We start from the raw sequence: 144,179 nt of genomic DNA on the forward strand, positions 1-144,179 counted from the left end.
AGAGTGTTATTACAAACAGAAGAAGGAAATGTGCCACTTAAAGTAATGCAATTAAATACTTTATTATTATTAACAAAATGAATCACTTCAACTGTAAACCTGCTCAGGGACATTTTTGGGTCACACGACCAAACTACATTGAGCAACAGCGCAGACAAACATCATCATACTTTAACTAAAGAAGAATTTCATTTGGAAGAAGTGCTGACAGATAAAACTGTCCTCAACTGAAACTCGACTGACTCTCACATTACAGGTGGCATATTACCAAGAACCCTGCCACAAAACCAATGCATTGTAACCTCTTTTTCCGGTTTTTGCCGTCTTTGAGCAAGAGACAAAAAAAAAAAAAACTCATGACAATGACCACAAAACTTTAAGAAGGCACGTCTAACTCATTATTCAAGCGAACCTGGCAAGTGCACACTTGTGCATCACAACTGCGTTTGCCAAGTGCTTACATAACCAATCTATGAAGCCCATTTATTAGCTGTATACTTTACAGAAGAATGTTAAACCTTTTGTTACTGGATATACTGTACAAACAGGTGTTATATAACCAATTGTAATCTAAATAAAAAGAAAACTTGGTCGAATGCCACTGAAATGTTTATGTGACTCAACTCCAATAAAAACATGCCAAGGCATTGCTGCGGATAAGGAAAATGACTCAGAAATGGTAGTGCGATCATTTAGTGAAATTATATTCTTAGATCAATGCATTATGCACTAATCGCCTTGATGAAAAGTGACAAGACTGTGAACGTGCATTAATGCACAGCTCTTGTGCAGTCATTATAGTTGCAGAGACTGTCATTAAAACGATTTCCTACAAAAGTTATAAATAAAATTTAATGACTGGTGGCATTGTAGTCAAGTGGGTCATATTTAACACCAAATAAACACCAGGAAATTAAAAATGAGTAAAATACCAGGACAGCTTCATCCTACTTTCCTTAAAAAAGTCTAGTCCGTTGCACTCAAATAACTAATTTATTATATTTCAAATGAAAGACCATGCAAAATGTTACAGATAAAAAAGCTTTATTGACACAAGTTTTGTGATCAAAAGAACAAAAGCTGTGGATGCAAAGCTTAACTAGAAATAATTTAAATTTGCTTCCCACTCTCCCCTTTCATACAGGATAATATATTCCCAGTGGGAAAACATTCATGGGCAAATGCAATATATGACCGGAATTGCATTTAAAAAAGCGACCTTATTAAAGTATACAGCAAACATGTGAGGCAAGACCAAATCTTGCATTTCATTTGTGAGTATTCTGAATAAATAGATAGTGCACGAGAGAGGAAAAGCAAACAAAAGGGATATGAAAACATCATTCATCATGACCCTCACTTTCCCTGAGGACCTACATCTGAGTCCCACCCTGTTTAAACCAGAATTATTGTCAGTTTATTTTAGATAGGGTTGAAGCTGCTGTAATAATTCCTAGCTTTCATTCCTATTAGTCTGAACTCGGCCATCAGTCTTTTCCCTCATATATAATGTTCTTCTACAAAGGTACAGTAAAATTATTTCTATCGAGCAAAAAAAAAAAAAAAGGAAAAAAAGATCAGATATTCTGAAAGATCAGAATCTACATTTGAGGATCTGCCATTTTCATTTTTGGCCATAATGTTTGTTTGGTTTATTTTTCCTGGGGACATAATGCTCCTTTTTCACTAAATACAAAGCACAAGAGGATCACTTTCAGGTTTAAACCCATTCCTTTCATTTCGGTTTCAAAATACTTGTGCAACTCTGATGGTTTTCCACCCTGACTTGAAAAGAGACCGGACCTCTTTGTATAATTTGCAATTATACATATAGTCTGTGCTAGTCGAGAGGAATATACAGATGACACAAAAGAGAAAAGTAACATCACTATTTACAGACAACGGATCTCTCTTCTGCGTCACAATAAATCTTTATGTAATATACAGATTTTCAGTGTTCATGAGCAGACTCAGTTGGCCTGGGCGATGCGGGAGTCTGAACCGATGAAGTTGAGCATCGTCTGGACCAACTCTGGCAGATCATAGTCGTGCTTCCAGCCCCAGTCATTGCGTGCATTGCTGTCATCAAAGTTCATGGGCCAACTCTCAGCTATATGGATGGAAAAAAAAGGTTTCTTTGTACAATTCACACTATTTAATGTTTGAGGAAAGTGCAGATTTTTTGGATCATACCTATAGCCTGTCGTACAGCGTCAATCTCATATGTGACCTGAAGATCAGGCAGCTGTTTTTGGACCTCCTTGGCAAGTTCCTCTGGAGTGAAGCTCATGGCGTTGATGTTGTAGGTGCGCATACTGAGCGATTCTGTCGGCGCCTCCATCACCTCCAGCGTGGCCCGCAAACAGTCATCAATGTACATCATGGGCAGCCGTGTGTCTGGTTTTAAGTTGCACTCAAACTTGCCAGTCTTGACAGCATCGTGGAAAATCTGCACGGCGTAGTCTGGAAAAGCCAACAGGCACTGACCTTTAATAAGACTCATTGCAGTTTTTTTGGTCAGCAGTCTCCTCTACCACAAGCAATAGTTTGACAGCAACAGCTGTCGGAGTACTTTTCAGGTTTTTACATGTGATTTCTGGCAGCTGGAGGTGTGGTTCATATGGCTGGTCACCATTGGTGCAGGCTAGTGGTTTATCTAAAAATACTCAAAGCGAACAACACCCCTTTCTGAGCAAGAGCCAGTTGCATAACTTCATAAGGTTATGTGCCAAAAAACACAGATGGAGCAGAGTGCACTGTACCTGTCGTGCCACCGCCGGGCTGTGAGTCTGCAGAGATGATCCCAGGGTACCGCAGACAGCGGAAGTCAAGGCCATATCGGTGGTGGTAGTACTGCAGAAGAGGATCATGGGTAAGGATTAATATTCCATACGGCACAGAAAATAGGTGAAAACACTAAAATATGGGTTACTGGTGTCTTACCTCCCCCATAAGCTCTGCATGGACTTTAGAGACGCCATATATAGTGCGTGGTCTCTGCACACAGAGGTCAGGAGTGGGATTTCGAGGTGAAGTTGGTCCGAAGGCACCAATTGTACTGGGCACAAAGAGCCGAAGCCCATGTTCTGCTGCAATGTCTAGGATGTTGTGTAGTCCTACAGAAAAAAAAAAGAGAGAAAAGATTTAGAATTAAATTATTAATTTATATTTAGTGCCGTATCAGAATCAAAATCTAATTTTTAATCAAAGGCTATTTTTAATGGAAAGATCTAGACAAATAAATGTTTTACAACATTACAATAAACAAATTTTTCCTGGTAAAACACCCATGTAATTTATTTGAAAAAAATAAATAAAAATAAGCACAAAAGCAGATTATTATAAGTATCAAAATGTTACATTTAATGTACTGTCTAAATGCAGTCCATTCGTTTTCTAAAGTCTTACCTGTGATGTTGACTGCTCGTGCCAGTGCCACATTAGATTCCCCAACAGCACTTAGAAGAGCACTGTAATGCACTAACCAGGTGATCCTGTTATTTACTACAATCTCTCGCAAGTTCTTGTAGTCCAGAATGTCAGAGTAGATAAAGGGGCCTGTTAAAAAAAAATAAAATAATGCAATCAACATGTCAAAACTTGTGTGATCAGACTAGTTCTGACCATATTTCTCAATATTAACAATGTTGAAATGAAGAAAAAAATCCTTTATCTTTTCAATTTTCACCTGTTTTAGACAAACAAATGTTAAATCAATTATCCAAGCTAATGAAAATTAATTTGACAAAATAGTTAATTAGCCACTATAATAAACATAATTAGCACTTCTTTACTGATCTAAATTACTTTAACATTTGGAAATGATAAATTATCTCTAACAAATAACACTCTTAACTACATCTGGCACACATCTGGTTTAAATGGATATATAATTATAATACAACAGACCTGATAATAGAGTGCTACCCCAGTTATTTCTCTCATAAAATTACAGTAAGAATTTGTTTGGCATTAACAGAAGACATACCACTGTGAAAGACATTGCTTGGTGGCTTCCTGATATCTGAGAGGATCACATTGTTTTTTCCAAATCGCTTCCTATGAGACAGGAGGAATAACTTTATTATGCAACATATGTTTTTATGTAAACATTCCATTTGTAAATGCATCTACAATGCAAAAGATTAATGCTTTTATATATGTACCCTAACCCTGTGTGCATACCTTAATAGTTTAGCAAGCCCAACCCCTAGCTGCCCGAGGCCACCTGACAGAGAGAGAAAAAGATCAAATATCATGCAAAAACAGAGCAGGGAAGTCAGGATCCGCCCATCTTAAAAATGTGCTAAAACCAGTGTGATCAACGTGACTAAATACAAAAGCCCCAACTCTTAAATAACAAATGGCCATGTACCTAAAACCTGTTTTTCATACCTGTGATGAGAACTTTGGGGTGGTCGGTTTCAGAGAAGGACACAGAGTGAAAGCTGGCGTCAGACCCAGGGGTGACCTGACGCGGGGAGAAGCTGATGTTGCGTATCGCCACTGTGAGAGGCTGACATCCACATGCAGGGGCCAGCAGGGCCTGCTTTGCCACCTTACTAAGGGCTCTAATGACTGGCATACTGTTACCTGCAAAAACAAGATCACACATTATCAGAACCTACAGTTAAAAGAACAGATCACCCATCATATACTCACCGTCATGTCCTCCTAAACCTGTATGGATTTCTTTCTTCAGAGGAACAAAATAAATGTCAGGCATAATGACAGCCTCAGTCACATTTCTTTTCCACTGCATAGATTTGTTTTTTCTACACACTGAAAGTAAAAAGTGACGTTAACTAGCATTGTTTGTCATTCTGCCTAATATTTCCTTTTTTGTTCCTCTGAAGCAAGTCATAACAGGTTGGAAGATGCTGGACATCTAAATATAAAAGCATGTGCTGATTTCGGATTAACATTTCGAGTCAGACATCGAACATATGCTTTTTACATCAGTGCTATTTCAAACGTAGTCACATGAAGCTCAGTGCAGTGACGCTCGTAAATTACACTGGCAGGTAAACTAAATTTAATGAACTAAACCTGGTGTAAGGCGCGCCAAAGTTCATCCTTCTGTTAAATTCGCAGTTAAACCGATAAAAAAAATTTAAAAATATTTCCAGACTCTCATCGCCGAAATTTCTTACCTTGTAAATGTAAAGGCACGAAAGGAACGAAGAATGTAATGTGAGCATATTTATACTGCCCTGCCTTCGACGGCAGCCAATCAGCGCGCGAGCACCGTGGCGAGATGCCCAACACATCCTTCAATCTGACCTCCAAAGGCTGTGCCAAGTTTGTGCGGACTGGTCTTCACATTCACAATACCCCAACACACAATCCAATCCAGTTTGATCTTGAACGGAAAGGTCGGTTAGATTTCCGGGAATTTAGATCAGTTTAGACTAGTTTTCAAAGGCTTTTTTCCACAGTTCAACGTCTGGGACGCAATGCAGGGTCGTCTTGTTCCACGTTCACACTGTGTTCATACGCTATCCCGGGTTTGTAATTAATTTTTGATAGACATTTTTCCAAATTTCACAATGCATATTTGTAAACCCCGTATTAACCTCCAAACTTAGGGTAATACGGTACACGGCCCGTTTTAATACATGCGTGTCCATCTATGGCCAAAAGTGTCCACGTAGACCCGCTATGGTCATTTTAAATATGAACATAACTTAAAGAAAATACAATATGGACTCTTTTAAACCCAATTAACCCCTCTGCTGCCTTAACATTTTTATCCGTTTTTGTAGACTTCTTCGCGTCATAGCTCATGAATATTTAATGAGATAAGCACAGAGGGAGCTCGTGATTGGTTGTCTGCCTGTTGCTAAACAACTCACTGTAACATTAATTCTTGCACCTTTAGCGCTGCAGTTCGGCTAAGTAGTTTTAAAAGCCATTCAGAAGAAATTACACTCTACGTTTTAAATGACAGGTTATCTAACCCAGGGATAAATATATCGGTATGACTGAAGCGGTGTGCAAGACTTCTGCTGGCAGACTAACATTAGCGACTCCAGAAAAACGTGAGCCAACGTGCTCACGACGACTGACTACACCCCATCAACGAACACCTTAAAATAACGGTCACCTTATCAGGATTTTGACACTTTTTCACTAACGTATTTGATGAAACACTAAAGGGAAGTCTTGTGTTTTCGGCAAAGTGACAAAATGAGGAAGAGGTAACGTTAACGTTATATAAGATACCCACGTCTTGAGGTTCATTATAGGCCTAAAATAACATAGATATTTAACGGAATGCTTTAGGACAAAGTAATTGGATTGAGAAGTAAATAGCGATAAGGATGTGAAAGTGAAAAATAAACTATCATGTATTTTTATCTTTCCAGTCGAGACCATGGGAAGCCAGCGTTCAGATAAGGTTCTAATTGTAATCAATCTTAAGCAAAATGCAATCGATTTCAGTAAATTAATTCACTCACCTATTGACTAGAATAAGATTCAGAGATTAGACAGAAAACGTGTTGTTCTGGGCGACGTGAGCAGCTTTCCTTATCTGGTTTTCCGTCACTGATGCTTCCTTCAGTATCTTCCAGTATTGCATCAGCTCGCCGCGGAGGTTTTATATCCGCAGCACAAGAGGCTTTCAAGAGAAGCCGGCTGCGCTCTGATTGGCCAGCGCGCTGGAGGTGAGGCCCTGGCCACGCCCTTCCTGACGTCTGTAGAACTGAAACATGACGACTGAGGGTTCTTTTCAGGGTTGCACGTTCAACCCCCCTCTCACAATGAATGCAGTCAACGGGACGTTTTGCGTTGAAAGTAAAAGGCTGAAATCTCATAGTAAATGGTTTGAGATAATATGTCTTGTTTCTATAAAATACCAAACCTACAAAAAAAAAAAAAAAAAAAAAAAAAAAAAGATAAATTACCTAACTTCCTACCTAACGTGCGTTTTGTCCCACTGAATTTAGCATCAGGTTTTAAACAACATAATCCTGTTTTAAATATTTTAGACAGCAATGAATTACTTGTATAATTATAGGAATACTACCATTACTACTAGTACATAGTAGTAGCAGCTCTGGTATTGAGATTTTTTTTTCAGCCATATTAATTGAGACAGAAAAAAAAACCTTAAAAGGTAATTTTTTGAAAAATAACTAGTGAAAGCAAAAATGTGATTAAAATGGTTAAAACGGAGACCTGTTACACAAAGGGGTACAGTTTCCATTAATACTAGAATTTGAATTTACAATTTAACCTAAAGTCAGATTGATAGCTTAAAACAAAAAACAACGGAGGAACATTAATTTTCCAGCAGCCAATGCATGGATGGCAGGTCAGAGCTATTACAGGTTCTGGTCTGCCAGCCACACACCATCAATATGATTAAGACTTCCTGTGATGCTTCGAGGCCATATCCTCTCAACTCAATTGATCTTTACCCTGAAAATCTCTTAAAACTTCAGTCCTATCACTCCAGGTGCACATTTATGAAGCTTTTCAATCCAATAGATCAATAGAACGGATACCTGATGTGTGCAGGTCACAGAGGAAGGACATAACAAAATAGTGAATGAATAACTCAAAGTGACACTTTGAGGGCTTGTGTGGAGTGTTTGCCTGGAGGTTACTTCAGGTCTGCTACCATCTCTGTGAGCCAAACAAATGTGTTGTCTTTATGTCTATTAGACATTCTCCATGATTAAAAGCAGAATACAGAGCGTGTCAGCACACACATTATTTCCAGACATAGCAAAGAAATCAATATCTGCACAGCACAAGAGGTCCTGTACTGGTTGCATTTGAAACTCGAGTGCACATATACAGTGTACTGTATACGTGTGGCTGTATCAGGCCCATCCCCCAGGAAACACTGCACGTTCCTGATAATGAGCGGCTGTGTAAAGCAACCATATGTTTATGTGACGAAAGATATGGTGCTTTGCACAGCCAGTGGTTGTATTTGCAGCAGAAGCTTGTGCAATATGAAACAGTGTTTCTATTAACTAATTATTAGACAGTTCAGCAATATACTTATTCTGACAATCCTTATATATATATATATATATATATATATATATATATATATATATATATATATATATATATATATATATATATAAGAAAAATGACATTCTGTATTTTAGATGAAAAAATGACATTCTGTATTTTATATGAAAAAATGACATTCTGTATTTTATATGAGCTATACTGTGTATTCGGCTTGAAGTTAAGATACCATTGTTTTCTTTTTCTCAATGGTAATATCAGTCATTATTGTGATGCGCTGATAAGATACTTCAAATTGACTAGTGGTAATTCATATTTTATTACGATTTATAGTTTCGGAACGGAGATACTTACAGGTGGTCAATTTAAATATATATATATATATATAAAAAACACACAGATGTACATTAAACAAATTTAATGCCCACAGAACATAACATACGTCAGTTACACATTTAATCAATATTTTGTAAAGCAAGGCATGACACTGTACAGACAATTTTACAGTGAATCTTAATAATGCATGTCAGCTGATGCAACTGAAGAGCCAGAAGAAATAAAAAGAAATAGTGCATTAACAAAAACAACAATTGAATGTCTATCCCCAGTATCCAAACCTGCCTTAAACCAAGACACATTCATAAGTGCCACGAGAAATTAATTTGATGGCAAGAACCCAGTGGAATATTAAAATGACCTATATATGCCACAGGAGTCCCTACACACTGGATTTAAATATTCAGATATTTATGAAACAAATGGACCCAAAAACCTTTAATAGCACATTATGAGATTTTGCAGCAAACACCTTCTGTCTACAGACCATGCTCATGACAACTGTAGAGAACTGGAAGGAATGCAATAGAAACTTCAATAATCCCAGTGGGCTTTATTTTTAGATGTTTCTAAACAACTGCTGTGCGTGTCCTAATAAAGATGTTCATATATATAAAAAAAAAAACATTATGTAACAAGATTTCCAAGGGTTGTTTTTTGACATTCAGAAACAGAAATCTGGATTTTAAAACTATATACTAAATATCTTTATATAAATAAGAATATTACCTGCGCACAGACAATCTTACATTTGTAAAGCAAAAATTGCCACTTTTGGCAATTTCTTAAAGGAACAGTTCACCCAAAAATGCAAATCTGCTGAAAATGTACTCACTCTCAGACCATCCAAAATGTAGACGAGTTTGTTCCTTAACACTTGCAAAACTTGCTCAGCAGTACATCCTCTGTGAATGGTTGCTGTGAGAATGTGAGTTCAAAAGGCTGATAAAAAGAAAACTAAATTACCCACAAGCATTATTATGGTTTATGGACTGGTATTTTGGGTAGTGATGGTGCAATTAAAAAAAACCTCTTTCTTTTCACAGGTTATAAATTGATGAACTGGAGGCATGTGGATTGCTTGTGTTTTATTGTGATGTTTTTAATCAGCTGTTTGAACTCCCATTCTGGCGGCACCCATTCACTGCAGAGGATCTACTGGTGTGCAAGTGCTGTACTTTTAAATTTTTCCAAATCTTCTCTGATGAAGCAACAAATTAATCTACATCTTGGACAGTATTTTTGGGTGAACTCTCTCTTAAATCATGTGGTCAGTGTTGTCAGTGTTAGGGATCATGTAAGACCATGTAAACCACCTGTGTTTGATTCAAATGCTATTTCCAGCATCTGATAGTCAGTCCAGTATTTTCCCTTTTGTTTTATTTTATAATTGTGCTTTCTATTACACTTCATGGCACACGACTTAAAAAAAAAATAATAATAATAAAATGGCACATCAGCAGTCCCTTTTCTATGAGAACATGTAAACCAAAGCACCATTGTACAATCTGTAATAAATGTCATCCATATCACAACCTGCTAATCAGTTTAAAGTGTTTTACATGAAGCACATTATAATAAGGACAAGTGAGGCATAGTGTTTAAGGAAGAAAACTACAATGATATATTAATAGTGCAGCAGATCTAGTGGAAGAATCCATTGAAGACCAATGGAGACGGAAAGAAAGAGTACGATCAGAGGAGTGTAGATACACGAGCATGAGACTTATTTCAGTAAGACAGAGATGGCAAATCAGAAGGATACCATTCTGGTGACGTCCTATGGTGTCTGCAGGGGGCCGTCCTCCGTCTCGAGCTGGGCCAGCTGCCTGCGCAGGCTGTTCACTTTGTTCTGCAGCTCCTTGTTGTACTCTATAATATGGACCATTTCCTGACAGGCCTCGTCCAAACACTTTGTAGAGCGATTCCAGCGAAGGAATACCCCTACAGAGAAAAGAACAAGGTGCTAGATATGTAATATGTGACGATATCATTCTGTGTGGCTGATAAATTATCTTTTCTGGGACACACAAAAAGAAAAAGATGTGAGATGGCCACATTGATCACCCTGCATTGATCATCCCCATACAATCACCAATCCCATGTTTCTTAACACACATGATGCTTACATTTTGTAATGGTGCTAGCAGAGTGCACTGGGGTCAGTTGCACCAGCTGTACGTAAGTTACATCATACGCACTACTAAATATTAGTTATTATTAATGTATCATTTTAAACGGGGCAATCGTGGTCTAATGTATAGAGAGTCTGACTTAAAACCCGAAGTTCATGGGATCAACTCTCATTAAATACTACTTCACGGAGAGTTAACAAACTACTTGCTACATCCTGCCTTACGTACAACTGGTGAAACCAAATAAAATATAGGTTCAGTGTGGACTTAATGTTCTCATTTAAGCTTATTAATGGCTGGTGCAACCCTACCCTGGTCAATACTCATTCAACTGTGAAATTAACATTTGATTGACTATTCCTCAAAGGACCTTGACACTTAAAGGAATAGTTTTACTCACCTTCAGGCCATGTAATATGTATAGATTTGTTTCTTCATCAGAACAGATTTGGAGAAATGTATTGCATTGCATCACAGCATTACATTGAAATGTATTTATTGCATTAAATCACTTTCTCACCAGTGGATCCTCTGCAGTGTATGGGTGCCGTCAGAGTAAAAAAACAACAACAACAACAAAAACCCAATTATCTATAAGTAATCCACAACTCCAGTCCATTAGTTAGTATCTTTTAAAATGAAAAGCTGCATGTTTGTAAGAAAAATATTTTATATGTATTATTGGTGTTTCCAGTGAAAGGTTTGTCTCATCTGAATCAGGAGAGAAATATGCACAGATCATTTACAAGTGAAAAAAAGTCCAAAACAGTTCTAAACAAATATGCTGGTGGAATTTATGTGAGATGACAAAAGGGGAAGGACTTTTTCACTGGAGTATTATGAATTACAGAATCATAGTTAAGCCATAAGCGATGGATTCAAATTCAAACACCTTTCACAAATGTGCAGCTTTTCATGTCACAAATCATTAATTGATGGACTTGAGCTATGAAGATTACTTGTGGATTATTGTGGTGTTTCTATCAGCTGTTTGGAATCTTATTCTGATGGCCCCCATTCACTTCAGAGCAAGTACGTAATGCTACGTTTTTCCAAATCTGCTCCGATAAACAAAAAAAAAATCTCCTACATCTTGGACAACCTGAGATACCATGTTAATATAGCCAACCAGTACTGTATTAGAAACACATGTGCTTGCCAAAAATAAACTGGACACATTATTCTGTTCTGTTCTAAAGTGACTTGGAAAAAAGTGCAACTTGGAGAAAGGATGCATTCATATATAGCCCACAAATTGAAAATGGTTTCGTTCAAACCACCTGGTTAATTTCATTCATTCACACAAACATAATAGCAGCATGTGTTACTTCAAATCTTTTTTTTTTTTAACGAACTGTAATCTAGTCAAAGGCTTATATCTATAGTATAAGACTGTTCAGTGTAGCTCTTTTGGCGAGTGCACTGATATTCACATGTTTGACTGGTAGTGTATATGAAAGGTCTAAACATATCTGTGAGTTGTTTGAGAACTGCTCATGTGACTGAAAGTGAACCCCCATGGCATTAAACTTTATGTCTGCTTGGCTGCTTTTCCTGAAAGAGTCTCTTTCACTGCACCTCTAAAATAGAGGCATGACAGGCTCCAGAGATGAGGACTGAAAAAATGAATGACACAGAGGTCATCGGGGTTAAATCATTGTTACACTTGTGAATTCAATGTGACAATCTGTATCGGGTGAAAGGTTTAAAACAGTCTCAGAATTGCTTCTTTAAAGCAAAATAATATCTTAAACATGACAAGGAAGTTGAATTTTCTTGATTAAAAATAAACTGATTACTATATTTAGAGTAAATTTAACTTTATTTTTTAAATTTCAGCTTTGTTTAATCTGTGTCCAAAAAAAACAACAACCAAAAAACAGTCTCTGTCATATATAAAAACTAAAATATAATCAGACTGTAGGCGTGTTCTTTAAAAATATTTAAATACTTAATTTAAATAATACTGTATTCTAAAATAAAAATACTTCTTTTTTGCAATTAATAATAGATTTTAGATGTTTAAATTAAACAACTAATAATTTTTTTTTATATATGGTCCAGAAGGCTTTCATTTTCATTATACCAGGAGAATTATAATTATTTAAATGGAATCTGTCTCAGAGATTGTTAAATATAATGTTGAAGTATGTGACGAATGCACAAGATACAGTACCTATAGGTGCATCTATTGTATGGCATTGAAGAATGGTAACATACCATTCCTTTCGAAACACATACTGATCTTATGATCCACAAGTACTTTAAGCATCTCACTCATCCAAAGGTTCACTGTAAAAATATAGTTAAAGCACCAAACAACACATGACTGCCCCCTATAGTTTAACTGGGCAAACATGCGTTTCAATATCATTTTAATGATGATGTCACATTCACAGCAGGTGCTGGAAGAGATCAGAAAATGAGAGGAATGTGGGAGATTTGATGGCGCTCACCCTCCCACAGAAGCAGGCTCTGGGGAGCCACAGACGGCCAGATGACCAGGTTATTGGGCTCATACAGTGGGTTGAGAAATCGCTGCAGCTCCTGAGGTCTGTTCACCCACGACCATAAAGAAACAGTTTTTTGAGACAGCTGCAGCTTCACCCTGAAACATTGAAACAGGAAGTACAAAGTTTACATTTATACCTCCTCATGTTATGAGGAGCGAGACACATCCAGCCGTTGCCATCCATTATGTTACAATAAGCAACTGTTCTACACTTCAAGCTGGACCCAAACATTCATAAATATATTCTAATCTTGCAGTTCATACATTTTAAAAAAATAAACGTTCCAAAGGTTTTTTATTTTTTTGCAGTGATGCCACAGAAGAACCATCTCATGTTCCCTAAAGAACCTTTCAGTAACCATTTTTGTCTTAGTGAAGAACAATTTTAAGATATTTTCCCCACTATAAGCCATCTTTTATGCAAATAAAAATGTATATGGATGTTACAGGATCTTCATGGAAACATCGACTCCCCATAAAATAACCGATTTTTTTCCATTTAAAGAAAACATATGTTAAAACATTAAACCAGAAAGAAACCTCTCCTCTTGTGTCCGAAGATCAGATTTATGACGTCACAAACTACACACCATTCATTGTCGGTAAATGAGTGAACCAAAACTGGGCATTTTGAAATGTGATACACATTTAAGCAACAAGCGGAAAATCATTTCACAACACATCTACCAAAACATCCTGTTCAGAATATGAAACAAACAGAAAAGGGTCACGGCCAACAACAAGTTGGCCTTTACTGATGCAGCAGTGTTGACGGAAAGGGTCGTGACCTTCTGCTCCTGAACGTATCTTTCGAAGTCAGATAGAATTACAACATGCCATGTGTTTATGTACAAGTGTAAACTATGGACCACTTCCAAATTCCCTTTTCTTTCAAATCCACCTTTGGTGACATAACTGTTGCACAGACACACCAGTTACCTTCTGAGTGATAAAATAATTGTGGCATTTGCGACAGGTCCTGTGTTGGCCACTTAGAGATTTATCTGGTATGGTTCAAACAATTTGTTTTTATAATGTAATACAGGAAATGAGATCGAATCTGTAAACGGACGTAATGACAGGTATTTGATGAAGGGGGACACTAACCTCTCGGCCACGCAGTTTCCAAGGAAGGTGCCAAACTGTGAGGCATAGGCATGCTCGAAGAGCATGATCAGCAAGTTCTCGTTGAACTGGAAGGAGCAAGGGAACTGCCGCAGAATCTGCCACACACAGTCCAGGAAGAGCAGGAACACAGGCGCTTCACTTCGGGGCTTCCCGTTTGAGTATGCAGACTGTGCACAACGCTGCTGGAACGGGTGACCGGCCTAGGGGAAAGGTTACAGGACCTTAGGTTATCCCAGACTTTACAGAGAAACATCATTTTAAAACCAAGGCTGTGTCTGATTCCACTTCCTAGTTCCTTATGTTGTTAACTATTATCAAATTGGAACACTAGCAAGGGTCTTGATTCTCTACAGACATTTTGTACAGCATTTGTTCGAAATGGAAAACATTTGCAACATTATAAATGTCTTTACTGTAACTTTGGATTAATTTAATGCATCCTTGCTAAATGAACCCAAACTTTTGCACATTAAAGTACACAAATTAATAAAAATAAACATCTATCAACTGCAGAATAAAGCAATAATAAATTTGTATTTAATTCCTGTATAATACTTTGATGGGAAATACTTAAATACTTTAAAATGCTTTTTGTCTTTACACTTCTGCTCTTCTCTGATGCCCTATGATAATATTTCCAGTATGCTAATAAAGTGAGCAGCCAACTTTTTTACAGCACATTCAGAGAATTTCTAGGGAGGCTAATAGAATGACTTTGACAATGGGACATGAAGCGGAAATCAGACACATCCGAGTTTCTCGGTTTTCTCACCTGTAACCACTCTCGCTCAATCAGCGCCTCAAAGCCACAGATGGTTCTGCATGTCGGATCGAGGATGATCTGGGCGAGAGACGTGACCTGCAGTGTTGAATCAGTGCCCTCTGTGCCATGAACCAGCACTGACGCCCCTTCCCTAGAATACAACACAAATCAAAGTGGCCCCTCCAAGTTTGAAACTGCACTTACAAAACTGTGCAACAAACCTGATGATGAACTGCGTGCCAAAAGCAGCAGAACCAGTGTGGTGTGAACATAATGATGATCACGGCATGACAACAGCACTAATTATCACCACAACAAGCTTTGTAACCAATGTGGCAAGAATCAGGGCGACCACAGCATTTGTAATGAACTAAATCAGTAATTACCACAGCTGCACGATATGGCCTGTACAGATCAGTCTGCAGTGTGATGGCTCGGTGTGCATGAGATAGGAACAGGTAGACGTATCAACAGATGTACCTGTCAATGCACTGTGCAGCCAGGCAGGCCGTTGTGAGGATTTCCTTAACATTACTCTGCCAGTTGGACGCTTCAAGTTTACTGAGCCAGCGGTCCATGCTGTGTGACTGATCGTTGCACGCCTCCACCAGCTTTATCAGACTGTCCTGCAGAACATTAGACCTGTGGGAGAACAGCTGTCAGATTATAGTCTTAGTTACTGGACTCATTTGTGCAGCTGTGTTTGTTTGCTTGCATGTGGTATTCTTCAGCTCCAAAAGAGCATTTTACTGCAACTGCAACTGACATGTGTTTTCCAGGCTTGAACGAGTTTAAGCCCCCTAATAAAAGCACAGTAGGTGCTAATATCAGTTTGAGATGGTACAGACTGTCACAATCCATTCACTGACTGCCTGATGTGTACTGATCACAAGATTGAAAAGAAAGTGATCTGATTTACTGACTTAATCAACTTTATCAGTTTGCCTGTAAACCAATTAGAGCACTTAAGAAATGGTCACTGGATTTGCCAAATATTTGTCAAAATCAGGTTGAAACCAGAGAGAAGTTTTGGTTCGGATTAAACGGTACAAGGAATAAATAAATCAATATTAATTAAACACATACATGTATCAATCATTCACATGCAATCAATCAAATAACATGCATTCAAAAATAGTTGTAAAAATGAACTTAATTTAAAATTTAATTTTTTTATTTTTTTAAAATACAATTAAATTTTTTTTTTTTAACTATACCCAGGATTTTTGTTTAAGGCATTATGTATGTATTATATGTATTGCGTTTTTACCAATTTTACCAGAGTCTTTACAGCTTTTAATATTCTTCCACTGATTTCTGTACAACTATTCATTGAAACGGCGGCATCACAATAATTTTTTTTTAATGCTGGTCTTTTATCATGTATCAAACCTGGCTCTAAATAGCATGTAAAAACAAAACAAAAGCTGTGCTTGGTCGGTTTACAGGTCGGACAGGTGGTCATTCAGATCAAAACTTTGAATAAAATAAAATGTAATAATTTCATTTTTAAATAAATTCACTTATGTTATCTACATTTCAATGCAAAAAAAACATGCATCTCATGATAGCATTATCATGAGAAGAATTAAATACACACCTCTCAATGGCTTTATGGATCCTCCTCCACTGAGGGTAGTTGGCTTCCTGTTCAAATCCTCCTCCACGAGCTTTAGCCTGCTGCGCTACAGCTATAGTCCGCGTGTCGATGATGTAACCTCTCTTCCCCGCGCAAAGCGTGGCATTGATCAGTTTCTCGTCCTCTTTGCAGCGGCGTCCATTGGTTCCTATCAGTGGCTGTGCTGCTCGCATCATCACCTGTGGACCGTGTGATCAGAGTCAGTTTTTTAAACAGGTCAACATTTGGAAACAAAAATTTCCAAAGGACACTTCTTCTAACCATGCCATTTTTCTTGTGGTAGTAACTGAGCACAGGGAAACGGCCTCCGTGGCGAAAGGAAGCAGCTTTGCAGAGACTTTCATCATCGATGTCTTTGGGCACAGTCAGAAAGGACGGGTACGAGGGACACACGCGGAAGTCTTTATTTACCTCACTCAGTCTCCATTCATCTGTCTGAGAGAGGACAACAGAACTCAGTGTCATCGTCATTTAATTAGTCACTTTATTTTTTAAATGAAATTAACTAAGTCTAAACCAAAAGAGGTTTCAATAAACTGCTATACTGCACACTACGACTCCAAAGCTGGGGTGAGTCATTCTTAAAGAAATTCATAATTTTATCTTGCAAGGATGCGTTATATTGATCAAAAATGATAGTAAAGAATAATAATAATTCATGTAAATGCTGTTTAGAGCACTTAAGTTTCCACTATTCTACTATTATATTAAGCAGCACAACTGTTTTCAACATTGATGATAATAATAAATGCTCCTTGAGCCCCAAATTATCATATTAGATTGATTGCTGAAAGATCACGTGACACTGAAGACTGTAATGATGCTGAAATTTCAGCTTTGCCATCACAGGACTAAATGAGAGATTAAAATAAATTATAATAGAGAACAGTTGAATTAAAATCGTAATTATATTTCAGAATATTATTATCGTGGTATTGTATTTTAATCAAATAAACACAGCTTTGGTGAGTATATACAACATTTCCAGACCCCAAACTTTTGAACGGGAGTTTATGAAATACTAGCTGTATTTGTATTAAATTGGATATCAGAAGATGAAGTCCCGAATATGTGCTCTTTGGCTTCCCATAGAGAATCAGCTGAAAAAATGAGCAATGATACACTGAGAAACTGTATTACAGCTTTTTCTGATGACCTCAGTGTCAAGGCATCCAGGGAGAAAACAATACCATAGACTCCAGATCTTTGAAAGACTCCTCTGGAACGAACAACTGCCATCCATCCTCAATGACCTCAAACAGAGGACGGTAGAAGAACGGATACATCAGGGACACCGAGTCCAGCGTGGAGAGAGCCTGAAAAATGAACCATCATAAACTGAACACTAACAGCATAAACGGATTAGTAGAAATCAGGGTTATTATTAGTCCATTATTATTCTGCTTTATGAGTGAGTACTAATGCAGTCTTACTTCAATTGAGTTGGCGATATTAAGACACTCCTCCATGCCAGGTATGTCCAGCTGAATCACCCGCAGGTCCTTACACTTTACAATAATAGTTCCCAGTGATCCGACAAACCTGCAAACATTAGGTCTGTAAGATGTTTTTGATAGAAGTCTCTCATGCTCACCATTTTTTTTACTGTCACGTTTGATTAATAAAAATATATATGTGCCCCTGGAGCACTAAACCAGCCATAAGTAGCAGGAGTATATTTGTAGCAATAGCCAACAATACATTGTGTGTCAAATTTATTGAATGTTTTAATGCTAAAAAATCATTAGGATATTAAAAAAGATCATGTTCCATGAAGAAAAATTTTAATTACCTACCGTAGATATATCAAAACTTAATTTTTGATTAGTAATATGCATTGCTAAGGATTTCATATTTTGGTACCCTCAGATTCCAGATTTTCAAATAATTGTATCTCGGCCAAATATTGTCCTATCATAACAAACCATACATCAATTGAATGCTTTAAACATCATGAAAGCTTATTTGTGCAGCTTTCACATGATGTATAAATCTCAACTTCTCAAAAAACCCTTAAGACTGGTTTTGTGGTCCAGGGTCACAGTTGTGAAAATGATAACAATAATATGCCATTTTTACTAGTTGTCCCAGACTTCCCTCTCTGTGTATCATCAGTACCTCTTCTCAATAGAGTCAATGTTAGCGTGAAGCAGCCAGAGCTCCTCAGTGTTGTCCTGCCGAGAAGACAAGATGAGGTGATGTCCCGTCAGACACAGAGTTCCCTCCACAGTGGGCATGAAGGGGCGGTGGAGGACCACCCCATCCACACGAGGGGTTTTGATCAGCTCAGCAAACTCCATGATGTTTAGAGAGGTACAAGAAACCTGCAAAAGTCAATGGGAGAGGAAACACTGATGTAAATGACTACTGTAGTGCAAACTACGTCTAAGTCTCATTATTAGGATTCTTCTTATTCTTTTATTTGCATTCATCTGACAACTAAACCTATATAATAGTATGATTATGATAAAAGCAATGGTTAGACACAGAGGTTTGTTATGTTGCAGCGGTGGGTTTCTCATCTGCAGATTGCAAAACAAGACGCAAGCATTGAGATAGCGGTGAGAAAAATACCACATTCGTCTAATTTACTCGAAGGAGCGTAACTAAACCAGGCACGAGTATTTATAAACAGTTATTCTGGCATATTCAAAGTATCTGTCCAATTTCTCTCGGCTCGCTGTGTCATCAGCCTGAAATATGACAACAAACGGGATTTGCAGCTTTGTGTCGCATCAACACGAAGACGCTCGGATTAAAACGAATCCAATGAACTCGACAAAGAACCGCAGGTGCAATGTTATTTGTCAAGAACAACATATGCATTTTAAACGTACTTAAAGGAGATGACAACAGCATTTCTCTCACCTGACCCCTCTACTTCCTCGTTTCCACTCCTTTGTTGGATTTGACCGCGAGCTAATATTAATCAGTATCGCCACCTACTGGTTTGGGTGAATGTGAGGGAGCGCGAGGAGTGCTGAAGACTTTACATACCGGGAGAAGAGTGTTGAATATTCTCACTCATTCTCTTCTCAATAAACACTAAAAACAATATTAATTATAATTCTGTAATCATTGTAATTAATTATTATTTTAATGTATGTAAGTAATATAAAATATAGGTTACACTTTATTTCAAGGTGTCCATGTTACAGTGAGTAATATTAATTAGGCTACTTACGGTTAGGGCTAGGATACGGTTTGGCTTCGGGTAACTTGCATGTGATTATGCATATTTTATTGTTATTATAGTAATAACATGTGTAACAAGGACACCTTCAAATAAAGTGTTAGGCCTACCAAATATAATATAATTACCTAAATAGAATTTTGTGTTCTCTACAGGTTTATAAAGTACATGATTAAAGAGGAGCAAGGCCTGGAATTTGGATTGAGAGGCTAACAACACCAAATACAAGACAAAAATATAAACAATGTTATACACAAGAGATGTTGAACATGTTTGTAGTGTCAAAAATGGATTTACTGTACTGAATGAAACTCATATTATAATTATTATTATTTTTTTTTTTTGCTTTTCAAAAAAATAAAAATATTTTTTTAGCTTGATAGACCAATAGTATGATTTATATCTGTCGAATATTTGGTAAATAAACAAAATTTAAAATGTATGTGATTTACAAAATCAGGACTGTTTATTTCCACTAGTTGAACTGTGGACTGTTCACTTGAGGAACTGAACAAACAGTTCTGGAATGTATGCATGGAACAGACAACGCTTGCTTCTTAATGTTATCCATTAAACCTGACTTAAGAACACTGCTGACATCACAATTTTTGGGAGTTAGTTAAAAAAAGGAATTTAACGGTTCAGATTTCGGCATCCTGAAATGATTTAATGCAGTACATATATATATATATATATATATATATATATATATATATATATATATATATATATATATGCAAACATACATGTGTGTGTGTGTGTGTGTGTGTGTGTGTGTGTAAGTGTGTGTGTGTGGCTTAATAGTTTTACGCTGTACTATTCACAATAGTTTTATGGGGTAAATAAATACATATAATAATTTAAAAAAATTCTCATGGTTATTTATATTGTTTTTATTTCTGTGACCTTATTAAGACATTATTAAATCCTTAATCCTAAAACTACTTTACTAAGCATTAATAAGCAGTAATTGGAGTATATTAAGGCAAAAATCATAATTAATAGTTAGTTAATAGTGAGAATTGGACTCTAATCTAAAGTGTGACCAGAATCATTTATGTAGTTATCTATTATTTATTTATCTATTATAGAACCCTTTCATATCTATCTTTGTATTATTAACTTGTGGAGGTTGATATAGGATTTAGAAAGTAATGGAGAGAGTTATTTGTACAATAATGTAATTAGACTGTTGAAGATATAACTGGTAACTAGTAATTAATTACTTTTTTAGAGTAACTTACCCAACACTGGTGCTGACTTATGTGAAGATGATTTTTGTGTGTGTGCGTGCACGTGCATATGTGCATCTGTATGAATTCACAACACAGCTCAACACTGCTGTAGTCTTAGCAGAGTCCTGCTGGGAGCAGAGTGGCCTCCTGTTAAGCAGGAAGATAAGTGTCTGGCGTCTCTTGAGCGCCGTGAGCGATTACAGTCACTGCATTATTTAGCTTGAGTTACATGTGTGCCATGAACCCCACACTTCCCCCAAAAAATATGCGGCTCCATTTGCTCTCATTAAAAATGTATGCCGTTTGTGGGGAAAAACACACTCCCCTGACTGAGAGCTGATATTTTTGCATATGTAACTTGAGCTGCGTGTATGAAGCCAGGCACTCATAAGCATACATTTTCATCTCATGTTATAGCATATCAGTCCTCAACATAGCTACACGGCAGAGAAAAGGTTTTTAAAATATCTTTGAGGATCTGCTTTCGTCATGGCATATGAACTGTCTGTTTGTTAATATCACAGTGTGACACCAATTGAGATGACAAAGGACTTAATAGAAAATGCAAATTTGCTGAATTTGTGTGGACCCTCAGGCCATTCCAAGATAGATGAGTTTGTTTCTTCATCAGAACAGATCTGGAGAAATTTAGCATTACACTCCTCGCCCATGGATCCTCTGCAGTGAATGGGTGCCATTAGAATTAGAGTCCAAACAGCTGATAAAAACACATAAGTAATCCACACCACGTCCAGTCCAACAATTAATGTCTTGTGAAGTGAAACACTGTAAGAAAGCAATTCATCATAAAGGCATGACACTGTTGCTTTCGGCTTAAATACATGTCATCTACAATATTGCTTTCTCCGGTGGAATAAGTCATCTTGTCTCAATCAGGAGAGGAATGTGCACAGACCAAGCCCTGTTTACAGTTCCAACACAGTTCTAAACAAATATGTCTGTGGACTTTGATGTGAGAGAGCCATAGGGGATGGACAGGAAGCAGTATTATGTTTCTTACAAACAAGCATCTTTTCATTTTCCAAGACATTAACTGATGCACTGGAGTCATGAGGATAACTCGTGGATTAATGCGATGTTTTCCTCCGCGGTTTGAACTCTCATTAGGATGGCACCCATTCACTGCGGGTGACTCATTGGTAGCAAGTGATGTAATGCTAAATTTCTCCAAGTCTGTTCCTTTGAAAGAACAAATTTATCTACGTCTAGGATGACCTGAGGGCTAATACAAATTCAGCAAATTGGAATTTTTCTTATACATGAAATAAAATAAAATGCAATTTTATTTAAAAAGTCTCTCATAATCCTGATGATATGGGTACCATGTTTCAAATGATCTGTGAAGACCTGTTTTTTTTCATATAATTATCTGTTTGTTATCATTGTGCCTGACACCAATTACACATGCACGACACTGAATCTCAGACTGTATCCCTTTGCTTCAGGCCACTTTGATAGTAGTTTTTTTTTTTTTTTTTACATTATTAGCTGAGAAGCGCTATTCCAGCTTATGCTACTCATCAAACATTTCTGTGAAGTTTCCTCGGGCTCTGAACCCCAGAAGAGACTCTGTCAGTGTGTGTTCATTTGAAGAACTTCATACGAGAGCTGCAGCACTGTGCAAATTCAAAGTCACTGCATTTATGAATGATTTCCAAACATTTCCTTAGGTACGGGGAACCATTTATGAATGGTTATGAATGGGAACATCTTACTTTCATGTAAGTCCCATCAATTGACCATTGCAATTGAAACTAAATGGGAAGTGTTGGCAGAGAAATGTCATTATCTCATACAGCTTTTCATTAATTAACAAGGATTGTAATAAAAATTATGATTATTGTAATGCTGCCATGCATGTGCCTTATGTTATGATCTAAGCCTATTGGCAACCAGTGGGACTGTAGTGTGAGATCATCTTATTAATGTAACAGTGGCACTGTCCTAATCTTGGTTAATGCTTCCCTGGCGCTTCCACAGGTGTTGAGGATTTACGATTGCTTGTGGGAGGGTGAGACAGAGTCCAACAGAGGTGGCATTGGACGCCAAGACTGCATTGTTCACTGCTTTTCTGGCAGACAAAGCACACTTCGTTTTGTAATCAGAGCTCAAGTGCTACAGTATGTGGTAAGTTTTTTCTTAGGATAACAGCAATGCTTTTGGCAAGGATCGAAGATTTCTTTCTCTATCGCTTGCACATTTTTATTTTTTTTATTGATACCTGGAGGAAACCTGAGTCAAGGCACTGAGAAATAGATCAGAGTGCAGATCTGATGCTGATGCCATGGGTTTTCAAAGAATAAAGGCTGAATTTAGGAGTCTAATAAATGGTATGTTTCCCATGTGAATGTGGGATGTTGAGGAAAACAGTTTGAGCCAGTATGGAGATAAATGCAGAGAAGAAAAAAAGTCGCAACTGAGAGAGAATTGTAAATACTGAAATTGTATCTTCAAAAAAAATAAAAAAATAAATAATAATAATAATAATAATAAATCACAAAATCCCTGCTGAAAAAAGAAAAACATCTTAAACTGGTTTGCTGGTCTTATAATGTGGTCAGGCTGGTCTGTAATGTGGAGAGGTTTTGGGGACCAAAACTGTGGGGCAGACTTGACCTAATTTCATTTAAATTATTTAAAACACTAAAATGTTCTTAGCAGGTATTTGCAAAATCGATTTCATTATTAACATTAGAATGCAAGACTAATATTCAGTAAACTGCATAGACAACATGGAAGAGTCAGCTGGGTATAGTGCGTTTCTTAAGGACAGTTGTCTTGTCGCAACAATATTTCCCGCGCCTCATTTTACAGATGTACTCTAACTTTATTGCTACTTCCATCCAGGGAGAGGCTGTTAAGTTTAAGTTTTCACAGAAGAGAGTTGTTTGTCACAAGCAGAACGTCAGCACAGATGCGCACCTGACCTCAAACACGTGTCGCTTGACGCTTACATTTATTTGCTCTCTCATTTTATAAGTGGATCATGTTGAAATCTCATTTAAATGTTATTACTGCATTATAATGGTCATCTTGACGTCATGATGACACAGTGGAGAGGAGGAGAAGAGAGGAGAAGCATCGTGCATGTGTAGGCTATACGCGAAAGTGTTGGTCCACTAGCAGATTTCCACGTGAGCAGCATCTTCTGATGTCCGAGAGGGTTAAGAGCGCGGGCGGCGTGCTCGCTCCTACAGCATTACATCACTCAGCGGTCCCGAGGTGCGAACCGAGCACTAGGTGGCATCCTAGATGAGTAGCCTACGGATCCGCGTCTCTCTTCAGTCGAGACATCCAGTCAGCGGCGGCGGGTGTCTCAGGGAACAGTCCCGCGCTCGCTCCCAAACACAATGCGCAGGTGACAAGAAGCGGCTTCCAGGAGTTCGTCTCTGACCCGTGCCGGCTCGAGGACTAGATCAGCGCTGACTTCGCCGTCCGCAGCGTCGCAGGAAGATGTTCGGCCTCACCCCACAAGTCCATGGATAAATCATTAGGGGTACTCTGGAGAAACAGGTGTCGGGGAAGTGACGTCACGAGCCTCGGAAACCGGAGGTGTGCGCTTCGGAGAGCAAGATGGCAGCGAAATCCGACGGTCGGGGGGTCGTCACCGGTTTCGCCCAGCTGCACAACCTGGACGAGACGGTGGGGAGCTGCGAGGACGACCCGCGGCAGGGCAGCTCCTTCCACATCTGCCACTGCTGCAACACCTCGTCGTGCTACTGGGGCTGCCGGAGCGCATGTCTGCGTTACCTCCTGGGCAAGGGGAGAGACGCCAGGCTGCCACTTCATGTCCGGCGGCCACCTTACGAGAAGCGCCTGTGGCTGGACTGCCTGTGGATCGTCCTCGCGCTCCTCGTCTTCTTCTGGGACGTGGGGACTGACTTGTGGCTCGCGCTCGACTACTACGTCAAGCAGGACTACCTCTGGTTCGGACTCACACTGTTCTTCGTGCTGGTGCCGTCGGTGCTGGTCCAGATCCTGAGCTTCAGGTGGTTCGTGCAGGATTACACGGGTGGCGGCTTGGGCTCCGTGGAGGGTCTCAGCTGCAGCCTGGGCCCAGGGGTGCACGGCAGGGCCAGATGCTGTCGCTTGTCCGTGTGGATCTGGCAGACGCTCATACACATCCTTCAGATGGGACAAGTGTGGAGGTAAGCGTCCCGTACCCCGGTGTAACCCGTGCAGAGCAGAGCGGATGCGAGTCTCGCTCTAAGCGCGCGCGTTCCGTGGCATCAGTGCGCGCTGAAAGTACAGTGCGTTACTGAGGTGAGTCTCACAGTGCATCTGAGGATTCATTCTGAGAGCGCTGGCGAGACGGGCATCAGGTTTCTCAGGCTCCCCTTGCGTCCCTCAGGAACGACATCCCTCCTTCCTGCGCTCGATATCATTGACACAATTTGACACAATTCTTTGATCTTTCCGTCTTTATCATCACAGGTGCAGTGCGTTTTAACGCAGTCAGAACAGTGTGTGCTCTTTCAAGTGAGGAATAGTTGTGACGCGTGCGGGGAATATCGTCCGTGACATATAGTACTTAAAGTCTGATCCACTAGAAATGATGCGACAGTTTTTTTTCTTTCTGCAGCAGACAGACGCAGTGGCCGCATTCACGTCTGTGTGGAGGCGTTTAGCCGGACGATTTAGACTGATTTCGATTCCATTTATTATTCATGTCTGGTCGTGTTCGTGTTTTCTTTTCTTTACACGATGTGATTATTGCTTAAAGATGAGGGTCTCTGTCACCAGCGGCTCACAGTTGTCATGATGTCATCGATTTGAAGGTGCTACAGCATCTCACGCGAGCGCGCGCTCTCTCTCTACGTGTGTGTACAAAATAATTTCCTTCTCATCTTTCATATAGTAACAGTGCGGCCGTCTGAATGCATTTACCAAAATAAATGTAGTTAAGTCTTTCTTAAAAGTCAAATTAAACGCCAGGTTTGTATATTACGATACGTTAAACAATACTCTGCACTGTCTGAGGTTTTAAGTTGATTTATAGTTGATAAATATGTATTGTAATATTTATTCTACAGCAGGCTACAAAGGTCTAGGGGTAACTGAGATCTAGAACTGACCCCGTCGAATCCTGGCGCTGATTTCCTGCCGTTGCTATGCAACCAGATACGAGTTAAAAGCTTTCTTCTCACGCGTCCGTTTAGAAAATTAAGAATATTTGAATATTCAGGCGAACAACACCCGAGTTTCTGACACTGCTGAAATTGGGAAGTGTGCAACCGGTGGATCCTGAACTTTCCCAATGCCACAGGAGCAAGTGTCAGATTCATAAAGGAAAAAATAAATAAATGCAAAGAACAGTGAAATGTGCAGCTATTTTTTTTTAAATGTATTTATTTATTTATTATAGTGCTAACGGTACCAGGACATCTATTCATTGCGATTAACATCTACTTTTTTATCATAGAGGTCAAAGTATTACCTAATTCAAATGTCAAGAATTATGATCTTGAGTATACTCAATACCAATATTTGTATAAGCTACAGCTAAAGTGAAAAGGCCATGTTTAGCTATCTGGATGAAAGTTTTTTGCTGTATTTATTTATTAATTTTAATATCAGGTGGGTCTTTAAAGATGTGACTGAGCAATCCTAGTAACACAAAACAGTTACTGCTTCATTGTGCAATGAATGCAAGACCTAAATATAATGGAAAGGCAGTTTAATGTTGAATGCTCAGAGGTGTATCATCTTAAAAAAAGAGCAGCCTAGCTTTAAAGTGCTGGTGGAAATGGGTTAGAAGTTAACATCAAAGAAATCTCTTTTGGCTCCCTTTATGACTGTGTGAATAAGTAATCGTATTTAGATGTATACTTAGACATACATTGAACTACTTTTGTACCTGTGTGCATATTCATATTTTAATGCTACTTTTATTGCATCTGTCAATTCTTATTGATTTCTACCAAGAAAATTCTGAGGCCACACTGACTTCACCTTTCAAACCAAACCAATGATGTTCACACCAAGTCACACAAAACACAATTTGTGAAAACACACAAAAAATCTGTCTTTGCAGAAGCTCCTGAATGTTGGGCAGATCCTTTTGCCAAAAACTTTAGAAATTGTGCATTATAAGAAAGTGCATGAGACATTTCTCAATTGGTTGTTTATTTATTTATTCATGCTTGGCACGAGAGCCTGATGATGTCTTTGTTGGCTTGGGTAAATAGTCTGACGCGGCAGCTCCACTGCCAAGACCTCGAGCCTTTCTCAATCGTCTTGACTTGAGAGTTAGTCAGTGCAAGCGTCTTGAAAGATAAATGAAGAATTATGGTCAATTAAGCAGCCTAGGGCTGTTTAGTTAGGGGAACTTTGTGAAAACGAGTACAGCTCAGAATTTTTACTCCCAGCACGATGCCATGTATCTCTACTGTTTAATTTGTAAAATTCAAAATCACTTTATATCTTTTTTGAAATAAATATATCACAAATTACCATGTCCATAAAAGCACAACTGTTTCCAACTCTGATAATAATAAGAAATGTTTCCTAAGCAGCAGATCTGCATATTAGAATGATTTCTAAAGGAATTAATTGACACTGGAGACTGGAGTAATGATGCTGAAAATCCAGCTTTGCCATCCCAGAATTACATTACGTTTGAAAGTATATAAAAAACAATATGATAATATTTCACAATATTACTGCTATTCTATCAAATAAATGCAGCCTTGGTGAGACTTAGAGACTTATTTTAAAAATATACAAAAAATTTTTTTATTTTTTTATTTTTTTTGCAGCATGTTTATAGTCTTTAAAGATAGATTCAATTAATATAATAAATGAAGAATGATTTTAGAGCATGAGAAAAAAATAACATATTTATAGTTTGTTGTTGATGAAGATCTACTTGAGCTTTACAAAAATGCCTGGGCAATACTTTAATCCACTCCTTCCCTTCTGTTTTAAGGCACTTCCTCTGTCTCATTAATTTTATGGTGCTGTCTGTGTAAAATCATTGCTTTGCTGCTCTGTCCTCCCCATCCACTAGTTAAAGTCATAATATGCACTTTCCTTTTCTCTCCCTCGCTGCCTGTTTTCCCTTTTACATAAATCTCGACTTGACCTCCATTTCTGTCAAGGAAACTGGAGCATCTGTCGGCCTTCCCATTATTGGAGATTTCCCCCCCTTAGAGCAGCAGCCCTCCCTCCATACTCCATCACCTCTAGGATGCTCACCGTCCCCGTTCTCTCCCGTTTGCCCTCTCAGTGTCAGACCTCTTACAGGGATCAGGTATATAGTCAGCTACTATACAGTAGATATTAGATGTTTGAGACTGAGCGCTTGGAATGGCAGTTTAAATTGGGTTTAAAGTGCACCGACAACTTGTCTTGAGGAAATATCACACAGTAAATGACAAGAAAGCTATTCATTAAAACACAAGGGTCAAAGGCATGACACTCATTTTTGTCTCTGCTCTTTAAATGAATAATACATTGATACAATAATCCATGTATTATTCAAAACACTAATCCAAAGAGTAGATTTCTAATACATGCATTAAACTGAATTACAAAGCGTTTTTTCCTCTTCTTTATCGTGGACAAGCATTCTGTCATTGACCCACAAACACTCAAACAGATACAAATAACCTGGTTTCTAGTGCTGGGTAGTAAAAAGGGGTGCCTATTCTTTTTAAGCACCTCTTAAGATGCCGCTTTATTGTCCAACTTCCTCCTCAAGGGCTTTGTATGAGTTAACAGCCTCACAGTTTAGCGAGTACTGAAGAGCCAGCAGCGAGTATGGGCTAATCAATGCGTTACACTGCTGACATGTCTTCAGATGTGCTTACAGTAAACACTACTCGGCTGTTATTCACAGCGACCTTGCAAGCATTGTAGAACACTCTCAGTGAGAGTCTGGGCATCCTCAAAGACCAGCCACACTCCATGAATTCATTTACACACTTAAACACAGGCTAGCTAGAATATGCAATCGTTTCATGTAGATCTGCTGTGGAGTTTGCATGCATATGTGTGTAATATAGGTAAGCAAGTGTGTGTGATAAATTGTCACAGCTTGTGTGTTAAGGACAGTGGGGTGGAGAGACTGACATGATGCAGTCATGCTGGAATCAGTCCAGCTGACAAAAGCCAAATGCACAATGTAATGTTATGACTAATTGGTGAGTGTTTTGGCTTGTTAGCGTGTTGGTGTGAAGACCACTGGGTAATTTATGTGTGTTTCTGTCATCTTGGCAGTAAATTGTAATGACTAATTTGTGAGTGTGTTAACAGATTGGACCACAGAGTGCTATGAATAATCTGAATGTGTTTGATCACACCAGCTGGGTTTACGATTATGATCTTGACCTACAGTATGTAGAATAGAGTATTTATTTGTGTGTGTTTTTAAATGTATACTACTGTTCCTCAACCAGTGCTTTCTGTCTTCTTGTGTTTAGCTTGTAGGGCTGTGCTCGTGTATTGATATGACACTGTATCGTCATAATGTGCACAGTAGTGGACCTTACTTAATTTGAATACAAGAACGGTGTTTTAAACAGAGTAGAAAAGTACATTATTTACAGAAGATGAAAATTTTAGTGCAACTTTTGATGTATTTTGGTATGTTTATTGGTAAATGTTGTGGCAGAACTTTAAATTGACTCACAGATCTTGTGCTTGAAAATTATGTCTTCATCTTGCTACTCGCATATCCCCTAAAATTTGTGACACTTATAAAAAAAAAATGCTGCTTAAACTAATATACCATATTATTTTAAATCAATGCAAAATCAATTATTATATTTATAGATAGATTCTTTTATAGATTTTACACACACACACACACACATATATAAAAGTAAATGCATTAGTAGTTAAAGAAGATTTCTATTTCAAATAAGTGCTGTTTTTTTTAACTTTCTATTAATCAAAGAATCCTGAAAAAAAAAATCAGTTTCCATAAAAATATTACAACATTGAGAATAAGAAGAAATCTTTCTTAAAGCAGAAAAATCAGAATATTGTAATGATTATTGAAGGATCATGTGACACTGAAGACTGGAGTAATGCTGCTAAAATTTTTAGCTTTGAATCAAAAGAACAAATTCAAAATTTTTAATATATTAAAAAAGAAAACAGTTCATTTAAATGTATTTTGATACAATACACTAAAACAATATTATTGTGAAATTATTTTGATTTAATACATGCAGACTGCACACACTTCTTAAAAAAAAGTATTTTTTAATATTGATATAAATGAACTTTCTTTCAAATAGTTTGCTACTTTAAAGCTTAACTGTTGTTTTTCTCTCTGTGTGTAACTGGCAGTCAGTGGTAGCATCTATCTCTTATCTTATCACTCAATGTGTATGTGATGACAGACGGATGAGTCCCCTGAGGCCTGAGAAAAAGAGAGACAACCATCAGCTTGTGCGCCCACCAGTCAGCCATTAACCATTAGCCATCACACGCTGACCCACAGCTGCCCCTCCACACACAGACACACACACACTCACACACACAGGCGTACACGTACAGGTATATGTAGACAGTTTTCATCAATGGGCCAAATGTTTGGGAATCCACGATCCAGAAATAAAACCTTGAGTTTCCAGTAGCAAAAAGATCATCAGAAATTCTGTTTCTTCAACACAGCTTTCATCCGCTTAAGTAACTATTCGCACTATACTTATAAGAGTCAGTGGAACAGAGGACGGTTTAGGACTGTCCTAACAGTCACCAGCTTATAAACATAAATCTGCTCATTCGCTGTGAGATTGTTAAAATTAGAACATGCAAAGCAAGATTGAACTGTGAGCGGCTTACAACAGTATTAAATCGTATAGACGGCTGAGAGCGAGCAGTTTTACATGTTCTACAAGCATTTGGCATTAAATCAGAAAGGAAAAAAAATATTAAATATTTTAATGGCAATCCTGTTATTCAGAGAATCACATCTATGACTGCTGGTATTTCTTCATTATGGAAAAAAACAAAACAAAGAAAGACCTCACTCTCTTTGTGACCTGTCTGAGACGAGTGTCTGTAAAATGCACTTGATGGAGTGTGTTAAATGCTGATTTATTTAGCCATGATGAAAGAGTGCTATTTATACAGCCAGGAAGAAAGAAGCTCTGATTATAATTCAGATGAGAAGGAGTCTGCTGCAGGCTGTCAGCATAAAACGAGCAGTTGTGTTATTGCAGGATTTGTAACAGATTTCTGTCTAAATCTGAGCTTGAAACCTGCTGTGGAGAAGTCTTGATCCAGAGCAGTCACCTTTGACCTCAGGGCTGTGTCGATATGGGCTGGTTGTGGTTGCATGCATCATGCAAAAAAAATAAATAGATCTTTAGAATCCACATGCTGATTTGCTTTTTCATGTTTATCAAATCACTGTAGAATGAGTGTTTATTACAGAAGTTCAAATCATAAGCACTTAATATTGAGTAACTCATGTTTTAAGCTCAATACTGATGTTTTTTGGGTTTTTTTTTTGCTCTACCAATGAAAATAGTGGAAGCCTATCAGCTTGAATGAGTCATTGTTTTAAACAAATCGTTTAAGTGAACAATTCAATGACTGTCACCACTAGCGGTCCCTACCAGTAATGCACAGACAATAGTGATCATCGTATCTTTTCTCGCTATGCACTTTTTGTTCAACAACAGAATGAAAAGTGATAGCATTATAATGTAATTGTTATTTTATTTACTGAAATTTATGCATATGCAAATGCAGGAATAGTAGAAATGCAGAATACTGGAAACCCAAGCTCATGTGAACTTTGCTCACTTTAGTTCAACTTTAATTTGTGTCACGTGAAAAACAATATTGTAACTCTTCGGAATCTGGATTAGATTGCATAATTATACATTTTAGATGTATCATATGATTCATTATTTTTTTTAAGAAGACGCTGCAGAGTGTGACGTCATGTTACACCATTGCAGTGTCTATTTCACTTAGTCAAAGTCTACCGTTTCTGTGGTTTCAACAGTTTCTACAGTAAGACACTTTTGAAAATACTTGACTAAGATTATATATATATATATCTATATAAGATCTGTTGATGCTTCCGTTACATTGCGACTTTAAGAGCTTTGACTTCTGAGTGGCCTCATATCACTGAAAGCTACTGAATCAAGAGACCTATGTTTGAAATGCTCTCTTTCCCCGCAATGGGGTGGACTAACCCTTTTTTGATAGCGCATTACATCTGGACAGTTCCCCTCAGAAGCAATGCCCCCCTGCTAAAACTGACCTAGTTTTAATGGAGAGCATTGCAGTGACCATTCAAGCTGATAGTGCTTAAATGCAATGCCCTCCAACCATACTCACTGCTCTCCACTCATGTGTATTAACTCATGCCAGAAGCGTCCACTTCCTCTCTTTCTTTTCTTGCCCAGATCTCACTGGATCACACAATTTATTTTCTAGTGCATCTCTTTTGAGCTGTGTTTTTCTTACACTCTGTGCATGTGTTGGGGGAGATTTTTTTGTTGTTGTTGGATGTAATCTCACACATTCCCAGATGTTGACATAATGCAGCAGGCAAGGCTGTCAGAGGAAGTCCTCATGCACCAGTGTGACAAGATTTCATTCAACCCTTATATGAATAGTAATACTTTATAAGGATAGTTCACCCCAAAAAAGAAAGGTCTGATATCATTTACTCAATGTTGTATGACCTTTTTCTTCTGTGGAACAGAAAATGAGAATGTCTGAGCTTCTTTTTTTCCTTAAAATGGAAATTAGTGTGGCTGTGTCAAGCTTCAAAAATTGACAAATAAGTAAATCAATCAAATAAAAGCGTATTCTTGTCTCATTAAGCCTTATGATGTATTTGTAGGGGGAACAGACTTAAAAATTAAGGAGTTGTTCATTTTATTGACAGATGACAGTCACTATTAACATGCAGCTTTAAATATTTTCTTTTTGTTCAAGTGAAATAAGAACATTTCATACAGGTCCAAATGTGAAATAAAAATAAATTAAAGCTAAATAGAAATCATGTAAAAATAAGCACTAATAAAACTGAAATGAAACTGAAATAATACTAAAATAGCACTGTACACTGTAGCATAATTATCATTTTTGGGTGAACTTTATGTAATAATCTTCATAAAATCTCAGTTTCACTCCACTTCTCACACAATACTGACTAAAAATCACTCCTGAGAGTGAAGATTACCATCAGGAGACTATTTACTTAACCTTAATACTTGCTGCTATGACACCTCCTCCGCTTCCTCCACCTCCTCTTTCTTTCTCCCGTTTTGTTTTCCTGTCAAACGAGCATGCAGACGCTTACACCTACAAACTCTCATCCCGTGTTTTATTCCTCACTGCCTTCACTCTCCCCCTCCCTGTGCTTGTTTCTAGCGGGTGCTGTGAGGCGATGACAGTTGTATTAGCAGTCGATTGTGAGGTCACTCTCACTCAGCTCCACCGAGACACAGCGGTACAGCAGAGGAGCGAAGCAGAAACAAGAGAGAAAGATATCCAACAACAGACAGCTGAGTTTCCTCATTGCTTGCATTGTTTTTCATGACTTCCTGTCGACCAGATTTAGCACACAGATCATTTCATTTGATAATTGGGTCAGTGACGACAATATCATTGTTTTTTTTCCCTGCTGATGAATTTATTCAAAAATTCTATGACAAGCAGGTTTTAAATTTCTGAATTAAAATTAATTATTGGAGGACAAGAAAATGTCAGGATCCCGATATCTTAAAAAAAATCCTCATTAAAAGCATGACATTTTAAAAAAATTCCTGAAACAAACTTTTCTACTGGGAATAATTATAAAACAGGAAATGATGTCATTGAGAGAGCCCCGCAGAAGTCCATCTTGATCCTGTGTGTGTTCATTAATAAGTCTCTTATTCTTTTTTCAGTTTAATGTTTAGTTTTAGCTAAAGTTTTAGTAGTTTTGTTGTATGTTTTTGTCATTTTTATTCCTTATGTAAGGAAAATATGCTGTAACCTTACTTTTTTTTTTTATCTGACCTGGGTTTTTGTTGGTCAGTGAATATATTCATGGAGAAATACTATATAATAATTGTCCATCCAGCATCGAGATTTTCAATTCAAATATGAAAGGGATCCAGCTTCCGGCTCTAATTCAACATTTATTTTAATGAACTGAAAGTGCAGATGGAGATGCACAGTATTAGACCAGTCCCTTGCTGCAAGCTATTTCATAAAACAATGAGGACAAAATCAGCTGTGACGAAGTCCCCATCGTGAATGACAGTTATGGTAGATGAACATCTGGGAGGTCTCCTGGCATATCTTTTGGGAATCCTGTAACTGCACACAAATACAACATTTTTGGCTGAAGAAACAGCATGAAAATGAGATTCCAATCCAAGAAGACTGACCTGTCTGTGCTGCCCCATGTATGGAAAGCTGTGTTAGGGATTCCCCTCATCACTAACACAGGCCTCTACTCAACGTGACTCACATCGAGGTGCCAATCACGGCATCAGAGACAGCGAGGCACCCAGAGCTCCCGACAGAGGAGGATACAGTCTGTTAATCCTACACTATGAATAGACTGATGAGAAGCCTCCTTTGGGAATGCTGGATGCTATGGGGAAATACTTTGGGCCTGAGTTTATGGGCTGTTGAATGTTTGCAATACATGTTGAACAGATGCTGTAGTTTGGTTGACAGTGGGGCTCTTCGTCCTAGTTGAGAATTGAAATTCCCACAAGATCGGTAAAAACTGCTGTTCCCAATTCACAATGCTTCTTTAATGGGTGCATTCACATCCTTATGACCTTAATACGTATAGCTAACGTGATGTTTTCCTCCTTGACAGGTTGGACATCATTGTGCACACATGTGTTATACCAGAGGCATCATGCACCAGTTTTACTGGGGCAGTTCTGGATCAATTGGTGCTCTAGTTCAGATAAGACATGAACACCAAAATAATAATATGCATTTTTGTTTAAAAAAAAATAAAATTCAACATAATATTGTATAATGAATATTACAATATTTTGAATTAGATTTTTTTTTATATTTTTACTTTATTTCGTTGATATTTATACACAAATGAAAAATGTCTGTATAGTTTTTTTTTAATTAACTTTAGTTTGTTTGGTTTTAGTTCAATTCATTAGTAACCTATTATGCAAAATTCACTTTTAAATGTTGAGTGAACATAATTGTGTGTTGTGTGTACACAACCACCCTTTTATGATAAAAATCCACAAATTCTTGCTTTTTAATCCCCATGAATCTCAAGCAGAGTCTCAGAACAAGCTGTTCACAGAATCTGTTAAGTGTGATGTAACATTTTACAGGCCCCACCCACAACTGTTGACAGACATTACCTTATTAGCAGAGACCCCGCCCTGAGTGAGCCGCAAACAATCCATCATGTCTATCTTAACACTAGAGTATTTAAAAACAGCATTCAAGCAAGAATAATAGGTGCCCTTTAACATTATCAATAGTAACATATTTCCTATCAGACACTTACACACACTGTAAAAAATTTCACGTAAAATCAACAGTAACTTACTGGCAACAAATAGCCAGCAAGCTTCAGTATTTTATTCCACGGTAATATTACTGTAAACCTGACTACAGTAGTTCACAACATACTGTATAATAACTTACAGTATATTTATACTGTAAAATTAATTACAGTTCATGTTTTTGCACTGTATTTTAAGATACTGTAAAGTTACTATGCAGTATAATTGATTACGGTAGTTTTTATATTCACATATACTCATCTATACACAACATATAACTAACTACAACCTGTTACATGCTTAAAAAAGAATGAAATATAAAGGCTTGTATGCAAAAAAAATTTCACACAGTTATATTACTGATTATTAAATGTCACGTAAATTATGACAACACTCAGAAGTCCATTTAAAAACTTTTATTACAATTTAATTCATTAAATGGTGAAAACACTCTCCAGACTTGACAGGGCCAATGCAAATCCCAGGTTTATGCTGCCTATAGAGAACAAAACACAAAAATTAAGTTGCACTACAGCTTGACCGACATCAATGTGATAAACAGACTTGAAAATGACTTACCTCTTTATTAACTCATCAGCACGCTGCAATGTCGAACAACATACACGCTGAAAGAAATGAAAAACATATTCAACACTGCATAGACCTACACAGAGATATTCGTTTCACCATGCATCCCCAGATGTGGAAGTGAAAGAACATTCCATAACCTGACATGTCATATTAACACCACTGTGTGATTTGTCAGCACTTGGTGTAATCACTGCATGGTTACGATACATATGTGTACGAAGGCCAACGGCAGTTTTGAAGTTACATGGACACTGGAAAAATCCACAAGAGAATCTATAGTTTGCAAGATTCCTGTGTTCCTTAGCAAGTCTGACAAATTCTGGAATAGACTTTACAGAGTACTGACACACTTTGCAAGATAAAGGCATTTCTAATCTTATTTCTAAACAATTTTAACTTTAGATGCAGTACTTACCCATCCACATCTGGTGACTTCAATGATTTTTACCTGTAAGACAAAGAGAAACATGGATCAGTTAAAACATAAAGAGGTTACAAAACAATTCCAATATATAGAGTCAAATTAAATAATTTGAAAAGAAAACAAATCTATTAAATCATTATTATTTATTTATGTACCTATTACAATTAATTTGAGATCTCTTGGTGTCCTAACAGAGACCCGATTTCGAGGGAGAACCTGATTTGTCACAAATAAGAAATGAGAAGCACCCAAAGTGACAAGAATACGGGGATTATAATAGCCATTATCGTGAATATCAAACAATATCAAATATACAACTAAATTATCCGTAGTGCGTTGGCAGTGGCTGCATTCAGATATTAATGCACTTGAAGAAGTTAATGAAAACGAGTGAGCAAAATCATGGGAACGTCTGGTCTGAAGAAGGACTATACAGAGACGAGGGAATTAATCCGGCGCGACTTTCACTGCCTGTGTATTCACTTTACATGAATACATCGGTTGTACTCACGCAATAAATGCATAATATAACTGAAAACACTGTGATTGTCCCTTCAAGTCGTGCATAACATTAGTGTCGATTTCGAACATAGCTTTAGGTTTAGGCGCGTAAGGCCTCGATCGCGACAGGACACACGCACACGGTGTAAGTTACACACAAATGTTCAGAAAGAAGAACATTTCGATTACTTTGTTCTAAACTTGAAATTATTAACTAACATTAACAGCAAACCTTGTGATAATTAATATTTGGTTAACGTTAGAATGTTTGTGTTACAGACTACTATCAAACTCACCACCGATTATTTAGTGGTAACGTTAAAACGAATATCTTCCCTTTGGGGAGAAACTTTTTGAAATACACATCTTTAAGATATTGAATAAAATTGTATATCTCACCTGACTGGTTCTCGTTGGTCTTGTTCATCCTCAAAGGCTCAGAAAATGAATTAGAAAATGAGTGCAGGCTGACGGTTTAGATGATTGGTTGCCAGGTATATCGCGTACGATTCCGCTCTTTATGTAATTAGTGTGTTTAATAGAAAGCAAAATAATAATATTAAAAATATATCATGGGAATTGATTTTATCTATTTACCTAGCCTATATTTTTGACATCTACATCTCTACAACTACCTCCCACCCACAAAATTGTTGGCTATAACCTATGAGATTAGGTGGGTTTTGTGTCAAAATCTGGCAACCATTAAGATACGCAATTAAAAAACACCCACATAAATCATTCAACTTTTTTTAACTATATGCCAAATGCCTTAATATATGGGTTACCATATGAAAGATGTATTATAAAATTCCTTATAAATAAATATATAATTAATAAATAAAATTCCTTGTAAACTGGATTATTACTGTCATCAATTTAACAGTAATATAAGGATTACTGTAATTATTTTCCCACTCTATTGTTTTTTTCAAAGAATAGCATAAATTGACAGCAACTGTCCTGTAAATAGTTTATACAGTAAGACAAAGCTGGAAATACAGCAATAATACTGCAAAAGTTATAAAATTGACAACAACTTACTGTAAACTGTTTCTACAGTAAGCTTTCTCTGATAATACAGCAATAATACTGTGAAAACAACAGAAATCGTTTACAGTGCATACACTTAATATTCACATAAAGGTTGGACCTGATTAGACATGCAAATGGATGCATTCTACTATACTTTATAATATGTAACTTAAACTCTCAGGAGACACTTTGACCTCTCAGTCTGAATGGGTATGAGGTGTGTACTGTACGTGCTCCACCTCTGCACTAAGAAGAGAGAGAAAAAGGCATGAAATCACCTTCTCCCACCGGGAATATTCTGGAACTGTGCTCATCACGGTTACTGTACTTTGACTATGAGGCTGTGGAAGGCTGTTTGTATGGCCCCAGGCTGTGCGGGGATCTGCTGCATCTCTTAAAACATCACACTCTGCACTCTAATGGAGACATACAGCGAGACTGAGAAGGAGAGGGAGGGAAAAATGGGGAGAGGAGAGAAACGGGGAGTTGACTGTAATGGAACTGAATTAAATTGAGGGCAATACAAAATGAAACTGAGTTACAGTAAACTGAATCAAGGCATAAAACATGCACAAGCCATGAAGAGAAAATGAAGAAACTGTTTATTTTCCTCTCTTAATCATCCACTGTTTCTCTGTCATCAAAAGTTACTCACTAGAGTGGATTACAAAGCAACATCAGGATGTCTAGTAAAACATGGTGAATCTGTGGTAAAGCTGAATGAAATCAGCACGGCATCCGCCAAAACAAACTGGTCATTTGTCTAAACTGTTGTGTCGCATTTTTTGTCAATTGTTTTTAACAATTTCAATTCAAAAACATCACAATGATCCACAAGTAACTCCACATGATCCATCCAGTCTGAAAGGAGTGAAATTATTTCCTTATGAAATGAATACCTTGTGAAGTCAATAAACTCAGGAATGCAATGCCGCACACAAAACCATAAAACTGATCTGGAGAAGAAATCTTCAAAGAGAGCAAATGACACCGATCTCCTTGATCATTTGAGACCCCCTCCCCTCCCTGCCTCTGACACTCACTCTTCTCCCCTAAAAGCAAGAATATCCATAAGCCCTGCTATATCTTGTGAATATGTTGCTTTTTCCACTTCATGTTTGGTATCATTTTAAAGGTCTCTTGTGTGATTGGTAAAATTGTCTCAATTTCACAGTAGTCACTTGAATTATTGAAATATTTTAAACTTTTGCAGAATTGTGTTCTGCTGAGGTAGGGGTGTGTCCCACTTTAGGGTCTGTGAGAATGTTTTCCTATATCTGGCCAGGTGCAATCCTGGGGTCAGAGAACCTACAACTGATTTGAAGAGACATGTGCATGTAGGTTTGTTAAGTTTGTTCTTTAAAAACACATGATTACTTTGCTGTTAGTGTTTTTTGAGATACTTAGATAAAAGGTTTTTGATGCCATGCATTTTAGACAGTGTTTCTTTTGTTAAATTAGAATAACTGTTACATGTGTGACTATGTTAAATTTGTTTGTCTCCTACGTGGAACACTGTATAGTTAAGAGTGAACCATGTACAGAAGCATAGAATTGACATACGGCTACAATGTGATTCAAATTGCATTATCTTTTCTAAATTGGCTTCTTATTTGAATTGGCATGATACAGTTTTACCTGACAAATAATAAATTTTTATATTTGATTTATTTTGATCTCTTCTGAAATAATTTTCATGTGCAGTGGTATTTCCGCAAATCTGCGTTCAGGAAAAAAATCATACTTCAGCACCAATGGGTGAACCATGGGGAACACTTAAGGTGCTTCAGATTTCTGACTGTCGCTGACTTAACATGGTGTAGCTCTCGTGGTTATAGGAAGAAATACATTTTTGTTATGACCACACAGGGTGTAGCTAAGGTATTATAACCACTCTGCATCCTCGGAGTAAATTCGTAACTGACAAGTTTGTGTCTGTGGGTTCACTATCATCTAAGAGTGGTGCGATACCTGGTCTCTAATGAACGAATAATTGATAGTATGGGATCTAAATTAATTTTAAAACATCTATGTGATCAGCTTTTGATTAGAAATATTGGCTAAATTTAACGATCATGTGAAATTGGAGTCAGATTGTACACGGAGCTAGACTAAAATTTAAACTAAATCCTGATAAATTCAGAAGGACAAGTAAAAGACTGAAAAAAGCATTATACCTTTGACCAGGCCACTGGATTCTGCTTTTGATTCTTACAAGTCTATTATTTAACATCAATGTGAAGAGAAAAGCTGTTTTATTTTAAAGAAACAAATCCATCAAGGCGTTTTTACTTAACACTGTCTCTTCTGACCAAAAATACCAGCCCATAATCCATAATAACACTTCCTCTAATGATCCCCTGTTGTCCTCTCACTTCAAAATCCATTAACATATGTGTTATTCATTTGTAAACAGTGCTTGATCTGTTTATATTTCTCTCCTGATTCAGATCAGACAACTTTTTTTCACTGAAGAAAGCAATAATTTGGATAGAAGACTCTGGTTTGCAGTTGAAAACATCTTAATGATGGATCGTTTTCCTACAAACAGAGCTTTTTGCTGATATTAATTGATCTAGTTTAGTTGTGTGGATTACTTGTGGATTATTGTGGTGTTTTTGTCAGATGTTTTTATGATGGCACCCATTCACTACAGAGGATCTATTGTTGAGTGAGTGACGTAATGCTACATTTCTCCAGATCTGTGCTTGTGAAGAAACAAACGCATCTTGGATGGCCTAAGGTTTGATTCATTTTTGGGTGAACTATTTCTTTTAATGTAATCTTTAGCAAATCTCATAATGAATATCCATCCAATATCATTCTGTTCCATTTTCTAATTTAGCCATGCTTTTGTACTTAATACTTGAACAAACATGCTTGTGTCCAACTGTTAACAGCTAACAATGTAACACTGAGCCTTGTCAGTTTATGCAAGCATCTGTGATGAGGATCTCTCTCTCACTGTCTCTCTTGTCTGTTTCTCTCCCTTTGTTGCTGCTTTAAACCCCCTCACACAAATGCACATCATATGGGAATGAATTTACTGATATACACACCAAATACAGACCAGGGACCAAAAAACAGACTACTGAGACTATGGCTACGTCTACATTAAAGGGATAGTGCACCAAAAAAAAGAAAATTCTGTTAAAGCCTCACGTCATTCCAAACCTGTAAGACCTTTGTTGATCTTCAGACCACAAATGTTCGATTAATCATCCAGCCCTACTTCTGGGTTAGTCTCTGCCACCATTCATGAGAGAATTTACAGAACAAAATTATTAATGGCTGCACACTGTTTACATGCATCGTGGTACTCTCGTGAATGGCAGCGGAGACTGACCCAAATGAAATTTGTTGAACAAAGCCATTATTTTTGTTTTCTTTGCGTACAAAATGTATTCATGCAGCTTCATAAAATTAAGGACATGAGGTTGAGTAATCAATGAGAAAATCTTTGGGTGAACTATTCCTTTACCTTTAATCTGAATACATTTGAGTCTTTTTTTTTCTGTGTTTTTACCTTCGGTTAACACCAAAACTTTGATCAGGAAAAATAAAAATAAAGGGTTAGTTCGCCCCAAAATGAAAATTATGTCATTAATAACTCACCCTTATGCTGCTCCAAACATGTAAGACCTCCTTTTATCTTCGGAACACAGTTTAAGATATTTTAGATTTAGTCCGAGAGCTCTCAGTCCCTCCATTGAAGCTGTGTGTACGTTATGCTGTCCATGTCCAGAAAGGTAAGAAAAACATCATCAAAGTAGTCCATGTGACATCAGAGGGTCCGTTGGAATTTTTTGAAGGATCGAAAATACATTTTGGTCCAAAAATAGCAAAAACGACGACTTTATTCAGCATTGTCTTCTCTTCCGTGTCTGTTGTGAGAAAGAGTTCAAATCAAAGCAGTCTGGATATCCGGTTCGCGAACGAATCATTCAGTTCACCAAATCGAACCGAATCGTTTTAAACGGTTCGCTTCTCTAATACGCATTAATCCACAAATGACTTAAGATGTTAACTTTTTTTTATGTGGCTGACACTCTCTCTGAGTTCAAACAAACCAATATCCCGGAGTAATGCATGCACTCAAACAGTACACTGACTGAACTGCTGTGATGAACACCGAGCTGAGCCAGATAACGAACAATAGACTGACTCGTTCACGAGTGAAGAACCGGTTGCATCTGTTTTCAGATCACCAGTAGTTCTTTCGGACAGATCGATTCAATAAACCGGTTGAAGAAAACGGTTCACCAGTTATTTTGCGCTCGACGTAATGGCGTCATTGGCAATGATTGCCTTTGATTCAAGCCTTCGGTTTACCCGCACCCATAACACTAGCACAGAATCAGTTCAGAATCAATCACCAAAATAATCAGTTCAGTTCAGACGCTCTGTGTGTCGGTCTGCTTCACACTGAATCACACATGTGCAGTATCATCAGCTCCTCGGTTCACGAATCGGACGCGTCTGACAGAAACGGTTCTTGACTCGTGAACGAGTCAATCTTTTGTTCGTTATCTGGCTCAGCTCAGTGTTCATCTTCAGTTCTCTCTTCACAGCAGTTCAGTCAGTGAACTGTTTGAGTACATGAATTACTCCGGGATATTGGTTTGTTTGAACTCAGAGGGAGTGTCAGCCACATTAAAAAAGTTAACAGCTTAAGTCATTTGTGGATTAATGCGTATTAGAGATGCAAACCGTTTAAAACGATTCAGTTCGATTTGTTGAACTGAATTATTCGTTCGCGAACCGGATATCCAGACTGCTTTGATTTGAACTCTTTCTCACACAGACACGGAAGAGAAGACAATGCTGAATAAAGTCGTCGTTTTTGCTATTTTTGGACCAAAATGTATTTTCGATGCTTCAAAAAATTCTAACCGACCCTCTGATGTCACATGGACTACTTTGATGATGTTTTTCTTACCTTTCTGGACATGGACAGTATACCATACACACAGCTTCATTGGAGGGACTGAGAGCTCTCGGACTAAATCTAAAATATCTTAAACTGTGTTCCGAAGATAAAAGGAGGCCTTACATGTTTGGAACAGCATAAGGGTGAGTTATTAATGACATAATTTTCATTTTTGGGCGAACTAACCCTTTAAGTTTCTCATATGTATGGCATTCTCTGTAGCTCTGAGTTGTCCCCCCTCTCCCCTGCTCCAGAAAGGTCCCCATCCAGGTGTCCAGCAGAGATACCCCTCAGAAAGTGTTTGAGGGTGATTTTTTTAGGGATGAGTGCTTACGTGAGTACGTGGACTGTATTTTCTGCCCACTGTTGGCGTCAGCGACTTTTTCCTGCTCAAAGCTGAGGCACTTGTTTTCCTAGACTTGTCTTCTTCAATTTGTTCTCAATGTGTCACTCTGACGGTTTTATTTATTTATTTATTTTCCTGTAGAATACTTCAGGGACTTGTCTATTCACCAGAATGTGCAGAGCTTGAAGCAAGTTAGGAACGATAGCAGTCTAACGTTTCCATCGAGGATCTCTTTATTTGAGAAAAGTGAGGAAAACCTCCCAGTCAAGGCTGTGACTCACTCAGCGTCTCTGGAGTGATAACACATCCGGATTTAATAAAAATTAGGATAATTATATTTTCTGATCAATCCAGGCTCACTGAGGGTGTGTGTGTGTGTGTGTGTGTGAGGGGCAATTTGACTGCATAAGAAGCCTGATTTGATTGGCATTTGAGGTTTTAGTAGTTTGTTAATAATGTTCTTTCCCTCACATATCTGCCCTAGTTTCTCTCTTTGTTCATCCATTCTCTTCTACACTCCACTGTGTTCTCTATATAAAATGAGGCTGTGAATCGATTGAAGATTGTAATCAAATTAATTGTGATATTTCAGTTAATTATTCAAATTAACAATACATAGGAATATTTGCTGAGAAAAGACCTCACACAAAGAAAAAAACATTCTATTATTCCCGGCAGATCAGTAAAGCATTTAATAGACAAAAAGTTGCTTTGTTTTATTTCCCTTTCATTGTACATACGTTTTTCACCTGTGTACAGCATGCAGCATATAAATCAGTTCGTTGTGTTTGAGGTTGACTGTGAGGCTGCTCACATGCATGGACATTTATAGGGTTAGGGTTACTATTCTACTATACTATTCAGTCTACTTCTGTTGCACTCTGTCTAGCTGTTTTTCAACATAAGAATACATCACATGTCCTGTTTATTAGCCAGGTGCATTTAGCCCTTTTTCTGTTACTTAGGAAAAGTGGATTTATTTTTGCTGTCGCATAACTCTTTCAGCAATAATGCATAAACTTCTTAAGCTTCATGCAAAAGCAACACATTTTGGTGTATTTATTACTTCTATTTATGTACAGTCAGTAAATATAACTGTATCTATTTTAAGTTCAAAGCTACAGTTTGGTTTTGCTTGTAGATTTTTTTTTATGTAAATGTGATTCACCTCGTAAATTAGATTTTATAATGAGTAACTCTGAAATAATTCACAGCCAGTGATAACTTTTATAATTTATGGCTGTGATTAAAAGAAATTCTCAGTGTATTAACCTAGAAAAAAAAAACTTTTTCACTAGAGCCACAGCCGTTATGCAGCAGAAACTCTGTCAGTGTCAAAGCACAAAGGGAGCCTGCCACACTGCTGTTTTGCTGCCATGTGTGCAATGTGGGCTTATTGTGGATTTAAAGAGCATTGCATAACCAAAGGAATGAAATCAATAGTGTGTTTTTAGCATGGGACATGTACCTATATATTATTATGGCTGCACACTTTTTAATATTTATTTTTAAATTAAACTAAATTTATTCAAAGTGACTTACAGTGCATTCAGGCTATCAATTTTTACCTGTCATATATACACTCACCTAAAGGATTATTAGGAACACCTGTTCAATTTCTCATTAATGCAATTATCTAATCAACCAATCACATGGCAGTTGCTTCAATGCATTTAGGGGTGTGGTCCTGGTCAAGACAATCTCCTGAACTCCAAACTGAATGTCAGAATGGGAAAGAAAGGTGATTTAAGCAATTTTGAGTGTGGCATGTTGTTGGTGCCAGACGGGCTGGTCTGAGTATTTCACAATCTGCTCAATTACTGGGATTTTCACACACAACCATTTCTAGGGTTTACAAAGAATGGTGCGAAAAGGGAAAAACATCCAGTATGCGGCAGTCCTGTGGGCGAAAATGCCTTGTTGATGCTAGAGGTCAGAGGAGAATGGGCCGACAGATTCAAGCTGATAGAAGAGCAACTTACCACTCGTTACAACTGAGCTATGCAGCAAAGCATTTGTGAAGCCACAACACACACAACCTTGAGGCAGATGGGCTACAACAGCAGAAGACCCCACTCATCTCCACTACAAATAGGAAAGTTGAAGACTGGAAAAATGTTGCCTGGTCTGATGAGTCTCGATTTCTGTTGAGACATTAAGATGGTAGAGTCAGAATTTGGCGTAAACAGAATGAGAACATGGATCCATCATGTCTTGTTACCACTGTGCAGGCTGGAGGTGGTGGTGTAATGGTGTAGGGGATGTTTTCTTGGCACACTTTAGGCCCCTTAGTGCCAATTGGGCATCGTTTAAATGCCACGGCCTACATGAGCATTGTTTCTGACCATGTCCATCCCTTTATGACCACCATGTACCCATCCTCTGATGGCTACTTCCAGCAGGATAATGCACCATGTAACAAAGCTTGAATCATTTCAAATTGGTTTCTTTAACATGACAATGAGTTCACTGTACTAAAATAGCCCCACAGTCACCAGATCTCAACCCAACAGAGCATCTTTGGGATGTGGTGGAGCGGGAGCTTCGTGCCCTGGATGTACATCCCACAAATCTCCATTAACTGCAAGATGCGATCCTATCAATATGGGCCAACATTTCTAAAGAATGCTTTCAGCACCTTGTTGAATCAATGCCACAGAGAATTAAGGCAGTTCTGAAGGCGAAAGGGGGTCAAACACAGTATATATATATAATATGAATACCCACCCACTTGAGTCGGTCTGACCCCAGAATGACCCAACTTGTTTCCAAGCCAGACACACAATGGCGTAAACACCAAACTGTGTTAAATAGACCCAGACAGATATGTATTTGTTTGTGTAGTGAAGTGAAATTGGCTGTCAATGCACGTTTGGATAGGCACACATACATACTCCGACGCAAAGCTGCCATTGTGACTCACTGTGAATCATAGGCCACCATGTAGGTGGACAAGCCAGCAGGAAATTATAATGTAATCCACCTCAAAATAGTGGGAGGCGGCCTACTACCTGCAGTATATATATACACACAATGTGATGATGTGTTAAAGACCTTTTCCTGCTGCCTCTGGGATCCTTTTTTGGGGGAGCAAGCAAAAATCCTCTGTGTATATTTGTATGAACACCTGACCCGTAACGTCTGTGTTCCAGCATTAGTAAGTGTTTCTGATATAATACATCTGTCTGTGTGACTCACACAGGGAACACTGAGATGGCCAGTCTGTGTGAGTGGAATCATAATGTTTTGACAGGGAGCGTGTTTGGCGCACGCTCACTTCTTTTATGCTGGAACAGAGCGTGGTTGACTAATGGAATTGGACGTGGGTGATTGATGATCCAGAAGGCTTTGTCACCGCTGTTTACTTGACCTTTTCCTCCTTCTCTCTTCTGTTTCTGTTTCTCTCTTTCCTCTTATCTGTATTGATGTTCATTAAACTGTGTTTTCTAGTCACTATAGCCCTTCAGCCTATAACCCCTATTTCTTCTTATTCTATGTCTTTTCCTTTCTCTCATTATTTGTTCCTTTCTAACTGTCTCATTTGCTTTGTCTTCGTAACTCCAGGATTTTTTTTTACACCTGTGTTAAAGACCCAATTAAATCAATTTTTATGCCTTTCAAGTGTTTTAGTTTAGTTTTATGCTGATCTGTATGCTAATGCAACTAATGATATTTACCAATATACTAATTAAAAATGTTCAATGTCTGTAATGGCTTATCCTGCACTACACAAATTACCAGTACCTGCACTACTGACTAGCAGCTAGCAGGTAACAAATCATGTTCATGACTGTGCTAAAGGCACCCGAACGTCCTGTTTCAGCAGGGGAAAAGTCACCACAGGAAAGAAAATTGCACTTACGGGTGATGAAATATTTGTTTTTGTTCGCTTTTTGGTCATGCAATCACAGGTGGTCAAAACCTGTTGATAGTTGGGAAACAAATATATGAGATAAAATCATATTTGCTAAATCAACCATGCCATTTTAGCTGAATTCTGAAGTCTTTGTGCTCTTCTTTTGTGACGTGTGTTTCACAGGACTCTACATCACAAGTGCAGTGCTGTACCGGGTTTACCTCATCAGAAAAGCCATAGATATGGAGCTGGTTATATGATGCAAATGCCAAAATGTGTCAGTTTACAAAACATGCACTATGGTAAAAGTCTCTCGAGGTCAAAACATATATTGTACAAGGAACCATGGAAAAATAAGTCCTAAAAACAACAAAGGATCCTGCTAGTGCTCATAGATATAGAGTAAAAGGGAATCCACTGTGTTCATGTCTATTTCTGGAGGTATCCATCTCTGTCTCTGTGAGTGTCTATAAATATCTATTGTAAATATCTCTGTCTGTATGAGTGTTGAACACTGAAGGATCTTTTTATGAATTAAATGAAAACTCCACGAGTCCTTGAAACTCAGTCATTCAGAGGTGTGTGTTTGTGTATGTGTGTGTGTGTGTGAGAGAGAGAGAGACAGAGAGAGTTAGAGCGCTTGTATGTCTGAATGTGTCACATTAGCTGTGAGATACTGTCAGATTATTAGTGATCCACGGGATACAACAATGCAAATGATTCCAAATGACTCAACAGGTTGCCCCGCCCATTGAGAAATGTTCAGTTATGTAAAACTTGACTTTAGCTAGAGAATGATTTTAGTTATGTGTTCACCCATACATGTAAACACAAACATAAGTACAATACAAGTGGCTTTTACCATTACCATACCATTACTATTGTGAATTTTTTAGCCCAAACACACATTTATACCAATATGGAGTGCCACAGGAATGATGTATTGTTGTAGGCCAACTCAGAAGTTAACATCACCTTGGCCATAGCAATAGGATATTTACATTGATTTTTGGATAATTGTGACCAACAAAAGTTTATGATTCTTATGCAATTCTAAGCTAAAGTTTGTCTCTTTATTTAAAATCTACAGAATACCCTGTTTTTAAAAAAAGCATATAGGTATGTTTCGAAGCATGGCAGCTGGTTTGAGCTGGTCTAAGCTGGTTTTTAGCTGGTCCGGGGCTGGTTATTAGCTGGAGCTACAGTTGATCAACCTGCTTAGGACCAGCACATGACCAGCGTAAACCAGCTCATGACCTGCTAAGGACCAACTAAGGACCAGCTTAAACCAGCTAAACCAGCTTCAATGCTTCAAACTAACCAGCATATGATGTTTTTTCCAAAAGGGTAGTTTGCCAGAGCATGATTATAAACACACTCGGGTTGTAAAAAGGGGACTAGTGAGTAGATAAGTGTTCCTGTTTGGTGTGATGAGGTTTAATGTTCCTGACAACCTCCATCTTTATCAAGATATGTAAAAACTAAAAAAAGAAAATCACAAATGAGGTATTAGTAATGTATATCATATCATATAATTAAATATGAAATCATCCTGAGATTGTGTTATAGATTTCATGAATTCATGAAACCCACTGACTTCAAGACGGTGGAACCCAAAGCATAAAAATGCTTATTTCTTGGGTTTAGGGCTCTCTTATTTTCACGCACTCTTTTAAAAATACTACATGACTTGGGATCCTAGTCTTTGATATTTGGGTGATAAATAAATTGGGAAGCAACCTTTAAGCGCAGCTCTGAAAATGGCGTGACACAAGGTCCACTGCAAGCTGATGACTTGTCTGTCACCGTCTGTTGTCATGGTCAGACTGACTCATAGGACATACGCTCTGTGTCAGGAGACGCTCTGCGGTCAGCGTTTCTCTCTTCAGCTACATCTGAGCTCACGGTGTGACCATACAAGTCCAGCAAAGTTTGAGCATCTGCCCAGCCCCAACGACAGGGAATAGATGATTTGAGACAGGGCGATGGCTTGAACCCCCTCTCAGAGGCATAAGAAATCAAACATCCACACGAAGAACGGCAGCGTCTTCATTTGTGAGCAATATTTTCGAGAGGCATAAGTGATTCGTTCTTTCCCAGGCTTGCTTCCCATGGGAAGCAATTCAAAACGGCACGTTTGTTCCCCTTATTATCTCTCAGCTAAGCATGTCAGAAATGGGAAACGAGGCATTTCCATCCTGATTTGTGTGTTTTTGACAGAATAAACCTTTGAACGTTTGCATGAAAGCACCGTGCAGATGTTCTTGACGCAATCATCTATCATCATCATAAAGGCAGCGCTAAGCTGCGAGCTGTTGAGGGAGAGGGGAACACGATCAACGTGCCCTCAAACGTTACAGATGCACTATCAAACACTCTTTACGTGCTCGCTCCTAAGAGACCTGCGTAGAGCAAATCAGCTGCCATTCTTTTGCACGATGGCTTTTTTTCTGCTTAAATACAGTCTACTGTTATCCCGAGAGTGCACAAATCTCCCGCATTCCTCCCAGCATCCTGTTCCCCTTCTGATTTACCTCCACTCCCAAACTCCCCTACATGTGAAGGCGGGTGGATGTGTCCGGTAGGGTTTGTCTGGGGGAGGGGGTGCTTGTGAAATGGTATAGTCTGATAGATGGAGTGGGCATGAGAACGTGTGTGTGAGCAGAATAGTAAAGGAGCCCTGGAGACGGAGAGGATGGAGGCATAGAGCCAGAAAATTGCATTGCATATTTGGTGATTAGTTTACCTCATGGGTCTCTTTCTTCCCATCGCTCTTTTAGTCTTCCTTGTCGTCCTGGTCATTCCTCTATGGTGCATGTCATCCTTGTTTCTCACGTTGCCTGTATCACAAGTTATTTCTGTATTGCCCATATCACCTTTTTCTATTTCCTTTACTGAACCTTGAGATCCTATGCCTTTTACCATACGTTTTCAGGGCTTTCTGTTTATTTGACATTTAAGAAATGATTCACGTTCAGAGTTTAATTGAACTGAAATTGAGGCTGATTCCATAATGATTCTTTTGGACACATTTGTGAACTGGTTTAATCAATTCATTAAAACCGATTTGTCATTTGCTCTCTAGTATGACATCCCTGCAAGTCTTACTACAGACAAAATCAATATTTATCAGATTAGAACATAATTAGAAAATTTTTGTAATTTAATATTCACTATAGAAATTACCATGACTTTATAATAAATCATTTTTAATTAAATGTATTTTTTTAATAATTGTTCCAACCCTGGAGCACATCATTTTATTATTTATTCATTTATTTATATATGAAAGAAAAACAATTAAGAGATTATTTAAAACAAAACTAATATGATTACATATTACAAATTGTTGCCATCAGTGCTGGATATACGATTTCTTAAAAGAAGAGTTCACCCAACAATGTAATTCTGTCATCATTTACTCACTCATTCTCATGTTGTTCCAAACCTGAGTTCCTTTTTCTGTTGAACACAAAGATAATTTGAAGTGGAAAAGAAATTAAGTTTTTTTGAGGAAACAATAGCAACCAACTGAGTTAAAGTCCAATATATGAAGAAAAAATCCTGAAATATTTTCTCAAAAAACTTAATTTCTTTTCAACTGAAGAAAGAAAGACATGGATATCTTGGATGGCATTGGGGGTGAGTAAATGATTAGGATATTTTCATTTTGAGGTGAACTAATCTTTTAACCTTCTCCTGATTCATAGGTGTGATTGGCAAAGGACAAAAAAGCAGGAAGATATAAGGTGCACCTATCATGACGTGGCAACAGCACATGTGATTATCCCGGTACTTAGGACATCGCACAAGATTTGTGTCAACACAGAAAACATTTCATCACTGGATAGGTTTTGTTTGTTTATTTAAACTGTGGTTTATGTCAGCTGAATGTGCCAGAAGAGAAGATAATGCAAAATTATTTTAGTACAATTCACACCCAACGGTAATTCAGGGAAAATAAAAATCTCTGAATTGCTTCACATGAAGCTTCGGTCTTCTGACCTATTGTGTCAATTCTCAATTGATTTTATTGGTAATATCAATTTTGATTAATATGCGCGAGGGAGAGCAAGACTGAAGTTTGAAGACTGTGAGAGTGTGTGCTCGCGACCAGAGGAGGGTCTCTCTCTCTCTCTCTCTCTCTCTCTGCTCATTCTCGTTCTCTCTCTCTCTCTCATCTCAAGAGACAGAAATATTTGGTAATCCCAACATTCTTTAACGTTCTTTAATATATTTTTTGTGCGTTCTAAAGAAGAAAGCCAGTCATACAGGTTTGAAACAACATGACAAAAACAAGTTTCTTAAAGGAGTTTTTCTTTTGGAGTTTTTCAAGCTCTTGGTACATAATTAAGATCTGTAAAGTTTCAAAGACTAAAGTCTTAAATCCAAGGAGATATTTTTATCAAAGTTAAGAATCTGCCACGCCCGCTTGGAACAGTTCATTCAAACACGCCCCCACATGTCTATGTCACTATGTGGGAAGATTTGCGTAATGCCGCCCAAATGTTCACACAAAGAAAGAAGGTGTGGTTTCAGTAACCGCAGTTAGTGTTGAAGCAGCCGTGTCAGGGAGATGCTGTGTGTATCTAGGAGAAAGCAGAAACACTTTATTTGATCGGCCAATCACAATGCACTGGGTCAGTTGGCCAATCAGAGCAGACTGCTCTTTTCAGAAGTAGGGACTTTGTAGAAAAAGTCTAAAAGTCTTTGTAGAAAATACAAAAATTATGTTTTTTGAGCATTAAAGCATGTCAACATATTCTGACACACCAAATATACAAAATAATGATCTTTAAAAAAGCATCATATGACCCCTTTAATTTTTGAAGGCATTAATAATTTCATCTGCAGGTCTGCAGGTGTCCTCATAATGTCATTTCCTGTTTTGAAGATTAATTGCATCGCATGACTTTGTTGGTCACACCACATGACTTGTTTTGGCAGACAGACGTTTTTCATTAATTAAACCGTCAAATATTTTTTCTAAAATGTTTTAGATAATAATGAAACAATAAGTAAATAATGTTTTTCAGTTAATTTATTAAACTCTTCAAGAATTGAGTTCCTTAAATAATTATTTTCTTCTTCATTATTATATCAGGACGGTTCTGTCACCTTGACACTTTTGACTTTTCATTGTTGCTCCTGTCGTTTTTATTATTTTGTCTTGTGGACGACAAACATGTCTATTATGTGAAATAGCTTACTCAGGGTAGCACTAAATAAAATAAAAAAAACATGCAATTTTTATGATCCCTCTTTTTTCCTAGGAACTTTTTTTAGATTCTGCAAAGTCTATGAGAACGTATAACCACAACTATATATATTTATTTAGGAAAACACCTTGCTCAGTATTCTTTTCACAAACACATGATTTCTTTCAGCCGTCTTCAAAGCTCTTCTCAAGATAAGTATAGGCAAATTTCAGTATCCTCAGCGATTCTGTGAGAGAAAATGTCCTTTTTGAGACCTTTTCGCTCAGCCTTTGTGCAAAGCAACACAATGAAACCATACTGTTTAGAATGGCAAATTGCCTGCTTATAAATGCAGACACTAGCGTATAAGTTAGCGTGCTCAGCTAGTGTGTGCTGCCACTGACTAAACTAGCTAGCAGAAATCTAAGACCTTCGGGAGATAGTATTGATAATTGATTCTCTGAAACTGTAAGCCACCTGCCGTAATTACAGTCCCAAATAGGATAAACCTGCACAACATGCTTTTCAATGACTGAAAGGGAAAGACAGGCAGCCGCAGCGTTCTCCTGAAAAGCAAGTAGGTCAAGCGCTTTCTTTTAATCCTGGCTTAGTGTGGGCCCATGTCTAGTTGATGGGAGTTCTCAAAGCTCCAAAGGCGGCAGAGAAAATCCCGCTGTCTTCCATACCGCCAAAAATGTTCCATATTCTCTTTGTTTGCAATCAAAGGACACTCGGCTGTCATTACATCACTCAACTCCTGCATTCTATTTGGACTCAGGTCTTTTTGAAACTCAGGCATTGTTTTTGTTGTATTTGCACAAGCCCGGTGTTTGTTTAGTTATGAAACTCCACGGAAAGCATCGGAGATGAAATCGATGAAAGTCCCAGCATGAAATAATTTACTGCTTACATAAAGCCTAATGATCATCCAAAGAGCCAGCCAACAAAAATTAACTAAAAACCGCTTTGATTAGCTCACTGTTATTGCTTTTTCGCAGCGACGGAGGTGCATCACCGTGGGCATGAATATACTTTTATACACGAGTGAAGAATCGGAACATCCCAGGCAAAGTCACGGTGGACTCTGATTGGCTGGTGCGCTGATTCAAAAGGCCACACTTTCTACACAATTAGCTGCTCTCATGGGTCCCCGGGGCAGAAACAAGAAATGCTCTCTGACCGAGAGGATGGACTTGTATGTAAGGCACTTTTTGTAACTGAGGATTTTGGCTGTGGAAGTGGGACACAGTGGCACAGTGTACAAGGACAACAGGTATGAGATGTCAAACAGCAGTGGTGGATAAACGTTTGGAGTGAACATCAACTTCTACATTATCTTTTGGGAATATAATCAAATGATCTAAAACTTTGTGCTCTCATACTATCAGAACACATCTTTTGTAGGGAATCAGGTATTATTGCTGGAAGGATAGTCAATAAATAGACATAAGTTCACGTGAGAAGCAAAATAACTAAGACTTGTTGTCGGAGATAAGAAATTAATACTTTTATTCAGCAATGAAACAATAATTTTTTTAAGTGACAGTGTAGACATTTGTTACAGAAGAGTCGAATCTCAATTTTTTTTTTTTACTTTTTATACAACGAAGAATGCTGAAAAATATTTTCACAAAACAGTCTCCACAAACATATTAAGTAGCACAACTTTTTTAGCATTGGATTATAATAAGAAATGTTTTTTTTTATGTTGTTTTAATGTTGTTTTCAACAACGCTAAATCATCTTACCGACTCTTACTGAAACCTTTTTGTGTATATAAATAGATTTTAATAAATATTGCAATCTTTTGCATCAACAGTAATATTGGTTGCCACAGAAACATTGCGTGATGTCAGTGCAATAGAAACCTAAAGTCGTATTGTTAGATATTAACCCACAATTATGAGAAAAAGGTGCAATTGTGAGATATATTGTGAGATATTAACTCATAATAATGAGAAAGTCACAAGGGTGAGATATTGTGAGTTATTAAGTCATAATCATGAGGGAGTTACAATTCTGAGATATAAAGCTATGTTGGCAGATATTAACTCAAAATTATGAGAGTTACAATTCTGAGATATAAAGCCATATTGGGAAATATTAGCTATGCGAAGTAGTTGCATTTGCGTAGATATTAACTCATAACTATGAGAAATAGTTGCAATTTTATGATGTAGCTGCACATTGGCTTCCACACATTTTAAAACGAAATTATTTTTGTGGATATTTCTCATTAGTGCATAATTAGCTGATATTAATATTTCGTTGTAGATGTAAGCACACTCATTGACTTCTGCACACTTCAGATTTCATCAGACTCCCAGACACTGTAAGTAAATCTGACAAATTGACTGTTTTTACCACAGAGAGAAGATGATGATTTCATCAGCCCCTCGTTTTGACAGACTGAGGTTCGAATATCTTTTTGCATTGACCACATCCTCTTTTTTTCCCCTCCCTCTCCTCAACATGAACTCATATGATTCAGACTCTAGCTGTGATATGAGCGGCGGTTGCTAATAGTGACAAAAGACCATGAAGAGAATCAGAGCGTGAGGGACTCACAGCTCCATTGACTATGAGCTGTGATGCACACACATACACACACTAAAACAAATAGACAAATGCTCTTTTTTTGCTCTCTCTGAAGGTAATTTCCATTCATGGATGATGCTTAAGTTTTAATTTAGTGCCAGATGATTAGCATTGACTGCCAAATCAGCATATTAGAATGATTTCGGAAGGATCATGTGACACTGAAGACTGGAGTAATAATGCTGAAAACTCAGCTGTGCCATCACAGGAATTAATTACATTTCAAAATATATACAGTTATTTGAAATTGTAATAATATTTCACAATATTTCTATTTTTACTGTATTTTTTTATCAAATAAATGGAGCATTAGAGAGCATAAAAGACTTCTCTCAAAAACAAAACAAAATCTTACTGACCTGAATATATATATATATATATATATATATATATATATATATATATATATATATATATATATATATATATATATATATATATATATATATATATCATAGTATAGTTGTGCATGTCTTTTTGACTATTAAAAGTGCAATTAATGTGTTTTTGTTTATGTTGCATTGACTTTCTAAAATGCAAAGCACATTTTTAAAGGGGTCATGCATGGCAAAGATTTTTACACACATATAACAAATAAATATGTGGAAAAATAATTCTTTATAACCCTCATTCTGAACATTGAAATCATTTATTTAAGGTTTTTGATGCAGCTGCAGTCAAACCTAGCACCGCTCATCTTTCAACAAATTAACTCTCCATAAAACTGTGCCTCATTTACAAAACAAAATGCTCCAATCAGTGCTTTGACATGATCCAGAATGCCATTAAAAATAAACTATCCATTGTTCCCTTTTCTGGGATCCCCTAACGTTAGCTTTTGGTTCCCGTTTGGTTATTTTTTTTGTGATCCAAATACTAACGTTAGGGAAACATTCTTTTTAGGTTATATTTTTTGTAACCATAAAATAATGTTCACATAACGTTGCATGGTGGTTATTTTTTTTTAAATAACCTAAAAATAACTTTTTTATTTTTTGAAACCATAATATAACGTTCCCAGAATGTTGCTGGATGGTTGTTTTTAAAGGGGTGTTATTATGCTTTTTCACTTTTTCAACTTTAGTTACTCTGTAATGTTGCTGTTTAAGCATAAAAATATCTTCAAAGTTACAAAGCTCAAAGTCCAATTAAAAAGGAAATATTTTATTTAACAGAAATTACTTTTCAAAAACTACAACGATCGACTCGTTTGGACTACAACGCATATTTTCTGGGATTTGTGATGTCACAAATATCGACAAATGGGACGAGACTTAGTTGAGCTGCACTAGAGAAGGCAACGAGTGTTATCACTATTTCAGAGACAGGCTAGCTTTCCCAAGACAGACGAGTTTAGTCTGGTTACAGGGTTAAACGTAGACTCATAACAGAAATCATAAATGTGTGGGTTTGTTTAATCTTCATTTACTGCACAGGCTTCTTCAGCACACACTTTCACCTATCTTCCACAGAAAGTTGCACGCTTACAGAATTTTAAAATGAACGGTCATTTTTCGTTTTACTGGCTGACTGACTCGCTTGTTTATCAATCTATTGATTGAATAATTACATAATATTATTTTATTTATGAGAGTAAATATGATTTCGGAGGGATTTAAAATTCCTAACTGAAGAGAACATGATGTTAAGTGAAAGGTTTTTGTGAATAAATGTCATTTTGTTATGAACCATACATCTGCATACTGTATTCAGTGTAGACAAGATAGCGGCAGTGATTGTAATTTCTGTTTGCTTTTGATGTGACGCGACACTTGTATTCTGCGTAATCAAGTGTCAGCCATTAGCATATAAAATGTTGATGTCTTGCTCTGGAGGCTTAGGGATGCACAATAAATATCGCTCGATATTTAATGCTCATCTTGTCAGTAATGGCGCTTCTGCAATCAGCGGTAAATCTCTACACGTGCGTCATTTCACGTGGAACAGCACTTAGTACACAGAGCGGTTGTTCACTGACAGGCTGCGCGAAATATAATCGTGGTTTGGCGCAGCTTGTCAGTGAACAATGGATCTGTGTTATAAGTGCTGCTCAACATGAAATGACGCACATGTAGAGATTTACCGTTGATTGCAGAAATGGCATTACTGACAAGATGCGCATCGGCCGATATTTATCATGCATCCCTAGTGTTTATGCAAATGACTGGGGCTAGCTGACATCACCTTGTCCCTTGGATCCAAAACGAGCTGTTTTCTTAAGGTTATTACATAAATGCCTTTTTATTGATGATGAGGACATTTTCTCAGGCCTACTCAGGTTTTTTGTGATTCATTGTATCATCCATCATGAAAGACTTGTGTACTGCTTGATACATGGAAAGCTTTCTGTACCCCACTGGGAAGCATTTACACCCTCACTGTTGCCATCACAGTGATGTAATGGGAGACACTTTCTGTCTTTCTCCAGAGACGGCCGGTCGGCTGTAAATCTGGCCCTGTCGCACTTTCATAAAAGCTCAAATTTAATTTGCAGTCATTTGTGTGTTTCTCCCTCACAGTGAATAGGACTGTGGCTATAAATACCTGAAATGCACAGGGACAGAGACACTGCGCATAATCAAAGAGAACCTCAGCAGAGACAAATAATCAGGAGAGAGGGAGAGGGAAAGAGCCAACGGAGAGCGGTAAATAATGATTAGAACCAGGAATAGAAGAAAAATGGAATCATAAATCAATAGGGAACCGATAGTAAAGGAAAGAAAGGGATGCTGGGAGACTGGAGGAGCGTTCAGCAGGTGGTGTGGAGGACCTGAAGAAAGTGTCCCCCTCACCTCAGCTCAGTGACTCATTTAGTGACTCATCCGTGTCCTGTCACACACACACACACACAGCCCACACATCTCTCCAACCAATTAGCTGTAGGTACTTCAAAAATATGCAAAACACCCAACATGGAGGCCATTTTAGCATACAGTAATATTCAAAAGTGCCGACAGTGCTTTTGTTAATACATGAAAGGCATGAAATGTGTCATTTCCAAGAGGCCTATAATACCTTGACTAGTGAGTGTCTTGAGACGTGAGAGGGAAAAAATTTAAGCCTATTTTATGCTTTTAATTAAGAGCCCTCCAAAAATTGATCACTGGAAAAACATCTACTACAATGAAATATTTGCTACTATTATAAAATGTCAGGCTCTTGTAATTATTTTATTATTTTAGGGCAGTGGATTTTAGTCTTTTTGACCCCAAGACAATAATCAAAGGCCCTCCTATCAAAGTACCTCAGCTTATTCTGTAATAAAAATAAACGAAAAATGTGATGTCAGTTTAATTTGGTACATTTTTATTTTAGAGTTTTTGTTAGGATGGGTTATGTTAACAACTAAATTTAAATAATTTTGAGACTTCCTCCTAGGAGTGTGGTTAAGCACTATTGTTTTAAAGACAGATTTTTATTGAAACTATTGAAACATCTTTTCTTTTTGTCATATGAAGGACACTTTAAAATATGGTTATGTGTGGGAAGCTTTTTGCCATGCCTTTTATATATAGATTTTATAGTTATATATTGTTGGTGATAATACACTTGTATTGTTATTACACTAAGTGTAGTTGTCTCTACACTTCAAACTGGGACATCTGAACTAGATGGGTAGTGTATAGCTGATCGGAAGCTCATCAAAATTGCTGGTTGGAACAAGCTTGCATCTCTTGAAAACGCTTTCTATCAAAACAATGTTTGTTCTTAGTTAATTAGGCATGACCTGATGCACCACATGCCCCACTGAACCATTAGTCGTTAGCACTGGTGCGTGCGCATCAGGAAATGGTCTGTATCTGCGGTGCAGATGGGCCGGCCCACAGAGCACTCGGACGTGACCTGGAACGGTTCAGGCCAAGTATAGGCTAGCTAACGAGGCCTGAGCGTATGCAATGATCTCAGGCCCGATAACTCAAGGGCAGCCAGGTTTCAGACACAAGGTCTAAAATATCTCAACATGAGACTCTTCGAGTGTAGCACATGCTGAGATTGTGGAAACTGTGAAGAAACGACCGTAATCAGATGATTTTTAGGTGCTCAAATATGCCACTTGACAAGTGCATCTTTCTTTCCTGAGTTTAAGTATTTCTTATTTAAATAGAAAGTTGGGGTGGGACATATCAAAGGGCCCTTTTTATTAAAAAGCAAAACACATATTGTTCACTTCACAGTCGTGAATGATGTCCTGCTTACTGTTGCTAGTCAGAAGTAGAAAATATATTTGAAAGAGGGGATGTTCTTATTCCAGAGAGCATATTATATCTCAAAGAAATATTAAGACATATATATTTGGTTCATTCTTCTAGAAGAGAGGCACATTTGTTTCTCTGAAAAACAATGCTACAGTCAGTTATTCAACTTTGAAATGTGTGTACTGTGTCAGAATGTCTGTTTTTGTTTTGGTCTTTTAGAATCCTCCTACTGTCAATTTACCTAATAGTATTCAACACCTCTGGTTGCCAGTTGATGGAAAACACAGTATACTGCAGCCATGGAATCGAGCAAATGAACTGGGTCAGAGATCACAGATCGATTATCGAGCCAACCTAAAGAGCCTCGGAATCCATCTAAAAAGCTCAGTGACCAGAGGCATATTAAAACATGGATAAATCAAATTACAGTATCAGACCCATAGCCTTCCATTATCACTTATGCTGTTGTGTGTCCTCAATCTGGAAATGCATGTGATTGTTGAGTCAGAGGAGGAGGCAGGAGAAACAATATTTAGAATTTGGACTGCAAAATCCATTTAAAACTGTTACGTTTCCATTACAGATTTGTATATTTAATAAATGTCGCAAAAAACTATTGCAAAATGATGTTTTTTCTACTAACCAATGTTATGCATCTATTTTTTTCCTCTCGCAATAAGTCATGGTAGTGGATATTGGTAGGTTTACGTAAATCACAGCCACTGCAGCCACTATTTTATACTGAAGGAGACAAAAGCGTGTATCTTTAGCGAAGCAGAAAACATGTCGCAGCCACTGAACTAAATGTATGAACACAAGCATTGCATAGTCAAGAGTGGTCGTGATCAGCTCCAGTGGCGCTTTCATATGTGACCTGTAAATGCAAAAAAAAATGTAAATGCATTTTTGCTAAATATTCTTTTTTTTTTTTAATTGCCTGAAAATCCACCTCATGTGAGCGTAAAAAAATTGTGATATGTTAGTTTTTGCTAAATTTAATTTAATTTAATTCAGTTCAATTCAGTTTGCAATTTCAATTTGCACAATTTGAAGGCAGCTATTATTACAGAGCACCTTTAAATGTGTGTATTTTTTAAAGGATAAATTTGTCAAATTTGGGAATTATTTGCTAAAACTCACCAAAACTTTAAAGAGGTATAACTTTTCATAAGACTGTTGGAACTCACTCAGTAATAAAACTATTTATTTATATCCTTGAAAAATAGTGCAGTTTTAATTTTGTAGTCTTGGAAGTCTTGCACATTCAAAGAAAATAGCTTACTTCCGCGTTGGAAAATATTAGCATATAAATGAGCTCAAAGGTAACAAACATGAACTAAAAGCCCCAAAACTCTCATGCTGTCATCAGAAGCACTAAATTGCAGGAACGGATGCTTACATGGCTGCCAGTGAACTCTTCATTTGCTCCTCCCATTCAAGGCAGAAATCAGGATACAGAGCGCAGGCCAACAGCACACAAGTGGGGTTTCATGGGTTCACACTGCTGCAACATTTGAGGGGCATGTGAGTGTGGGGGACAAGAAGCATACTGGCGGGTTTGTTTGTTAGCACCCCTGACATTTACCAGGCTAACAGAAAATGTCAGTGAATGCCAGATGTTAGCTCTGGTTATGATGCAGCTCTTGAAAAGCTTGAGCTATTGATCCATAGCCTCCCTCCCCTCACCCAATTTACATCTCCTCTCACCCTGCCCCTTCACCTGCCTTTTTTCTCTCTCCTCCTCCTCTCCCTCTCTTCACCTGTCAAAGATCAGAAGTCATAGGTCTGAATAATGGATCTTATGTACATACTGGCTGAAACAGTCAACATTTGCTCACATTCATGGCTTCTGCTGGCACCGCTCAAGGTGTGTTCAGGCATGAGAAGTGCAGTGTCTTACATTTCATACAATAATGCGAGATAAATTATGTATGTTAAGGGCTAGCGCTTTGAGCCCCACCTGAATCAGACAAGCCTCTAATGGAAAATCGGAGTTGACCTTCCCAGCTTTGACACACCATTTCACATTTTTTCACCCCCAGAGGGACGTTTTATTGCTCAGAGGTTGCTCTTTTATAAGTTTAGGAGATTTAATGGATTAGGATTCTTTTGTGTGTCAATTTTATCTTTAGACATTTCTCTTTAATTTGTGTTTTTATTGAAATCTGACGTGATTGCAAACTTTTGTGTGTCAGTGATGTCACACTTGTGTTTTGTGTTAATTTAAAGAAATAAATATTTTTTCATTCATCATTTAACGTTACATCACTCGCTCACCAATGTATCATCTGCAGTGAATGGGTGCCGTCAGAACATCTGATAAGATTTATAAGTCTTTTTATCAGTAGATGAGAGAATCAGGAGAAAAGTCTTCATTTGCTGATGATGTTATCTAATAAGTGTAGAAACAATTGAGATCTCATTTGTGATTTTTCTTTCCTGCGGACAGGCTTCTTCCCTGGAACATTTTGCGTCACCTTCAGTCAGCTGACTGAATTATTGAGCGATGAAATGAAGCTGAAACACTGAAACGCTGCATGGTTTGAGATCCTTTCCTTGTTGAGGAAAAACTGGGCAAGTAACACCATTCATCCTGTTGGCATTGTGACAGGTGAAACTCTGGTGAAACGTCCTGTTCACTTTGCATTTTTCAGATGCATGTGCAGTTTTGCCACTTGTCCCCTGAAATCTGATTCATGCAGTGAAGTGGTAAATGGGCTCTGTGCATGATGCATTCAGACATACAATGACAGCAGAGTCAAGCTCTTTTCAATAAATTGACAGCCTTTCACAAATACACATCATCTGTCTTCAGAGAAGTGCAAGCAAGCTCTCTTGTGTGTAGAAAACCTTCATATGCAGATCATTTTGCAAGTTAAGATTCATTTCTGAACATACAGTTGTGTACTTAATTTTTATTGTTATTTTGCCGTTTCTCTGTGTCTTATAAGATCTTGTTTTTATTGAATGCTCATCTTTAGACACCCATTGCTGCTTGCTCTTGGTCAGTTAACTTTAGTTTTTTGGATGTTTAGTCATTAGATATTGTTGGTTAATCATTGATTAGTTGTTTAGTTCTAAATTGTTGATCGGTTTTGTGTAATCAATGGCTAGTCTTGTTTACTCATTAGTTGTTGTTGATGAGTCTTGTTTAATCATAGTTTTTTGTTGGTTAGTCTTGTTTACTGACTGGTTGTTGTTGTTATCAGTCATCCTTTTTTATTTATGGATTGTTGTTGTTTATTTTTGTTTAGTCATTGGTTGTTGTTTATCAGTCTTGTTTAGCCAGATTGTTGTTTGTTATTCTTGTCTAGTCATTTATTGTTGTTGGTCAGTCTTGTTTAGTCAGATTGTTGTTTGTTATTCTTGTCTAGTCATTTATAGTTGTTGGTCAGTCTTGTTTAGCCAGATTGTTGTTTGTTATTCTTGTCTAGTCATTTATTGTTGTTGGTCAGTCTTGTTTAGTCAGATTGTTGTTTGTTATTCTTGTCTAGTCATTTATAGTTGTTGGTCAGTCTTGTTTAGCCAGATTGTTGTTTGTTATTCTTGTCTAGTCATTTATTGTTGTTGGTCAGTCTTGTTTAGTCAGATTGTTGTTTGTTATTCTTGTCTAGTCATTTATAGTTGTTGGTCAGTCTTGTTTAGTCAGATTGTTGTTGGTTATTCTTGTCTAGTCATTGGTTGTTGTTTATCAGTCTTGTTTAGTCAGATTGTTGTTGGTTATTCTTGTCTAGTCATTGGTTGTTGTTGATCACTCTTGTTTAGTCAGATTGTTGTTGGTTATTCTTGTCTAGTCATTGGTTGTTGTTTATCAGTCTTGTTTAGTCAGATTGTTGTTGGTTATTCTTGTCTAGTCATTGGTTGTTGTTGATCACTCTTGTTTAGTCAGATTGTTGTTGGTTATTCTTGTCTAGTCATTGGTTGTTGTTTATCAGTCTTGTTTAGTCAGATTGTTGTTTGTTATTCTTGTCTAGTCATTTATTGTTGTTGGTCAGTCTTGTTTAGTCAGATTGTTGTTGGTTATTCTTGTCTAGTCATTTATTGTTGTTGGTCAGTCTTGTTTAGCCAGATTGTTGTTTGTTATTCTTGTCTAGTCATTTATTGTTGTTGGTCAGTCTTGTTTAGTCAGATTGTTGTTGGTTATTCTTGTCTAGTCATTTATTGTTGTTTATCAGTCTTGTTTAGTCAGATTGTTGTTGGTTATTCTTGTCTAGTCATTGGTTGTTGTTGATCACTCTTGTTTAGTCAGATTGTTGTTTGTTATTCTTGTCTAGTCATTTATTGTTGTTGGTCAGTCTTGTTTAGTCAGATTGTTGTTGGTTATTCTTGTCTAGTCATTTGTTGTTGTTGGTCAGTCTTGTTTAGCCAGATTGTTGTTTGTTATTCTTGTCTAGTCATTTATAGTTGTTGGTCAGTCTTGTTTAGTCAGATTGTTGTTGGTTATTCTTGTCTAGTCATTGGTTGTTGTTGATCACTCTTGTTTAGTCAGATTGTTGTTTGTTATTCTTGTCTAGTCATTTATTGTTGTTGGTCAGTCTTGTTTAGTCAGATTGTTGTTGGTTATTCTTGTCTAGTCATTTATTGTTGTTGGTCAGTCTTGTTTAGCCAGATTGTTGTTTGTTATTCTTGTCTAGTCATTTATTGTTGTTGGTCAGTCTTGTTTAGTCAGATTGTTGTTGGTTATTCTTGTCTAGTCATTTATTGTTGTTGGTCATTCTTGTGTAGTCAGATTGTTGTTGGTTATTCTTGTCTAGTCATTGGTTGTTGTTGATCACTCTTGTTTAGTCAGATTGTTGGTTATTCTTGTCTTGTCATTTATAGTTGTTGGTCAGTCTTGTTTAGTCAGATTGTTGTTGGTTATTCTTGCTTAATCATTTGTTGTTGTTCATTTAGTCTTCTTATTAAGTATTTAATACCCCAACAGGATATTTATATAGCCCTCACAATGCCTTTGTTTATTAAATGTACATTTTGTTCTTTCCTGTTTTGGGAATCTTTTACATTTATGTTTAGAGTCTAGTCGAGGTCTGCTTTTTTATGGTTTTTAGTTACTACTTTCAGATTCTCAGTAACACTGTATGTTGGTCTTCAGTTTCATCTTAACATCAGTTTGTTATACAAACACTGACTGTGTGGACACAGCTTGAGGGGATTTATAGGCATACAATCCTCAGATAATGTTAAAAAAAAAAGAGAGAAAAACACTTGCAACTTTTTGTGCTTAGATGTGTTGCAGCACAGGCTGTTTAGAAGAATTTACTTTCACAAAGAAACATAATGTGCTTTGCCGGTGCGCACAAGAATGTCTTTTTGTTGCTGTTGTTAGTTATGTTTGCCACCAAACGTTACTCCTACTTTTACATAATTACCGGCTCCTGTTGAAGCCATTAAGCTTTGCAACGAATGCAAAGATGATTATAGTTGTAATTAGCTTCATGAGAGCAGCGAGCAGCAGAGAGAGATTACGCTCCATTCAAAATACATTCCGGTGAACGATTCTAAATCTAAAGGCACACTTTAGCTTGCTATTCCCAAGAGTCATTGAGACAAGCTGGCATTTTCTGAAGAACCTGCAATTGTGCAAGATATAGTTACAGTATACAGTCCTCATAAGACAACTAGGCCTAAGAGAAAAACTGATGGACAGTCTCGACGGGACGTTAAAATGTTTATTGTTCTTTTTATTTTCTCAATATGTATTCCTGTTTTTCTTCAGAATCATTTCGTTTTTGATTAGATGTATACAATATAACTTCAAGAACGTCACCAAAAATGAATTTGAAAAACTATGGCTAGTTTATAATGTTCACCAATACTCAAACAGATTACAGGCTAATTTATATTGCTCACTAGCTATAGGCTAAATAGCTATTTTTGCAAGTTCAAGTTAACTTTCAATACATAAAATACCTGGTCACTACTAAGGAGATGAACATGAAAATGAGTTTCACACCAATTTAGGTTTTAAGGAGCAGAGAGCGTCTGTGAAACTATTGTGTGTGTGACTGTAGAGCAGCTGTAGCCATGTTCTGTGCTTAATGTGATGTAGTTCAGTAGTTGGTATGTAAACAGAGCGGGTGAGCTGCTCTCAGTGTATAAGTAGCTCCAAGCAGATGGCACAGTTATGGCAGCCAGAGAAGTGAAGTCACAGTAACTTCAAGCAGCAGCTGCCCCTTTCATCCTGATATAGGACCTGCTGCTGAGTTTTTACATTCAAAATCCATACCTGAAACAGTAAAAAGGAGATTTTGTAGATTTCAGTGTAATGTACGCAGCTTTCACAGCTCGGTGGTCCAGAGTGAGGTAGAGAGGAGGGAGACGGGGTGCACTTTTACAGACGGTGTGGATGAGTAAACCATGAAGAACATATTGGGTGAACAGAATGGAAAAAGCAAACATGAAAGAAACATAGAGCCGAGATGGCAGGAGATTATGCTCGTCAACATTGCTATGGACTGGAGCCAAGAAGGTGGGACGGCATCTGTGACTAACTTTGAAGTTTGTGCATAAATGTGTGTGTTTCCCAATAGTCCTTTCTGTGTACTGTGTGTTACACTGCTTTCTCTGTAACAAAGATTTGAAGTGCACAAAAATGCATGTCATTTCTATCCATGATTGAATCCTTAAATGTACAATTTGTAAGATATTTGCAGTAAAATATCTAAAAACCACTAGGCTAGTGTTATATATTTTGTCCATCTGATTACTATCCATATCTCTAATGTATCCAACTACTTGTAAATCATGAGAAAATTCCCATTCTAAACAGTGACACGGGGCAGTGCAGTCGCCTGTCAATGACGTTAGTTCCCCTTTGTTACCACCTTTACTGACGTAGAAACCACATGTCAACAGTGTCGTGGACAAATGCGGAAGTAGCTTCGCGACAAACTTCAACTAGAAAGAGATGCAGATCTCGCTTGTGTTTTACTCGACAGGTGAGTTGTTTTGATTTGTATCTTTACAGAAAACATATGCTATTATAACGATCAACAAGATTCATCCATAGGCTGATCGCGTCTTTGCATTGACTTTGTATGTAATCCACTCGCACAAATCGTTGAACTTGCGTTAAATCCATGATTTATCTTTCCGTCTGATTGATGGCTGTCAGCGGTATAGAAGACAACAAATCCCATAATTTCACGCTCCTTCTTAGCATCATCAAACCATGCGATTGTTATTGTTTTGGTAATGCGCCCTCTAGTGACAGATACAACCTGTACCTTTAATGCTTATATTTTCAAACAAGATTGATTAGATGATGTGTTTTGTAAAGAAGCCGTTACATCCTCAGAATGAAAAAATCCAAAGGTTGGCTTTAATTTTTTTCAATTTTGAATTTACTTCTTGCAGCTTTATGCAGCTTTATTTCCAACTCGATCTTATGGGAAAATGAAACTATTTTATTAGTTTGAATAATTTGAATTTGTTTGAATATGTACTTTTTTATTTTTTGAGAAAATGCATTAACGGTTACCCATAAATCTAACCCTCACTGGGCCTGATCATATTTAACACAAATTATGTTGTGTGAATTCATAAGTCCCCCTTAAATGTAAAATAGTTATGAATTGACATAAGAGTGTGTAATTTCTTATAACAGCAGATTTATATTTCTCAGTTGCAGCTTTATTTTGTAACTTTGACTTTGTATATTAGTTCTTTTTTCAGATGCCCATTATCTTTCACAGAGTGATTGCTAGTTGTTTTGCTTTCTACACAACAATTTAGAATACAAAAAAATTGAAATATATAATTTAAAAACAAGGATAAAACTACTATAATCAGATCAACAAACAATAGTATGACATTATTATGTTACATTAATCTGAATAATTAACTATATATACAAATATATAGCATATAAATTTATTTATTTGGTATGTGTAGACTATCACAAAAAAACAAGTGTGTTTTCTCAGGACAGCTATTTAATGATATTTGTAAGGTAGTAGGGACATTTTATGTGTAGTATTGAGAAAAAACAGCTTGAACCACCTTTAAGTAACTGAATGTCTGCAGATTTTACAGATTGTGTTTTACAGCCTGTTTTACATAAACGTGAAGTGAACCCTCTAGTGGTGTAGACATATCATTACACTTTTTTTTAGGAGGCAGTTTAATTTTCTCAGATACTGGGCCTGTGAGTCCTATTTACCTCCTGTTGGCCTCACAAGTCTCAGTCCTGTGTCATTATGGCGGAATGTAATCAGCTCATATGTTCTTAAAGTATCTCAGCTTCTCTCATGAAAGCTTCATAAATGAGCTTTGGGTAAGAAATGAGAGAGAAATGTTTGCCTTCCAATAAATATAGTGTGAATCCATGGTGTTGAGCTCTAGAAGATCATCCAAGTTCAAGATCACAGATAATCAATCCCTGACTGTCTCCATCCCTGCCTAGACAGACGCCCGTCGGCCACTGTCCCAAATGGTACATAGTGGTGTCTTTAACACAGGATGATAAGAGATAGGACAAGATTAGCAGTCTGTATGTTTGCTGGAATAACCATCCACTTCCAGTTATCACACACTACTGATTGCAAAACAAAACCACACAAAATATATCCTAATGAACATGTTAAGTGAATGTTTGGGAGCAAAAATAATATTTATGTAGAATATTTGTTATTATTATTATTAATTATTGCTCCACCAATGGAAATAGTTTCAAAAGAAGACACAGCATAATCAACTGTCGTGTCTCTGAGCAACACACAGTAGTGGTATTTTGTTCCAGAATGAAGCTGTGTTGTTAAATGAATCAGCTGAGTGACTGATTCAAATGACTCAATAACAAAGACAGTGACTGTGCCTGAAAGCTTTAGGCTGCTGACTTGTTAACTCATTGCCCTATCAGGCAATGACTTTGCAGGCAGACATTGCGCATGACTGATTTCAGACAGACTTCTGATCATGACGGTTTAATGATCTCCAACAAAATAGAGAGAGCTTTGGTAATAAATGTGAATACGTGTATATCTAATTATACTAATTTCTCCCTTAAATTACGGAAAAGGAAAAAGTTGGCTAAAAACATACATTTACACTAGTGCTGTCAAACGATTAATTGCGATTTATCATTTGACAGCACTAATTTACATACAAGTGGTCCACCAAACACACTTTTACTATGCATTTAACATTTTTCACTCAGTTGTCATGGAATAGAAACTCTTAGTATAAAAGATGTGAGATGATCATTGGATTCAGATGATTGTTGCCTTCCTACCTCTGTATTCTGCTTGCGGATGTGCCATTTCTCAGCTTTTATGAGCCCTTCTTTTTTTTCTAGCCTTAGCTATCTCAGTCACAAAACTTTGTGCAACAATGTGAGAAAACAGCAAAGTGCATTTTCACACTTCACCATTAGTGTAGTAGATTGTTACAAGAAAAGCTACACTACTAGGAGAACAGCTGAGATGCTGTCACACTTAAAAAAATATGTAAAAGTAGCACCATCACTACTTTTAATTCCTCCCCAACACAACACTGGTTTGAAGAATACAAATATACCACAAGGTCATAAACTCACAGAGGATGTATATCCATAATGAATGTGTGATATCAGTCTGATTATCTGATCCCTCCCCTTGTTTTGTGTTTCTCTGTTTCCCTTTTTCTTTACTGTCATTTTTATATCTGAAATGTAATCTGTAAAATTCCTTCTCTGTATATTCCAGCTTTATTCTATATCTTCTTTCCTTCTCTTCTGCATCTGCACCTCTGCAGGTACATCAGAACAATGTATCTAGGAATCCAGAGCCGCAGACAAAAGGAGAACCAGCGACGCTTCTACTGGGCCATGATGTACGAGTATGCCGATGTCAACATGCTCCGTCTATTGGAGACATTTCTGGAAAGTGCTCCACAGCTGGTTCTCCAGCTTTGCATCATGATCCAGAAGAACCGGGCAGAAACGCTGCAGTGTAAGGAGTGCCCCTAGGCTCTGTACTGAGACCACTGAAATTTTGAACAGAACTGCTTATGTGTGTCAATGATGAATGTTTTTGGATGTATCATTTTCACTGGGATAACCCTGAAACCTTGGCAAGAAGAATGTGACACAATTTATAACCTTCAGAAGATATATTTACTCATGAATTAATATTTTGTGATTTTGGTGTAGCACAATGCAATTATAGGTTAATAATTTCAGTAGTGAGAGTTGTTCCAAATTGATTGTTGGTGATTTGTCACATGCATTGCATGCTCTAGCAACATCCCCTGATTAGAAATGCTACTGGAAATGTACCTTTAATTTTTTATGAGTGCAACTCAAGGCTCTGTAACAACATGATTCATGGCCAAAATTTGCAGTTAGGTTAGCTTTTCAAGTGACAATAGTATATGGCCAACTGGATCTCTCAGCTTTGTGTTGTATTAATTTATCAACACATCCAACAACCCTCTTAATCTTTCAGAAAACCAGACACATCATGGAAAATTTATACTGTGCATCTGGAAAAAAAAGGCTGAGTTGTGGATGATTCTGAGAATAAGGCCCTCCCTGGCTGAGACTTTTGAAATGATCAACTGTGTTTGTGGGGAGCCTGTTTTTTCTGCTGTGCAGCAGATAATCTGAGCCGTAAGACCATTTCTTACGTTTGAGGTGACAGCACTGCCAGCCGTGCAGATGCCTTTATGAACATGAAGTCTGAGCTCAGCAGAATGAATGATAAACGTCTTATATAGAACAAGAAAGAGGTGTGTTTTGGAAAATGGCTGCAACAAATGCTAGGCAGGTGTTGTAGAAATGATAAGACAATGATTGATGCTGTTTGTATGTGTTAGCATGCTTTTCATTAGCATTATTGGATGCAGACAGTTAATGTTATTCATCACAGTACATATATAATGCATTATGATTTTGTTCTTTTTTGACACACAGAAAATTTTCAAAGATTGCAGTTTGTTAGAATAACAGACAGATTAGAACCTGGACTTTGAAACACACTTTAATGTGTTCATTGTAGTCCTGATACTTGTCCATTTATCATGTAAAAATGAAAATTACACAATGATTTACTCACAATACAGTTACATTACAGTTACATTATTTACATTATTACATTACATGTTACATTATTTTTTAAAGATATTCATATAAATTGCAACTATAAACAAGCAATGGTTGCATAATGAATAAGAATAATTGTATGTCTCTCTGTTGTCCAGGTGTGTCAGCAGTCGCGTCTCTCCTCTCTCTTTCCTGGGTTCTGGCCTCGTACCACAAGCTTCTGCGTGATTCCCGCGACGACCAAAAGAGCATGAGCTACCGGGGAGCGCTGGTGCATCTTCTGTGGCGTTTCTTCACCATTTCTTCTCGGGCTCTATCTTTCGCCCTCTTTGCCTCAGTTTTCCACATCTACTTTGGCATTTTTGTGGTGCTGCACTGGTGTGCCATGGCCTTCTGGGTAATCCACGGAGGCACCGACTTCTGTATGTCCAAGTGGGAAGAGGTGCTATTCAACATGGTGGTAGGCGTGGTCTATGTCTTCTGCTGGTTTAACGTCAAGGAGGGAAGGACCCGATTCCGCATGGTGGTTTATTATTCGCTGGTGCTGGTGGAAAATACCATCCTTACTGCTCTGTGGTACACCTACAGAGACCCGGTCACTACCGACTCCTACGCTGCATCCGCCCTCTGCGGCGTCTTCCTGTGCTTTGCCTCCGGAGTGGCCTGTATGGTCCTCTACTACGGCGTCCTGCATCCCATGGGGCCCCGGCTGAGGGTGCTGGCAAGTTCCTGCTGTGCTGAGCTGCTCTGGGGCCTCCCCTTACCACCCGAGGCTGAGCCCATGGCTCCCACTCCGGGGCCTCGGGGCTCCCAAGCCACCCCGACCAGGGGGATGGCTTCAGGGGACTACAGCGAGCCGGAGGAGGCTGCCACAGACACTTGTCTACCAGTGTTCCAGGTGAGATCCACAGAGCCCACTGATGCGGCAGGTCGGCCCATCCCCCCCGAGGGGCCCCTCATCAAGATCGACATGCCCAGGAAGCGCTACCCAGCCTGGGATGCTCACTTTGTGGACCGACGTTTGCGGCGGACCATAAACATCCTCCAGTACATCAGCCCCAATGCGGTGGGCATCAGGTACAGGGATGGACCCCTCCTCTACGAGCTGCTCCAGTACGAGTCCTCCCTGTGAAGGTGTGCGATGACGCTCTTTCTTTTCTATCATGCCCTCTCTGGTTCTCCACTTCCCTTGGTGCTTTTTCTTCAGAGTTTTTATTTAGCTGTGCTCTGAAGCTATAAGAGTGCATCTAAAAGAGTCTAAATGGAGAATATTCATCATATATTTTGACTAACACAGTATAGAGTTGGAGAACAAATAGTCCGAAATACAACATTCCCTAGTTTGGGTTACTATGGTGTGAATGTTCAAATAATGTGTATGTTTGATGGTGTGTGTGGCCCTGTCGCCTCTGATGTGTATGATGGGAATGATGGAGGAACATAGTCTTTAGCATCCTCATTCTGATTTAGTTTTTACCATTTTGTGCCTACGTTTTTCCCAGGCAGTTGTGGTGACAACTGATCTTAAAGATGGCAAATGAGTTAATATTAGCTAGACACTAAAAAGCACATTTGATTGTCAAAAATAGCACATGATGACCCACTCCTTTTCTCCTTTGGTAAAGGGGGAAGAGGCTTGAAATTGTTGGGAAAGTGCACCAAAAAGGTACAATCACTTTTCAAATAAAATGCGATGATATGTAAAAATTGGTGTTAAATTTTGGTGACGGCCTACCATATTACACTGCCACCACTATTTTGATCATCAAGGGCCTTAATATTTTTCTTAACACTTGTTTTCATACTGAATCTCACTAGTGATGTGATAATCTTCAGCTCTGTAATCTGAGGGAGTTGAATATTTGAATTTTTTAAATATGGCCCACTATTTTTTTTAACCCATCTGTAGTATGTGAGAATGCACTTTATGACTGCTATGTCTAAAAAAATGGGACATATTTTCTTATATACACTACCGTTCAAAGGTTTGGGCTTAGTAAGGATGCATTAAATTGATCAAAAGTGACAGTAAACAGTACAACTTTTCTATTCTATTATTTAATCAAAGAATCCTAAAAAATGTATCATGGTTCCCACAAAAACTTTTAAACGGTAGTGCATATGATTATTATTTTTTATATATATGGCACACTGATATATTTAACCCATTTATATTACATGTGAGCAACTGATGAACGCTAGAAAGAATAAATAGGACATATTTCCTAAGTCCTTCCATAAATAAACACAAACACATAAAAAATAAACAACTATTTTGTCATATAATTTACAAAATGTGTTTAATGTGAATTTAACATGCAAATCCATTGGTTTTATTCAAGGAAAAATATTAAGTTATATGACTAAACAAACCATAATGAAATAGACTAGATCAAAGTTATTTTTGAGGGTTAGAGAAGTAACAATTGCTTGTTACCATTTTTACAATGTAATATTGAACAGAAATATTTGCAGTGTGTGGTGCTCAACTCTAACCTTTAGCACTCCTCCATCATTCCCTGTACAAAATTGCATTTTTCTCTCCACTTAAACCTTTTCTTCAGAAAAAGGATAATGGTTTCTTAAAAGGTGAAGAACCATGACACATTTACATGTGTTAATGGTATACCATTCGCATTCAAAATGTACTATACTCATTTTTGATAAAAGAAAAAGGTTCTTTATTTGAATTGTGCAATATTTTTTTGAAAATGTACTTTGAAATGTTTGGAGAAAAAGGTGTTGCTTTTGCCTGGAATTAGCTAAGTTTATACACCACCATCGAATGCATGCCAAGGTTGCACATATTGAAGATTGACTAGGTTGCCAGGTGCCAACCAACGAATGAGGGTTTCTAATGTGCAAGATTGAATTAAACATCCCATTTTCTGTTTTTCTTTTTTTTTCTGTATCCTATATATGGTGCACTTAGAACGAACCTGAGGGTTACCTCTACAAAAAGCCACTTGTTTACCTCCAATCCTGAGGTAATATTCCCCTGATTTCATCAATTCAGTTGAGAATGAATTGCTCTGTGAAGGCTGAGGTAATTTTATTTTTTTTCTATGCTTTGTTTAGCATCCAGGCGAGATAAATGCAGAAATTAACATGGGATGCCAAGTTTCACCGCATTTGGCTGCTACAAACCCCATTTGTGCCTGCTGAAATATTCCAAGCAGACTTCAGATCGGTTGTAGTTGACGATGTGGAGGGTTTGTTTTGCCAGGGATGGAAAAGAACATGAGGATAGAAAATAGCTATCAGTGAGTGTGTGTATTCAAGTGTGTGTATGCATGTGACTTTGGTTTGTAGGTCTTACCTCTTCAGCTCCATCCTTGGTTGCTGCTCTGACCCCTCCACCGCTCTCATGCGAGTGTTATTTTAGGATATTTGACTATGTTTCAAGATAACAACTTGGATTTACAGCCTGGCCAAAGGGAATGGGGGACGGGCAGGTGATTTCATGCAAGTCTCATTCCAAAACATCAATATACCGTAACCTTCGCAATATCAGGTTTTCAGTTTAAGCAAACGAACGCAACAGCTCCATTTCCTGTTCCCTGTTCCCTTCCAGTGCCTAAAAAGCCACCGATATTCCACTCCTGTAGGTGCTTGGCACATAAATGCATTGTTGTTTGCTGGGATATCACCAACCCTGTTAACACTATGACGTGTGCAACGACTACTCATTTTTACGGTTGCGTGACTCGGCTGCCTGGCATCCCATGATACGTTCATAGTCCAATTACAGAATCGGTAACCGCTAACGCACTTGAGGAAAGACAGTTCAGGTGATATTTTCAACTACACTGTGATATTTTCTTCTATTATTCCACTAGCATGATGTGTAGTGACCAACATTGCCACGTTTGATCAGATATAGGGGCGGGATTTGCAACAAATCCAAACCTGCACAGCATGCATATAATTCCCAATTGGTTCGTTTTAGATTACTGTCTTACTAGTCAAATGAGTTACGCATCAGATTTGTTTATGTTAAATTCATGCTGCCATTTGTAGACGTGGAGGGTGGGATGGGTATGTGGGACCAGTCTCTAATATCTGATTCTTTGTGGTGCCTTGTCTTTTTGGGTGCTTCTGTGCAGCCATGGCAGCCAGTGCAGCAAACAACAATGCCAGTGTCTCTGTCTCCATTCATATTTCACACTCAGTACTGTAACAAGCCAGTCAATTTTGTCCCGTACCCACTCAAAAAGTGCTCTCTAGGTAAATCTTTGCAAAACGAAATGATCTGCTTATTAAATTAACTTAAAGGCAATACTTAACATCTACTTGAATGTTGGGTTCCACACTTTTCCTGAAGATGAAATACACAGACCGGTTCCATTCGACTATTCTCAAGGGTTTTGTTTCTGATCGAATGCGAAAAAGGAATGAGATTTGGCTTGTGTGGGTACTAAATGACAGTTATGATGAAGTTAGCAATTTATTTAATGATTGTTAATGTACCTCTGTCTATGCCTTCCTCTGTCTTGCGAAACGAATGAGCTGTAGTGCCAACAAGTTAATCTTTCTCTCTGTCGTTTGTCTTGTGAACAAAAATGTCTAGCCAAATGGATTTATGCCTGCAAAAAAAAAGAAGAAAAAAAAGAAAAAATTTGTGTAGACCAATAAGAATAGAAAAAAAATGGGGGTACGTAAATATGGTGCTGACTGGATTGAATATTTTAACTAAAACCTGGGATGGCATTAGACACATTTTAAAGGCCTCTAGTGCTGAACCATCTTCAGACTGCTTCTACATCCTTTGGATTCTTAGCATGCCCGCAAAATGCATCCTATGGTGACCCCTCCAACACATGTGCATGTTTACTTCAATGAAACGCCCCACCCATCGCTCCTGGGTCCTCTACACGCTCATCCAGTCCAGTTCTGTACAGTGGTTCCGCAATGATCAGTATTGATATAGAGCCAAAAGTTCTGATGACGAAACAACCACAAAACGGTGCATTTTTGTTTCTTGACCTGGTGCTTCTCAACATATTCTAAAGGTGCTACCACGAATGTGGACCGCAGGACCCCTGTTGTGGCTCACTAAGCAAGGCCACCGTCCGATAGACCTGCCTCTTTAAGCTCACGGACTCTTTCCTCTCTGGAAGAACAAGCACCTCAACACAGTTTACAGCCAAACATTTCTCTTTGAAATATGGTGCCATTTATTATGTTTCAAGCTGTACAAAGAAGCATCGGTGCAGCAAATATGTTTCTTTTTTTACTTCTTCCCCGAATTTCTGGTTTATTTTTATGTATTTTAGTTTTAAAAAAATATGTTTAGGCGTTTAGAATCTGCACTAGGATTTCTCGTAAGAGAAAAAAAGATGAAAATGCATCATTTTGACATTCATCTATACAGGCCTAAAAGTACTACTGGTAAAAAAGGGATCGCTAAACATATAGAAAGTGATTGCTGTGTTGTATATTCCTGTCATCTCTATGTCTTAAACCTATGTGTATTTCTTCTGTTATTGTAGATCTGGCTGTATATTTTGTTGGAAATGATCTTATTAATGATTATGGTTATCAGATGAATTGCTGCTGATTTTAGAGTTGTTATCCATGCTGTTGGACACGGGTAAATTACCTGTAAAACAGATTGTGTTAGATCGTCATTGTATTTCTCACACGGGCTGTTAAAGAAAGAGGGCACAAAGTTAAGCAAATGATTTGCTACTATCTGTAAAACATTTCTTTTTTTTCATAACTGACTGTACTTATTACTTATGTTGAGAAAAAAAAAAAGATTTATTTGATGTTGTCAAATACAAATGAAAGTGAATAGTTTTGTTTGGTTGCCATTATTTGAGAACAAACCTGATGTCTGGTAATGCATTAGACCTTATTTTTTGGGGAAAAATATTACTAATAATGACAACATATGGTGCTACGGTTGATTTTGTAAACTTTGGTTTTTTAGGTGAAAAAGGGAATATCATACTAACAAAAAAGAATATGTTGAGCCTTACTGTAGATCTATATATGAGACTGTTCATCACTGAAGAATGGAAAAATAAGTATAGTATTTGAAAGTGAGTACATATATATACAAAACTGTATGCTTTATGTTTATGCAGAATTTGCCCAATGACAGATCAAAGTGGTTATATACTAATGTATATGTTCAGATGTGTATGTGAATGTATACTGATATGATAGAGATAGATTTCCCAGAGTAACAAATTGTTGTTTAATAAAGATATTACATTATTATAATTCATTTTTATCCTCAATCGAATTTATGAAACACTAATGTATTCACAGTTTATAACTTGTTCATATATCCAAGCATGTAACCACATTCAGGGCTGGGGGGATCTGATTAACAATAGAACTATTTCACTTTGGTGGCGGTTACAACAGATGAAATATCAATAGTCTAAAATAGCTAATTTAGTAAATCCATAAACAAAGACAAATGAAAACGAAGGAACAGATTTAAATTAGAAGTAGGCTATGTTAGCTACATTATATGTTCAAAATAAGCATTCTGAGATGTTTGTGGTACTTTAATTCAGGTAAAGTGCTGTAATTATACGATTTAAGTCTTTTTGTAGTCTTTTTCAGAGTTTGCTGAGGCCCTCTAGTGGGCCCCAGTCCCCTCTTTAAAGAACCACTGTACTAGAACTTATTACTATTACTTACGATTAAATGCTAAATCTAAAACATACTAAACTGACGCGAATCTTTCATTTTCATGGGTTATGAATAAGACCATTTAGTTTGTAGTTTAATATGTACTTATGAGGTTTCTATTTCTCCCGCAAAGCACTGTGGGTAGACGTCCTACGCCCAAAATGGCGGCAGGATTGAAAAGTTTGTTGCTGTTTTTGTTTTATTTTATGACATCTTATAGGTCTCTGTCCCCCTCTGAATATATCCCTACTTTTTAATCACGGTTGAGAAGGTTAGTCGTTTGTCTGGAGCGGTGTTTTGTTTAGTTCGGATCGGTAGCGCGCCTCCGTGGAAGTGTTTGAGGCAGATGACACTGAACTCGTGCACATCACTGCGTCTAATACAATTAAAATGAAGAGCATTTCTACATAGAGATGGAGGATGACGTAAAGAAAGTAAAAAAGGTAAGCAAAAATCTTGAAAGTTTACTCGCATGATCCACAAACTGGTTAGTACGTTAGATGTGTTGGCCTAACCACAGATAAACAGCTGTTTTAGCTCTTTTCAGACTCATAAAACACCCTCATTTTATTCTTCACACTGGTGATATTTAGAGGAGTCTCTGTGTGTTTGTCGTTACTTTAGTAACGTTAGGGGAACTGCTGGTGGTTTACGTAAGGCGCATCACCCAAAATAACCTGAGAATCTCAGCGTGTGACTCATGTAATTGTTACATTTCGGTCTCTTGTCATTTTCTTCTGGAATTCTTTATGGCATTTAGTGTTTCAGAGATTTACAGAGACCCCTATGGTCCCGTAGAAAAACAATTGAGATGCGATCATCTGTACCTGCGTTTTCTAATCTGTACTGTCTATTTATAAAGAAAAACAACAACAACTAAAACAATTAGTAGCAGAAGAACAATCAAAGATTCATAAACTACAGCCATAGTATCGCAGCATTGTCCAACAAAATTGTATACATGCATATATGTATCTATATAGCATGCATGTATACAATATTTTATACATAATATTAACAAAATAAATTGTTTAGAATCCTAAAAAAATACAAAATTTGTTTGTATGTATGTTTAACATATAAAAATGTAAATTATTATTATTACTATTAATGATTGCATCTACATTTTAGCTGTGAGCATGTTTATTAATTGTGGGAATGGCTCTACAAATCTGTGTTTGTGATATTATTTTTTTTATTTTTTTATTTATTTTTTTGAGTACAGCTTCAAAATTAAGCCAGGGTACAGTTGGCACATTATTTTAGCATTAATTGCTCAAATCAAATGATCAGACCTTAAAAGTCTCCCCTTTGACCCTATATTGAGTCTGTGTACTCCTCTGTCCGATGATGAAGTTAACAGGGCTGCAGGAACACATTATCTGATGTGAGGACTTGCAGGATCACACACAGGGTTCTTCTGACGTGAGGTTTCCTGTCAGATCAGTGTTTTTGTAGGGGAGGTGTTTCTGTGCCAAGCTCAGACTTGGGTTGGGTTCTCCAAAGATTGAGACAGGAAGTGACGCCCCCTGTGTCTGCTTCTTAACCACCGCTGTGCTGCAGATGCTTGCTTTCCCTCAGTTAAAGCAAATGATGATTAATAGACGCAGTAGAATGATGTGTAATCTTTCAACGGTCAGGCTGTCAGTCGTTATTAATGCAGCTATGTGTTAATGAATGTTTTGGTAGTCTGATTCAGCAGAGAGAATCAGTTTCCTCAAGTGACCACAGGTTGGAGGCATTGAGTCGTTTACTGTCAAAATCAGTGTGCAATTTATTTTATATTAGTAATATTTTTTATTGTGATTGCTTGTTAAACAGAGGCATTTGTAAAACCTGAAATAAATAACCTTGAATTTAAAGCAATAAAATCTTTTTATATAATCTACCATTCAAATAGTTTAATATTGGTGAGATATATATATATATATATATATATATATATATATATATATATATATATATATATATATATATATATATATATATATAATATATATTTTCAATTTAAACTAACTGACTGTTCAAATGGTCTTTAAATGTGTACACTTTAAGAATTTACTTTTGGAGCCAAACTGAAATGACAGTATCTCTGTGACTGAAGGATATAGGGCCTTAAAAATGAAGATGCCAAAAGCAATGTTTTTAAGACCCAATGTGTGAAAGGTCATTAAGATATATTTAATACTTATTGAGTTACAGGCATGTGAACTTTGCAGCAAAAACTTGAAAAATGCCTTTTCCCTATTTTTGAAGGATCACCATTGGCACATAATGCAACAAATATTGCTGAAGTCAACAGATTTTACTAATAAACCAGACAATCTCTAAAAAAAAATATTGTTCTACTCTGTAAATATACATTGACAATATTTAAATTTTTATCTTTCTTCAGAAAAATCAATTGACAGATCAAAAATTTTAGCTTCTGAAATTAAAATTTTACATTTTAAGTGCCATGACTCAAATGTCTTTACTGTCACCTTTGATCAATTTAATAAATCATTGCTGAATTGAATAAAGTAATAATTTCTTTTAAATAATCTTACTGGCACCAAACCTTTGAAGGCTATTTCTGTTAAATCCAGGTGAGGATCACCTGTACACCTTGTTTTCTGAAATTTCAGAAGGACACGAGCTCATGAAATGTTGATGTTCCTTAGCGTCTCCTTGCTTGACTGTTCAATAATTTAGTATGCAAAAGAATTAGGCTTGTCTGAGACCGAATATATCATAGATTCATTGCTCATACACGAAAACCTCTAATATTATGAGTTAGCTTTGATATACTTGGCTCCATGGGATGGTTTTCAATACTTTATATCAGGACACCTGCACCTTGTTCAGGACAAAGACTCCTTGGTGAATATATAAAATGGAGCAAACCCCCCAAATTAAATATTGTATAGAAGTAGATTTGCATTTTAGGCCAGGCCTATAATAAAATGTTATAGTACAATATTAATGAATAATTAATAGTGTGAAAAAATTATATTTATTTATTATCTATAGATAATAACACACATAGATGTGCATTATAATTTTACTAAATTCAATATAATGTGTGATTGGACTGATCTTGAACAACTTGAACAGACCTCTAGACTGTTTGTGTTGTTGTACTCGAAGTGGTTTAATTATTTTTGTTAGGCCAAGTTCATCTTTTAATTACATCCCACCTAGCCCTGTATTTAGCACCTTCTAGTGTGACACAACTGAAGTCCTGTTAACTCAAAGCAGTTATTTAAACAGAATGAAATTATTGGAGATCATTTTATAGAAGGACTGCAGTTTCTACAACCTTTTTTATACTTTGTTTGGGTGTTTAATCACAGGAAATGGTGGTTTCTGTTCTTCCTGATTGCATGAACTATAGCTTAAGTTTGTGTTTGAGGACGCGTGTGTGTCATGGGGTGTGGTTTCTTTTGCTGCTTTGAGGGAGTTAGCCCTCATTTGTCACAAGCCACATGCAACCTGTTTTGAGAGCAGAGCGCAACTGACGGTTGCATAGGACAACTGTTGTGCGCCGCCAGTTTCCATTGTGCTGTCGAAGTGACTGATCATGGAGACAGAGGTAGGGCTCGCAGAACTCTTGCTTCTATTTCTTAAATGTAATTTTAAACTTTCAGTCCACCTCTAGGTTTCAGCCTTAACTACTTCCAAGAGCTTAGAGACTTTTATTTTGGATAGCAAGCTGACATTAGTGGTTAAGTTTACCACAGAGTAAGTAGCATTCTTTTTCCATGAATGTCGATCTCATTATGCTTCGCAAAGGTATAGGGTTTCATAAAAGCCCTCAAGCCAATGTACTGCTGAGACTAGTTGATTGTGGTGTTGTTTTTAAGCCAGTGGTACATTTGAAGGGTAAGGACAGAGTGTTAATGCATCTATTTTGCTGATTTATGTTGAATGTTTTATAATAAACTTCTTTCTCATTAAATTTGATTCAGAGTAACTTAATTCAGAATAAAATTGATTCAGTATAACCTTCACTTCCATGGAGGTTGATGTATTTAAAGACTTGGGATTGTTGTAATAGTTGCCCCATCAGTCCAGAACACAGAATTCAAAGATGTCGTCAGTTTGAAGTGAATCAGAAAGGCATCAGCAAGAAACATTTTGGTCCAGCTAGCCACTGACCAAACTCATAAAATTATGGTCTCACTGAAAAAGCTCTTGTGTTTTTTAATTCCTCTGGTTGAGATGTGATTTCCTTTCTCTCTCTCTCTCTCTCTCTCTCTCTTTCTTTCTTCAGCCAGGTATTGTGTCTCCGTTCAAGCGGGTGTTTCTGAAAGGAGAGAAGGTGAGAGATAAGAAGACTCTAGAGAAGTCCACTGAGCGTAGGGCCCTCCACACCTTCTCCCTCTCTCTCCCAGATCACCGTATCGACCCAGACATTCTGCTCAATGACTACATTGAGAAGGAAGTTAAGGTATTACTCACATTCTTATTTGTGCTATTGTATTATGTGCTCATTTTCCCATTTTGTTTGGGGGAGAAAACCCTTCCCAAATCTTTTGCTTTTGCCATCAAAGGCAGTGTCTCCAATTAAAGTTAAAAGCATGTAAAAGAGTCAACCCTCAGTTATCATAATATTCTTCTTTTGAATTCAAGCTCTGCATTTGAAAGTGTTTGCCACAAGCTCTTCACAGGATCCCATATTGCAGCAAGTTGTTATTTTTACAAAACCTTTACCTAATCAACCTAAGGCATTCCTCAGGGTTCGATACTTGGTCCGGTTTTATTTTCAGTTTATGCATCTGTTTCAACAGATAACGAGGCACCATGGTTTCCACTGTTATGCTGATAATACCAACATTTATATCAACTCCTTTGATTTCTACCCTCCCTCCCTTAGTTTCCTAGGTAGCTAGTTAGGGGCTTCTATGGGTGGCAGGTTATTTAGCACTGCTGCTCCCAGATTCTAGAGCTCCTTAGACAAAAATAATAAAATAAAAGAACTTTGTAGTGCAGTCTCTGGTTGCATCCCTTTTCCCCTTATTTTTTCTTGCCATTTTTTTTTTATATATATTTTTTAATATAAATGTTTTTCATTATTTTTATTATTACTTTTGTAGTATCTGGGACAGCTGACCTCAGTTCCTGGATATCTGAATCCCTCCAGCCGCACAGAGGTTTTACAGCTTATTGACAATGCCAGGGTAAGAGTAATAGCCAATGACATTGTCTGTTCTGGAAGATAAATTCCTACATTGCTTCTCTAATGTGTTTTGCAGAAGTCTCATCAGTTGGCAGGGCAGCTGACATCAGAGCAGGATGCTGTTGTCAGTTTGTCGGCATACAATGTGAAGCTCATGTGGCGCGACGGAGAAGACATCATTCTCCGCGTACCCATTCATGACATCGCAGCTGTGTCCTACATCAGAGACGACTCACTCCACCTCGTGGTGCTAAAAACAGGTACGCAGTAATGTGGATGAACATTTACACCAAAAGTGCAACAGAACACGGAAATTGAAAAAAGATTCTAAGGATAATGTTTGAAAATAATTTTAGATTTTCTTACCATGGGGTATGATTTGCGTTTGTAGCTCGGGAGCCCGGAGGTTCTCCATGTCATAGTACAGAGATGTCAAAATCTCCCACTCTGAGCTCTCTTTCGGAGAGCGGCGCTGTGCTTGTGGAGGTCTGCTGCCTGCTTGTGCTGGCTGTCGACAATAAGGTTGGATTCTGAAATAAGTGACAGACAAGTTTAGAAAAACTACTGCTATTGTAAAGGCAGCAGTGGTTTGATTATCATGAGCTCTGGTTTTGCAGGCTGCAGCAGAGGAGCTGTGTCTTCTACTTAGTCAAGTCTTCCAGATCGTCTACACTGAGTCCACCATTGACTTCCTGGACAGGGCCATCTTTGATGGAGCCACAACACCCATCAGGCATCTCTCGATCTGCAGCGGTGAGTAGGCAAGAGCTTACTGAGCTTAATGGCAAGATCATTTTGGGATTTCCCAGTAAATTTGTACTTGCCCAAAACCACAGACCACAGTCAGTTTCACATCACTATTTCAACTTGGGGGTGATTTATTGGAATCATATTTATGCTTCATGAAGCTTAGGCTGTTAATATCACCCTGACTTGAAATATTTCTAAATACTTTTTTTTTCCCAATAAAAGAGGACTCCTCAAGCAAAGATGTCAAAGAAGTGTTTGAGGCCGAGGCGAGCACATTGTGAGTATCGCTTCAACCGACCTCTGCAGTAATGTGCCATTTTATCTCTCGAATTGAGCAGTCATTGTGTTTTTGTCCAATCTCAGTACTTTCCAAAGCTCTCTAGAGGCGGGACACTCCTCTAGCCCCTCCCCAGCCTCACCACAAACCATAACAGCCAGTGAGAGTGAACTAAGCACAACAGCTGCTGAGCTTTTACAAGACTACATGACCACAGTGAGTGTTTGTGTGGTAGAGTGCAGTGTATAAAAATACATTTGAATGTCTGTTGTTAAAGTCTGTAATTCGTCTTTGCATATATAAATGATCCCATCATGCGTTTCGGGTTTCAGTTTTTACACTGCTTTCCTGTCATCCTCTGCTATAGTTGAGGACAAAGCTGTCATCTCAGGAGATCCAGCAGTTTGCCACACTGTTACGTGAGTACAGAAACGGAGCCTCCATCCATGAGTTCTGCATCAACCTGCGTCAGCTTTACGGAGACAGCAGGAAGTTCCTCCTCCTGGGTTAGTTACATGTTGGGATGTTAAATTTGTTTAAACATAGCTGTTTTTTAATGGATTACTCGTTGCTCAATGACTTTATATGCAAAACTTTAACATTATTTGCATCATGTCGATGCAGAGTTGTTGTTGTTTACTAAAACTATTATTTGCTTTCATTAATTGAAATAAAAAATATTAACAACATACCTGCAAACTAGTAGCTTTTGTCGCAAAGGTCATATTCCGAACTATGTCACCTTTTTGACCTTTTGTGAATTTGTTGGTATTTAATAAACAATTAAATAAAATTAAACCAAAATAAAAATAAATTAAATATACATAGAAATAAAAAACAATGAATGTAAAAAAATTACTTGCACACACACACACACACACATGGTACATCAGACTTCACATTTGTTCATAGGTCATTATGTTGATACATTCCCTTCTGTTTTCTCCTCTCCAGGACTGCGGCCTTTCATTCCTGAGAAGGACAGCCAGCACTTTGAGAACTTTTTGGAAACCATCGGCGTGAAGGATGGCCGCGGCATCATAACGGACAGCTTTGGACGTTACAAACGCACGACAAGCTCTGCGTCAGACTCCACCACTAATGGAAACGGTGCCGCAGGTGGATCGGATGAAGGAACGCCCACCTCTGAGGGCGACGAATGGGACCGCATGATTTCAGACATAAGCAATGACATTGAAGCGTTAGGAAGCAGTATGGACCAGGACGGCGTGTCGTCTTGATGTCACAGCACTGGGTCAGTGACTCGCAGTGTGCTTTAGCCAATCGCCTCTTGAGATCATCACGCGGGGCTTTGGCCCTTATTGCTGTCCATTCAATCTGACAATGCTGGAGTTTGGATACCACTTCCTGGCCATCATCCTTATTTTTATATGTTGTGCCATATTAACACAACCAGAGTTTACTGATTTTGATTTTCAAGACCTGTGACAGAAGAATTGTGTATTGCTGTGGACAGCAGTTGTGTTCTTCTGGGATGTTTATTGGCAGTATCTGCTACCACTAATGAGAAACCTTGTTGCTGGTAGATATTGCTCTTTCACACTGATCTGCATGAAAGCTTATTTCTACCAAGAATAAATAATACCTTTTATTTTACAGTTCTGACTTTTTCCTTATATTTCTGAGAAATTCTCAGATTTGCGAGATATAAACTTGAAATTCTGAGGAAAAACTTCAGAATTGAAAGAATTTATAACTTAATGTAAAAGATTGTAGTCACTTGTTTTATTCGAAAAATAAAGGTAATTGTGCCTTTTTATTCCATAGTTCAGACTTTTACAGCAAATGCAAGTTAACCTCTTGCTTCTGACTTTATCAGAATTGTGAAAAATCTAAATTGAGTTTATATCTCTCAAGTCAATTGCAAGATGTTAAATTACATAAACTTTGGTTTATTAGTCAGTTGTGAGAATGCTCAGAATTATAAGTTAAAAAGTAACCCTTTACAAAAAAAATTATGAGTTTCCCTCAATTTTTCTCAGCTGTGTTTGTCTCGCAGTTGAGATTATATCTTGAAATTCTGACTTCCATGAAAAAAGGGAGCAAAGTACTGGATAACTCATTCGGACAAAAAAATTAATTGCAAGTTTTAAAAACTCAACTGTTACCTTTACCAATTACCTTTATTTATATAAAAAAAAATAACTTTTTATCTCAGTATCATGTTTATATCTCGCAGTTTATATCTTGCAATTCTGATTTAACTGACGGAGAAGTCAATATTATGAGACCACTTGTGTCTCACTGAATGCGTCTTCTGATCAGTGTGAAGGTGCACTTCCTAAAGCGTGATCTGCATTGCCTTATGTGTGTTGATGGACCTGATGGACATGAGGTGCAGTATATTTCTCCTGCACTGAAGTGCCAATCAAAACTTGACCCTTTTACAGCCTCAAATATTAACTGGTCATTGTTCTTGTGACACGTTTTTCCTCTAACATATATTTTTTACTTCTTTTAAATTTCATCAAACCGAGTTATTATCATGTGGGTTTCTTCAGGTAGGAAATGTAGCATTATATATTTCTGGTTTTGACTGAAAACCTGGAAAATCTGGATATTAGACAAAGTCAATTTTCTGGCTGATCGAGAATGCAATATTCAGTGCACTGCATTACACTCATGTCCTGTCGTTCATTGTATCTCCTCAAGAGTTTTCAGTAATCTAACATTGTGCCTTTGCAGATTCACTGATTGTATCATCCGACATGGATGCAAGTAATGTTCTGTAATCTGTACAGAATGTGACTGAAGTATGAATTAAAAAAAAGTGCAGCACTTATGTCCTCATTTATTGTTTTTTTTTTTATTTGAGCACTTTATAGTGAAACTACAGGAGGAAGAATAAGAATGGACTTACCTACACATTTTGATTTCGATTTCTTGAACTGGCATATTGAAAAAAACCCAATAAAGTGCTATATAAATGCTTTATTCATTCATTAATATGGAGTAGGAAATAAATTCCACTAAAGAAACTTTTTTTGAATTGTGGTGGCATTATGGCAATATAACATTGCTGCCAGCAGGGGGCAGTTTAACTACAGCAGCAATCCAGATTGACCATTATTAGCATTAATTAATGATAGATAGATAGATAGATAGATAGATAGATAGATAGATCATTTAATAAAAATATATAAAGTACATTCATTTATTTTCCATCAGCACAAATTAGAACAGTGCTCCAAATCCCTCACATTTGATTAAAAGAACTGCATTCACAACTAATGACCGGTAAAAACCTTGACAAAAATAGGCATTTAAGAAGAATCCCTAACATAGACATAAGCCTGCTCAATTTATCCAAGCATGTAGCTATCACGCAATGATAAGAAGGATTAAACGTATCCCACAGTGCAACAGTGCACTCCCTCTCCCTCATTAGTGATGTTACCTCTGAAACAAGCGACCTTTGCCCTGGATCGACTGCTTTTTGAGGTTAGCTAGAGGGTTAATTTTGAATAAGATAAACTTGTACTAGAAACCTGTCCTTTTAATTATTTTGTGCTGGAGAGTCCTTGCCATCAAAGCAAGAGCTAAAGACCTCAAAGACCTCGACTGGAATTATCACATGGCTCCAAAACAAGCTTTGGCACCCGTACATATAAAACGAAAGCGCCAAAAGTTTGTCCGAGCGGAAGACATTAAGTCGTTCATTAATAATACGCCTCTTGAAGACGAACATGGCACAGAACTTCGCTCACACAGCACATACCTGTAATTCCAGTGTGCATGCATGCGTAAAACCCTCATTCCTCACTGAAGCCAAGAAGCACATCCTGACAAACTGAGCTGCTGTAGGGACACACAAAGGGTTTCAAAGGACAGTGCCCTCATCCTGAGCTAACAGGGAGCTGGGAGCTCATGTCATGTTAGATGTCATTTGACGAGACAGCTGCACTGGAGACAATGCTACAGAGACACCCAGTCTCTCATTAGAGCTAAAGTTGACTCAGGAATGTTGGCAGACAATAGCTCCAAAACGACAGGTGTCTTGATAGTTTATAAAAGCAGTAAAGAATGCATTAGTTCAAACCCACTTTTTCAATAGCATTTGTTCCGGAAGTGTTAGCCCAATTAATTTTTTTTCATAGGCATTTAAAAAAAAGTATTTGTTAAAAAGTTAAAAGCCATGAAACAAGTCAAATAGCTATGAGGTAAAACACAACTTTAAAAAGTATTGCAAATTAAGACTTTATGTAAGCGAAAGAACTAACAGTCCAGGTTTTGTACCCGAGAGATTTTTCTGAGAGTGTATGGAGAAAACGAATGGCATTTTTACTTCTGGATTCAGATTGTTGCACCCAATGGCTTTACACAAAAGATTCAGATCTGTAAGAAATGTATAGTTTGATTAAGTAAAATCACACAAGTAGATATTTGTGCCCAACAACAGAACTGAGTGTGATACTGCGTTTTTAAGTTTAATAAACAAGAAGTTAATAATGAGAAACTTTCATTTTAGACACAATATCACTAAAAGTAATTCTAATACAAAACAGTGAAAGGTCACCGTGCTATCAGCTGGTCGACCAATCAAATTCGAGGACCGGATAGCTATAAGAAAGTATTAAAACTGCTAATTGTGAGAAATGTGTTAAGATCAGCAAGAAAACCAAGTGAACCGAAATACTCCAGTGTTCAAACAAACAGGAAGTTCCTTAAACTTCCACAAATAAGGTCAATGAGTGTAGTAATGGCATATAATCGTAGCCTTTGCACATATGTTGGAGTTCTTGTTTATGAAAACATGTAATTTGAATGATGGAGATCTGCGGAGACGCTCCTCCCAAATTGGGAAAAATGGAACCACTTAAGAATAATTGGCCACGTAGAGATTGGCATCAGCTCAATGTACACCAAGCGGTAAAATGATGAGCCTTCTTGTTTCCTTTCATAGTAACATACTAACTCAGCAACAATGCACTGTAAAACATTTATTGCAGGATTATATGGATGAATTGTCAGAGGTTTCTGTAAACATGTTTCCACAGATGATCTGTAGACTGGGATGTTATTGTACAGTATAGCAGATACAATCTTCCCTGTACATGCCAAGCATAATATTTTTTAATGAATCTAACCACAACTGAGTTACGTTTATAAGATATTCTTCCATATAAAATACAAATGTGTATAGAAAAAATCACATGCAGAACTACTTGAGACATTTTATGTCATACATATAAGCAAAACTGAATTAAGGCTGTAGCTCTGTTCCAGAACCTAGTGAACTGTTTCACTACGGCCTACACATTATAATCATGAACCTCACAAGAGACCAGTTTGAAGCGTTAATACAGAGGTAGCAAGTCTGTGTGCCACATAATTTGATTGATTCATTTTATTTGGAACATTCTGGTTCCGGAAGTGAAATACCAATCATTTTCTCTGTTGGGGAATTGATTTTTAACAAAAACCATTAAAGAAACGCCTTCTGTGAGCTTCAAGGTTGTTAATCGATGGTACACGCCGTTGTTGAAACCAGCAGCCTGCATTACTCGGTTTCTTATTTCTTTCTTTTTCATCATGTCTTTTTGTCTGATTTTCAGAAATGTCTTTGCTTCAAATCAAAGTTTATGTTGTGATTCATTTCATAGCTGGTTGGTATGGTTTACAGCTTATAACTCATTGATGAAAATGTTTTCAAATCCATAGGGTAAAAATTCTGGAATGAAGGCAGCTGAAAAAATGGCTGTAGACTGTTGATATGAACATGTTGCTAGGCTAATGCACTAATAAAACATTAAATAATACATAATACGCATACAAATTTGTGCAGGGCAACAATTAATCATGATTAATCGCATCCAAAATAAAAGGTTTTGTGTACAAAATATATATGTGTGTACTATTTATAAAAAATATAAATGATATGAATATAAATATATACATGAAAATATTTTCAAAATATATACTGTATGTATGTGTCTTTATATACACATGAATTAGTACACACGCGTATATAACATAAACAAAGACTTTTATTTTGGATGCAATTAATCACGATTAATTGCTGCCCAGCACTAAATAAAATTCACAGAACACAAAATGATTATAAAATAATTCATCTTAATTACAACCATCAATGCTTTTCAATATTAAATGACATGTACGTTTATTAACAATCAACATTTCTAATGCCTGGTCCGCAATCTCCACGGAGCTTATCGCAATGCATTATTGGATTGCTTTTACCGTGAATGCTGCCTTAGAATTTGGCAAAGTGTCTTGGAGGCACTAAAATGCCTATATTGGAACAGTCTTCATGCATTTGATAGTTTACAAGGTTTTGAAACCATGTGCATGGTAAGCAACTTCATTTGACATCTCATGACCACAGCAAGGACTGTTTAAGAGGCATAGAGCCATGGCTAGTGGATCAGACATTTTTGTAGAAGTCATTGTATATTGTTCATTTGATTAACTGAAAAGATATCACTGGCACAGGAATATAGAGCAAGAGGCACAGGATGTTCTGTGAAAACAGTTCATTTCAAGATTAGTCACTTTTTGAGTCATTAATTCTTTTCTTTCGGAGTTCGGTCACACATTAAATGGCTAGCAAAGGGAAAAGCGTCTGGAGTTGATGTTCATCTTGGTGACACCAATGAGGCGCAATGGTGAAGAGAGTCCAAACCCTGGAGTGACGGGTCCATCACACAGAAGATCCGACAGCTCGTCACGCTCCTCCAAGCCAAAGGTGGCGTCGTTGAGCATCCGGCGATGCAGGTGACACGTCTGCTCCACTTTGAGTTTGTTGATGTCACCGCGTAGTCGCATAAGTTGGCGGGCCAGCTGCTGGTCCTGGATGCGCATCTCCATCTATGAAAGAATAACAAGTAGGAGGAACTTATTGAAGGGTTGGGTCACCCAAAAATGGAAATTCTGTCATTAATTACACGCTGTTGTGTCAAACCTGTAACACAAATGAAGATGAAATGAAATCTGATAAAGCTTTCTGACCCTGCATAGACAGCAACAAACTACCACATTCAAGGCCCAGAAAGGTAGTAAGGACATCGTTAAAATAGTCCATGACATCTTTATGAAGCTAGGAGAGCTTTTGTGGACAAAGAGAAAAAATAAACTACTTTATTCAATGATTCTTCTCTTCCGTCTCAGTCTTCAACATGCATTCACGCTGTCTATGCTGTCTATGGAGGGTCAGAGAGCTCTCGGATTTCATCAAAAATATCTTAATTTGTGTTCAAAAGATGAACGATGGTCTTACGGGTATGAAACGACATGAGGGTGAATAATTAATGACAGAATATTCATTTTTGGGTGAACTTACCCCCTTTAAAGGCTTAATTATATCACCTTGTGCCTCCTCAAATTTCCTAGTGAAAATTATGAAGTATTTACTTAGACATAAGGAGACAATATTTGCTTATTTTACACAGATTAGATGTTTAGATTCAGGGCTCTCAACTAGCCATCAACGTACACTTTCCTGCAGAGAAATACTCCCTGTAAAAGCTTGAGACAAAACTATAGAAAAAGCTAAACTGATCTGGTGACATTTTAAAATGAAATTCTCCTCATGTCTCCTAGTATTTCAATTTAAAAAGCATTTTAAAGTTTTGAGAACTTTTTACAATAAAACATTATTTTAGTTATTCAACCTCATAATTTCACATTTAATTCAATATTACTTGCCATTTCTTTGCAATTAACTGCAAAAATGACTAGCAATTTCTGAGTAAAATTGTTTCTACACTGTGATGACTTTTCAGCATCACTAGTCTTCATGATTCCTACAGAAATCATTTTAATCTGCTGATTTGGTGCTTATAAAACATCTGTTATTATGTGACAAATATTTGTGTTAAATCTTTATTGTCACGTTAGATCAATTTAATGCATTCTTGTTGAATAAATAAAAATCTTACTGATCCTAAAATTAGAAAAGGTAGTGTAAGTCTCTCTACCTTCCAGGCTCATGGCAAAATGTACCACGCATTGGCATGCATAATCCATTTTTGTTAGCAAACTCGCTTTTGTCAGTTTCAGATAACAAGGGGCTCAAAATTAAGGGAGGTGATATGGATCTTCAGAAGTTCGCTTGTACTGGAACTTGCCCTGTTGTTTTTTTTATTTTTTATTTGTTTGTTATTGTTTCCAATTTTCTTTGTGTAAAGGTTTAAGGACACACACTGGGCAAAGGCAGTGGAAGAAAGACTTCTGATGTGGCTAAAGGAGCCTCATTGCATGCCTTGGCTGTAATGGCCTGTGCATAAAAGTATGCCTTGAACCACATGGCTGAGTGGAAGAGAAGTGATTACACTTAGAGGAACAGAGAGCAATCACCTCTCATGCTCATCTGCTCACCATCTTTTCCACTCACTTTAACATGAATGGCAATCTCTCACGCAGTAATGTAGCAATGAAGGCCTGGCATTCAAATCCATTGTTTCATTCAAATTAGCTTACTAATGGGGATGCTGTTCGCTTTCTTCCCTTACAGAAAAAAAGCAGCAATTATTTTGAAAAATCACATTTTTGAGAACATGATAATGACAATATCAGTGTTAGATAAAGACAATTTAATTGAAAATCCTCAGAAATCTATTTAATCTATTTAATTATACCTTTTTTGGGAGTTGCACCACATTAAATTTTATCTAAAACTGATCTTGTCATAAAAGGTCAAGTACACTGATATTTTAAGAGATGCTGACAGGATTTTGAAACTGACTTACCAGTTCTTTTCGAAGCCAAACCAGAGCTTCATCAATATTATCGAATCCTCCAAGGCTTCTAGAAATCAGGGCATTTCCTTCAGTCACTTGGGAACTGTGAGGTGTGCCGTCAGGCTTCAGTCCAGCACCCGTCTCCGGCTCTGATGAGCCCTCTGACACTGCTAAGCCTTTGGAGCTTTGAGCTTCCACTTGTTCCTTCCACTCAAGATAGGACGGCCTTCTGGTCTCAAGCCTGAGCTTCTCAGTCAGTGCTTTCAGGTTTCTCAAATGATCATCTGGGGCAACCTCAAGGCCATCACAGTCCTCTATATTAATCTGAGGAATTGAGCTGGCATCCATGGCCTTCTGAGGAAGTGGTTAGAGTAGCCAAAAATAAACAGTGAAAATCAATTTAAGTGGTCAGATGATCTCATTGCCTTGTTGGATCAATAAAGATACAGTAGACCTTTGGATTTGCTCGCAGTAACCAGGATGGTGTGTCTGTGGGGCTATAAAATAAATCAACAATGCAGATATTGAGCTTCCTTTTTTTCCAGCAGTAAAAGCCTTCCCTCCTAACAACTGAAACTAACTTTGTTACCTTTTCATCATTTAAAAGTTTAGGACTAATTTATGTATTTTAATAGCATATAAAATGTCCATACTTCAAGTTGAACGTATTTACATAAACAAGTACACTTAATGTGATGTATACAGTATTTGTCAGTCACATGTATTTCATCATAGTACCAATAAACTATAAAAGATACATAATAACCATTTTTTTATTTTATAATCTAATCTACCTATTTATTCATCTATATAAATAAATGTATAAATAAAATGTATTGATTATTTTAAATAATAACTATATTTTATAATTATTTGTTTAACTGTTCAACCACACAATTTATCTAAATAAACTAATTGCTCATATCCTTTTTATTAAGTGTTTCAGTTTAATTGTTTTCACAATTAACATATTCACGCTGATTCATATAATACATTTTGAAAATATGATTACTTAAATCAAATTAAATACATTTTTCAAAGTTAATCAAAGCTTAGCCTATTGGAGTGTTTTACAAGGAAATTGCTTATTTTTTTAGTAACATACTTAATACAGTATGTTACTGTTTCTTTGTGAAATTGGCTATTCCTGAGATAAATTATTGTTGCTACAATATTTTTTTTTAAAGTGTAGATGCCAAAACTTAATAATAAACTATACAGTGACTGCATTATTTTACTGTAAGTGAAAAAGTATAAAAAAAAAGTAAGAATAAAGAGAAATAAAGTTTTTGATTATTATATTTGTAAAACCACAAGCTATTTCTCTGAAGTAAATCATGGTTAAAATGGGAAGTTTACTGATCACATGGACGCTTTCCATCCATGCCTCATATCTCACCGTGGATCTTAGAAAGCTGGCGGTTGCCATAGCAACTAAGCCCAGCCAATGAGTCAGCAGCACTGAAGACTGTCTGCTCTAAAGAAGTAAATGTCACTCCTCAAAAGAGCAGCCAGACCTGTGACAGTCGCCAAAGAACATAATGCTGCTCAACTACAGCCTCTCATTACTCTTACACAGACAAGCAAAACTACTGCTGAGAACACAATCACATAAAGTTCTGGTACACAGTAATGCATCGACACTGTGCTTATAATCTAATTAGTCTTGGACCTTTTTTAATGCTTTCCCGCAAAGCTGTCTGTCCAATGTACTTGTGATATAGTGTTTGGTGCATTGCCTTGACGTCTTTCATCATCGCAGCTGCTCCAGGAATGCGTTCTTCTCATAAGAGGAGTGTGTTGGTTGTTAACTGGCCTCACATTAACCCTCACACGGCTTCGGGACTAATCACACTCCTGAAGTCTCGGCTCATTTAGCGCTTCGCCCCACCTCCCGCACTGTGTGTGGCAGCATTAACGTGACTCATCTCACAGGGGGATCCATTCATCCCAGACCAAAAATATGCTTCTCAAAATACTTACTGACTACAAACCAAGACTTTAACATATGAGGCAAACTAATGATAGTTCATGGTGAAATAAGGCTGGACATTCAACAAAGAGAATGAAAATACAGTATATGTAATATGTATACGTAATATATAAATTCCTGTACCATGAATATATCAAAAAATAAACAAGATTAGCAGGTTTTGCACTTTATTTTACAGTCCTGTTCTGCATGCACATACTATTTTCTTATTATAGTAATTATAATAACTGGTTAATAACTAGGTACTGACACTGAACCTACCCATAAACCTCATGTGGTAGTACCATATATTACCCAGTACTTTCTCTGGTAAGTACTCTATAAGTATATGTGAACACATACTGTAAAATAAAGTGCAACCTATATAATATAGTAATATAATATAATAACCTGGAAAAAGTTCAAACTGTTTTATTCCCTTTTCATGAATAATATTGGTTTTGACTGCTGTAGCCTATCTTTCCACACTCTCTGAAGTATTATGTTTAGAATGCAGATCTCAAGGGAAAATTGTTCCTTTTTCCAGACCCATTAAATGCTCTTCAGGCCAAACAGACAGTTTGGAAGACTAGGCATGACTGCATTTATTCATGTCTAATTAGATGCGGTGAACCCTTCTGTCGTATATCTGGAGTGCAAATCTTGGTTTCTCAGCATAAAATGATTCTCCGATCTGGAGTGAAAATTAACTAGCCTGAGTCTCACTTCACATCATGGTCATATATATTGCCTTGTTGTCTAATAACTTTCTGTTGAAGCTGTTACAGCACGTAACAACATTACTTTGATTATTAACAAATAGTTTATTTATTACACATGTCATATAGCAATTATTAACTGAGCCCTGGTAAATACAGACCTAATGAAAACATGTCCGGGTGTTGAATAACCCATGAACATGAAATTTGTTTACTTTACTTTTTTTAAAGGCAATAATAACTAAGTTAAGATAGGCTACACCCGCTCAATCAACCTAATAGAATAAAACATCCTGCATAGAAAATCATTTAAAATAATTTAGGATGTTGAAAGTCATCTTAAAAAAAAAAAAAAAAAAAAACTTACTGCACTCAGTGCATGCAAAGTAGCCTATTAGCCAGCTCAATGGTGACTCTTAAAGATTATTTGATATAGTTTATATGTGGTTTAGAGAGTCTGGACGCTATCTTTATGCATGCAGTATTAAGAAAATAGTGATTCTTACCTTCACAGTAGTTTTTCAGGCTCTTGTACCCCTCGCGTCCTGCTCTGTTACACTGCTCTTACTCCACACTTGTTTCTTGAATGAGATGAGAGGCTCGAATGGAGGAGGGGCGTAAGTTGCGTCAGGTTGTGGTTGTCGTGGAGACGGTCAAGAATCCGCACAAAGCCGCGAGACCAGCAGCATCTCCCGGACCTCACCGCGAGGAGAGGACAGCTTACACTCCTCCAAAACCCTTATACTATTGCATCATATTAAACTATTATAAAAGAAATCTAAATTATCACTTCAAACATTTTTTTAAAGTCCCACCTTGCATCTAATTCTGCATTCATTTAATATTTATTTGTAGGACTTCACAGAGACTATCAGAGAATGCGTGTTATAGTGTGTATCTGAGTTCTTTAAAAGGACCAGAAAAATAAAAGACCAAATTTTGTCGTGATATTTCTTTTTCCAAACACTTAGCTTATTGTTTAAGACCGAAATGCATAAATGGTTAATATTTAAACTTCCTATTGATGACCATGTAGGCTATTATAGGTTATGTTTGTGGGACCTCTGGTGGATAATGATGATAATACTAACATTTTTATTAGTCATATTCTTTTAATATAAGTAGGCTAAGCAGTTATTAAAAGGCTAGTATGTTTCAGTAACGTTCAAGAATTAGATTAGCCAAAATATCTGTTTTCATATGACTAATAGAGACGCTTGCGGACAGACAGCTCGTGCGTTTTCGGACGGAGCATTGAGTACAGAACATAAACACTTAATTTAATCATATAATATAGGCCTAAATCACAAGCACAGCATATTTCATGCGGCGACCATAAGGGACTCCAAAAAGTTTGAATCAAAACTCTACATCCACTGGTTAAAACATAGGCTACACAATAAAAAATAATTATTTAGAATAACAGATGGATATATTGACATTTACAACCATAATTTAGACTTCAGCCCTAACAAATAGGTATTATTACAAACTATCAAATTATTCAATAATTAATAAAAGCCTCTTCCTTATCATAATGAGATTATTTTTTGCTGAGATAGAAATAGGCGGTACTTCCTGTGTTTGTCGCGTGTTTACTTTTTTTTCCAGAGAGCCAAATATTACCGTCCTCTGAGGTAAGTGGTACGTTTATTTGAATGCTCAAGGGTTAGTTTCGTTTAATTGCAAATGCACCTGTTTTCACCGCGAATGTGCTATCGGAGACGTTTTCATAATGTATTGCAGTGACATAAAGCGTTGTCTCAGATCATGCACTGCGCTAACTTGAACTATACGGTTTTCCGTTCGTTTACACCAGCTGCTGTTAAATTGAGAAGTGCACTGGTTAGTTGAGGATAATGTTACAGAATACTATTTAAATCACAACAGGGTAGATTAATTAAAAAAGCAGGACATCAGTGAAGCGAGCAGCGCTATGGGTCGCAGAAATACGCTGCTTTGTGTGACGTCATAATCTTCCATTTGTACTGACGCACTATGCAATTGAATTATTATGATACATTTGAGACCCGTTTCATCCTGTTAGAGCGTTTAGTCCGAAATCTATCCAGTTCGTTTTTTTTTACATTACGTACAAGAAAAATGCACCTGTTAACTGAATGTGCGCTGAAAGTAGGCTGCACTGCCATGACCGAACATGACATATATATATATATCAGTACATACATACAGTGACAGTCATATATTACAGAACATTGCGCGACCGATTGCGTTTTGCCAAACAGATTATTTTAAACAATGTATCAGTTGTTCGTTCTTATTTAATGGAGAGGTGAGTCATTGTTGTGTAATGTTTTTTTTTTTGTTCCCATATTTATCTTTTTATTTTATTTTACTGTGAGAAAAATCGTTTGCAGAGCTGCATTCCACTGTGTGCAATTATTAACTGTATGTGTGCATGTGTGTTTTTTAATATTAATGAATATGTTAAAGATAATTAAATATTCCACAGAAATTATTAACAGATTAATTGAATCAGATTAATCCAACATTCTGGTTTCTAGTAATCTGAATATATATAAACACTTTATACAGAATATCCCATGTAAGGAACTTTGGTTCATATCTGTACACGTCCAAACTATATCTGGAGGATATTAGATACAAACATACATACTACAAACTTTACGTAACAAGATTATACTTTTATGGGATTGTTTTTATCTTAAATTAGAAAACTCATGTGCATATCTTTCAATCTTTCTCCCATTCGCAGAAGATCTTTCATAATGCCAGACCTCTTAGTGATTAAGAGATGCTTCCTGAGTTGCTTATTACTACTGCTTCAGACATCGAGCTCACAGCAGGATGAGCAAAGCCAGCTGCTATTGGTGTCCTTTGATGGCTTCCGCTGGGACTATGTGAATCGAGTACACACACCCAATTTCCATGCCCTGATGGATGAGGGTGTGCTGGTGGAACAAGTGGAGAACACCTACATCACCAAGACCTACCCAAACCACTATACCTTAGTGACAGGATTACATGCCGAAACCCACGGCATTGTTGCTAACGAAATGTACGACCCCATTCACAACCGTTCCTTTTCTATGGAGGGACCTGAGGTGTACGATGCATGGTGGTGGGAGGAGGCTGTGCCGTTGTGGGTCACCAATCAGAAGGCTGGACGGAAGAGCGGAGCTGCCATGTGGCCTGGATCAGACGTAGCGATTGGTGGAACGTATCCAACACATTATTTGAGGTATAATGCGTCAATGCCGTTTGAGACCCGAGTCGAGACACTCATTAACTGGTTCTCAGGGCCAGAGGCCATCAGTTTTGGTGTCTTGTACTGGGAGGAGCCAGACGAGAGTGGGCATAACTTAGGGCCAGAGAGCCCACTAATGGACTTAATCATAGCAGACATCGATAAGAAGTTGGGATTCCTCAGGGGAAAGCTCCAAACCGCTGGCCTTTATGACAAAGTTAATCTCATTGTTACAAGTGATCATGGAATGACACAGTTATCACATGATAAGATTATTGAGCTGGACACCTACGTCAGCCGTGATCTTTACACATGGGTAGACAAGAGCCCTGTAGTTGGCATTTTGCCGAAAGACGGTAAGAATGAATATAAAGCATTTGTTATTGCATATTATACTAGTCATTTAATTAGGTGTTTTTTTCCACTACCTTCTTTTATTTTGTTTAATGAAAGATTGCATTAATATAGGGGAGGGCAGATTGGCCAAAATCAAGATATGAGTCATTCCGTTTCATTGTAAATATATAGAGTATTTCACAATAGTTTTTGCTTTGAATAAGGTCTTTATGATATCAAAATGTTTAAAACCATAGACATTTCTTAATTCTTGTCACCAGTGTCGATATAAAAAAACTAATACTAGCCTTGAATAAAAATGAAAGCCCACTGAAGACAAGTAAACAATCAGTAATCAAATACAAACTACAGTAGAACAAATAAATAAGCAATTCTTCATACATTGTATAAAAGAATTCAAAGTCTTTTTTTTTCAAAAGCCTTTTTTTTTGTATAGATTTGATAATTTTACTAATTTCTAAATGTGTGAAAATCCATCATAAAATATGTGCGTTTCTTGAACTTTAGGGATATTTTGCCATTTAAATGTTATCTCATCAGTGTTAAATGTTTGGTGACACATGCTTTATCGTCTTTGAGTGTTATTCTCTTCTTAATCTAGGCAAACTTGAAGAGGTCTACAATTCGTTGAAGAACGCCAACCCTAACATGGTTGTGTATAAAAAGGAGGAGATCCCAGATCATTTCCACTACAGACACAATGTCAGGATCATGCCTCTGATCATTGAGGTCAAAGAGGGCTGGACGGTCATGCAGGACAGAAACGGATCTTTTATGTGTACGTATTAATATCTACACATAGCTGAAGCAGAACATAGTACGATAACCTTGTTCACCCATAAATGAACATTTGCCGAAAATGTACTCACCCTCAGGCCATCCAAGAGTATGTTTCTTCCTCAGAACAGATTTTGAGAAATTTAACATTACATTATTTGCTCACTAATGTATCCTCTGCAGTGTATGTCATTGATATGCTTAGAAATATCTTTACAGTTATCTAATGTTTAAATGTTTGATTTGCAGTGGGAAACCATGGTTATGACAACAGCCTTCCCAGCATGCACCCTGTGTTTGTCGCCCGTGGACCCACTTTCCGCCGCCGCTACACCAAGGCCTCCATGCGCTCCGTCGATCTCTATCCTCTCATGTGCAGCATTCTTGGTCTCAAGCCCTTACCTAACAATGGCTCTTTGTCAAGCGTGCAGGATCTCTTAGTGAATACATCAAACCCAAAGCCAGTGGTCTCACCCGTGCCCAGAGAGCCTTCCTACGCGTGGGCCGTGGGATCCGTCCTCGGCGCTGCCCTCGTGATCGGGTTCCTCTTCATCTTTGTGCAGCAGGTGACACAGCGACAGCATCTGCCACAGCATCTGTCCGACAGAGAGATGACACAGCCTTTACTGTAGGGTCAAACACAAGGGTTGTCGGGACTTTTCTCATTTGAGGTTCTCAGAGTATGTAGCACTGATTATTTTTTTAGTGCCAATTCTGATAACCCTTTTTAAGCAGCTAGCATGGTCGCTTGAATCCAAAAGCGATCGATATCCACGTTAACGTGCCAAAGCCCAGTATACCAAAAGCAATATGGGGAAAGATGCTGCAGTGGAAAAAGTTTTTGCAATCATCAAAATCATAACTAAGCCAATAGTGCCCTCTTCTGGTGAAGCTGTCAGTGAGACCTTTATTCTGTGTAGTCATCTAAAATCTAGTAGCCAATTTGAAGAAGAAAAAAAAGTTAGCATTAACATGCTTTTCCTTTCCATTTGAATCTGATATTTATTTAATAAAAGAGATTCGACCTATTCTCTTGACTTTGCATTAAATTAATATATTCCGGGTTCAAACTGATAGCATTTGTGGCATAATGTTAATTATCACAAAAATGTATTTCCTTGTCCCACCTTTATTTTCAGAAAACAATTTATAAAATCAAAAAAGCTCTGGGATACAGTAAGGCACTTAAAATAGAAAACTGGCCCAATTCAAAAACATTAAAATACTCATTGTTTCTATAGTATAGACACAGGTGGCAAATAGTATGAATGTTAACATGGTTTTAGTGAGAAAAATTACTTTCTAGTCTTTTCTGTGTATATTTATTTACAATTTTGATTTCTTTCCCCCATGACAACGCAATCCTGTAAACCTTAAAACCCTCAAAAGAATCTTAAAATGATTTAAACATCTTTACAGCCCAAATAATATGCCAACTGTAAAATTAAAAAAATAAAAATTAAGTGATTTTATAATATGGTAAACATTACATTTCAGATTTAAATCCTCAAAAAAAGGCCTATTTTTTTCAGGAGTCTAATTGAAAAGAACAGCATTTATTTGAAATAGAAATCTTTTGTAACATAAATGTCTTTAATGTCACTTTTAAGCTTGAATAATTTTCACATCATTTATAAAATAGTACGTTTGGCCTCATTTACTTCCATCCATTTCCTTTTTTAATAAGCAACTAAAGATATTTTTTATGGTGATTAATACTCTACCACAAATTCTGTTGATTGAGTTTAACTTGTATTGAACCCAGAATATTCCTTTAACTGAATGTTATGGATGTGAACAAAAAAAATGCAGGGACGTTAGTAGGAGTTGGTTTTTGACTTTTTTGTTATTCTCACACCCATTGTAGTTTAAGTTGGCAAATGAATGTTAATAAGTGTCCTTGAAAAGAAACTGGTAGTTGTCAAACTACCTCCATGTTGCACTAAAATCAATGTAAGCTAATCAGGATAGAGAAGTATTAGACTAGTGGGGGGTTTTATCTTATCTGCATTTTGCACAATGTAATACCATGAGTAATACCATGGAGTAGTGGTAGTTAGCTGCTAGCAGACTGTTAGGATTGTTTGTTATCAAGGAAATTTTGACTATATGGTTGTGTGCAGAGACTACTGTGTTTTGTGTTAAGTATTTCTATGATTTACTGGATTTGTCTTACACTTTTGGACTTCAGGGCCTTGTGTCTGATTTTGATGTCAAAAATCCCACAACTAAAACATTAAATGTGTAACATTAAAATATAAATAAATGCCTGATTTGGAAACACCCAATTGCTTGATATCTCCCTACTAATATGAGTAGTCAGAACCTATTTTCCCTATCATCACAGAAAAGTTCAGGGTCGGTAAGAATTTTCAGCTATTTTTTTTTTAAGTCTCTTTTGCTCACCAATCTGTGTTTATTTGATTAAAAATATGGGAAAAACAGTAATTTTATAACATTACTTGAATATATTTCAAAATATAACTTATTTCTGTGACGCAACACTGAATTTTCAGCATCATTACTCGTCTTCAGGGTCACATGATCCTTCAGAAATCAATCTAATATGCTGCTCAAGAAACATGTCTTAACAGCTGTGCTGCATAATACTATTCTGGAAGTACTGACCCCCAGACTTTAACAGCCTTTAATATTAAAAATTACTAGTGTCTAAACCAACTAGACAGACACATGGTGGAATTCATTTTTAATAGTTGCAAAAATACAAGGGGAACTTGTGTGCAGTTATGCTCTATAATCTAAGAAACTCATGCATACAACAGCAACAATTCGTCAATAGAGCTGGTGAGAAAAGACTAAAATAATAGGCTTTGAGCAGAGCGCTAACCCAGGCCTAGAGCTTAAGGAAGAGCCATAGGAAGTGAAAGGCATGCGTCTGACAAAAAGAAGCGGAGCAGTGTGTGAAGAGGCAACTGAAGCTTTTTGGTTTCATCTTTAAATGGCATCAATATCAATGTCCTCTTCCTCATGGTCCAACTTCTCAGGTTTTTTGGTCTCCATTTTCAACTCGCGGGCCGAGGAGGAATACACCACCTAGAGAAAAGGAAGATGAGAGTAAATTCTGCACCAACAAGGTTTATCAACTAACTACTATATTTACAATGATCTTATTAGAAATCGAAAATCCTGGTAATGAAAACTGATGTAAGAACATGGCTTTTTTTTTTTTTACCTCAACGTTGTCATCGTCGTCATCTTCCTCTTCCTCGCTGCCCTCACTCTCCTCCTCTGCCTCCTTGAGCCATTTAACAAAAGGCTCTGCCTTGGCATGAATCTCTTTCGCCAACTCTTTGGAGACATACTTCTTAGACACCTATAGCAGAAATGTCACCAACAGGCTTAGACTCCAGAACGCTAGTCTCCAGCAGCATGCAGGTCACAGACGTTACCATATTACAACCCCCTCCGACGCACAGACTACAATGACAAGGTTTGCCTAGCAACAGGTAACTGACCGCATCATCCTTTCATCTGTGTTATATCAAAGAGCTCATGCATCTAAACTACTTTTATCAGAGCCACGTTCAACTCTGACCTACATTGTTTCATCGGAGACTAGAGGCTGTGTGTTGGCAGGTTACCTTTTCAGCCCATGCGAGAATGACATCTTCCTCCAGCAGATCGGCGTCATACAGGTCTTTGAGTATGATGGGGACTCTGGGTAAGAGCTGAGTCTGATGCAGCTTCACCAGACACTCAAAGCCACCCAGAAGATATTTCTGGGCTTTCTTATTGTTGTGGCAGAACTGTGGACAGAAATGTAAGCTTCTTACACTTATTATAGGGCAGCATTAGTGCATTTTAACAAAAGGAATAAGGTTTGTACGCATGGGAACTCGGTTTTCTGTTGTAGTGCAGGTTTCCCAACCAGGGGTTTCTTAAAATGGCAGTCGAATCATTGATGTCATGTGGACCATTTTAATTATGTCCGTACTATCTATCTGGCCCTTTAACATGACATGATGGTGAGTAATTAATGACAGAGTTTCCATTTTCTGGAGATCTAACCCTTTAAATTGTGAATTCTGAATGACACAAAAAGGAAAAAGTTGTGAACTCATCGGACAAAGAGTGGAAACCTTGGAAAAACAAAACATTGAGAATCACTAAAATGTTACCAGCTATGAGGGACGTACCCGGAGGAAGTGGCGCTTGTACTTCTTAATCTGTTCACGGATGTTTTCATCAAAGAGCAGCTCGCTCAGGATCAGAGGACCCATGGCTTTCACATCCAGCCTTTCAGCCTCAGCCAAGATCTCTTTATCTGCGGAGTCAATCGCTCCACTGTCTTTCTTCTCCTGAAGGGTAGAAACAAAGAACGGAGCTGAATGAGGATAGTGTCTATATAGAGAGCAATTTCAGTACAATTTGAAGACAAACACCTTCACAAAGTTGTAAAATATGTTGACCCTCTCCTCCAGGGATTTCTCCAAGTCATCAGTGAGCGTGAGACCCTTTGCGTGCTCGCTGATCTCCTCCATCCTGCGACGCTGGGCCTCTTCGGTGGTCTCCTCAGCCCAGTCTTCATCATCCCCATCCTGTCATAAGATCACGTTCATCAGCAGTGTTTCTCATCTCTTACGCTGGTAGGTGGTTTTTCAGGAGAGGATCTCAAAGCAGCACTTACCACAGCATCAGGGGCATCTATGTCATTATGGTTTCCAGCTTCTCCACCACTTGAGCCGTTCTCTTTGTCCTTCTTTCGGTTCTTCTTTTCCTTTTCTTTTTTCACAGATCCACTGTCATTCTCTGCACCAACATGACAGAAGAGAGGAAGTTATCAAAAGAGCAGTACAGTTTAGTACACAAACATTAACTCAGCATGGTAGACAAACTGAGTTTTTGACTACTGCCGATACATACTGCTTACAAGCACATACTAAATCCAAGATAGATTAGGGTTACCAAAAATTTCAAGCCTTCCTTCAGTTTTATTTGAAAGAAAAGGTTTGTGGAACATTAAAAGCATAATATGAAAGTGAAGATCATCATGCGTTTAACACTAGGGATTCAAAATATCAATTAACCGTCGTTTAAAGTCTGTATTTACCTGGTGGATTCTTGAGAATGAAGGTGCAGAGTTTGTGTCTAGTGTCCAACATGCCTCGGTAACCACAAGCCTTGCAAGAGTTTCCAATGGTCTGCTTCTTGGGATTAATGTGCTACAATGAGGAGAAGATTTGACTTTATTAAACTACATTGATCAACAGGCTGTGCGACGATGAATCCAGCTACAAACCTGAAGGGCACATTGCTCACAATTGCTTCCACTTGAAATTATTTTATGTAAAAAAGGTGTATGCTTTGCCCTGTGTACAAGACTAGAGCTATGCCTTATATCTTATGTATAACCTTACAGAGAGGATATAAAGTCGACTGAAGCATGAAACCGAAACCAGGCCAGCTGAGACCCTGCTAAAAAAAAAATCTCAGGAGGTCTTCACTACTGCACTGCAGAGGAAGATCAGCAGGACTAAAAGAACATTGCTCTCAAGTATAAAAAACTAATTCCTCTTATAAAACAAGACATTTCTGCCCCTCCACTGAAAGTCCACATTCTGCCATACATGTGTGACACACATAATAGATACTGTGTGCTCTTTGAATGAATGTCTTATGTGTTTGGAATAAGGGTGGAACAGTTCTACCTACTCACGGTTATCACAGTTTTAGAGTCACAGTTTCAGTATCTGTTTGATAAAAATAAAAAAAAAATATGAATAATCTAACTACAAATCAACAGCACAAATAAATACAAGAGAGTAAAGATACATAAAATAAACCATTATTTTCAGGGTTTTTTTTATGGAGCTAAAGTAAACAAAATGTAAAATATCATTGGATATTTTTTTGTCCATAGCGGCACTGAAACTGTAATTTGGACCTTCAACCGTTTGGTAGCTGTTGAAGTCCACTATAAGGCGAATAATCCTGTTATCTTTTAACCAAAAACCTTAATTTCTTATCAACTGGAGGAAGATGTAAACATCTTGGATGACATGGGGGTGAGTAAAATAAAAGGAAGTTTTTATTTGAAAGTGAACTAATCCTTTAAATGAGTTTAATGTAAACAGATTTCAATGTGTGCATGCGCACTATCAGCACGATGATGTAATAAATGACTGCTCATATTCTAGCACACGGGCACGGCATTCACATTAAACAAGAGTGAATGGTTTGTCCACAATTTATTTGTTTTTCCATCACTGTTGCTGTAATGTACTGGGAAGGCAGAATGCACATTTATCAACAGAAACATACATTAGCTGAACCCAGTTTGTTTCACGTGTTTTTATAACAAACCACATTACAGATGCTTTGTCAGATTTAAGATGAACTGCAGTCCTAGCACTTTTTTTATACAGAACTATTCCACCCCTAGTTTGGAACGAGTAAATAATGACAGATCTTTAATTTGTGTGTGAACAATCCCATTATAAATGGAACCCCTCCTTGCCATTGGCTGATTGGTTTTGGCGACTGAAATGTAACCATGAGAAACTGAAGGTGACTTGTATACAGTTAATGACACAGCTAATTTCCTCTTTACACCTGTAAAACAATCTTAACACGTGGAAGCTACATGCGTGACCCCACAGAGACCTGCATACTCAGCAACGTGCATTTAAACATAAAGGGCACTCGGTTCAACGGGGCATCAAGGGCACCCAGTTCAACATCCACCAGAATGCACCGGCTCATCAATAGTCTCACTTCATGACCTTTCTATGAAAGTCTAAATGGAAATATTTACCAAATCAGTTTCAGGATTGTCACACTCAGGACACAGCACGAACTTGCGAATGAATCCGTCTAGCATGTCTTGCAGTTTGTTTGCCTCATGGGATCCATTGACGATGTAGCGGTCATTCTTGGCATCAAACTGGGTTTGGGCTCCCAACTCACAACCAAAGAATTTGGTGGGATCTAAACGGAGGTTACAATATAATGTCAAATGAAAAAATAAAAATAAAAAATCCATAAAAGGAAAAAGTTTAATAGCTTTTTAAAACTATGCTCACATGTCGGAGGCCTATTCAGAGCCTTAGCAACATCAACCATGTTGACTATGACCGTCTTAATTCCATTCCCCTTGCCTTCCACCTGTGATAAACAAACATGGTTTAGTTTGCATCTGTAATGAATAAATAATGGTCAAATTTCATCACAATGACCTTTAAATTGATTATATATTAAATTTTAATAATAATAAAAGAGAGCATGTATATCATGCATTTTAATTTATTATTAAGAAACAAATCATGCATTTACATACAATTTACTTAATCTATATTAATATTTGTCATCAAGAAATAAATATCAACCCCGGCCATATATACACATTTAAAACCCACCTTAGCAATGATACGGGGCATTTTATAGCGGTAGAACTGGTCTGACACGCTGCGATTGACATTGACGGACATTTTGGCTTCCCGTGTGGTTTATCAGCAAGACGAGAAGATCTTGAATTGGCAATTATTAGTATCTTCTGTTTGAAGAGGAGGGGATGACATAAACGACTGCAAGAGTACTCTGTCTCTGACATGAAAAGGGTACGGCCACTGAGGCTCCAGGCTTCCAGCGCGTTGACTAAGATCCCCCCAAACAGCTTCCAGCAGCTGCACTATAGCACTGCAAAGAGGACACGGGAGTGAGGATTAGGAGCAGAAAACAAGTTTCACACGGTTTAGCATCATTACCACTGTGATATCAACTACAGCAGACATCTAAAATGAGGTGTGCCCATTCTCCATAAGCCTGGCTAGTTATCTACTAGGAGCACCTGTCATGGTGATACTGGGATCTTCATACAACTCAATACTTAAATGGATTCCTGTTTAGGATAGAAAACAATGACATCCTCAGACTTAAACATTATGCTGCTGCATGTACTCGCATGATGACGAGATGAAACCCCTGTGTTGAGCAACCCCATGCTGCAGAGTGCGTCACACCAAAGGAGGACGCCATTTTATTCGGTGCAGTATGCAACACATTGAGATTGATGCGAACTCCTAGACCTTGTTAAACAAGTATCGCGAGAGTACTACGCGCAGTCACGAGAGAGAAAAATACAGAAATAACTGAAATCGACGTACCTTTCCCATCCGTAGCTCCTGTCGTCCAGGTACTCAACGTTTTCGCAAAACAAAGACATAAACACACCGCTGGTCGCCCTGAGAAGAGGTGAACTACTGGTTTGAATTGGTGGGTTTAGTTAGCTGGTTAGGGGTCGGTGCTGGTTACACCTCGCGGAGCAGAGTGATAAACCCTGGGGAGAAAACTCACGACGCCCTCGATACAGGGGACCTGCAATAAAACAGCATTCATGAGCAAAACTTTACAATCAGTCACATAATGATGATGATGTGAACCAACATGACTGATGTATACGAGCTAACATATGGCAGCATTAACAGTAACCTAACACGCAGTATCTCCTCAAGCCAAAGTGCGAATATATTTATGAAATGTGGCTGAAACAGAATAAATTATTTTCCAGAAGAACTCCCCAATGAGTAGACCAATATGTTTTCGCGAAGTTCTACTCACCTCTCGCACGCTTCTGCTCGTATGCTAAACCACAATGAATGAGCACGTAAGACCTCGTGACTTCCAATCTTAACTCGGCTACAACCTAGTCCCGCCCCCATGCCATAAACGGATGTTTTGATTGGCTTGCGCCTCACTGGGTTCTATTTTATTTGTCAAATTTGGCTATCAATCATAAAGGACAAACCGATTTACTTGATGATTGGGAAAGATATTTTGTGGTAAATAACTTATTACTTTTTATCATTTTTATACGTAAATTCAGATATTTAAAACGCCCCATCAGGCTTTTATTAATATAGATTTTTTTCCCCGTTGTTGTTATTTCAATGCGATGTCAGTCTGTTTTTCAAAAGTCAGCTACCTATTTGTTCTTCAGAAATAATTGCTAGTGCAAATATGGGAAATTTTTTAGCTGATTGGGCCATTCCTGTTAGGGTATGCATTACATTATTATGTCCCCATAATATTTGTCTTGATATATTCGATTAAATCACAATGTTATAAAGATGGAAGTCGTATTAGTTTCACAATTATGTGAACATAAGGGTTATAGAAAATGGCAGTGATTTGGCTTGATAAGATTTTTTGCCAACTTTTCTTTTATCTAATCAAAATATTTCAGATATTGATTTCCATTAATTATGTTTTTGTTTTGTTTTATTTTATTTTCAGAATTTCAGCATGTATGAAACAGATATATATATAGATGTCATTAAAAATGGTCCACCTTATGATGTTTTTTTTTTTTTTTTTTTTGCTTCTCCTTTAACATATTCTGCTTTTGGAAGCATCACAAATTCCACATATAGCCTGGGACAGTGGATGACACACAGAGTGAATTCTCTGGATTTGTTTACAAACCACTGAAACAAAAGATTCCTGGCTGAGCACATCATGATGTAGGGCACTGAGAGGAATGAAGAGGACAAAAAGCCAGTATGGGTTCACTGGATTACCTGTGGCATTTTTCAGGGTTCAGAGGGTTTACTGATGTAAGCTACAGTGACAAAATCCTTTATCTTTACTATACAAAAGAAAATATCCGATAACATTAGAGGAAACAAACACGTTTTCAGCATTCATTCCATAAGTATATAAAGGGTTATAATATTGTTTTTTAGAGTAACAAAACAGACTAATAGCTTTAAGAGAACATTGCAACTCAGTCAACTTTTTCTGAAGTGAAAACATAAATGCGATTCCTCTGTTTGGTGAATTCATAAGGAATGGGACTCTTGCTGACAGTAATTAAAGCATTATATATGCCTTTATCCAGCATATACATATAAACATTTATACACAGTACAAGCATTCACTATGAATTAAACCACTGGCATTGGCACCATGCCTTATTTGGAACTTGAAATACAGAAACACTCAAAAATGAAAATCCTGTCCTCATTTTCTCACCCTTATGGTGAAAATTAAACATGTAAGTCTTTATCTCTTGTGTGAAAGACAAAATAAGAAATTCTGAAGAATGTTGAAAACGAAACAGTTTTGGTTCCTATTGACTTCCAAGTGTCCATTCAATGGTGTCAAAAGGAAGAACAACTGTTTAGTTATCAATATTCTTCCAAATATGTTCTTTTGTCTTTCACAGAAGAAAGTCGTTTGGAATGGCACGAGGGTGAGTAAGTGATGACAGAATTCTCATTACTTAATGGACTATCCCTTTAATCTCATGTCAGTGTCAAAAGTGCCTGAATTTACCAATAAAGGGGACATTAAATATGTGTGGTTGTATAATGAATGTTAAAATAAAGTCAGTTATATATAAAGTTACACAAACTTCTTCGTTTTAACAAACTAAACGGTATACATAAGGTATGGACTTTATGGTATCATATATATTTGTCCATTAACATTTCACCACAATGATTTTTCCTTTCTTTAATAGCATTAAAAATTCAAATGTGAAAATAAGCTATACATCTCTTATTCCTTTACTCAATTCTGTTTATGATCTTTTTGCACATTCTCCAGTGAATATTTGCTCCACCTCTGCCAAAACAGGTGGAGAACATCTGTGGGTATTCTTCAGCTCATATTACAGATTTCCCAATTGAATTGAAGTCATGGCTCTGATGGAGCTGTTCCAGAAAAACAACCATTTTCTTGCTATTTATAGTTTTTCCCTCGTGTGCTTCTACCTGCTGATGAAATGAATGTTGCCCCTGATTACAGATCTCTGGCAGGCTGAAATAGGGAATGTATTTTGTTCTCATGTTGCTCTCCTGCTTAAAAGCAACCCCAGCTCCATGCATGACAATAGTGATGTTGTCACCTTTTGACTTGTTTTGTTCACATTGACCTTGTTTCTCATTCCTAGGTGTAGTAGGTCAGCCTGATGTGCTTGGGATGTGCCATGTTTTCCCTGCCTTTCTGACACTAATGCTGCTGTTTTTAGTTGTGAAACACCAGAATGATACATTATAAATCAATATGTAAGTAAACCAATGGGAAAAGGTATATTTATGAAGTTTTTTTTATGAGAATCAGTGGAGATTAATACTTTCTTTACAATTCGTACCTAGTCAAGGTCAAACGTGTATTCAGTAGTTTGGTGCTATTTTAAAATGTTTTACACAATAATGTTTTTGTAAAAAAATACTTAATGGTGTGCAACCACAATAGACAAAGACTGTACTTATAGTAGTTTCCTCTTAAAAGTATTTGCATATAAATTTTGTATTTTTCCATGACGTGACCCAGCGTCTGAGAGAATCCCCACACACAAAGACAAAAAAACAACAACTAAAAAACGCACTTTAACAGTGCTAATTAAGGCAAACACAAAGTGGAAAGATGGAGAAAATCCTAAACAGTCATCAGACATGTAAGGAAATTATAGATTACTATCTAAGTATGTTTTTACACTTGGTCTTTTTCAGGGGTCTGAGCACGGTTCGCATGATTTTTGGCCTAAATGTGAACACTCCAAACGATCTCAGTCCCTTCAGAAGTGAACTGAACCGAGACCATCTCTGGAGAAGGTATTAGTACAGTTCACTTTCGGCTAAAGGTATAGTTCACTGAAAATGTCCATTATAAACACAAATCGGGCCGGGCTCACTTGATTTTTCCATTTGCGAATTCCAATGTAGTTTGGCCATCAGATGTTTCCGTACCAATCAGCTGTTATTAGTGGCTGCTTCTTCAGGCATATCTCTACAAACTGTTTGCTCACAACATACACTCATTCATTTTAATTTCAACCGCTTCCAAACTGTGTAAGAATTTAAAATGTTTGATATAGGCTACGAGCATGCACATCCATGCAGGGGGCTGAACTACACTTTTTTCAGAGTTTACTGTTTCAACGAAAAAAAAAACGTCTCAGGTTACCTATGTAACCATGGTTCCCTGAGTAGGAAACGAGACACTGTGCCCTCTATGGGTAGCTATGGGGAAAGCCTCGTCATGACCCGTGTATGAAGCATACATTGAAAACACCAACAACACGTTGGCCGGCAACAGCCCATGATGTCACTACCGGTGCGACTATAGTATAAATAGGCACTGGGAGAACACGTCAACCACTTCTTCATCCGCACTAAGTACCAATCAAAGGCCTAGGCAACAAACCCAAACTTACCTGTTACGGCCAGACTTCTGGGCCAGGGGTAGAGCTCAAGGCTTGGAGTCAAGAATAGATTCCTTTAAAGAAATACAACCAAGGGCCAAGCATCATATTATGTCTTGGCCTTTCACACAGAGTGTATTGCTTTCTCTTGAACAAGTTTGGTAAAGGAACTGTTTCAACAGATCCCTAGTAGCAACACCCTGTTTAAATAGGTATCCAGAGGATACATAGGTGAAGTGGCACCCAAGATGATCGGGCCTTTTACCTGTCAAGAAAGGGCACAAATGAACTGTGCAAAGCCCTGACCATATAGGATTTTAGAAAAGAATACAGAGAACTAGCATGCAAACTTACCACATTGTGGATTTTATAAAGTGCACAAAGACTTCACGTGCACACCTAACCATAACATGGATTTTAGGATACCGTTCTAAGGGGCTCTCGTCGCACATTGAAAGATCAGCTCATAGACAGAATGGTGCATCCCAAAACCAATAGGTTCAAGAGTCACCAACTCGATCTTAGGTATAAATGCTGGAGGGGCACGCAGTAAATATCTAGCTGAGGGTGCAAACACCCAGCTCTCAAACCCAGCTCGACCTACCGCTGCTCTGGGAAAACAGAGAACGCAACTCTCACATGAGAGGAGAACTCCGAATTCAACAAGGGAGTTGAGTGCTCTCAAGCACTGCTAATACTACCATGAGAACAGCCTACGGAGCGAGGAATCAAACTTATTTACTTTCCCCTACGAAAGGAAAATATATTTACCAATATATTTCTTTAAATATATTGTGATATATTGTAATATATTATTTTCCATTTTTATGTTTTTAATATTTTATATATTTGAATACATTTAATAATATATTGATGATACATATATTATATAATATATTGCAAAATATACAAATGATTGCCACTTTCAATATATTGCAATATATTGGAAAAAATAAATATATATTAGAATATATGCCTAATATATTACATGATATTTTCCAATATACTGCAATATATTTTTGTTTCATAAGGGTTCTTAGCCAGGTTCCACAACAAGTCCAGCCTGTGGTGCGCTGTGGCTCACTATCCTTTTTTTGTTTTGTTTTAAAGGGACCTGCCACTAGAGGGCGCACTACCAAAACAATAACAATCGCGTGGTTTGATGACGCTAAGAAGGAGCATGGAATTATGGGATTTGTTGTCTTCTACCCAACCGCTGACGGCCGTCAATCAGACGGAAATATAAATCATGGATTTAATGGATGCAAAGACGCGATTAGACTATGGATCAGACACGTCCTCGCGCGGGTCTAGAGACATGATGTTCCGCGTTTGGCGTGTTTGCCCCATAATACTAATCTTGTTGATCGTTATAATAGCATACGTTTTCTGTAAAGATACGAATCAAAACAAATCACCTGATGAGTAAAACACAAGCGAGATCGGCATCTCTTTCTAGTTGAAGTTTGTCGCTAAGCTCTCTCAATCTAGAAAATGCAACACCGATATTGATCCTCGCTCTTTATTATCTCCTCTTGTCCCAAACTCTTATTGGGTCGTTTGGTTGGCCCGTATGCTTACGTTTATGGGAGCTGTCCTTGTCAACAGAACCAGCGGCATACGGTAGGAAGTAATTATGTTCCATAAATAAGTAACACAATCCACCATAAAATGTGCAAGAAGAAGTAGATAAGGAACTGCCTGAAGCAAGCTAGTGGTTTGCTGGACCCTAGACAGTACTTCCGCATTTGTCCGCGACACTGATGTCATGTGGTTTCTACGTCAGTAAAGGCGGAAACAAAGGGTAACAATGTCATTGAAAAGCGACTGCACTGCCCTCGTGTCAAGGGGCGCCCTTACGAAAGGAAAATATATTTACCAATATATTTCTTAAAATATATTGTGAAATATTGTAATATATTATTTTCCCTTTTTATTTTCTAATATTTTATATATTTGAATACATTTAATAATATATTGATAATACATATATTATATAATATATTGCAAAATATACAAATGATTGCCGCTTTCAATATATTGCAATATATTGGAAAAAATAAATATATATAAGAATGTATGCCTAATATATTACATAATATTTTCAATATACTGCAATATATTTTTGTTTCATAAGGGCGGTCACACTAGCCTTTGAACGTGCAAAATTATTTCGGACACCGCTGCGAATATGGGCAGGAGCAAGATATAACGGTTTCCCCTCAGATATCACAACATGGATAAATCTGTGCTTGTGCTGTGTCTTTTACGACAGCGACGAAAGCATCTTATTATATTGTACTCTCCGTCTCTCTCTCTCTCTATAAATATATACACACTAAACAATAAAAAAATTATAGAACGTGTCCTCATTCAAATGTACCATCTGTTCCTGTTTCCATTGACCCTGCGAACCATGCAGCTTCTTTTTTTATTATCTTTTAAATATGTATTATACAAAATAAGATGCTGCGGTATGGCTAAAATTAGCACTTACTTCATTTTTTAATTTCTGTACAGAGAGGTCACGCAGTGACGTATCGATCATCTACTGGTCACACGACTTCACGTGATGCAAATTCGCAGGTCAGAGTTCACCTAACTTGAAATTTCGAACGCAGCGAAATGCGTAATTTTTCGCATGAGCCTGCGTTTCCGGTCTGACGCATTCGCATGGGTATGAATGGAAGTCAATGGAAAGAAAAGTCCAGTGTGACCGCCCCTTCACTATTTAGAATGGGAATTTTCTCATAATTTACAAGTAGTTGAAAACATTAGAGATATTTTTAGTAATCAGCTGGACAAAATATATAACACTAGCCTAGTGTTTTTTGGAAATTTTACTGCACATATCTTACAAATTGTACCTTTAACAGCCAGCTTTCCCATTACCTATTGCACGCCCATTGCTCTGCAGCTACCCCTACTTGACATCATGGGCTGTCACCAGGCCAACATGTTGTTTGTGTTTTTCAGTGTATGTTTCAGACAGGAACATGATGAGGTGTTCCCCATAGTAGAGGGCGTAGTTTGAAGTTCCCTTAAAAGGAAACCCATGGTTCATATAAACACAGTTGGTTTTGTCTCAATCGAATGTAAACATTTGTGAAGAAATCGCATGTGTAACTGATCTGTGCAGTATGTAGTTCTTGTACAGCAGCCTAATATCAGAATCAGTAGAATCTATTATTCATGCGATTAACAATATAATATAATATAATAACATTTTTCATTTGATTAGTACATTTATTACTTAAATGCTGAATTTAAGGATACCTGTACTGTGCCATAAAATGTAAAGCATTTTATTATATTTTATTTAATTTGATCAATTTTTTTTTCTATCTCAGCATGTATTCCCCAGGTCTTTAAAAAGTCACATTTGAGGCCATTAAAAGTACAATGGGGACAGAAAGACAATAGTCATAGCTTAATATGATTAAAATGATTGATATTAAACCAGCCATTAAACCATTAATAAAATAACACATACATTAGATTTGATCGACTCTTTTGTTAAAAATGATTTTAAATTTGAAAGCCTCAAATTTGAAGTTGTATTTCTTTTTTATTATTATTATATTTTTTGTGAAAACCTGTAAATCATGCTTTTTACACTCATTGCCCCACCCCACTCATATGGCATAAATTATATCTGTGCAGATCAGAAAAAAATCTGCTAAAAAGTCTGCTATGAAATAAACATGATCACATAGACAAGGAAAGCAATTCAAAATAAATATTACAAAGGTATACGAAACTTATATTTTTGTGCGAAAGATTAAAAAAGAGGAAAAAGAGGAACTGCAATAGTGTGAACACAAAGAAAACTGGGTCCTTTTTCACTTGGTCCACCTCTCCTAACTTTGTCTATCTCTTTATTTATTCCTTCCCTTTGCCTGAAACTTGGTATTGCGAGCACTGTCTGTTTGCCTTATGTATTCCCAATTGTAAATCGCTTTGGACAAAGGCGTCTGCAAAATTACTAAATGTAAATGTAAAACACACTAGTGCCAGTGTGCCATTTAAATAAATGACAAAAGACAATTCAAGCTGCATGCACCGTTAATGCCAACATGAAAATAAACAGCTTGTCAAATAGACTGCAGGTGGCAGTATAACATATGCTAAATTTAAATGATCTGGCCACCCCCTCACTGTGGCGGAAACCCCCCAGAAGACCAGAATAAGGTCAGAGCCCACTCTGAATGAAGGCTATTTTATATCCAGATGGCATCGAAAGTAAGGGGAAAGTGAAATTGAAACTGGGTGTTTCCACAAGCTTTTCCAGGGAATCTTTTACAGGCAGATCAGCGAAGCACCATGCCAAGGGGGAAAATCAGTAACTATACCAAAAACTGAAAGGATTTTTATTCATTTTCCTCAGGCATTTCCATTTATGGATTATTGGCAATGCTTTACATTGTTTTAACATATGATTTATTTCTTGTAAATGAATTATTGTCATGCAACAGCACATAATACACTCACTGCAGTCAAAAGTCTGGGTGAGTTTAAGTTTCTCATGATCTTAAAAACAAACATTTTTAAATTGTCTATAAAAATATAAGTTATGCCTACAACACGGAAGTAAATACAATGACGTATTTCCTTATAATGTGTTGTTAAACTTCCGTTGCGCTAGACGGTGGGTAAGGAGCGATGTGGTGGGAGCACACACAGAACAACATTTAAGGGGGCATAAACACACACAGTTTCACTCAATCGTGTAGTACTGCATCCTTCATACAGTACTGACCAAAAGTTTGGAAACATTACTATTTTTAATGTTTTTGAAAGAAGTTTCTTACTTACAATATACACTACTGGTCAGTAATTTGGGGTAATTTTTTTTTTCTTTCTTTTTTAAAAATAAAATCAATAATTTTATTCAGCAAGGATGTCTTAAATTGATAAAAAGTGATAGTAAAGAAAATATATTATTAGAACATATTATAAGAATTTTTTATTTTTATTTTGAATAAATGCAGTTCTTTTTAACCTTTTATTCATCAAATATATTAGGCAGCAGAACTGTTTCCAACACTCATAATAAATCAGAATATTAGAATGAATATTCTAAATGATCATGTGATGGACTGGATGTTACATGTGACACTGAAGGCTGGAGTAATGATGCTGAAAATTCAGCTTTGTAAGGAATAAATTTTTTTATAAGTATATTCAAATAGAGAACTATTATTTTAAGTTGTAATAATATTTCACAATATTACTGTTTTTTCTGTATTTTTGATCAAATAAATGCAGGCTTGATGAGCAGAAGAAACCTCTTTCAAAAACATAAAAAAAAAATAATGTTTCCAAACTCTTGGTCTGTACTGTATATCCTAAAATCTTTTGTTTTATTAGAAAGCTACAGCTTTACGATTCTTTCCGGAAAAAGTCGAGCTCCCGGAGGCACGCTTTGGGCGGAGCTAAAGAGTGACGAGCACTTGACCTTGAATGCCAACAAAACAGACATTTGATGCTGTTTCACTTACTGTCTGCAGTCCTGAATCATGACTGGGATCTTTTATAGCTGGGACCACTCAGGCTTAACATTGAAAATTAATGTGATATAAAAATGTGTTAAGTTAGGCTTTCATTGTACAGATAAAGAGCAAAGAACATTTACATTATCAAAAGAACATTTTCACTGACATTTTAGAGTTCAGTCACTCTCAAAGACTCCCATTAAAATCGCTGAAACTGTTAACACTGTGAAATCAATATATTATTTACAGATTTGTGCACAAATCTGCACATTGTTGATTCTGATGAGAGAATTCTCCAGAAAGAGGTCTCCAGTCAGCGAGTGGAGGAAGGAAGCACTGGCATTTTAGCGATGACTTATCTGAACACCCCTGATTGGCTAATGCATTCATCAGCTCAACAGAATCTTGTGTGATTGGTTATATTGTGCAGTGCTATAAAAACATGTCTGTCTCTGGCTCAGCGCAAGCCAGCGAACGCAGATCTGAATTTAGCAGCTGATCAGAATCAGAATCAGAATCAGAATACTTTATTAATCCCCAAGGGGAAATTCTTTGTCACAATAGCCCGCCTTTCAAGCATAAGAAATGAATAAATAAAAATATAAATAGTATAAAAGTATAAATAAACATAAATATAAAAAGCAACATGGAATATTTCACATATAAGTATTAAAGATAATATTACACAGAAACAGGGATATTGTCAGTTAAAAATTAACTAAATGTCAGTGTATCAGGCAATTAGAGGGAGGCGTTATAAAGCTTAATGGCCATAGGGAGAAATGACTTCCTGTGACGCTCTGTGGTGCATTTCGGAAGAATAAATCTTTCACTGAAAGTGCTCTTGTGTTTGAGCAGCACATAATGAAGTGGATGGGATACATTGTCCAGGATGGCATGTAATTTGGACAACATCCTCCTCTCAGACACCACCGCCAGAGAGTCAAGCTCTACCCCCACAACGTTGCTAGCCTTACGGATCAGTTTATTGAGTCTGTTAGCATCTGCAACCCTCATCCCGCTGCCCCAGCATGCAACAGCAAACATGATAGAACTGGCCACCACCGACTCATAAAACATTCTCAACATCGTCCTGCAAATGTTGAAGGACCTCAGCCTCCTCAAAAAATAGAGATGGCTTTGGCCCTTCCTGTAGAGAGCTTGAGTGTTCTTAGCCCAGTCCAGTTTCTTGTCAATGTGCACTCCTAGGTACTTATAATCCTCCACAGTGTCCACAGGGACCCCCAGGATGGAAACTGGGTTCACCGGTGTCTTTGCTCTCTTTAGATCCACAACCAGCTCCTTCGTCTTTGTCATGTTGAGCTGCAAATGGTTCTGCCCGCACCATGTGACAAAGTCCCTCACCACAGCTCTGTACTCGGTCTCATCACCCTCTCTAATACATCCAACCACAACAGAGTCATCAGAAAACTTCTGAAGATGGCAAGACTCTGTATGGTAGTTGAAGTCCGTGGTGTAAATAGTGAAGAGAAAGGGAGAGAGGACAGTCCCTTGCGGGGCCCCGGTGTTGCTGATTATGCTGTCTGATACACAGTGTTGCAGGCGGACATACTGTGGTCTGCCAGTCAGATAGTCAACAATCCAGGACACAAGAGGAGCATCCACCTGCATCGCTGTCAGCTTCTCACCCAGCAAGGCCGGCCGGATGGTGTCGAAAGCACTCGAAAAGTCAAAAAACATGATCCTCACCGTGCTCGCCGGCTTGTCCAGGTGGGGGTAGATACGGTTGAGCAGAAAGATGATAGCATCCTCAACACCAATTCTGGGCTGGTATGCGAACTGGAGTGGATCCAGGATGGAACTAACCATAGGCCTCAGCTGCTCCATGACCAGTCTCTCCAGGGTCTTCATAATGTGAGAGGTCAGTGCCACGGGTCTGTAGTCCCTGGAGTTACTAGGACGTGGCGTCTTTGGCACAGGAACTATGCAAGATGTCTTCCACAGTACAGGGACCCTTTGGAGACTCAGACTCAGATTGAAGATATGATGAAGTACTCCACACAGCTGGGAGGCACAGGCTTTAAGCACCCCAGGACGAACACCGTCAGGCCCTGCAGCCTTATTTGAGTGTAGTCTCCTCAGCTGTCTTCTCACCTGCTCAGAAGTGAGGCACACAGAGATTGGAAGAGGAGGAAGAAGAGACGAGTCATTTGGCTGGAGAGTGCTATTAACCTGTGGGGTGGAGGATGCGGGTGAAAGGATGTCCCAAGATGAGGAGGGAGGACAGTGAGGAGGAGAAGTGAGTAGTTGGATAATAGGTGAGACAGCCGCAGAGTTAGTGCGTACATGTGCATGAGAGACAGTATCAAATCTGTTGAAAAACAGATTAAGTTCATTGGCCCTGTCCAAGCTGTCCTCAACTCCACTGCAGCCATTCGATCTGAAGCCAGTGATGTTCCTCATGCCGCTCCATACCTCCCTCATGTTGTTTTGCTGGAGTTTACGCTCCAGCTTCCTCCTGTACTTATCCTTAGCCTCTCTGATCTTCATCTTTAGCTCCCTCTGAATGGCCTTCATCTCCTCCCTATTCCCGTCTCTAAAAGCCCTCCTTTTGGCATTCAGAATGTCTTTAATGTCCCTAGTTACCCACGGTTTGTTGTTTGGGTAACAACGTACAATTTTTGCTGGGACAATGCTGTCCACACAGAAATTTATGTAGTCCGAGATACACTCAGTAAGCCCATCTATATCCTCTCCATGTGGCTCACAGAGTGCACTCCAGTCTGTCACCTCGAAACATCCCTGAAGTGTTTCATAAGCCTCATCAGACCATCTACTCACAGTCCTTGTGATCACAGGCTGCCTTTTCACCAGAGGCACGTAACAGGGATTGATGTAAACCAGGTTGTGGTCTGACCTGCCCAGGGGGGGGGAGGGAGGAAGAGCTATATGCATCCTTGACGTTAGCATACAGCAGGTCCAAGATCCTCTCCTCTCTAGTGTGGCATCTCACATACTGGGTAAAGTTGGTTAGTGTGTTACTCATATTGACGTGGTTGAAGTCACCCGAGATCACTATGAGGGCACTCGGGTGTTTAGTCTGAAGTTCAGCAATAACGGAGTAAATAACATTACACGCCGACGTCGGGTTAGCAGAGGGCGGAACGTAAACAGCAATGGCAATGGCATGTGAAATTTCCCGTGGCAGATAATATGGCCGGAGTCCCACAGCAAGCAATTCAGTGTCCGGGCTACAAATACGCTGTTTAATCGTAATGTGACCTGGATTACACCATCTGTTGTTAACTAGAACGGCAAGCCCCCCACCTTTACGCTTACCGCTCTTGTTGCAGTCCCTGTCAGCTCGAACAATCTGAAAGCCGTCGATGGAAACGTTGTGATCAGGAATATCCGAGTTTAGCCAAGTCTCCGTAAAGCACATTAAACTACACTCCCGGAACTCCCTCTGACTCCGGGCTAACCCTGTTAGCTCATTCATCTTATTAGCCATTGACCTCACGTTGCCCATAATGAGAGAGGGGAGACACGGCTTAAACCTCCTTCTCATAAGTCTCTGTTGTCTGGAGCCCTTTCTCTTCCCTCGCCGCCTCACTCCACCTCTGCAACCTCTGTGTGTCCTCCTCCAGATCTCAGTGGGGATGTCTATGGGTCTGTGCGCCGCAGTCGGCTTCAGCGCGATCAGCTGGTCCCGGGTGTAAACAAAGCAGCCACGAACAATTCCGTGGCTTACAAAAACTTTCTCAAACTGCATGATTAGAGAGAGTCTATTTAAGTTAAATTACATATGGACCAAATCACACCAGTGAAGTTTAAAATTAGAATTAAAGTTAAAAATAAGGTGACGAAACGACGGGGCAACTGCAACAGGCTGCATGCAAGCTGGCGCATGCGCACTGAATGATACGATTCACTGAAAATTCTCACACTGGTGTGATTGTATCAAATATAGCATCAATGTATTGAACTTGATGCGAGCCTCAACTGGTAGCCAGTGTAAGGAGATAATGAGAAGTGTAACATTTACTATTTTGGGCTGGTAGAAGACCAGTCATGCTGCTGCATTCTGAATCATTTGTAGAGGTTTGATTTTGCTTGATGGAAGTCCAGCCAGAAGAGCATTGTGCAGCATGCTCCGTTAGAAACGGCCTGGCCTTCCAGATGTTGTGAAATGCAAACCTGCAAGATCAAGCAATATTTGCTATGTGGTCTTTGAAGGTCAGCTGGTCACCAAAGATTACACCAAGGTTTCTGACCGTCGATGGGGTAATTAAAGAAGAGCATAGCTGGATGGGGAAATCATACTGTAGAGTTTGAGTGGCAGGGAAGACAAGAAGCTAACTCTTTGCCAGACTGAGCTGTAGGTGATGTTCTTTCATCCATGCCGAGATGTTTGCCAGGCAGCCTGAGATCTATGCAGCTACCATTGGATCATCTGGTTGAAATGAGAGATAGAGCTGTGTGTCATCAGCATAGCAATGGTAGGAGAAGCTATGTGCCTGTACAATGGGACCCAGTGATGTAGTGTATATGGAGAAGAGGAGGGGTCCAAGAATGATCCCTGAGGAACCCCAGTGACCAGTTTATGTGCTAAGAAGACTGCCCCTCCCCAGGCATCCCTTAAAGCCCTACAAGTGAGATAGGATTCAAACCAGTGATAGTTCACCAAAAAAAGAACATTTTCATTATTTACTCAACCCTGAGTTGTTTTAAACCTGTAGAAATGTATTTGTCCTACTGAACACAAAGGAGGATTATTTGGAATAATGTTAATATACAAACTATTCTTGGATCCCATTCACTTCCATAATATTATTTCTTACTCGGCTTACTTCTCAGCATGAGTATGGTAAATGTGAAAAGGATGCAAATGTTAAATGCTGAAACTATGGAGGAGAGCATAGAAGAGCATTTGGAGGATGTGAAGCGCTGGAAGAAGCCAGAGAAGTCCAGAAGGTTAGATTTTAAAATAAAGTATCATATGCAGAAGCACTAAAGAAAGTAAAGCCCCTTTAACACTGCCATTCCGGCAAATACAGGGGTAAAGTGTTCCTGCAATTGGTCCCTGGTCGCTAGATTTGGCACTTTCAAACTGCCAGTGATGATCCGGTATATGTGCGTGCTTTCACAACCAACCCTTGAAGATCCTGTAACGACACGTGACATCAGTGCATGACATGTAATGTACGAGTCGACAACGCTAGGCACATTATACTTTCACTGAAGCAAGCAAACGATCTCTGCGTCAGCGCGGAAAGTGAGGAACTAACTGATCTCTGCTTCATTACAGTTTGCACATGTGTTTTCGTCGCAAACGTTGATCTTCCTTCAAAACAGCCGGTAAAAGAGTCGCGCGATAACGCACGTCATCACTAAGACACGGAATTAGATCTGGCTTTTGTTCACACAGCGCTCGTCCCGGGTCGAACCCCCCAATGTTACTAGGTCCCTGACCCGGGTTCAATTCGGTAATCAATTCCGGGACGTGGTTGCTTTCACACAGAAGGCGACCCGGCAATGTTGCAGGATGTGTACTAGATTCTTGGTTACATGCCCAATAGATTTTATGATACCAGGGTTTAGAACTTTAAGGTGTGATAGAAGGGTTTATTACCTTTCTTAAGGATGGGTTAGGGAGGTTCCCTGTTCAGAAGATATGGAGTGTGTAATAGTTGAAACCCATAGTTAGAGGGAAAAGGGAAATATTAAGTTGATAAATTTATATAATCCATGCAAAAAAAAAAAAAGAAAAAAAAAAAGTAAATATGGTGTGGAGATTTCAACACACATAATAGTCTATGCGGTAGCAATCACACAGACAAAAATGGGAACAGTTGAAGAAGTGATAGAAGAAAGACAATTGCTCTGCATTAATAATGGACAGGGTACAAGATGCGAATAGGGGTATTACATCATGTTTAGATCTTACATTGTATCAGATAATTTGGTAAATCCATGTGACTGGTGTGTCAAGAATGTTTCTGCAATAGTAAGTGACCACTTTTCAGTTCCCACTATAGTTAATATAAACATGTTTTCAAAAAGGATGTACAATTTATACATGGTGTTTTGAGAAAGCAGACTGGGGAAAATTTAGGACATGCTGTGAAAAGTCAGTAAACCTGGTTACATCTGAAGAAGACAGAGGAATGCACAAAGCAAATTACAGAACACATTTTAAATGCAGGAATTGTATACCAAAAATAACAACAAAGGGAAGTCTTGTCTCAGAGAAGAAAGGCTGATAAGCAGTTAGTGACTTTAGAGATAAGTTTGACACCAAGTCGAAAAAGTCCATAAGCAGACAGTTAACCCTGCAACAACCACATTGTTACATTATTTACATCTGCAATACTTTGTTGTCTCATCTAATTTTTCTGTGATTGTCAGGTCAGATAAGGGTCTAACGTTAGTCTAGCTCTTTGTGTGTGTATAGTGTAGAGAACAAAACACATTCAATGAAAACCAAAGCATTTTAAGTTATGAATATTGTCCATGGCCCCCCTCCTGAAACCTCATGCCACCCCTTTGCCACCCCAGGAAAAAATCTCAGCTACTTTGGAAGAGAGATAAAAACAGTTTAAGGCAAGTAAACATCATAATTACATGTTATCAATTTTTTTTTTTTACAGAGAGTAAAAGAATGTTTTTTGTTTTTGTAGATATGGAAAGCCAGAGACATATGAGACCATCATTCTTTTAAGATTTATGTAAGTTATTTTTAGAAAATAAATGTTTCTTTTGTCTCCTGCCTGTTTACTTCACATTTTAATTGCAGTTGTACATTTAGTTGCAATAATTATAATTATGTGCTCATATTTCATGAAAACCATTGACGTCTGTGTTTTTCATTGCAGAACTCATTGCAGTTGTCTGATTTGGAGATTTATCGTTCTTGGTCTTCCCTCTTAAAGGAATAGTTCACACAAAAAATAATTTACTTGCCCTCATGTCATTCCAAACCTATAAAACTTAGAATTTAATCTTTAGAACACAAATGAATATATTTTTTGTTAATCCACTGAGAGTCTAGATAATCTGTATTTTCAAGCCTCATAAATACAGAGTTATTGTTATTATATATTTATATATGAATAAATCTAAAATGTCTGTTTAGAAGAAAATATTGGTCTCTCAGACAAAAATTAAGATGTCACATACTGTGCTGATGGGGCCATACTTCCCTGCATTTCTTCTTACATGCATGTTACTTTTTGACAGTTTTCTTGTTTTTAATAAATATTTACCTTTTGATAGTTGTCCTTTGTGTGTTAAAATTGATTTTAAAATGAACAAGATTTGTAGGTTTAATGCCTAGCTCGATTTGGGTTCATTTTAGCCTAGCAATGTACGAATTTTAAACCATAAAATATAAATATAATAACCCAATTTGTTGGGTCAAAATAACCCAAATTGGGTCGTTTTCATTGCGGCAGTTTTAAGAGTGTGGAAAACACCTAAAATACTTAGAAACCAAATGCAAAAAAAGTTTTTTTTTACTGAGAGCTGTGACCGGATATGACTGGGGTGCAGATAAACATTCACTAGCTGACAGCATGTATATCAATAAATCATGGTTGTTTAGTTTATGGAGCAGCAGCAAAAATGTAATTGGGAAAATTTATAGATTACAGGAAAGAGCATTACGTGTATGCACTGGAGCTATTAAGTCAACTCCCATGGAATACCCATAGACACAGGGGACACTCCTCTGAAGCTAAGAAGAGAAGAACTAGCCCTGGCATATTGGATTCATCTGAGAGGAAGTGGGAAAGGAAACTCTACAGAATTAACAGTACACGACTGATGGGAGCATTCCAAGTTTTAAAGGTCATGCGTTTGGACTGAATGGAGAAAACAGAGTGAGGAAATATGGAATGGAATATTTGGACTCATATTTTGGCACCCACCCCAGTTAGTAATATTCCATATGGTGCTTTCCTGAGATAAATATTATCCTTGAAAAGAAAACAGAATGTAGAACGTAGGAAACTAGCAAAAGAGGCAGTACAATAACATTTCCAATGCCACTCTGGAAAGGAAATGGAAAAGCAGTAGTTAAGAATAGAGATACTGAAATATGGCAGAAATGGTGGGAGGAAGATAGGAAAGGAAAGGGATATTCTAAAATACAAAAATCTGTTAGTATTAAAAATTATAGGCAAAGGACCAGGCAAGAAGAGATTATAATGACAAGACTGAGAGTGGATCGCACAGGATTGAATGGCACCTTGTTTTTAATGGGCAAAAGGAATAGTGAAATCTGTGGGGTTAAAGAAAATGCTGAACATGTCATACTGCACTGTATGTTATATGAGGTGGAAAGACGGGTTGTTCAGGATAACGTTTGGGAAGTAGGGCGGGAGTGGAATCTGATGGGGATACTGGGAACAGAAGGAGAGGGAGAGGGCATAACAGTTACCCGGGAGGCAATATTTAAATTTCTTCGTTTTCTTAGGTTGAACAGAATATAAAAGCGCTCTAAATAACATAATGTTGCACACTCCTGTACAGTAGGTGGAGATATGCACCTAAAAGTTGTTTGCAATCTGCTATCAACCAAGAGAAGAAGAAGATAAGGAGTATGTAACCTAACAAGTAGCTGTAACACCTGTTAGTGGATCTATCCTGACACTAGAGGATATATCACTGGAGCATCATTTCTCGGGGAATGGATGATTTTTCTGTGATTTTCTGTGGGTCTGCCATCAACACATTCAGCTCTGGGGCGTGGATTATAATCAAATAAAATTTCTTGCAGGTATTTTTTTTTACACTTGAACCAGCTATTATGACTGTAAGCCTGTAAAATCTACATCATGAACACAAAACTATGGAATCACAATACAACTATTAGCGGAAGTGCTTTACTGGAAATCTGACACATTATAGTTAGAAAATGGTGGTAATGGATTCATTATTATTCTGTGTGGTAATAATAAGTAATGAGTATGTGTGTCCAGACTTTTGACTGTACGGTATATTTATAATTTCAAAAAGTCAACTTTTGTATCTGTCTCAATACCACAAAAATCAACTGGTGGCACTGGTGGCCTGCACGGTCACACTGCTACATTATAAATGAACAAAGATTCCCGTAATACATTCAGTGTTGAGGGAAGCTCTGCCAAGTCACAGTAAACAGACAAGACAATGTTGTTTAGAAAAACTGGAGTGGAAGAACGCATTCAATGAAGGGCTCTAATGAAGGACTGATGGCGACACCAACTCTTTACAAACAATAACTTTATTGAGCACAGCCAACAAGTTGATGTATTCAATTCAATTCCATAATGATGTATTGCCATAATGATGTATTTTTGTCATACAATAGCTCTCAGTTTGAAACCCTGCTGTGTGTGAGCAAGAGTAATTATTTGCTTCACAATATGTATTTGTATTATGTAGGGATGAGTACTGAGAACCAGTATTTTTTTTTGGATCGGTATGCAGGGGCGGTTCTAGATGGAGCTGTCATCGTTAACACGTTAACGCATGCGATGAATTTTACAATCCTTAACGTGTTTAAATAATTGAACACATTTAATGCAAAATTACTATCAGTCTGCGATCAGATAATTTTAAGATGTTAAACTCTGGGAAAGTTTTCCGTCTAATGATCCAGGAAGCTAATGCATTCAAGCAATCCATCCACAACAACACTAATATAAAGGAAACCAGGCTGATTAACTAAAGAACTGTGGAGATGATCGTGGACTTTAGGAGAAACCCTCCTGCACTCCCCTCACTCATCATCACGAACAGCTCTGTGACTGCAGTGGAGTCATTCAGGTTCCTGGGCACCACTATCTCTTAGGACCTGAAGTGGGAAATTCACATTGACTCCATTGTCGTACTTGCTTCGCCAGCTGAGGAAGTTCAACCTGCCGGAACAGTTCTACTCCACCATCATTAAATCCGTCCACTGTACTTCAATAACTGTCTGCCCTTATGAAACAAAAATATATTGCAATATATTGGAAAATATCATGTAATATATTAGGCATATATTCTTATATATATTTATATTTTGCCAATATATTGCAATATATTAAAAGCGGCAATCATTTGTATATTTTGCAATATATTATATAATATATGTATCATCAATATATTATTAAATGTATTAAAATATATAAAATATTAGAAAATAAAAAGGGAAAATAATATATTACAATATATCACAATATATTTTAAGAAATATATTGGTAAATATATTTTCCTTTTTTCAGGGTGGTTCACCTCAGATACCAAATCTGACCTCAGAAGACTACAGAGGGTAAGTGGAAGTGATGTGACATTCAGCCAAGTATGGTGACCCATACTTAGAATTCGTACTCTGCATTTAACCCATCCAAAGCGCACACACACAGCAGTGAACACACACACACCCGGAGCAGTGGGCAGCTATTTATGCTGTGGCGCCTGGGGAGCAGTTTTGGGGTTCGGTGCCTTGCTCAAGGGCACCTCAGTCGTGGTATTGGTGGCCCGAGACTACCCACAACCCTACGGTTAGGAGTCAAACTCTCTAACCATTAGGCCATGGCTTCCCCTAAGTAAGTAGTCTGATAGTAGGGTAGTCTGGACTGCTCAGCGAATCACTGGCACATCCCTCCCTTCTCCCCAAGCACTATACTCATCCAGAGTGCGCAAAAGGGCTAGTTAATTCACTCTGGACCCCTCTCATCCAGCACACTCCCTCTTTGAACTGTTGCCATTTGGTCGACGCTACAGAACTCTGAGCACCAGAAAGGCCAGTCAAAGGTACAATTTCTTCCCTCAGGCAATCCATCTCATGAACACTTGACAATAACTGTGGAACACACAACAGTACTTATACACTCATGCACTTATTTATCTAACACACACAATTAGTCTACACTTCAAATTTAAACATAATTTACCTGTACGTACAAAACTGTCTATTGTAATATACCTGCACATACACTTGTACATTTATATATTGTTATTCCTTATCTATTTGTCTTATATATATATATATATATATATATATATATATATATATATATATATATATATATATATATATATATATATATATATATATATATATATATATATATATATCATTATCTTTTTGCACCAAATTGTATTGATAACAGTATCGATAAGCATTATCAGTATCTATATCAGTATTGATAAAATGTAAACAATACCCATCCCTAATTATGTATATGCATTGATTTCAATTAGCCTGCAGATGACCAGACAAATCACTAGAATTTTTGATTAATACAAAGTTGAAGGTATTGTATATTATATATACAAAGGTATAGTTCACCCAAAAATGACAATTACCTGATTTACTCACCCTCAAGCCATCCTACGTACAGTAGGTGTATATGACATTCTTTTTTCCTGGTCCTGTCCTGGCTCTTCCAAGCTTTATAATTGCATTGAATGGGGTTTAAGATTTTGAAGTCCGTTAAAAATACATAATTCCATGATAAAAATGCTCCACACGGCTCGGGAAGGTAGGTCTTCTGAAGTGAATTCATGCATTTTTTTAAGAAAAATATCCATATTTAAAACTTTATAAAACAATCTCTAGCTTCTACTAACTGTAATATGTGTGTACAGGAGAGAGTGGTGTTCCGATGCGGTGACGAACATGGAAGTGATGAACGCAGAAGCGCAGTGTACAGAGCAAAAACACTGGTCACAAATTAGAAGTACAAAACCAGGGTTTGCTTAGAAAACGCAGGAATATTTCAAAATAAGGCAAAAGGAGACTGGTTTTCCATTGCTGTTGGCCTACGCAAAATTTGGTTCTCATGAGACTAACTGGAATATCTAAAATTGCATTTGTAAACCATTATAATTTGCAGTACTTATATGTGGAGAGAAAACCCCCAAGACAACTCAGATATTCAGATAAAAATAATCACTCTGTTCAGTCAGGCCATAAAAGGGTTGATTGTGGCCTGTAGCTGCCTTTTGAGTTAAACTACAGGCATTTTACAGCTGTAATCTCACAGACTCACTTAATGTCAGGATAGCCTCTTGCCAGAGTAGCCATCTCTGTCTGTATCCCTACCTCTCCTGTAGATCCTGTAGTCTCAGAATCTCTTATAATCTGGGCAGTATTTAAACAAGCCATTCTTCTCTGGATCCCTAGAGAAAAGAATGGTACTTGATTTTAAAAACCTGATTTTATTTTATTTTAGTCTTTTGTGATTTTTATCTGTATTTGTGGTGGTTCTTTGCAACTCTTACGTTCTGCATTCCCACAAATCATTACGCTATTATAAAGACAATAATGTAAAAAGAATACATTGAAAAATATACACATTTAGTCTGTGACTCAATATCATATTGTGTCTACAACAATAATTCCAGACTGTATGTTATTGGCAGCATGTCAAGTACACACGTTTTTGGTTATTTAAACCATTGTAACCAATAAACCTTAAAACAAGCCTCTAAAATAACCTTAAATTGTAATTTAATTAAGCAGGGTTCAGATTCACCTATAGGGAGATTTGGGAACAGTGATTAAACACACTGGTGTCCTTTCTTTTTGATTTTCTACATGAGATACTTTGTAAGTATTCAGAGAAACAGAAATAGACGTGAGAAACTGGAGGTTTCTGGGATTTCAAAACTTAATGACAACCATGTGTTACTACACGAGTCAAGAATTCCTGTGGTTTCCCAAAATGTTCCAGGGAGAATATATGATTTGTATTTGTACTCTATTCAAATGCGAATGACAATAGGCATGTGGAGTATATTGCATCTTTTGTTCACATGGGGGGGATATTCATACTGTACATGTGTGGGTCTGGGTGTGATCTCACTACTTTGGCAAACACAGAGCAGATTTTATTGCTGTCGTGGCAGATGATCTCAGCAGCTGCTTCCTGCTGCTCTTTGTCTCTCAGTTTCAGATTTCTCTTCACCATTCGCCTCACATACTCAACCATTACTTCTACATGCAGCTCAGACAGTAGCTCAAACATACACACACTCTTCAAATATCTATAATTGTATCTTAAAACAATAAAAACACCATAAGACTACACATCTATGAATATCATATCACATAAACATTGCTGCAAATCAGTTCTGACTGCTCTTGAATGGTAAATGTTGATTCAGTAAATACTTGGATGAATCAAAGTTAAATTTCTGACCTTGTAATTATCATATAAACTTCCTAATTTGATCCTATTTCAAACAAAATGAGGTGGGAAAGGTTTAGGACAGTATAATCATTAAATAAGCTTCTGTTATTTACCTTGTTGGAAAGCCATCCAGCTGGTTTAGAAGACACCATGTGTTATTTTTGTGCTTTGACCTCACTTAACAGTTATATCAACAAATATGCAACACAAATATTGAAACACTGGACACATAAGGGTGGGGGGGGGGATTCTTGTTTCACAACTTATGTGATGGATTATGGCAGTAACATCAAACCTACAGTGACTTGTGTTGCAGTGCTACGCTTTTGAAAAGTTATATTTTTGTTAAAGTAATACAATTCAGTTTATATCTGCAGTAATGGATCATTTCTTGACAAATGTAAACATTTTATTCAGCTACTATAGGTAAATGAAAGACACCAACATTGACATTAAAGTCTTTATTTTCAGAGCTGAACATGGATTCAAATAAAGCTAAAACTTTCTTTATTTTAGAATAAATACATACACCTTTTTATATTTGATTTCACAGGTTTTCTCAACTGGTTTTACACAAATTCAGTGCCCTAAAATTGTTTTATGTTCTGCCATTTTCAAAAATGTAATTGATTAAATATAATTTTCAAAATACATTGATCTCTGCCTTAATTTATAAATCAGTTGAGAAAAACTGTAACAATCATATGACTTTTTGTAATAAAAATATTACGTAAAATAATACTGGTTATACTGAGTGTCCCTCGATGGGATAGACTCCAACACTGACCATGCAGGGTATGTGTATGACCACATGGCTTTGTGTTTGTTTATGTTGGCCATGTGCTCCTTTCGTCCTGCCCCCTTGTTTCATATGACCACGCCCCCTCATTTAGTCATTGTTTGGTGCTCATTACTTGATTGTTCTCACCTTGTGTTTGTGTGCTTTCCTTCCTGTTTATTGTGCTCATTTCACTCATGTGTTTGCTGGTTCGTTTTGTGTGTAAGTTCGGGTTTGCTTAGCTCTCTAGCTGATTGTTACAAAATCTTTTTTTTTTCCTTGTCTGTTAAGGTCTAGTATTTATTAGTTTATTTTGTCACTGTTTTAATCTAGTCTAGTTTCAGTTTGTTTGGATCTCTCTTGAGTTTGACTTTTTACTTTTATTTGTTTCTTTACTTTTTAGTTTAATTTGGTTTGTCAGTGTTGGTTATCTCTAGCTCTCCTTTTAATTATTTAGTTTCTAGGTCATAGTATTCCTGTTTGCCTTTTTGTTCTTGTGTTGTTGTTGTTGTTGTTGTTGTTGTTGTTGTTGTTATTATTATTTCTTCTCTTGCCATCATTTTTGACTGGGTCTTGTCTGTTTTTCTGTGAGTTCTCTGTCTGTTCTTGTCTTGTCTCCCTGGTCACTGGGTCTCCCCGCCTGGGGGTCTGACGTGTGCAGCTTTACGTCCCTAGCCCAGTGCCCTTGGTTCCTTGTGCTGTGGTCTGGTCTCTAGTGCTGCCTCCTCCCCTACAGTCTTGCACTCGATTGTCTCCCAGGGCCCTTCTCGGCGGTCACCCCCCCCCCCCCCCACGCCCTACCCTGCGGTCTGGACAGTTCAAGCCACTCCTATTGTGCATTATCTAATTTGTCAAACTTCCCTTGCTCATTCTGCATTTGGGTCCTCTCCCTCCGTAACCGTGACCAAACAAACCTGCCACTATTGGACCCAGCAGTATGAGCTTCTGTGTGGTTCCTGCTGCTACATCTCAAGGGAGAAGGGCTCTCCACCAAGTGGTGGCATCCCTCCATCAGCAAAGCAGGGAGGTGAAGGGCTTTGCCCAATCATTCTGGACTATGGCCAGGGGGCTGGAATATGATGATGCTGCCCTCAAGGAGGCCTTTAATATCTGCCAGAATGACCCTCCGCCACAGTGGGAGATGGAGCAAATGAGGATACTGGAATTCTTAGGCGTCTCCAACTATTTTTACCGCTGCAAGGATTGGCAAATACACCACCAGAGTCCACCTACAGTGATCACCCCACCCTCTCTCACGACTCCCACTGAGAAGAGAGAGAAGAATGAGGGTGGCCAGAGCTGCTGCATCTGCCAATGAGACCTCTGTGCTGGTTCCAGCCTCTGAATCGGCCCCAGTCACATCCCAGTCCTGAGTCAACCAAGTGCTTTGTGCTCTGCAGCTCCAGTTGAAAGTCAAGAGTCCGCCCCTGAACCCGCTCGATTGTTGACTCAAGGTCCTGAGTCTGCTTCAGTCCAGAAGCTGTCAAAGTCTGCTACAGATTTAACCCAAGACCCTCAGAGCCAGTCCCAGCACCCATTCTAGATCCAATCCAACTTCAGGAGGTGGTACCTTACCATGGTCCTATCTCCACATCTTCAGAACTCTCCACTTCCACTACCACTCTCAAGCCATCACTTGTCAAGCCGGTCAGTATTTCTACTTATGCCACCACCCGTATCCATATGGCCCCATGTTATCTGCAGCAAGGCTTTTACAGTACTCAAACTATGCCTGCTGCCTTCAGGTCTACCCTGTCAGGCTACACCCCTGGATTTACTCCACCCCCCCACGTGCTGCCCGGTTGCTTTGGTCCTGCTGTCTGCACCCCCTGGACTTGTTTGCCCGGTTAGGATGCCAGGAGGCATCTTTTGGGAGGGGGATACTGTCAGGTTTCTGCCCTGGCAGCGGTGTCTGTTTTGTCTTTGTTTAGTGTTTCTTTGTTTTTCCTGTGTATAGCCCTATTCGGACAGGACTAGTTTTACAGGGGGTCCTTCGAGAAATGTGTTTCACAGACGTACTTGGTGATTTTAATGTCATCCGAATCTACCACGTCTGTGTTTTTTCACACAACCTCTGTGATAATTCCAGAGCAAATTACCTACTGTTTTTCAGCAAACTCCGATTTTTTTTTTTCAGCAAAAGTCCTCTGAGAAAACTAATCCTGTCCGAATTCGAATGTCTGTGATTGCCGGTGATATTTTATTTCACAACGCGTTCCCTTGTGTGTTTTGGCCAACGTGAATTACCGTACTTACCGCGCGGATGTTTGATATATTTGCTTAACGGCAAATAAATAATAATAAAAATAATAAAATCAAGAGAAAGATCACGTAAACTGTTAATACCGGCTATTGTAATATCAGCATCAGGTAAGATTACTCACATTCATTTGTGCACTCAGTTACATAATATTTTAATTACATATGTACCTTTTATGAAAATTAAACATATTGTAGGTTTAGCCTACTACACACACACACACACACACAAAAGCAGTACATGAAAATCACAGATGTCAGGTGGTAAGAATCGAAACTCAAATGTAATTTAGAAATCTAGTCCCGTCCGAATAGGGCTTATGACCACGACTTATTTATGTTGGCCATGTGCTCCTTTCGTCCTGCCCCCTTGTTTAGTCCTTATTTGGTGCTCGTTACTTGATTGTTCTAACCTTGTGTTTGTGTGCTTTCCTTCCTATTTATTGTGTTCATTTTACTTATGTGTTTGCTGGTTTGTTTTGAGTGTAAGTTCGGGTTTGCTCAACCTCTAGCTGATTGTTACGAAATGATTGTTACTGCCTCTTCTACAGTAACGGAATTCACATGACTTTTAATACGATGAGTACCTACTTCTAGAGAAGAGTGAAGTAAAGGACTAAGTGTCCAGTAGACTTTAGTTTTGGAGAACTGTAACAGAATAACATAAGTTTCCTTAATACTAAAAATAATATTACACAACAATACTGATTATCTATTACAGCGTGAATGACAGTTGTTTCACATTTGCCATAGATGTAACAGGGCATTCACATTATTTTCCGTTTGACGGGTACTTTAGAAAAGAAGGAAGTAGGGGACTCCGTGTCCAGTGTGCCTCTGTTTTCACGCAGACACTCTTTGATCTTGGACAGATCTGAGCTTGAAAGATTGGTCTTCAGGTTTAGGAGAGCAAGAACGTGCTGCTCACTAGTGAAGAATGACAACAAAGAACACTGATGAAACTAGGTGCGCGCACACACGCTGTAAGACTGATTATCAAACTCATCTTTCATTTGGCTGATGGCAAAACTGTAGATATTTGTTAAAAGAATGAGACCGAAAATAAGATATCTAACTATAGTTGCTTTCTCTAAGGTAAAATAACTGCATCTTGCCAGCTGCTATCTAACAGACTCACCTAATGTCAGGATAGTCTCTTGCCAGAGTAACTATCTCAATTTGCAAACTCCCAGGATCCTGCAGTCTCAGAATCTCAGATAAGCTTGGCAGTATTTGACCGAGCCATTTCTTTCTGGATCCCTAGGGAAGAGAATGGTACTCAGTTTTAACGTTACATAATTTCCCTCTGCTTTCCCACAATTCAAGCAAAGAGAACAATGTAAAGAATACATTGAATAGAGACATATTTTGTCTGTCATATTGTGTTTAAAATATTAGTACCACACTACTGTATGTTACTGTCAGCGTATCGAACACACAAATGTTTTCAATTTTCCAAACTATTTGAACTGTCTCTTAATTCACCCTACAACACTATAAGCCTCTGGCGCTTTAATTATTCATTTTCCCAGTGTGACCAGCTATGATAAAAACACATGCAACATAAACAAATGTACATTAAAACTTTTGTTAAAAGAAATAAAATATAGATAAAACAATGATCAAGGGAATAGTTCACCCCAAAACGAAAATGTAATGAAAATTTTTGCTCCCCAATGAATCCTCTGCAGTCAGTGTAATTTTAAATAATTTCTTCTGATCAAAATATGCCAATAATTCATAACGCTTCCTCCAGTGAAAGGTCCATCCCTTGTCATCCTCTCAAAGTCCATTGACATATTTGTCTAGAACTGTTTTGGACTGTTTTCAGTGTGCTTGATCCGTGCATTTTTCTCTCCTGATTCAGTTGAGAAAGCAATATTATGGATAGAGGACTCTTATTTGAGCCTGTTTTGCAGTTAAAATGCCTTAATGATGAATTTGTTTATTACAAACATGCATCCTTTTGCTTTACAAGACATTAAAGCTGCGGTAGGTAACTTTTGACGCTCTAGCGGTTAATAAACAGAACTGCTTGTGTCTTGAGGAAGAACATCATAGCCGGAACTACTTCTCTCTGTTTATGTCTATGAAGAATCACAAAGGTACTGGGTTACTCCGCCGCGGTACCCCCGAAGCAATCTAAAATAGTCCGAATATAAACACTTAACACATTATAGATGTAACCTAGTGATTCAGGACAAGCTAAAAACACGGTTTGGAAAATGGATTCATGGTGTACTCGCTTATTATATACATTTTTCTACATTTTGAACACAAACAAAGTTACGGACCACAGCTCTGATTGGTTGTTTTTTACAAGATTCACAGATTATCTGTCTCATATTCTACTGTCAGGACAAAATGACAGGTTTAACAAATATGTAAAAAATATATTTTTACAAAAGTTACCAACTGCAGCTTTAATTGATTGCACTGGAGTCGTGTAGATTACTTATGAATTATTGTGATTTTTTTTGGACTTTCATTCTGACGGCACCCATCCACTGCAGAGGACCCATAAATGAATATGATATGTAATGCTAAATTTCTCAAAGAATCTATATGAATGTATGTTTCCATGCATGTGTGGGTCTGGACGTGATCTCACCACTTTGTCAAACCAAGAGCAGATTTTATTGCTGTCGTGGCAGATGAACTCAGCAGCTGCTTCTTGCTGCTCTTTGTCTTTCAGTTTCAGATTTCTCTTCATCATCCGCCTCACATACTCAACCATTACTTCTACATGCAGCTCAGCCAGTAGCTCCTATAAACATACAAACACACACTCTTCATATATCTATACTGGTAAAATAATAAAAAAGCCACATTTGTAACCACTGTAAGATTATACATTTGTTTACAAGAAGGGTTCTCGACCTCTTCCAAGGGCCCCAATTGAACAATATTCGAAGGCACAGCAAGTTATTTTTTCAGCTTATTTGAATGTTTTTCTTTATTTATATATAAACTTATTTATATATATATATTATATATTTATATATTTATTTAAATATATCATATTGAGACACCCTTGTAAGTTTGCTGAGGCCCTCCAGTGAGCCCCCGCCACCTTGGTTGAGAACCACTGATTTACAATATGTTACAGTTCAGTCAGAAAATGATATTTGCTGCAAAATTGGTCCTGACCTCTCTGCAGACAGGCTTCAGCTCTTGGAAATTGTCCATGATATTCTCAAGCGCCTTTACCAGCTCCTCCACAGCCTCACAATGTCCGGCAAACCAGACTTTATTCCACAGATTACGGTACAGCGGCTGTGTAAACAAACATTATTGTTATTTCCAAAAGGTAAGATATAATTTAAGAAGTTATCTTGGAAGTAAAGCACATTATGTGGTTTTTCCTAAGTGAGGACTTCTTTGTTAGTCCTGGAACAACAATCCTACAATAAAATCAAAAGCCAAGCCATTTCTTAACCCTTTCCACAACCAACCTCTAAAAATATGAGATCTGAAATTTTAAGTTAAAGGTTTACAAAAGAAAAGTGTATAATTTCTCATTGACCACCTCTCCGCCACTGGTTGAGCCTAAACATGTCAGACCTTTTCAAGCTAACATTTCAACATAACCATTAATTGATCTGCTGTCCAACATGTTGATACCATAACTACTTGGCTAAACCCAAGTTTGTTAAATTGATGAAGTATCTATCAAATGCTGACCTCTTCATTCTGATACCTGGCTAAAGTACTGTATACTAATCACTTCCTCATTGGTCATCTAACATAAAACTGAGATGCAAAATGTTGATTGGGGCAGTATCTCCTGGTTAATAATTATTGTAACCACACATGATTTTTTTTGTTTTTTACCTTTAGTTCTGAGTGAATTCGACTGAGGAAGTATTTGTGACAAATGTTTTTGAGATCTGCTAATGTGGACAGGCAAGCTGTTCTGGTTTCCTCTGAGAAAAGACGCTCTGGTTTTTGTACATAATCCCTGAAGATACAGAGTAAGAATGGTTAGAACAATTTTTTTATAATAACGACAGTAGACTTGTTCACATGTTAACAGTTAAGAGAGAGCTGTAATTTTTTATAATGTAAAAGTATATTTGAATGAACTCAATTCAAATATGAACAACAAAATACACTATTGTATTATATAATCATTCTTTAAATAATTACATTGTATTGTAACAGCATATTTAAACAATTAAAAAACGTATTGGAACTGCTGCAACAAGGTAGAAAACAGATTTCTCAGTCAATCATTCAAACTCACCTAAACTGGTAAATATTATCCAGATTAGCACTGAGAGTTTTTTTAATGTTTTCTGGTTTTCTTTTGATAAGTTTCTCCATATCTGTCTTATAGCTGCAGTTGAAAAAAAGGAGAAAGCATGTCAATCTTATGATTTTACGTAAGTGAGAACGTGACAATGAACTAGTTATTTACCACAGAAGAAAGCTGTCCAGCTGGTTCAGAAGACTCCAGGCTTTATCTTCGCTGTTCAAAAGTCTGTTGACATCTTTTACAGCCCCATCTAAAAGCTATAAAAATTGTTGACTCAGTTTAAGTATCCCAACATGTATAATTAAAGTAAGATGATTTTAGTGTCAGTAGAGCGCATAACCTACTGGTAAAACATCTACTGCAAAGTTACTGAAGTAATATCCATCCATCAGCTCTGGTTCGATGTCATCACTCCATTTTTTTACTTCTTTCTCTAAAGCATTGAATAACCACTTTCTGATCTCATTCTGATGAGAGAAAATAAGCAACAGGAATAATAAACTATAACATGTAGGAATAACTGATATGAGAGAGAGAGAGGAACATTAACTAACACTATCTACACCAGATATGAGTAGCATGTCCAGTTGAAAGCAAAAAATTTTTTTTTATTTGCAGAATAAAATCAAATTCAGCAAATGGGACTCGTTTGAATCCTAACATGCTACAGATGATATAACGTCATGTTCTGAATCACCTCTTTGTGAGAGAGGCACTGCTTCCCTAATCTCTGAAGATCCTCTTCAGGTAACAGAGGTCCAAGTGATGAACTGTTGATGTGCCCCTCTAATTCTTTGTGCTTCAGTACATCTCTAAGAAAAATCATCAAAGAACATTAACATTTCTGAAACTGAAAATGTAAGTAAATGTAAGTGTTGTTTACAAGCCCTTACTTTGGGTAGTACTCCACAATCCAATTCAATATATAGAGGCATTCTTCTAAACTGATATTGGATCTGGAAAGCTCTTGGAGTCTGGTGGAAAAGGCTTGATGGTAGAGCCGAGCATACATTTGGCAGATGTCAAAGTCTGGTGGGTAACACTCTTTCAGATTTCGGACCACTCTGAGCAGGTCTTTCTTCACTTGTTTGCCCAGTCGGAACACCTCTCTCTTCAAGGAAGTAGACAGGTTGTCTGCTTTATTCTCCTCTTCATCTGCATTCTTCATTCGTTGCTCCACAATAATCTGGAGTAATGTGTCATGCAACTGTCTGCATCTTGTGGGCCTCCATTCTGGTCGCTGATCCACGGCCACTTCTGCCCAGCGTCTGTCTTGTGCCTCCTCTTGAAGTATTGAAGTCAAAGCACTCTTGAGTGTCTCCTGGTTGTCCTCACTGAAAGAGTCCTGGATGACCAATCTCAGTCGCAAAATAAAGATCTCATAGTCCATATTCAGCTTGTCTCCCTCATCTTTTGCCTTGGTCAAATCATTTGAACTGAAGAGACATTCCTCCGCTTCCAACAGCTGCTGCTGTGCTTCAGCCAAACGGTTCTGCTCAAGGTTCCCACTGAAATCTAACTCCACTGCATTATATGAGAGGACAATTACATTAACTTCTGAAAATGAACCCTTTAGATTGTGCTAATTCTCATGTGTATGGTATAGAAGGAGTTTTAACTTTTGATTCCAATGATCGTCTAATATAGTGATCATATTGCGAGAGACCCATAATAAAATATATATATATAGCAGCTGCATTAAACATTTGTATCACTGTGTACATTTTCATGTAATCTTTGAATAGCAAGCCTGAAATAAAGACTAAATGTATGAATTGCATTCATATTGTCATTGTTCTAATGGTAAAACAAATGATTACAATAATATCTGGATACTATTTACACTTTGTATTATGCTTACAGTGCATTTCTTTTCTGATTCTACTATACCTGTTGGAGTTCGAGGGGATTTTAAACTCTTCTGCCTTTTCTTGAAGTCAGGAATTTTTATCTTTTCTGATATTCTGCTTCTGTTTTTTTGTTTCTGACCTTCCGCTTGAGGATCACCGGGGGAATCTGCTATGCTTTCAATGGCATCAAGGTCCACTTCTAAAGTATAAATCAGAAATTAGAAGATTATAAGAAACTTGTTTTCTTTCATTTACAAGCATTAAAATGTACAACCCATTGTGCTATTTTACCTAAGAGTGTTTCGGGGGTGAGAGCAGCTTCAGATTTTGAATTCTTTCTGTGTTTTCTAAGGCTTTTCATTTTTTCCATAGTTTTTGGCATCTTCATTTTGTGCTTCTGTTTCTGACACTGTTCATTGGGCTCTTCATCAGCTGTGCCTTCAGTGTGAATGATTCGGCAAATGTCTTCTGAAAGCAGAAAGTAATTCGAAACATATCAATTAAAATTCTCATCTTATAAAATAAACAAATCCTCATATCTGAATATTGGGATGGGGGGGGGATTAGGAGTAAGAATTTGTTTTAACAATATGTAAACAATCAGCTGTGACTGACATCACCCAAATCTACTGGAGGGAGTAAGTTTTTTAAGCCATCAGGTTTATGAGGACCAGTGTGGGGTGTAATGCATTACTAAGTAATTGTGCTGCCTGGAGTTTTTTTTTTTTTTTGGGCTGCCTTTAGCTTCGACACTATTGTGAATTTGTTTTATAATTGTTTCAACAACGTTATGCAACGTCACTTTTTTGTTTAACTTTTATTTCCATCAAGAGTTGCACAGATTTTTGGACAAGATCTTGAACTAATAAAATCGACTCCAGTACATTGAAAAACACTTTTATTAGGATTGAGATCAAGATTTTATTGCAACCAAATGCATGTGTGAAAATGATTCCTCATGCTCGTGAATCGCTCTTTCACAATTTAAACCCAACGATTCTTGACTTTGTCATCCTAGAATTTAGTTATATCATTATCTGCTATAACAAATCCTAAACTCTTTTTTATTTATTTAAAAAACTTCTTTTGGCCAGAAAGTATATTTTAATGTAACATTCTACCTCCTATACTTTGCTCAGTTCAAGAAGGATTTTACAATGTTATATTATTTATTTAGAAGAATTAACTGGGCTGCATTTCCCTAAAGCTTCGTTAGTTAAGAAGCACTTGAAAATCATCGTAGATCTATGAGTGCTCTGGAGTAATTGTAAAGCCCTAAGTGCATTGTAAGAAGATGCGGTCACCTGCAGGACAATCGGAAGATTGTACCTTTCATTTTATTCAAGTACAATGTGATTATAAGGATTTGATTGTGCTTTATTGTACACTTTATTACTAGTTTTCCTTATTTATTCTTTATTCATTTATAAATGAAATAATTAAAAAGGGCAGAAAAATATAAATATACATCTAAATTAAATAACTGACAAAAAAAATGAATAAAAGAAGCAATGTAGGAAATATGCTTCAAAGATTGGGGGAAAAAATCTGTCAATGACTTGGTGATGTGCACGAAAACCAGCTATGGACTATTAGACACGGAAAAACGTCTCTCTCTCTCTCTCTCTCTCGCTCTCTCTCCATATATATATATATATATATATATATATATATATACTGTAAAGTATATTATATATTATTTTGTAAAGTATAATATTATATAAAATAAAATAATATAATATAATATTGTGTTGTATTATAGTTATTATATCAAAGCTGTCTGGAAACAAGCATTAGGTTAACATATCAATAAACAATCATTACTGCAATTACAAGCCATTCTATAGGTAACATTTCAGAACTTGACAAACGGATAGCGACTCCTAAGTAGCACTTAAAGGGATACTTCTACCCAAAATAAAAATTTTGTCATTAATCATTCCATAAAAGCTCTGTTCGTCTTCTGAACACAATTTAAGATACACACAATTGGATGTGCTGTTTCTATGTGTATTTAGCTTTGATTTAAAATAAAACAGCGCATCCTTGTGACTTTTCATACCTTTTATGGACCTTGATTTATTTAACTTACTTTGCAGTCTATGGGACAGTCTCAAGTCTCCAGGTTTTCATCCAGAATATCTTTAATTGTGTTCAGAAGACAAACAGAGCTTTTTCGGGTTTGGAATGACATGAGGGTAGGTGATTAATGACAACATTTTCATTTTAGGGTGGAGTATCCTTTTAAAGCACAGCTACGTGAGATAGCTTTAAGTGCAATGACTAAAAAAAAAGCTCTTAAGACTAAGATCAATCATGATCAGGAAACCAAACCCGGCCAAGAGCAGTTCATGTCTGTCTTTGTAGCCTACTCTTTAACTGTTCGAGGTTTATACAGGATGTTAAAAATAATTAGGCTAGATAATAATATGCAGTACTTTTTAGTGAAAGTACTTAGTACAGTAATCGAATTACAGTTTAAAATGTAGGGTAATTATTATTAGGCTTAAATACTTTTAAAATAGGACACATGAAGTGTCCCAGTGAATCATGTTTACGTTGTAACTTGTTTCTATAACCTTAGCCCTACAGTTTTTTCACCTTAGGCTATTCAATTCAAGCACGTACTCACACACACACACACACACACACATTAGTTGATTTTGCTCTACAGAATGGACATAATGTTCCTTGCCCTTTAACCGAATGCTACATACGTCGTTTTATTTGTATCCCCTGGTTTTCTACCCGAGACTATGGTCCCAATGACAGCTCCTATCTTCTCCTTTGTCTCCTTGTTTATCTTTTGCAGCTTGTACAGACCGCTCGGGTGGGATTGATTATCGTGTAACAGCTCGCGACACCCCCGTTCACTGTCAGATACCATTACATGTTTACCTTAAATAGCCCACAGTCGCATTGGACTGTACAACATATTTTAACTGCAGTGCAGTTACAGGACCATTAGCTTTTTTGTTGCAGTAACCGGTCTGAATGTTAAACCGTTATTCTCTTTCTGGTTGGTATGGTAATGACGATGAGATGGCGCTTTTGAGGCAAAGCTGCATGCTGCTATTTAAATATGTGAAAGAATACAGAACACTAAAAATTAATTCTCTATACGGAATTTAAGCCTTCGTAGTTTATGTTTGGTCGCGTGCCACATTTCGGTCGTTAATGGCAGAGTTAATATGTGGGCAAAATGGCATAGAGGGTTAACTGTCTGTTGTCCATATTTTCAGACTTAGTGCTGACGTCTATGTATAGAATACGTGAATTATTTGCAGATACATTAAGTTGGGTTTAGTTTAACTAACTTTAATAGGATAGACAAAAACATCTTAAGAACACAAAATATGTTGTTTACATTTAAAATCAAAAGCTTTTCATCTCAGACTTTAAACAGCCAGGCTATTAGAGTGTAGTAAACATTTGCAGAACAAGACAATGTATGTCCTGCTATAGATTGGTAAATGGTAAATGGTAAATATAGATTGTCTTACCTTTTCTCCCTTTGCTAAAGGACATCATCCAGAATTTAAAATGCCCAAGTGTGTCCCAAGTCCTCTCATTCAGTTGTGCGAGAGACTATAGTCCCTCACAGCTGCTTTTATAGCAGGATGATGATGTAGTCCAGACATCATGCTGCATCACGTGATCTAGTGGAAAGAATCTACTCCTAATGTTTCTGTTGCAAACAAACAGCTTTAATGTTTATATCTTGATTGCTAGAGCTAACCTATAATGAATGTTGATAATAATGATAATTCGTCTGACATGACCCATGTCTGATTTGTGGAGATCAGAGGTCCAGTATGAGTCTAATGATGCCATTTAGATATTCTTGTTTAGGCATCAAGCATAGGGATTGATACAAAATGTCCCCTTTTGAATCAGCACTGGGTTGGCTAATTTACGGAAACTAGGTTGTTTTTAACTCAGGCGTTTAGTGTGTGTGTGTGTGTGTGTGTGCAGTGGATTTTGTTCAGACTTTGGAGTCTGTGGGTTGCTGCATTGTAAGAAGCATTACAATTATACCACAAATGTAGGTTACTGTGAGTTGTGTTGCAATCTAATGTAAACATCATTTTGTTGACATCCCCAACAATCGAAAACATAATAGCAAACTTTCAATAGTCAGAGAAGGAGAATTGAATGAGATCACATTTTATTGCATGTGTAATTTTAGCTGTGTGACTGAATCGATATAGTAAGTTTACTCGTATTTTAGTTTTGGTTATATGGATACAATGCAATCTCTAGTTGCAATAAGGTTATCTTTGATAAATTGCAACTCATTATATTTAGTTACTGTATAGGGAAAGGACATTGTCAGCAAAGGCTAGATTCTCAGCCCTTATTTTCTTTGGTTTAAAATGACATTTACAAGCCAAATAGATCTAACTCCTACAGTAGGAGTTCTTTTTAAAAGTTTACGCGTTTGTATTTATGGCTTACAGTGACAGATTGTTATTGTGAAGGAAGCCCTGCTGCATAGTGAAGCATAAGTGCCACATCAATCAAATGAAGTGTGTCCTGGTTTCCCCATTTATGTCTCATTGGTATGCCTGTAGCATCACAGTTTCCCGGAAACCTCATGGTTTCTCCAAAAATCCTCTCTCACTGCTGCCTCACTGTTTTCCAAGTGGATCTACATTCAAATGTGGGTAACACTTTACATTCTGCAGTAGCTTATAATGGGGGATTATGATTATGAAATTAATGTATAAATCCAAGAAGGTGTATAATATAAAGAGCTAATGCTGCTAAAAACTATTTTTTTAATTAAAAAAAATAAACATTCAGACTTGTACATTTGGCATTGCATTATTTGTCCATCTGAATTGCCATTTATCCTGAACATGTCATGTACAGTTATTTCTTGGCAGTTCTGGACTGTATTCAGAAAAGTAAATAAATGTGATAGCCAGTTGTTAATAAATGCACTCTATTAAATATTGCATCAGCTGGACAGTGACATCTAGTGGAATTAACGTGTTGTTATTTATTTACGTTTTATTTTAAACGTGGACATATGCAAACATATACATTTTTAGAGGATTCTCATACTTGTCATGTGACACACTGTATAACTGATATAGGCTTATGTTTTATTTTTATTTATTTATTTTTTATTCAAAATATTCCCAAACTAGGCTATATCATGAAATATCTCGATTCTCCAGTATGTGTAAGTTAATGCATTTGGCACCTTTATAGATTATGTTAGTTGATCTATATTGGGCCATAGGCAAAGTAGCTTAATAGTGTAATCTTTGTAAACTTTGCATAGAAACTCTGTATTTTTACTTGAGAACCAACTATGGGTCTTGTACCATAAGATATTTTTAATACGACTGACTTTGTATTTAATGTGAATTTAATAAAAAAAATTGCAAGGTACTAATTAGCCTACCATATGCCGCATAGTGAAGCAAAAGTGCTTTACGTCAGAACATTTGAATAATTGCCTTGACTTATGGAGCTATCTTCGGCCACTGTGTTTTCTTATAAAC

General features: G+C 37.6%; 8 protein-coding genes across 12 annotated transcripts; 3 read left to right on the forward strand and 5 right to left on the reverse strand.

The window, feature by feature from the left end:
• Positions 1–1,027: 1,027 nt before the first annotated feature.
• Positions 1,028–6,629, reverse strand: tdh (L-threonine dehydrogenase). The gene is made up of 9 exons (XM_052586261.1): positions 6,462–6,629; positions 4,396–4,593; positions 4,186–4,228; positions 3,989–4,059; positions 3,409–3,558; positions 2,944–3,116; positions 2,763–2,853; positions 2,194–2,463; positions 1,028–2,110 (listed from the first exon to the last, which is right to left on the reverse strand). The coding sequence occupies exons 2-9, from the start codon at positions 4,583–4,585 to the stop codon at positions 1,971–1,973; spliced, it is 1,128 nt and encodes a 375-aa protein (XP_052442221.1). The 5' UTR covers positions 4,586–4,593; positions 6,462–6,629; the 3' UTR covers positions 1,028–1,970.
• A 1,663-nt stretch (positions 6,630–8,292) lies between these two features.
• Positions 8,293–19,453, reverse strand: LOC127983885 (myotubularin-related protein 9). Of its 2 annotated transcripts, none has more exons than XM_052586262.1 (11): positions 19,374–19,453; positions 18,624–18,829; positions 17,939–18,047; positions 17,696–17,821; positions 16,767–16,940; positions 16,467–16,684; positions 15,347–15,508; positions 14,876–15,017; positions 14,083–14,303; positions 12,920–13,071; positions 8,293–10,272 (listed from the first exon to the last, which is right to left on the reverse strand). In XM_052586262.1, the coding sequence occupies exons 2-11, from the start codon at positions 18,803–18,805 to the stop codon at positions 10,109–10,111; spliced, it is 1,650 nt and encodes a 549-aa protein (XP_052442222.1). In that variant the 5' UTR covers positions 18,806–18,829; positions 19,374–19,453; the 3' UTR covers positions 8,293–10,108. The 2 variants fall into 2 exon arrangements, with proteins under 2 accessions (XP_052442222.1, XP_052442223.1); XM_052586263.1 differs by having other exon boundaries at positions 19,343–19,400.
• Positions 19,454–24,084: 4,631 nt separating this feature from the next.
• LOC127984494 (XK-related protein 6) lies at positions 24,085–76,348 on the forward strand. Its single transcript, XM_052587152.1, has 3 exons — positions 24,085–25,102; positions 68,830–69,026; positions 70,276–76,348. The coding sequence occupies exons 1-3, from the start codon at positions 24,528–24,530 to the stop codon at positions 71,247–71,249; spliced, it is 1,746 nt and encodes a 581-aa protein (XP_052443112.1). The 5' UTR covers positions 24,085–24,527; the 3' UTR covers positions 71,250–76,348.
• Positions 76,349–76,907: 559 nt separating this feature from the next.
• On the forward strand, positions 76,908–85,755 carry LOC127984401 (cerebral cavernous malformations protein 2 homolog). 2 transcript variants are annotated; one of them, XM_052587040.1, is made up of 10 exons: positions 76,908–77,211; positions 81,024–81,200; positions 81,847–81,930; positions 82,006–82,189; positions 82,321–82,451; positions 82,547–82,682; positions 82,902–82,956; positions 83,043–83,172; positions 83,324–83,462; positions 83,911–85,755. In XM_052587040.1, the coding sequence occupies exons 1-10, from the start codon at positions 77,182–77,184 to the stop codon at positions 84,195–84,197; spliced, it is 1,353 nt and encodes a 450-aa protein (XP_052443000.1). In that variant the 5' UTR covers positions 76,908–77,181; the 3' UTR covers positions 84,198–85,755. The 2 variants fall into 2 exon arrangements, with proteins under 2 accessions (XP_052443000.1, XP_052443001.1); XM_052587041.1 differs by lacking the exon at positions 76,908–77,211 and adding an exon at positions 80,169–80,342.
• Positions 85,756–87,656: 1,901 nt separating this feature from the next.
• On the reverse strand, positions 87,657–95,591 carry LOC127983918 (protein FAM167A-like). Of its 2 annotated transcripts, none has more exons than XM_052586313.1 (3): positions 94,874–95,591; positions 91,686–92,173; positions 87,657–89,805 (listed from the first exon to the last, which is right to left on the reverse strand). In XM_052586313.1, exons 2-3 carry the CDS (start codon positions 92,022–92,024, stop codon positions 89,542–89,544), a joined length of 603 nt encoding a protein of 200 aa, XP_052442273.1. In that variant the 5' UTR covers positions 92,025–92,173; positions 94,874–95,591; the 3' UTR covers positions 87,657–89,541. The 2 variants fall into 2 exon arrangements, with proteins under 2 accessions (XP_052442273.1, XP_052442272.1); XM_052586312.1 differs by having other exon boundaries at positions 91,686–92,030; positions 94,874–95,590.
• A 313-nt stretch (positions 95,592–95,904) lies between these two features.
• Positions 95,905–101,018, forward strand: LOC127983916 (ectonucleotide pyrophosphatase/phosphodiesterase family member 5). The gene is made up of 4 exons (XM_052586309.1): positions 95,905–96,004; positions 97,105–97,952; positions 98,555–98,731; positions 98,980–101,018. Exons 2-4 carry the CDS (start codon positions 97,118–97,120, stop codon positions 99,360–99,362), a joined length of 1,395 nt encoding a protein of 464 aa, XP_052442269.1. The 5' UTR covers positions 95,905–96,004; positions 97,105–97,117; the 3' UTR covers positions 99,363–101,018.
• Positions 101,019–101,420: 402 nt separating this feature from the next.
• On the reverse strand, positions 101,421–107,456 carry LOC127983917 (eukaryotic translation initiation factor 5). Of its 2 annotated transcripts, none has more exons than XM_052586310.1 (12): positions 107,308–107,456; positions 106,854–107,064; positions 106,107–106,386; positions 105,774–105,855; positions 105,506–105,678; positions 103,802–103,913; positions 103,379–103,500; positions 103,134–103,289; positions 102,888–103,049; positions 102,333–102,497; positions 101,924–102,064; positions 101,421–101,784 (listed from the first exon to the last, which is right to left on the reverse strand). In XM_052586310.1, exons 3-12 carry the CDS (start codon positions 106,176–106,178, stop codon positions 101,686–101,688), a joined length of 1,284 nt encoding a protein of 427 aa, XP_052442270.1. In that variant the 5' UTR covers positions 106,179–106,386; positions 106,854–107,064; positions 107,308–107,456; the 3' UTR covers positions 101,421–101,685. The 2 variants fall into 2 exon arrangements, with proteins under 2 accessions (XP_052442270.1, XP_052442271.1); XM_052586311.1 differs by having other exon boundaries at positions 107,179–107,309.
• Positions 107,457–129,964: 22,508 nt separating this feature from the next.
• Positions 129,965–142,312, reverse strand: LOC127984255 (tumor necrosis factor alpha-induced protein 2). The gene is made up of 14 exons (XM_052586814.1): positions 142,167–142,312; positions 138,955–139,131; positions 138,704–138,862; positions 137,707–138,337; positions 137,511–137,625; positions 137,158–137,280; positions 136,976–137,070; positions 136,802–136,894; positions 136,390–136,516; positions 135,706–135,831; positions 135,167–135,322; positions 133,694–133,815; positions 133,327–133,482; positions 129,965–133,203 (listed from the first exon to the last, which is right to left on the reverse strand). Exons 1-14 carry the CDS (start codon positions 142,192–142,194, stop codon positions 133,149–133,151), a joined length of 2,163 nt encoding a protein of 720 aa, XP_052442774.1. The 5' UTR covers positions 142,195–142,312; the 3' UTR covers positions 129,965–133,148.
• Between the last annotated feature and the right edge of the window lie 1,867 nt (positions 142,313–144,179).

This window comes from Carassius gibelio, chromosome B20 (genome assembly GCF_023724105.1).
Source record: "Carassius gibelio isolate Cgi1373 ecotype wild population from Czech Republic chromosome B20, carGib1.2-hapl.c, whole genome shotgun sequence".
NCBI lineage: Eukaryota > Metazoa > Chordata > Actinopteri > Cypriniformes > Cyprinidae > Carassius > Carassius gibelio.

What these genes read in the sequence shown, in the direction of transcription:
- tdh (XM_052586261.1), bottom strand. Translation starts at nt 4,585, where the DNA reads ATGCCAGTCATTAGAGCCCTTAGTAAGGTGGCAAAGCAGGCCCTGCTG. An exon ending in GGGCTTGCTAAACTATTAAG is followed by an intron (nt 4,060 to 4,185) that starts GTATGCACACAG and finishes CCTGTCTCATAG; the next exon opens with GAAGCGATTTGGAAAAAACA. An exon ending in CGCTGTACGACAGGCTATAG is followed by an intron (nt 2,111 to 2,193) that starts GTATGATCCAAA and finishes CCATCCATATAG; the next exon opens with CTGAGAGTTGGCCCATGAAC.
- LOC127983918 (XM_052586313.1), bottom strand. Translation starts at nt 92,024, where the DNA reads ATGGATGCCAGCTCAATTCCTCAGATTAATATAGAGGACTGTGATGGC. An exon ending in TTTGGCTTCGAAAAGAACTG is followed by an intron (nt 89,806 to 91,685) that starts GTAAGTCAGTTT and finishes ATTCTTTCATAG; the next exon opens with ATGGAGATGCGCATCCAGGA.
- LOC127984494 (XM_052587152.1), top strand. Translation starts at nt 24,528, where the DNA reads ATGGCAGCGAAATCCGACGGTCGGGGGGTCGTCACCGGTTTCGCCCAG. An exon ending in CAGATGGGACAAGTGTGGAG is followed by an intron (nt 25,103 to 68,829) that starts GTAAGCGTCCCG and finishes GCACCTCTGCAG; the next exon opens with GTACATCAGAACAATGTATC. An exon ending in CCGGGCAGAAACGCTGCAGT is followed by an intron (nt 69,027 to 70,275) that starts GTAAGGAGTGCC and finishes TCTGTTGTCCAG; the next exon opens with GTGTGTCAGCAGTCGCGTCT.
- LOC127983885 (XM_052586262.1), bottom strand. Translation starts at nt 18,805, where the DNA reads ATGGAGTTTGCTGAGCTGATCAAAACCCCTCGTGTGGATGGGGTGGTC. An exon ending in TCAAAGATCTGGAGTCTATG is followed by an intron (nt 16,941 to 17,695) that starts GTATTGTTTTCT and finishes GTCCTCTCTCAG; the next exon opens with ACAGATGAATGGAGACTGAG. An exon ending in GAGCCTGCTTCTGTGGGAGG is followed by an intron (nt 10,273 to 12,919) that starts GTGAGCGCCATC and finishes TTTTCTCTGTAG; the next exon opens with GGGTATTCCTTCGCTGGAAT.
- LOC127984401 (XM_052587040.1), top strand. Translation starts at nt 77,182, where the DNA reads ATGGAGGATGACGTAAAGAAAGTAAAAAAG. An exon ending in CCTCGTGGTGCTAAAAACAG is followed by an intron (nt 82,190 to 82,320) that starts GTACGCAGTAAT and finishes TTGCGTTTGTAG; the next exon opens with CTCGGGAGCCCGGAGGTTCT. An exon ending in CAGGAAGTTCCTCCTCCTGG is followed by an intron (nt 83,463 to 83,910) that starts GTTAGTTACATG and finishes TCTCCTCTCCAG; the next exon opens with GACTGCGGCCTTTCATTCCT.
- LOC127983916 (XM_052586309.1), top strand. Translation starts at nt 97,118, where the DNA reads ATGCCAGACCTCTTAGTGATTAAGAGATGCTTCCTGAGTTGCTTATTA. An exon ending in TGGCATTTTGCCGAAAGACG is followed by an intron (nt 97,953 to 98,554) that starts GTAAGAATGAAT and finishes TTCTTAATCTAG; the next exon opens with GCAAACTTGAAGAGGTCTAC. An exon ending in CAGAAACGGATCTTTTATGT is followed by an intron (nt 98,732 to 98,979) that starts GTACGTATTAAT and finishes TTTGATTTGCAG; the next exon opens with TGGGAAACCATGGTTATGAC.
- LOC127983917 (XM_052586310.1), bottom strand. Translation starts at nt 106,178, where the DNA reads ATGTCCGTCAATGTCAATCGCAGCGTGTCAGACCAGTTCTACCGCTAT. An exon ending in ACAATCCTGAAACTGATTTG is followed by an intron (nt 103,914 to 105,505) that starts GTAAATATTTCC and finishes TCCTCATTGTAG; the next exon opens with CACATTAATCCCAAGAAGCA. An exon ending in CATTCTCAAGAATCCACCAG is followed by an intron (nt 103,501 to 103,801) that starts GTAAATACAGAC and finishes ATGTTGGTGCAG; the next exon opens with AGAATGACAGTGGATCTGTG.
- LOC127984255 (XM_052586814.1), bottom strand. Translation starts at nt 142,194, where the DNA reads ATGATGTCCTTTAGCAAAGGGAGAAAAG. An exon ending in ATCCCCTCGAACTCCAACAG is followed by an intron (nt 138,338 to 138,703) that starts GTATAGTAGAAT and finishes CATATAATGCAG; the next exon opens with TGGAGTTAGATTTCAGTGGG. An exon ending in GATAATATTTACCAGTTTAG is followed by an intron (nt 136,517 to 136,801) that starts GTGAGTTTGAAT and finishes CTGTATCTTCAG; the next exon opens with GGATTATGTACAAAAACCAG.